Here is a 144,179-nt window from a genome sequence, read left to right as displayed (position 1 = left end):
CACTACACCATTTGTCACTGCTGATGCAGGGTCTGTGAAGATTATAATACTAAAAGCAAGGCAATACTTGAATTAACATAAATAGCAAGAATGAGCCAAGTAGGGGAGTCAGTGTCTTAATCAAAATTAAGCTACAGGATAGATCAATCATTGAGTCACGATGTATCGCCCAAAAGCATCGTTGCTAACTATGGTAGCAACTAACATGGTTGCAACTATGTAAGTACGACACAACTGTTCCCCAAAACGATAGTGTGAACTATGGTGGTGGAACTTACATACGATGCATCGTTACACTGTTTCCCAGAACCATAGCAACGTTCGCAACCACTATAGTAAAGTTGTGTAGTTACAGCCAGGGTGCGATTTGTGTAAAAACCAGAGGGGGGGATGATTTTGAATAAGTTTGTAACCCAAAAAAAAACAAAAAACGAATGAACGATTCATAGCCTAGTAATGTCATGGCTAATAATACCCTATATTATTTTTGCCACCTTTGTAACATTTTAGTTTTAGTTTACCGTGGTGTATTACTTTAATAAACAGCGAGTGTGCTTGGTATGATGATCAGCTCCTCTAATGCAGGGTAGGACTACGTTTTGACAAGCATACAAATTCACCTTGTTCTTGCCCCATCTGAAATGACTTCTCTACTTTTGCTGCCTCCATCCTTTCTGTATTTGTTGTGTAAAAAAACGTTGTATATTATGGCACTGAAGTCTTAAGTTAGTGAATTGGCTAACAGTGTTAGTTGGTAACCAAATAGCCTACACATTGCGCTACACGCTGCGTAGGCTACGTGCATTCTCTCTCCTACTGATTTGCGTTCAGTAGCCAAGTGCGTAATATTGCAAAAGTTGAAAAAATAAATGTGTTTATTGTAGCCTACAGAAAATAAATAGCCTATCATGCTGTCAGTTAATTGCCTATGTGAAGAGTTTGGAGAGTAAAGTTATAGGGCAACTTGAAGTTTTATGAAAATAATTTACGAACCAGAACATAAAGACCATGAAGCTTCTATTTCTTGCAGCTGTTAAAACACCCGCTAGATAGTTTAAATACCCACCAACATTCGTTTTTGCAGTACAGATTATTTCTAAAAGTTATTTGTCTACTACTGGCTGATTTATCAAACGAGTGCTTTCTCGTTCGTCCTCTGCAAACTACAGGTGTTTCGGTAGAGAGCCATTTAATAAGCGATGCCAAGCAATTTCTGTAACACTTTTTGTGACATTCAGCAAATATCTCCTTATTTAATGTATGTTCCTTCGGACAATAGGCCTACGTTCTACTCTACGTGCAGTTGTCCTCCATCTCAGTTGCATCAGTTTTCTCATAGACTGTATATATAGAACAGTCTATGAGTTTTCTAATTTTGAAGGTTCTAAAACATTATTATGCTTCACTGAATCCTTCTAGTTTTCTTTCATTTGTCCAGCTAACTTTTCCATTGAACCTAGCCATTTATGATGGATTACACACTCGACATTCTGAAATGTCCTGCACGATCAAGGCCAAATTAAGTTATCACGCTGCCACATTGTCAGCAGCATCAGTGCTGACGGTGACGGTGCGTTTCTGATGTCAGATTATTATGTAGGCTAGCCTACTAGACTGTTCTCACGTTGCAGCGCTTTACTTATATGAAGTAGCATTAATCAATATGAGGGGCAGAGGGGGATAAATGTTGTCCCCCCCGACGATAAAAATTATTTAGCAGAGGTAGGGATAGGAAAACCAGAGGGGGGGAAATCCTCACCATCCCCCCCTACAAATCGCACCCTGGTTACAACTACACCTCTCGACCTGTAGTATGTAGTAAGAACCATAGTTGCTGGAGACGACGTAACCTTGATGACGGAACACGCAGCGGACAGATGGATGAGAGGTAGCCATTAAACGATCCCATAACATTGCTGTGGGATACCATACCATTGCATTGCTGGAGGCTACAATTGCACATTACTGGACAACGTTATGTGGTACAGTGGAAAGTGAAGTGTTGTGGAGTTAGCCTACAACAGAGCGGCCTGTGGTGAAGTGTTATGGTGACCGCAATCATCTGTGTTGTTATTGGGTGCCAAGCAGCGAAGCTGCGAGGACCTTATTGTGTTTCTACGTTTTCCTATTATTGGGGGCCAAGCAGCGAAGCTGCGAGGCAACCCATAGTGATTCTATGTGTTCTTATTATTATTATAACGAAACACTCATTTGCCATTGAACCATACAGTAAAAAGTTGGGAAATTTGGCACATTGATTCAGTATAGTCATATGTTTAATTTATCAAAGTTTCAAGTCTGCACTTTGGGTGCTCTAGTGCCACCAACGTTTCAAATATTTTATTACATCTATGCACTTAAAGTTTGAACCGTACACCACATTTTGAACATTAAGGTATATTCGGAATACTTGGATGAGACCGAACTCGACGCAGATGTGAATTGGTGATGTCAACTTAATTGATCAGGCTGCCATATTGGATTTAATCAAAAACACCTAAAAGGCATCAAAGTTGGCAAAGTTTGTCCGATTTTCACGAAACTTGACGCAGAGGATCTTCAGACCATGACTCATAAATGCATTGCTTTTAGGAGCCATGTTCAAAACCCGTCGCCCGTCACGACCAATAAAGTTTGGCAGCGAAGCCGCCAAACAGGAAGTGAAATGATCTCAGCAAGGCATTCGCGTATCAACACCAAACTCAGTATAGGGTCTCAGGACCCAATTAGGAGGAGGCTCAATACATTTGATGACTTTTGACCTATAGGTGGCGCTATAATTACCAAAATTACATTTTCGCCTGTAACGGGTCATTTGTTTGGAATTAAAGCATATTAGTGATATCTGTTAATACCTTGAGAGGTCCTTAGGCCGCCACATGCCAACATGTGACGTCAACATAAATGATGCAACCGCCATATTGGATGTCATCAAAAACACTTAAAAGGCATCAAAGGTCACAAAGTTTGTCCGATTTTCACGAAACTTGACGCAGATGATCTTCAGACCATGAATAAATGCATTGCTTTTTGGAGCCATATTGAAAACCCGTTGCCCGTGGTGACCAATCAAGTTTGGCGGCGAAGCCGCCAAACAGGAAGTGAAGTGATATCTCATCAAGGCTTTCGCGTATCAACACCAAACTCAGTACATGGTCTCGGAACCCAATTAGGAAAAAGCTCAATAATTTTGATGACTTTTGACCACTTTGTGGCGCTATAATCACAGGAAGTGGGCTCATATTTCAACAATGCTTTCACGTATTGAAACCAAACTTAGTATATGGACTTGGGATCTTATCCTGAGGACACAAAATAAATCTGGTGACCTTCAACCACTAGGGCGGCGCTAGAGTAACACAAGATTAGGTTATATCTCAGCAATGCTTTGACGTATCAAAACCAAACTTGGTTATGGACTTGGGACCACATCCTGAGGATGCACAATACATTTTGTGACCTTTGACCCCTAGGGGTGCTATAATTTGCAACACTTTCTCGTATCGACACCAAACTTGGTACATGGACTCGGGGACACATCCTGAAGACGCTCAATATATTTAGTGACATTTGACCACTAGAGGCACTATAATTATCAACACTTTCTCGTTTCGACACCAAACTTGGTATGTGGACTTGTGACTACAAACTGAGGACGCACAATACATTTGGTGATGTTAGAGGTATGCGTATGTGTGGGGGGATATTGGGGTGTGTGGGAGAGGAGGTTTATCTGTGTATATGTGTGTTCCCCAATGCACTTCATCACACTGGAAAACATCAAACGTTTCACCGTTTCCCCAAAGATCAGGGACTACGTCGACAATGGATAATAAACATCCTGGGGATCCTGGTTGTAATTTTAAGGTAAGTTTTATTATATGTCTGGTGCTGTAAGGCTGAGCAGTCTCCATAACTAGCTTGTATCGCTAGCAGCTAGCTAGAACTAGCACGTTTTAATAGATAGATTAAGGCAGAGAGACAGGTTGTTGAAATATACAGCCTAGTCCAAAATTAGTAGTATGTTATTAAAATCTACCACCACAGATTCACTAGTATAAGCATATTCTGAGTGACCTTGTTAGCTTCTAGTCACAAGCTAACCTAGGGAACACGTCACATCATTTTTCCTAGCCAGGAGGATGTACAGGAGTCACATTGAGTCTGATCAATAAAATTGTACATGTAAAAATGCTTATATGATTACATTTTATTTGCTGATGCAGATAAACACATACACGAGTGTGCTCGGAGCATTTCCTCCCAGACTGCCTTGTGAAAAGCAAGACTGGTATTACCAAGTTGAAACAGGGAGCTGTGCCAACTGTGTTTGCATGGAGTTCTGTCAGACCAGAGAGGAGTGTTGTTTAGATGAATTAAGATACTAGTTTGTAATGCATTTAACTGTGTAGTGACAGTATTTCTCTGTTGATGATTTCCAGTCATGTTTCCACGGATCTCGATGATCGACATGGTGTAATTGGTTACATGAATTGAGCATGAATATCCTTGTAAAAGACCTAATGTGTCCATCAATATGTTTCTCTTATACTTCCAGTGAAGACACCCCCTCCGCACCCAGACCATGAATATGCTGCACTGCCTCCCTCACTTCAAGATCAACTTGGGGAAGCCTGCAAGACCATCGGTGATCAAGAACTTTTCATTTTAGAGCTTCAACAAAAACAGTTTTTGATTTCAAGGTGACGATAAACAAGGTGACGATAAACAGATTTCATTTTATACAGGGTTCCCAGATTATGATACATTTAAAGCTGTGTTTATGGCCCATAAACCTACTGCAGAAAATATGGTGGGATCATTATTGTTCATCTTTATGAATCTATACAAAACCTTTACCATCATTATTGTTCATCTTCACTAATCTATACAAATACTTTACCATCATTAATGTTCATCTTACGAATCTACAAAACCTTAACCACCATTATTGTTCATCTTTATTAATCTATACACATACTTTACCATCAGTATTGTTCATCTTTATGAAGCTATACAAAACCTTAACCACCATTATTGTTCATCTTTATGAATCTATACAAAACCTTAACCCATTCGTGCTGGATGCTGCATGATGCAACATTGACCCTCCCGCTGGATGCTGTGTAGCGCAACATTGACCCTCCCGCTGGATGCTGCGTAGCACAGCATGCTTTTTATTTCATGTTTCTAGGTGTTACAGAGGCTTAGATATTACATTTTGGTAGACGTTGACAATTTTTAGTATGTTTTCAGAAAACCCTCAGGAAATAAGGTTATTTAGTCTAGAATGCCATAGGATTCTATAGGCGTTTTTAGCAGGCATTTTAGGAGTAAATGGGTTAACCACCATTGTTGTTCATCTTTATGAATACAAAACCTTAATCAATATTATTGTTCATCTTTACAAATCTATACAATATGCAAACTTGTATTGTTACCATAGCACATTATCATGGTCAATGTATCACAGGATCAGTACCTGTCAGACCTTATAATCACTTCTCATGCTCTTTACTTTTACATACCTGTGAGTGATTTGATTGTTTACATGTGTGTGTGTATGTATAAGCTACTGGATGTCTATCTATCTAAAGAATAAAGTACAATTGTATTACACATGGATGATGTCCTTCATAACTTTATAATTTAATATACCGGAACCAGAACATCAGAGAACATAAAAAAAAAACATTGATAGGCACACTGGTCTAAGTTTGTAAAGGTAACTTTGTACATATAAGTTGGTATGGGGAATAATGTAAAAAGGCCTGCCTGTATACTGTAAGCATGGAAAAGGAACCAGAACATCACAAAACAGGCCGTTCAAAAAACATTGATAGGCACAATGGTTTAGGCTTGTAAGTAACCCTGTACATAGAAGTAGTTGCACTGTGTCTCCCTTATCAATGGCTGCTCAAGTGACAGCTCCACCTGAAAAGATAATCAAACTTTAGACACTTGACACTTCAGAGTTGCTATTAACAAATATATGGCATATACATGTGTGTGTGTATATACACACACGCACATACACTGAGTGTGCAGTGAATTAGGTACATCTGGCATTGAAATGATCTGCCATGAAAATATTACAGCTACATGCTGGTAGTGGTAGGTTGTTTACAGATGTGATACTTGCGAACACAACTTGAAAGATACCTAATATCTTGGACACTCATTGTACAAAAAAGTCTGGGTTGTGGAAAAGCTCATATTAAGATTGAACAGTATGGATTTCATCCTATGTCAATTTTAAACAGACAAGTGATTTGTAAACTAATTACATTTTGAAGAACCTTCCTCAACCCTGGATACACTGCTCCAAGAACTGAGTATAACTCTTATCTTAACATGATTGTTAATACTTACCTTACCTTATCACTTACCTAATAGTTATACTGTCATTCATTGTCAACAAGCAATAGCAACATGCACCTAGCCCTGTCTGGCTTTGCTAATTTGAAACAAGATATTTGAGTAGATATCAATGAGGCTTATGTGATATTACATCAACTACAGATAACATGTTAATAAGATAAAATAGTTATTTTCAGTCAGACAGGGAAAGGTACATTGTTGATATAAACTCATAATGAACATTTAGCAAGCTGGTTTAACTGCTATGCGAACTGAGCAGTTTGTCCACTTAGCACTATGATAACCTGATAGCTATGTTGTAAGGTGCTTCATTTTTCTGCACCGAGGGAAAATACATAGCCCTCACAAATATGTGTGATGGGCTCCTATTAACTGTCGATTAAAGACCGTGGATAAAACCTTCGATACAGTTACTGTATCCCTTAATTAACACAACCCGGGGGGTGTTGCAGTCGGTACTGGCCCACTGCTCCACATTTTGTATCGTTAATTCGGGCAGACAGGAAAGATTGGTGGTCCATTCTGGAGTTTCCATTGCTGGTGCTGCTGAATCGTATGCGTCCGAGTCAAACTTCCGGGTTTGTGTACCCCTCAACGGCGTTCGAATTTTCAAAATGGCCGCCAGGTGAATAAGGCGAATTGGGTGTGTGTATAATGTAACAACATTGGGTTGCCATGACAACTCTTGCTCAACTGCTTGGCCCCCACATTGCTGCTTGCAGCTATATTTATTAATGATATTATAACTGCTGGGCCCAGGAAACTTCATGCAATGTCAAATTTCATTACTTTTACGTGACTTCATGCGTTCGGCTCTAACCGACATAGCCCGACATTCTCCGAACACATCTGCAACCATTGTAGTCTGAACTATGTTGGTTGAAACCAACATGGTTCAAACTAACAAAGTACTATGTAAGTACGACGGTCGTAAGTCGTAACTTACATGTTGGTTAGTTGAATGATGCATCGTACCACGTTAGTAAAAAGCTAACCTCCGTAGTTGTACGGGAAACGCACCCCAGGGGCGCAGCTACCCATTTTTTAGGGGTAGCCTATGCAACAACAATATTGGCGCCCCCCCCCCCCCCCCCAAAAAAAAAAACCCAAAAAAACACAAACAACTAAAGCAAAACAAAAGGCCAATAATTTACACTATTACTGTGCATTAGTGTCTATTGAATATGTTTTTAAAGAAATGCTGCCAATTTGATGTTTAACTTGATGTTATACTTGATAAGTATCAAGGCCGTAGTCATGATGTCAACATTGGGGGGGACCAAATCTGTGGTGGGGTCTGAGGGACCCCCAAACAGAATTTCAATACATTTCCTAACATGAAAAAATATTATTAAAAATCACAAACAAGTCGTTAGTTAGGTCAGTCAATTAGGTTATTCCAAACTTTTGACGGACATAGGCATGGCATGGATGGATTATGAACCCCTGGACACAGATGCACCCCCCCCCCCGCCCCCTCTGGTGAGTTTTGTGAAAAGAGAAGGGTGGAGAAGAAGCAACTTCACTGGACCTGTGACTCCAAGTGGTTCTTTGACTTATTACTTACACCTGAAGATTTTTTTAAACTAAGACTTAGACTCATAGGTTTGGAGCCTAATAAGATTGTGTCTTTTAATTTTGATTTTATTATGCTGGCGGCTAATCACACAATTTTAACGTAGTTTGAAAGGGACAGGATTCAGGAATAGGCTACTAAGACAGGCCCCTCTTCTGTCTGACTCACCTCATGTTACCCCTGTATGCATTATAGACTGACGTTTTGTGCCAACATGTAGAAACACTAGGCCTACTACAGCCTTTAATTGGTGAATGGAGGTGCAAATTCCTTTCTTTGGTTATTGTTCGCGATTCACATTAACTGTAGGCTATCACGTATTGTAAACGTCGCCACATTTGATCACGTTTTGCCTGCATGGATGCGCGATTGAGTGCGCATCTAAATAATATGCAAGATGCAACAATCATTTCTAAGAGGCCTATAAACGGTAATTTCTGGCATTACTACTAGCATATGAATGCATTATTTATGTTGAAAGACGTGAAAGAAATGACACAGGCTTGCACAAATTCATAATTTAAAATAAAACGTTTCACTTTCTCTATCATTGCGAGAATAGGCTACAATATGGAAAATGTTCCCTTTCAGTCTGATCGGCTCCAGACATGTATGGGATTTCCTCAGCCTGTGCTACACCTTTCCAAGAAGTTTTGTGGAAATTGTACCGGTAGCTTTTGCGATATTGTTGACAGCCCTACCTCACCACAGTAGGGTGCAGTAAATGGAAGCTTTTTTTGATAGCGCACACGCCACTAATAGAGGGAGAGCAGCTTCACAGAAGAGAACTTCTGACGGCAAATTTGAGGAAAAGTTGGTAAACCACCCTTCTTACCTAATTTGAGGGTGCTGATTCTGAATATTGTGTTTACCAAGCTCAATTCTGAGTTCTACGCCGCATAATCAGCATTTTAACATAAAATAGCGATTATTTTTGCTTATTTTTCCCTAAATTGGGTTGATTTCAAAAGTAAATCACTAAAACCAAATAAAAGTGTTCTCTAAATACATGTTTGAGCATTAAAGAAGCCATACTATAGTTTATTAACGTATTTAATGGGAACATGATTACAGTTGTAACACATGTACACATGTAATAAACTCACATGAAATTCGAATCAAAACACAACCATATTTTTATTGCTAACATAGTGAGTCACTCGTGGTGTTTAATGCATTTCATCACAATAACAAATTGCACAGATAACCTTCAACTCAGAATATATCCTACAGTACATATGAACTTAGATAGCGGGAATAAGCCTAATGCAGAACTGCATCTACCATCAGCAACAACCGGCAAGTAAAAAACATTTTACTTCTAGTAACACTGGATTTGGTATGTGTGCTTGCCTCCATACTAGAGCTTGATAATGTGCTCTTCTAATATGCCATTGAGCAGCATCACTTGTTGGTGGTAGAGCCTCCGATCCTCGACATCTAGAAAACAGAGTGGCTCTGTCATAGTGTTGTCACGATACCAAAATTATGACTTCGATACAATACCTGCCATAAATATCTTGATACTCGATACTGAAACGATATCCAAATCCTAAAATATCTGGAAAAAGAAAGGAAGCAGGCCTCCTCCAAGTGTATTGAGTCATTTGTGTTGAATTTGGTGCACTTTTGGTCAATTCTGAGTTGACCAAAGGAGAGGAGTTCTAAACTTCCTACATAATTATTATTTTTGTAGTCAGTAAAATAGTAGTTTGTGTGTGATTAAGTCCTTTATTGTTTGTTATAGCTCATTTATATTGTGTGATGTTTTGGCAATAAATTACCTTTAAATAGCCAAAGTAGGCTAGATCAAGGTCAGTGTTCAAATTACTGCATACCGATCACTTAATGCTATGCAGAAGAGCCTAATCTTTAGGTCATCTGATGTAGGATACCCTAGGCCTTCCTGTGTTTATGGGATTTCTTTGACAGTTGCAAAGGGAAAAAAGTGAAGATAGTCCGTTCTGTAGTTCTGTGCTCCCAGTGTTATTTAATAAGTATGTTTCAACCACTCTTTGGGTCTTAATCAGATAGGCCTACACCATTATTACATTACATTACATTACATTTGGCTGACGCATTTTTAACCAAAGCAAAGTGACTAACAACATGGTAACAGTTAAGTTTTAAAGCAATTCTCTCAACAATTTTAGGACAATTTAAAAACGGTAGAGTACAGTAACAATAAGTGCATCAGTGAGTGCTGTTTTTAAACAGTTGAGTGTCAGTTCAAGACGGCTGGTAAGTGCTAGCATCAGCAAGACTTGTTGTAAGTGGTACTATGAAAGGAGATGTTCTCTAAAGAGCTGGGTCTTGAGGAGTAGGAACTGGCAGTGTGTTCCACCAACGAGGAACAACAGATGAGAAAAGTTTGGATTGGCCTGAGTGTATCTGTTGCAATATCTGTGTGCATTCCTACATTAGGTCTATTTCTTTGATAGTCAACATCATTTGCTACCACATAACAAATACCAATTAACAATACAAATGTTTCTTACAAACTTTCCTGCATACTTCTTAAATGTGCTGTAGTCAGATGGGTATCCTAAAGACCAAGGCCATAGTCATGATGTCAACATTGGGGGGGACCAAATCTGTGGTGGGGTCTGAGGGCCATGCAAAAAATATTATTAAAAATCACAAACAAGTTACGACGTTTTTTCCAACTTGTGTGCCGTCGCCACATTTGATTCCTACGTTTTGCCTGCATGGATGCGCGATCGAGTGCGCATCTAAATAATATGCAAGATGCAACAACCATTTCTAAGAGGCCTATAAACAGGGTAATTCCTGGCATTAGCACTAGCATATGAATGCATTATTTATGTTGTAGAACATGTGAAAGAAATGAATGACACAGGCTTGCACAAATTCATCATTTAAAATAAAACTTTTCACTTTCGCTATCATTGCGAGAATAGGTTACAATATGGAAAATGTTTCAAAGTTCCCTTTGAGTCTGATGTATGGGATTTCCTTAGCCTGTGCTACACCTTTCCAACAAGTTTTGTGAGAATTGTGAGCTTTTGCGATATTGTTGCCAGCCAGAGAGGGTCAAAGCGGAGCTAGTACAGTAATCAAGGATCTTTGGTAGGGTGCAGCAAATGGAAGCTTTTGATAGCGCACGCCACTAACGAAATACTAGGGTGACCAGATGTGCTCTTTTTCCAGGACATGTCCTCTTTGAGACCTTACAAATCGTCCATAATTTTGTTATTCTAGAGCCTCAAACGTGTTTACAGCGAAATTGCATTGCATTTTTCTCTGTCGTTCACAAATAAGTTCAAAATAGCCTTTTGAGGCAGTGTTTTCTCGTATGTCCTCTTTTTCGCAAACTAAAAAGAGGACACAATCAGGTCACCCTAGAAAAACAGAAAACCACCAGGTCAAACCACTCAGGGGTGTAGGCTACTCTGGAACCATCACTAGGTCACTAATTTGTGTGTTATTTATGTTTGATTACATTTCAGATGGTGGTGGTTGTTGGTTTCCTGTAGAGTTTTTTTCTATATCCGTATATTGGGGGGGACATTTTGGTCATATTTGAATATTGGGGGGGACACGTCCCCCTCAATGTCTATGGTGACTACGGCCCTGCTAAAGACATAACTAGATCTTGAGCATCTATTACCAGTGTTGAATGAGCAGTTTTTGCAGTGATCACTACTGGACATTCCACATTGCTAGACAGCACTTGAGTGAGGATAGACTTATTTCCACTTCACAAATAACCATCGCTATCTGCAATAGCTACAGTACAGGGACATTAATCAGTTCATAGCTGAGGATTTGTCCTAGGTCCACTTCCCTTTCAGAATCATATGCAGTAATGATGCACTGGAGAATGTTTCTTTTTGTTGCACTATAAAGGATATCTTGTCTAATTTTTTTGCAAATAATGCAATCTCCATAGCACTCTTCAGCAACCCTCAAATATGCACACTCTTCCATTTTTTTGCATGGCTGGAATTTGAATGATAGGAAAGAGCACCAGTGAGATGTTTTAACTAGGCAAGCACAGTCGCCTTTACAGTAAAATAAAATACAGTGTAAATCCTCTGTAAAGACTGACAACTCTTCATAATAGTTAGTGACACTTTCTACAGAAAAATGAGCAGTCACCTACTATTCTATCAATTTATTATCAAGGAATAATTTGCTTCTAAACGTCATACTGAATTTTAGCTATTATTTCAATTTATATTTTAATTTTAGCTTATTTTCATTTGCTACTTGAGTCATTGGGGTAATTCCTGTCCTGTCCTACAACATATCTGATACATAAAGAGTATATTAATGCCTTATTTTTTGTAATTCCTATGATATCTGATGGCAAAACCAAAAAGTATGTGAATTATGCTAATTATGCTAATTAGCAAGCTTAAAACTCAAAATTGAGCTTGGTAAACAAAATATTTGAATTCAGCGCCCTCAAATTGTGTGAAATAGCCCCTTTACCGACTTTTCCTCAAATTTGCCAACAGGACTTTTTCTGAACGTTTGTTAGCTATCTGCTCTCCCTCTATAACGAAAAACGGAAAATCACCAGGACAAACCACTCAGGGGTGTAGGCTACTCTGTCACTAATTTGTGCGTTATTTACGTTTGATTACATTTCAGATACGTGTTGGTTTCCTGTAGGCCTAGTATAGCGCTTAATCCTTTTGTTTATTTTTCTATGTCCGAATATTGGGGGGGACATTTTGGTCATATTTGAATATTGGGGGGGACACGTCCCCCACAATGTCTATGGTGACTACGGCCCTGATAAGTATTGATCAATGGTGCATTGCCACTTTAAGAGAGTCTAAACGGTTCTCATAACGTCCTTTTGCCAGCTATTGCTCACAATGGATAAGGCTGATAGGCACTCTAGCCTTGTTTGTTTGCACCACATTGACAACACAATATTAAGTTATTACAAGGAGCCTTCATTGTTAGGATATGGAAACATGTAATGAGTTGTTGCTAGCATGACATTTCTGTTTGCAGTGTGCCATTAAAAGTGCAGTATGAGCATGGTAGCCACCTAGCTATCTGAATGGAATAGGCTATGTTTCAATCGGCATTTTGTTGGTTAGTTGGTTTGTCGGTTAGTCTGTTAACATTCATATTTGCAAGCCTCCAAGTACAGACGTCAATCCTACCTGTTGCCTTTCTCCGACCACTTATTTAACTGCTGTTGCATCCCTTGACATGCCATCCTTTTCCCTCTTTCTTTTTCTATTTTTAGTCGTCAACAGCTTTTTTTGCTGTATCCATCTTTTTCCATAGACGGCAACTCACTACTCGTAGGCCTATCTGCTCGCCCAGCGCTCACGGCGCCCCCACTCCCTCTTCTATGTCAAAATTCTATGATGGAATCTTATGAGTACGCCTACTCTAGCCTTTTAGTCCTATAAAATGTTATAGAACATTGAGAAAATGTTGAAATGATTTAGAAACGGACAGCAGTAGCTACATATAGAAAATACCAAATATATTATTTTATTTTGGCCCCCAAGGAGCCCCATATGGAAATGATCTATATAAAATTTACACTAATTTAATATGCTGCATTAGATCCTCATATGTAGTATATAGGGAAGTGAATCTGCATGTAAAATGCATATTAAATGCATACAACATGTAACTTGCAAGGTTTTGCAACATATAAGCATTGTAGATGACATCAAGCCCTAAAACAATATCCTTACAAAATGTGTGTATAGTACAACATACAAGACTTGGGCACGCACCAACATCTTGTATATGAGATAGGCAGACAAGGAAGCAACATATAAAAAACCTTAAAATATGAACACATGAGAAAAGAGATGTAGAACCAGGTATAGTGCTGCTTTTTCACGATAACAGGGCATCTGCATGTTTTTAAAGCCAAGTTTTTTGTTTATCTGTAAGTCAGAATGTCTTCATTATCTTTCAGAAGTAAACATCATTAAAATCATTTTTATTCAAATCATTTAAATGCTTTTCAATTATATACAAATATTTCACATCACACATTACTTGGAGCTCAGACACATTCATTCTGATCAGAATGAATACACATGAAACAAATTAGAATGTGATTTGTATGTGTATATTTATGTGTAAGAGATACAAAAGCCAATTAGAGCAATTAAAAACAACTGCATAAAAATAGCATTACATCACACCACAATTTTCAAACACTATATTGATAGTAACAATATCATCAGGTGCTGTGTACAGTACATTACAGACAATGCACATACTGTACTTTATGAGGGCTGCATTTTATAAACACACAGGACGTCCCATTGGTAATACTACTGAAGTGCTTGTGTAGCACTCAAATATCACATATTTCATATAGGCTGTCTTCATTCATTACTAACATCATGGTTTATCAATGCGAAGCGGTTCTTGCATGAAAACCCAATAAGCTTCAAACAGATAAGTGGCACGTGTCCTGTTAGGCTGATAAATAGTGATTGCAATTATTTACAATAATATGTCCTTAGTAGCTTGCACACAATTGAGCTGGATGGAGGGCACTGAATGTATATGCATGGTCTAACTATCTGAGTGGCATGTATGGCTTTATGAAAACCACATGGAAAGTGGACAGTTGACATGTAGCTCAACGTGGTTTTGACAACAGAACCCCTGGCTAATTTTTGTGCTGTGCAGTTGCCATAGTTCCCAATGGCATAGAGACATCCTTCATTCAAGTCAATAAAGTGTGAGACTCGAAAAATAGCACCATCCTTTAGAAGCACAACAGAGTTATTTCTTTGTTTAGTTCTGGTGTAGGTGTAACCATGAACTACTTCACCATTGAGAGCTATTCTCTTGTAAACTTTAACAACAGAGGTTGTGGGAACCTCTCTGTATGTGTGCAATGCAGCTTGCTCAGAGGCAGAGACCAGTCTGACATTTGGTGAACCAAAGGCAGTCACCTCACCAAACTTAACACATTTGTTGATGTTTTTTCCCCCCATCATTTCACTACAGAAATCTTTGACTTCTGCTGGTGCATTTCCCAGGTATTGCTTTTCTAATCTGGGAAAGGCTCTGGATAGCAACACCTTTCTGCATATTTGCTGTGGGACAGCTTGACTACTTTTCACTTGTTTGAGTAGGAATCCATTGAAATGTTCAAACATGAATGCTGATTGGGCCCACAAGGGACCCAAATAGACCACACTTTGGCTCAAATGCAAAAGTGAGTGAATGTTGAACGTCATGTTCTCTTCACCGTATAGAGACTGCATTCCTCCCACAAAGTAAACCAAAGCCTCATGAGCATGATCAATCAAGTCTGTTGTCAATTCAGAACCCAATAGAATGCTAACACCTTCGATAAGTAATGCCCAATGAACATGATACTTTTGTGGTAGTATGCCTTTGAGAACTGCCAAGCTGTAATACAACAACCAATGTTGCCATTCATGGGCTTTCCAGAATTTGCGGTCAAATAGAGATCTTGGAACTCTGGCAACAATGCCCGGGGGTTTGATTGAAAGAAGTTGTCTGTCCATGATTGCAATTTTAGTGCCAATGTACCATGGCTTAGAGGAGCTCTTAGAATCCATCCACAATGTTGCCAATTGTCTACAAACACCTAGTAGCACACAGTGCATGTAGTCAGGAACCATCCCACTTATGATATCAAATTTGGGTAAATCCGCAAGAACAGATGGGCCCTTAATGCCCAATATTGTCTTACCATCTCTTTCAGCAATCTTCCCTATTTCTATTGTGGTATGATGGTTTCTGTCACACGGCTTTTCTGGTAAACATGTATAAACCCTTGAGCTTCCTTGTCCTCTCCTCATTTGAACACCAGGGTGAAGGCAAGCTCCACAGCCATATTTACCATGAAACTGCTTTAGGTTTTGTATCAATGGCCTTGCCACAGCATCACACACACAACACAAAGGATGCACCCTCACACACCTCAATGACTGGTCATTGGGGTGCTTCCACTGAAGTCCATCTCTGGAGAGATTTGTGCATTCTTTAACAAAAGGTTGAAAAAAGCAGCTCATCTCTGGCTTCTTAGAGCCAAACCACAGGGCACACAACAGCACATGCTTATCCCTACTCTCGGGCGGTATTTCATTTACACAGCACAGAATTGGCCAAACATTAAATTTGGATGAACGAAACACTGGCACACCATCACTGTTGAATGTTAGAGTTAGAAAATCTTCCTCACTTTCAGACCTCAACATCCGATATAGGGTACCATCATATATATAATTTATTCCAATCCTGTTGCTGTCACTGGCATGAAAACAGATACCATGCATTCCCTGGTTCTCAAGGATATCTTGGATCTGGTTTGTCAATGGAATACTTAGAAAGTAATTCCTATCATGTAGGCTTTTTTCGACACTTATGGATAAGTGACACTTTAAACACGTGAGTGTTTCATCATGTGCCTGTGGCATGCCAAGATAACTGGTGCAAACACTGCAATAATGATGACACTCAATTTGATCTATAATGCCAGTGAGGGGTTTGTCTAAAAAGTACTTGCTTGAGGGAATTGCACTTTTTCCAGCAGAAACCAATTTCAAAAGCTTGAGTAGATCAGCCATTAAAACACCGGTTGTGTTGTGTTTGAGGGCAAAGGACACAATGGAGATGAAACTCTGTTCTTCTGTCAATCCCTGGGAGAGGATATCCTAGAATAACAGGAAAATTAAATGTTAACTTATGACACACTGATAGATTTTATATTTTCTTATTAACAGTTATAGAGTGATTACTTGCACTATTTGTGTTACCTGTGTTAGTGTGAAAGGCTCTCCTCTCTGCTCTCTGAGTTGTCTTTCACAGGCATCTTCACTGTTTCCCTAGGGAGGACATACCAAGAAAAACTTCAGGACAATAAAACAAACAGCTAGATACTACACAGAGGCTAAATAAAACATGGAAGAATACTGTTCAGCTTAACTATGCCTCACCTGTGCCAGTGTGAAAGATTCCATCCACACATCTTCCATTTGGCTGGTATGCTCACCATTTTCCTAAGAAAGACAAACAGTCAAAATAGGTAGCGAAAGTGTGTATGTGTGTGTGTGTGTGTGTGTGTGTGTGTTTGGGGTAGGGTGGGGGTATTTGAGCTATTTGTCTTACTTGTGCCAATGTGGAAGGCTCCTCACTATGATGATCTCTTTCCCAGTTATCCTTGCTATCATTCTATAGGAGGAATAAAACAACAAAAGCTCAAAATTAAGGAAAGAGAACGAGACAGAGAGACAGAGAGAGATTGTAGCCTTGTCTTACCGGTGACAGAGTGAAAGGCTCTCCTCTTGACTCTTGGCTTTTGGTGGCATACTCATAGTCTTCCTATAACAAACCACATTTTTCAATTCATGCATGTATTCACAAAATGTGACAAACAGGTTGGAGATAATACAAAAGTTCCATTATATTTCTTATGCAAAACATAGCTAGCCTACTGTCAGGACTCTCCACTCTCAAATAATATTTCAAAGACCACATGTTTATCATGCAGGATTATCACAATGTGCAATCAGAAGTGAAATATGATATGGTCAACTCCTTAAAGGATAAATTCAGAGTTAATTAGCCCATTTCCCTGTTCTTTAAGGCTGCCGAGTGCTGTCGGTTCGTATCAGAACAATGGCATTTGGTACAGCATAGATCGAATTTGCAAACTAGACGCTAATGCTAACAGATGGGGAATAAATACAAAAAAAACTTTAATGCCATCATAATGTTAGCCTTGACTGCCGTTTTGCAAAATGAAACACAATGATTAAGGAATAAGTGTTTATTCACTCCAGATGCCTTTAAGTGTGCAAGTAGGTAGATACTGTAAGTGTAGGATACATAAGTTAGAAGTTATACAAACTGAATACTCATAATGTTATGCATTAAGATGGTTTAAGTAAGACTAAGGTACTCAATGAGGTTGCAGTGTAGGCAAAACATTCAAGTCAAGGGTGGTTTACATGCTTGTTAAGGAGTGTAATTGCATTGTGGAATTGTTTCTCTCTAAGCCGGGAAACTACTACACCACTTGCCATATCTCAAAATGATGAATCAGTGCAGAGTGTCTTTTATTTTTAATGACCCCTGCCTTCTATTGGTTGATGTGGGAGAAGCAGAGGAGTTACACTCATCTTTTTGTTACAGTAAGTCTAGTAAGCTACAAGTAATGTATTATGCTACAAATTGTAGACAGTAACACCATGATCTGACAAACAAAAACACCAGGTTAGGGTACTTACATTTTGCTGGGCGTGCTGTTTCGATATGTTGGACAGAGTGTGTTGGATTTTCCTGATAAAGTGAGGAAAAAATAGCAAATTAATGATGAGTCATGGTTATGGTTATCTCTAACCATGGCCTAGGCTATGTGTAGCCTATACTATAGAACGTCAGAAGTTCATGGTTGAAAATATTTGAAACAATTGAAGTCTAAATGCCCTAATTGAAAATAAATGTTATGTTATGTTATGAATTTCGTTCTGCTCCATACATCCATCTGGAGATGTATTTCAAAAAGCAGTACCTTATCAAAAATCCTTTAAACCACTTGTGTCATCTTTATTGATGTGCGACCTCAACCGCTCACATTGAAACCAAACTGTGACACTGAGGAGAGTTCTCCACTACATCACATCTATTCAAATCCTGTCAGGCAATCCTAATTTTCTTGATAATTTTCTTCTCTGTTGAAATCCCTCTCATCAGGAGCGAGTCCAGATGAATGGATGGAGCTCGATGGAACATGTGGAGCTTGGTGGAACTACTTTCATCTGGCGAGACTTTCATCTGGGTAAGACTGTCTTTAGTGGCAGGCTAGCACATACCGTTGACTTGCGCTAGCCTAGCACCTGCGAACTCTGCAATTACAAGGACTGGATGAAACGTGTTGAAAACGGTCTCCACTGATGAATATCACACTTGCTTACTTGGAAATGAGGTCTTATGTCCAAAATCCTGAACCACCCCTTTAAGCCTTCATTGGGTCAGCAGAACATCGGCATGTGGAAAATATTAACCACAAGCCACAAATGAAGTGTGCCTGTGCTTTTAATAAAAAAATATTTGGTTTGAACAATATAAAAACAAAAAATGGGGTGTGGCCATTAAATAATCATCAAGCTGAAATTTCTAGGCCTATTTGTTATTGCAATAATCAAGCATGTTACTGTATCCGCCTAATTCTTCTGCCTATCCTGCCCTTCTTTGAAAACCTTTTGCCTCTCTTAACTCAAGCTATAGGCTATTTTTCTTTATTCGGGGCAGATAGGTCAATGACTTCCCTGCTGAAAAAAAAACCAGCCTGACCAGCTTATGATGGTTTGCTGGTTTAAGCTGTGTTTTCTCAAGAGTTTTGCTGGTTTAGCTGGTTGACCCAGTTTAGGACGGTCATGTAGTTGGAGGTTGACTGGCCAATCCAGCAATGTCCAGCTTTATGGCTGGTCAAACCATCATGACCATCTTAAACCATCAATGTAAGCTTGATATGCTGGTCACCAGCATGAACAACATAAACCAGCACACTCACATATGACTAGCTTGTCAGACCAACATGACCAGCTTCCTAAGATGGTCACACCAGCAAGTCCAAGTGGTGGCCCAACCAGTAGACCAGCAAAGACCAGCACAAACTGATGAAAAAACAGCTGAGACCAGCCAAAACCAGCCACCAGCTTAGGCTGGTTTTTAGCTGTTTTTTTCCCCAGCAGGGTTAGGCCTAATTACCTAGGCCTAAGCCACATGTTTGATGTCATAAAAAAATACACTAATATCCATTCCTAATGTTTAGATTAAATGTGGCATAATTTATGTAGCCTAAACTTTTAGTTTCATTTTTTTAAACTCAGACCTCAATCATTTTGGATTGACTTTCATTGGAGGAGACTAACCTGACTCCGCCAGATAGGAGACTATGCAAAAATGTCATGCAATCTCATCAGGCTCATCAACCTAACAAAATTAGGCAGGTTCTATGCCTGTTTTGATAGATTTATCCTTCCTCATTTGTGAACTGTTGCGAAGCATAGTTGCATTAAGAGATGGTAGCCTAATGTATGGCTACATAAATTACTCCAATATATTCTTAAATGAATGAATGAATAAATAAATTTGTCACTTTGACCAGAGTTACCAGTCTACTCCAAACTGTGATAACAAGGGATTCTGAAAATTGTTGCCTGTAGCCTAAAGATAAACCCAAAGTAGGCTAAGTAGGCATACAAACCTTTTTTTCCATCGTGATAAGGTGCGACGAGGAATATTTTCTTTCAGCCATTCATTTTTTTCGCAGTGTTTTCTTTTTAACATAATTAAAAACAGTGAATAATGCGATTCAGGATAGGCCTACTAGAGCGACGCTGCGCGCTCAAGCCTGCTCCCCGCCTCTCGCGAAACACCGTGAGATCTCCATCTTCCAATGAGACAGCTGCGACGTTCGAATCGAAGTGGAGTCAGGAGAGGCCGGAGAGGCCATGGGGAGTGAGGAGTGAGCGAGAACGTAGGAGCCTGTAGGAAAAGACCTTACATCACTTTTATAATGGAAGAAACAAGAGGTAAGGAGTGTAATAAACATTTCGTAATACTGTTTTTGCATTCATTCGCGTGTTATCAGTTTTTAAGCAAGAGCAAGTTGGATACTTGACCAATATTACAGCACTGCAGCTGGCAAGATCTAGAGTTGGTTGTTGGTGGTGGTGGTGGTTTGTGTGGGGGTACTGTTCAAAACCGCTAGCATATCTCCAGAGACAACTTAAGGATATTTGATACTGTATCTCCGTGCGTGCTAGCAACTAACAGAAGACAACTGTTGAAAAAGCAGAAATGGCACTTTCACATGATATCTTGGGTACACGTGTAACCCAACGGGATCGCAAAGTAGGACTTACAAAACGAAGTATAACACTGCTAAGAATCTGCTGCACTCAAATTGCACCGTTTTGCTGTTAATGCAGTCTTCTTGACCAGTCACACCTTTTAAACAACCTAGTCAAAACAGAAGTAGGTATCACATTTTCTTGGTGATATTTTCTTTAGAACTCGTAAGTTCTATCCTGAGACAAACGACATTCTGGGACTTTTCATCCTCTGTGCACAGATTCACCTACTAGCGCTTCATAAAAGAAAAGTTTGTTGATAGGTTATTTGGGGCACATTAAGCGACAGTCCAATTTCTTAGTAGTACTGGTAACAGCAAGTGGCCTTGCAGTAGGCAAGTATTTCTTATCTAGTTTTAGGAAATGGCAACTGAAAGGTCTGTGTGCCCTGAAAATCAACCACTTTTTTAAAAAAATAAATAAAATAAATTTGTTTAAAGTCTATAAAGCCCATGCGGACACGCAGATAAAAATAGAACTCTTCTATTTCAAGGGGTCTCTGCTGTTCTGCTGTGCAGAACACTACATGGTGTAAATGGCCTAATCTGATAACAAGTAGACGAAAACAGACCAAAACCATGCACTACCTGTGCACTACAGGTATTGGTGTGAATGCAGTGTTACATGGTGATAAAATATGTACTACAGTATTCATACATCCTTTCTTCATTTTTCCTCCATTCTTTTAGTGGCAGAAACACCAGCCAGGAAGTTTGCTGTGGTACAATGGTCAGAAGGAGATGACAAGGGCAAGTTAAGTGATGTCAAAACTGATGCCATCATTGGCTATGATGACACAAAAATGGGCCCTGATGGGCTTCCTTTAGGCCTGTATCTGGCTTCAGTTGAGTGGCGACGTGGGAAGAGGCCACAAGGAGGTTATCCTCATTATGCAGCTAATGTGAAGTTTGTGACTGGTAAGATACAGACTATCATTTAATCAGTAGGTGTAAATACACATTATTCTCTTTAATATACATTTTTAATAGACATTTGTCATTCTACCCATGATAAAATTCTGCCATCATAGATAGATTTGCAGTTTACAGTTTAGAGATGTCGTTATCATAGCCTGGCGGGCCATCCTATATCATTGACATGTATAGTCTGGCATCGAATCATTCACCTCGCGTAATCCAAGGGGCGGGCAGAGAATTGTCTTTCAAACTGCCTAGGCATGCAATAGGCCAGCGCTACGACCATATCCGTATCCGGTCGGCAAAACGGCAAATACATCCTTCTTCGAAAGGAATGACTTAAGTGCATTGTGTTGATCTACTTTCAAAGAAAAGCACAAGTCCAACTCCTCCAAAGTTGACGCCAACGCCGATTCAAACAACCGCTCTTCGTTTGCCATAGCCACCTTACTTGTTGTTCACCGTCGCAGGATGTCGTTATCCTGTTAAGCCCGCCTTAAGACTCTCTAACGAAATAGAGCGCTGTGATTGGCCGTCATCCACGGTGTTAAGCCAATAGAAATTCCTATGGTTCGATACTAGACGTACAAGCTGAGCAAATTAATTTGCCGAAGTTCCTCAACAAACAGATAAGGTAGTGTGAATTTGCCATCAGATTATTTTGATCATGTCATTCCAGTGATGTGGGACAGCATCATTCCAGAAATGGGAACCTCCAGCAGGCCAGTGAATCGATTTACACCGCATTTGCACTTTAAAGCTATGCACATACATACTTTGTGGCACACTCACTATCAGTCATTGAAGTTTTTCAAAGGATGTACATTCTTGATTCACATGATTCACATGTTAGTTATTGATTCCGTTGTGCATGTTGCAATTATTATTGCAGCAGCCTCTATTTAATTAATTCTAACTTCTGTTTTGACCAGAGGTTAAAAGTCTCCCAGACTGATCCTGCAAAGGAGTTTCTGAAGATGTATGGTGGGATACCACAAACTTCATCAGATGAGATCAACAACCTGAAAAAAACTGTCTCTGCTTTGACCCAGAAAAACATAGACTTGGAGAAAGAATGCCAAAAGTGGAAAGACTTGGTTCTTCAAGGTATCTTGTTTATTATGTACTGGTCGTAGAACATTTTTTCTTAAGGATCAGTGATAGCTAATTCTGTTTACCTGTATTTTTTCTGTCATTGTGTCTAGATGTGCCAGGACTCATTTTTGGCATGAAGAAGATTATATCCCAGCCTGCCTCTCCCAGGACGCCCGGATCAGAGGACTGTCCTTCACAGTGTCTTCCCTATTTCACTCAGCCCACCTCCAGCCCCTCATCTACTGTTTCAACACAGTCTAGTTCACCTTCAGCCAGCTCCCAGTCATCAAAGGTGATTTCTTTTTAGAAATTAATACATGATAGAGAATTGTTTGGGATGCTTGTTATGAGTTCGGCAGATATACTTTATTTATCCAACTATATCAGTAAGTATCTGTTGTGCTGTACAGAAGAACTACAGAAAATTCAATTAAATAATTGACACATTGGCACACAGTCTAAGCTTATACATTTGTCTATGGCTCCAAAGTATGTATTAATATGTGCACTGACCAGATGTTTTCTGTTTAACTAATGTCCTCAGATGGCAATTGATGCTGGGAGTGGAGACATGGATACAACTAGTTCTTCACCATCAAAGGTGACTTGTCTTAATGAATATTATATAGATGGTCAGGCATGCTTGTAATGTGTAGGGCAATCGTGATTATACTGTATGTATAGTGTGTGTGTGTGTGTGTGTGTGTGTGTGTGTGCACTTCTTTATGAGTTTTCTTTCTGTGCCCAGTATTAACACATTATATAAGACAACCAGGTTGTGTTAGTGGAAGCCCTTTTTAAAGGCCAATACATTCTGATTTTATATACAAAATCATACAGGGTTGTAATTTACCAAGTTATATGGTTTTTTCATATCCTAAAATTTTATCTTTAGGCCCTTTGTTTAACACCTGTCCTTTGTTTAACACATTTTTCTTCCTTTAAAGGTCGAGATCTTCAAAGGCAGCGGTGTCATGGTGGATAAGCTTGCATGGGCTTACGCAGTTAATGCAAATTCATGTACAACATTTGTAAGACAACTGCTTACAGCTGTATTCCCCCCTGACGTGCTTCTAGTCAGTAATCTTCGGGGAACCAACAAGGGGAAGGGAGAGGCTCGTCTCCCCCTTGAGAAGACCAAAGTTGATGCCATCTACAGTAGGTTCAGTGTTATCAATAGCTGTTATGATACTGATCTCTGCTGTGAATGTCAAGTATAGCCTACTAACTTTTGCATTCTTTGGGTTTGTTTGTTAAAGATGCAACTCTGGAGAGATGGCCGGGTACCCCTCTGTCCCTGATAGGGAGCAGCATCAACGGGAAGATAACAGAGATGCGGAATAAAGTTAAGCAACAGAAATGAGAACATTGAAATGTACGTTTTGTTCTTAATATCACAGTTCAGTTCATAAATATTACGTACAGTTATGGACAGTATGAATGAGTTAATTATACCACTTAAAATGGCACTTTATCTCCTAAATTGTGGGAATGGCAGAAAGCTGCAATGTCTGCCATTGATGTTGAAAATAAGTTTTTTTTCATAACGACATGCCTAACCATCATGTTTTTGATAGGATCAGTAATAGTATATACAGTTAGTAGAAGTGCAAGGGAACTATTTGTCAGTAGAGGTTTCAAATAAATTTGGTTAAAATCCCTGTGTGTATTGCTCTTTAATCACATAATGATACTCATACAAAGCATATATTGTACATATATGCAACACATATAGGAAACATCAGTGTGTAAATATGTATTACTCATATATAATTTCCTTTTACATATAAAAATCTTATCAAAACCATATAAAAACTTCATAGTTTCTATATACATTTTATCTGTGTTACATACACAAATCTATCAGTAATGGAGGTTTATCATATAGGAACAACACAATATTACTCATGAAAAACATATACTTCACATATAAGAAGCATGTATTAAATGTCAGACAAACATATACAAAAATTAGTGTGTACATGTGTATAACATATATATATACTTTTTCTTTCTAATATCAAAATCTTATCAAAACCATATGAAGACTGCATTGTTTTTAAATACATTGCATGTGTGTTACATGCACAAATCTGGTTGTAATGGTGTTTTATCATATAGGAATAATACTAAAACGTTATATAAAATATTCTAAAATGTACATCTCTCATGTACTGAAAGTATGTCACTGTATAATTTACTTAGTCAGTTCATGTAGATGTGTGCTTTATTCATACATGAGGGAAATATGAAATGGGCCACTTTTGTGATATGTGCCACATAAGATTTTCATAGCCATATGTGTTTCTGGCAGTAAGGGTTTTGTATAAGACTTTTGTATTCATCCTTTTAGAAGTTTTATGTATTTCTTTTTCGTATGGGGCTGCGCCCCTATGCGCCACATATAGCGCATACCCACTTTTTGCGCCACTGTTACTGCCATAATTCTTCAGATATTTTTTATTACCATAATGTCCTCATTTATAAGTTGAGCAAGTAGGCCTAGCCTAGGCCCTAAAGTGACCTAACGGAAGTTATGAGCACATGAGAGAGACTGGCTGCTATTATAGGCCTACTTTCTTACCCTCTATGTCACGAGGCCATCAGGCCAACACCAGTGGACCGACAAAACTGCCCCTATAGAGCTGCACAGTCCCGCCCACAGCCGATGCCGGATGTAAAAATTCAATGCAATTTCTCCATTGACAATTGCGGAGAAATTGCATTGAATTTTTACATCCGGCATCGGCTGTGGGCGGGACTGTGCAGCTCTATTAGGGGTTTGCACGGCGGCGTGTCATCAGATCTGGACATCGCCATATTGGAGATACTCGCCTCATTAGAAAGCATTAGCAAAGTCCTTTTAGGCAAGTCCCTCCACTCGGCGGCCATATACCAACGTTTTATGGGCACTCATCGGGCACAGTCTTTGGGTCGAACTGCGCGTGCGCAAGGCTTCACGACACCAATCTTGCTCCAGCGGCGAGATCACAACACATGATTGGCACGATGTCTTCACAACACACCATATGATTGGCTCAATGTATTCACATGTCGACGTTTTGCCGAGGAAGGGGTGGGATATGTGTAGACAACGGCCATATTGGCGTGACAAACTAGCCCCATGCATTTCTATGGAGTATTTTTTGAGTGCTGTGTCTCCTCATTAGAAAGTCTCTGGCATTAGGCACTGAAGTAAATCCCTAACATCGTCAAGGAAAATGGTAAATTATTGCCGTGTTTTAGGTTGTACCAATAGGTCAGACTGAGAAAAACATCTGGTGTAGGTATCGACTTCCAAACGTTATTAAAAAACCAGGGAGAAGGGACAATAATGCCAGAAGTTATCAGAGGAAGGGGGGCGCTTGTGGTTGAACTTGGTACTTCGTCTCCCTCACCCAACTCATATGGATCTGCGCTGCCAATAATCCGTAATTTCTCGAAATATCGTGCCTTTTCTTGTGGTCCAAGTCCTGCCCTATATGCCTTTGCATCTTAGACGTATTTTGATGAGCTTTTCTGTTGTTTAGACACGCTACAATCACGTAAGATATCCAAACTGCATAATACTCCATTGTACTTCATTCACTGAGTATCGCCAATATGGCCGCGCGTGCTGGGTTACCATACTTACTGGCCAGAACGTGACGTCGGTGCAAACCCCTAATAGTGGGCCAGCAGTGTTCCACCGGCCTCCTACTATCTGGGTCTCTCACCCAGCCATCTAGCCTAGAAATCTAGACGCACCCTAGCGGCAGCAAATGTCATTGCTGCCCGGGCTAGTCTAACTCTCCGTTGGCTTGCGAGCTGGAAAAATTCAACTTTGATAGGGCCAATCACATCGTGTATAGAGACGTTAGGAGGGCTTAACATAATGATTGATGGCAGAGTTGCAACGGTTTGGCTTGAATTCCCTGCTACTTGAAAACAAAGAAGATGGATGTTCCGCTCTTTGACATCTGTGTGATTTATGTGAGATAAGGATCCATGAGCAATTCAACAGAGAATACTGGACGTGAATTTGGACGCATATTATTACTATATTTTTTAGGGGGGCTTTTGATCATCTTAGGGTGGCTTCAGCCCCATCAAAATAAGCCTAACGACGTCCCTGGTGTGGTTTCATTGTGTGTTTCACTTGGCTGACTCATCTCACACCCTGACATGACTCGCCTACCTTTATCCTCCGAAGTGAAGCCAAGTTTTATTTAGAATGGTCTCAGTCCTGCAGATAAGGTACAGTAGAGTCCACCAACCGTGAATCCATAGTTTGATCAGTGCCAGATTTCATTAAAACACATGACCTTGTATGTTTCAAGTGTATTGGGAAAGATGGTAAAGAGCATCTTGAGTATTCTGTAGCCAGAGACACCACCACCAATGGGTGAGGAAGAATCGGGTCTGTTCAGCCTTAATGTCACCACCTGCGCCCCCCCTCAGGCCTCTTCCTGTCAGTGCAGGGTTGGGCCTAATGTCGCACTTGGAGCAAGGCATGGATCTCTACCTCTTTCCCATTTTGTAGAGATCCATGCCTTGTGGGCCCCTATTTGAATGTTCTCCTGAACTGGCACTTTATTATCATGACCTCCCTGTTATCTCTCTTCCTGTGGCTTTGTCTTTGTCTCCCCCATTTCTCTAACATACTGATTCTCTCCCTGCATCTACACACACACATGCATGCCAACACGCCTACTCATTTTGCCCTTGATATCTTACTTTAGTAACATTACTATGTTTGCCTATTCTTGTACTACATGTACTAGATGAAGTACTTTGATGTTGCTCCCATAAATAAAGATTATAAAATCAAAGGAAGAAAGTAGTGAAAAACAAATCCATCTCTGATGTGAACACAATAATACAAAAACAATGCATGGTAGTGGTAGAAGATTTTGTTCATAAGCATTTTAATGATAATTATTTTTGAGAAAAATGTGAGGAAAATGTACGCTGTTGAAAGAATTCTTACAAAAACATGATATAAAAATAGTGCATAAATAGTCTAATCCAGGAAGGGCACTAGAGTATATGGCATTCCAGTATGCTGGTCACAGTAAAAAGTCCTATACCTAGCCTATGATTATAAATAAAGTTTTTGGGAAATGAAATTCCTCATCTGTACACTTGTGTGTACATAATAAGGTAGGCTACCTGGGTATCATAGCAGATTACTGAGTACTGACTGACACTTCCCTTCACAATTGTTTATATGATCAGTCTTGATTACGTTTTTACGGAGCTCTGTGTATACAGTGAGGTCAAAGTTGAGGACATGTGGTCAGCTGATCACTGAAATCTCGCTCAGCGGATCCATCGTGGAGGTATTTTGGTCAACAGTCAACTGTGGCTCTTGCATGAGGGGCCTGGCTTGCCTTGGCCCCAGAGATCAAACACTAGGAGACGTCCAGCAGATGGAAGCCTCCGTTGGCCTCTCTCAGCTTCTCCTTCTTGCGTGCCTGCACCAGGGTGAACACCACTCCGGACAGTGTGTTGCGCCCATGCAGGCCTGCTCGGTTGGTCAGGCGCTCAGCATAGCTGGATCTACGGTTTAAGTCAACATTATTTATTTAGTAGACAAGGTGACTTGCACAAAGAAATCACTATAAAACCAACAAAATTAACAACACTATAAGTAACATTAGCAAGCATTAATAATCATCATAATAATAATGATTAGTGGACTTTTATTAGGATGCTTTTTCGCCACCATATTGTCTCAGATTGTTATGTATTAAATATGTATATATAATATGTATATAATATATGTATTTGTATTGGGGTGGGTGGAGAGAGTACATGTCAACATTAAAGATGAAGTTGAACCTTTGCTCTCGGCTACTGATGAAGTAGGTGCAGACAGCGCCGTGCCGCTCACTCACACCCTTCACGTAGATGTTACCGCGGAACTCGCGCTTGAAGCCGCGGTCCACCAGGAGCTTGCTGGTGCCCTCTGGGACCTGGATGCGGCCACTGACCCCAGTGCTGTCCATCCGGCTGGCCAGGTTCACTGTCATCCCCCAGATGTCATACTGGGGCTTGGTGGCACCAATAACCCCTGCCACAACTGGGCCATGTGCCATCCCTACATGTACAGTAACTGGTCATTAGCAGACATTTTTATCCAAAACGTCACAGACGGGTTTGGGAAATATAGACAACAGGAATAGTATGAAATAGAACTGTGTGGGACATGGGTGAACCAAGGTCACTTGGGTTCAAAAAGCTGATGCATTGCATCCTGATTAAAAATTGAATCTCCTTGAATTGATGTGCCTTGTTAAACCTATTAGTTTCCACTTTGCCTACTGGGTATCAGGACCAGTATAGTCTTGCAGCTCTGATTCAAAAGTTTAAGACATGGTAACAGCATATACTCATTCCCTGTGTACTTGCATCTATCTAAGCCCTTTGAAATGTACAAAACATTTTGCTTTTTAACCTAAGGGAAATTAAATCATCCATCACCTCTGTATAAAGTGATTAATTGGAATAGGAGTGTCCTAAAAATCAATGCACATTCACACTGAAGGTCATTTCTGTACCCATTCAGAATTGCTTACAGATCTTATATGAATAGATCCCACACAGTGAAAGAGCTTATAACATTATTGAGCAAGTGTACTATATCTTATTAACCACTCTTGACAGTATTGTCGAGTTTCTTAAATGTTAGTCATGTCTTAAATCATGTCAAATCACATCTCGAGGGAAGCCTATATGCTATTTAGAAAATATAGTCTACGCTGTTTAATTAGCTTTTCCTTAAAAGGAAATCTAGGGGTCTATTCTTGGAAGGCAACAAGTGTAAACTTTTGTTGTGGAACAGAATGACGTGATTCAGTTTCCTTCCCATGAGTATGGTATTCCTATGGCATATGCTTCAGTTTTGTTATAGATTCTTTCATATTAAAACCACTTCACATCACATTCATCATCCACGTTAATCCTCTCTGGTTTTGTTTCTGAGACTGTTTTGTTGGATTCAACTTCAAATCAAATATTGTCCCAAATTAACACTGTTACTCTACTTCCAGTGCACTGGTCTGGTAGCATTAACTGTACCTCCGCTAAGGTAAAGAAATTCAATCAGAGGTGGATAAGTTCAAGTCACCATGGCCACCAGATAATATCAAATCTAATAAGCTTGATTTACTTAGTCTCATGCTTATTCTCATGTAGAACTGTGGGATGGGGGTTCGGGGGTTCCATGTTCCATATGTGTTGTGCATGCATTACTTGAAAAGAACTAGCTCCAGTTATGTATGAACAGTGAAGGTAACGAACTCTTAAAAATGTGAAAAACGTGAACTTGAAGAAGTAAAAATTTAACAATAGGCCTATGAACTATGAAAATTGAACAACTTGAAGCTACATCTATCAAGTGTGAACATGCGTAACAAAATATGGGAACAAAACATGGGAACTAAACATGCATTACGAATATAATCAGTGGGAGCCCTGTGCTTGTTTCCCTGCAACAAGAAGGTTCCATCTGGGGGTGATGGAAGACAGTGACACCCTCAGTGTGTTTGAAATGTCCAGTCAATTGCACAATTTGGTCTTAGTTGCAGTCATTGCAGAAAACCCGGCCTCGCATATAGATACGTGGTGGAAAATGGTAGCAACATTTTCAGCGCTTTTACGGCTATCTCGGGATATTCTGCTATGGTTTTGATCCAAAAACCCGCTAGAGAGGTTTCCTCATACACACTCTTAAGACCACCGTCATTTGCGATTTCGATCAACTGCTCTTCCTCCTGCGCTGACAAGTTAGGACTATTCTGGATATTGACAAATGGTTTGCGGACCCACTCATTGGTTTGCCGTGGATCTTTGGAGGATGGGAAGTAGCCTAACGCTCAAACTCATTAGAAAGCGCAACAAGGTTATCGCGCACCAGCGAGAGAAAGGGCCCTGCCTCAGTCTCTCCCAAAACCCCCACTACTGTTTGGAACATATCAAATACACCCCGTTCCCATTCGTCCCCACAAATCAAGCCTGGCTTTAAATACAGTGACTTTATCTGCCAGTTTAAAGACAGTCGTCATTCTCCCCTGAAGTGACAGGTTGAGGTCATTAAGCAACCCGAATATGCCACACAGGTAAGCGAGTTTTGACACCCAGTCCTCATCACTAAAATGTGCAGCTAACGGTGACTTTTTTCTGTAAGAAATCTGTGCAGCGGCTCTCGCAACTCAAACACTCTGGCCAGTGCTAAAGATGCTTGTTTTTTGTTGCTCATTCTAGCAGTTGAGCTAACTTCGTGTGACACTACCGTTCGCCAAGAACTGATCAAGTGAAGTGAGCTGACCTGAGGCTGCGCAGCGCTGAAGGCAATATGTAAAGTGCTGAAGGCGGACAGACAGACGTAAGAAAATAGACCTTGCAAAATGCAAACAACTGCATATAGGCCTATGCCATGTAAAAACGTGACATTATTGCGAATTAAATTTAGTTTAGTTTGCATGCATTTTTTTTTAAACTCATGTCGTAGGCTACGGCCAGGTTAGGAATGTCCCACGGCCCGGTGGTTGGGGACCGCTGTGCTAGACAACAAGTACCAAAACATGATAAGTTCATAGATTTCACATGTAAAATTCATTAATACAACCCCACCCCCATCTTGCCTGTTCATAATTCTGAGAAATTCTTGAATTGTGTGCATGTGTGCGTGTACACGTTTATGTTTATGTGTGTGGGTGTGTGTGTGTGTGTGTGTGTGTGCGTGCTTGTGTGTTTGCCTGCGTATGTGTGTTTGTGCATGTGCATGCATGCGTACATATGTCTACTGTGTGAGTATGTGTCATACGTATGATTACTGTGAATGCATGTGTGTGCGTGTGTATCTGTTTATGCACATGTGTGCACATGGAATGGGTTAACATGACCCCTGGAGGCAAACATACGGAAAAAATTGGTCATCCTAGGCCCTACGGTTCTCAACATATTCACAGAAAACTGTGTCTGCCCTACCCTCCTTTCGGGGGGTCCAGTACAGTGGGGGGGCTACAGATCAAAACGAAAAACGACGGTTCCATGCTATCCATGTGGGGTTACATGCCCACCAAGTTTCGTGTACCCCGGTCTTTCAGTGTCCCGGGAATCCTTGTTGGTGTACGGTCACTAAATGTACACATAAATTATTTTATTGTAAGGCCCCCCATGAATGAAAGTTCACAAAACTTGGCATGCATTCGGAGGGTGTCATAATGATCCTACACTTTCAATTTCGTGCAGTTTTGACCATGTCAGCCAGAGATATAGTGATGAAAACACCTAATTTTTTGCTTTTTAATTTTTAACTAGGTGGCGCTATACATGAAATAAGTGGTAATGGGATGGGTTGACATGCCCCCTTAAGACCAACGTACAAAAAAAAGGTGGACCTCCTAGGCCCTACAGTTCTCGAGATATTCACAGAAAACTGTCTCCGGCCACCTACAGGCCAGTTGGTGTATAGTAACATAAATTAATTTATTGTGTGGCCCCCATGAACGGAATTCCACGAAACTTGGCGTGTATTCAGAGGGTGTCATAATGATCCTACACTTCCAATTTCGTGCAGTTTTGACTATGTTAGGTCACAGATACCTGCGATTACAACACCTCATTTTTACTTTTTTGTGTTTAACTAGGTGGCGCTATACATTAAATGAGTGGTTATGGAATGGGTTGATATGGCCCCTTGAGATCAACATACAAAAAAAAAAAAGGTCCTCCTAAACCTTACGGTTCTCGAGATATTCCCAGAAAACTGTGTCTGCCCTACCCTCCTTTCGGGGGGTGCAGTCCAGCAGGGGGGCTACAGATCAAAACGAAAAACGATGGTTCCATGCTATCCATATGGGGTTACATGCCCACCAAGTTTCGTCTACCCCGGTCTTTCAGTGTCCCGGGAATCATTGACGGAAATTTGGACATGCGAAAAAGAAAAAAAAAAAAAATTCTGACTAAACCTATACGCTTCGCTGCGCTGCAGGTCATAATAACAGGTCTTAGTCAGTAGCACAGCTGGCATACGCACCAATTCGAAGCTGGAAGTTGTTGGTGGTGATTTTGTTGATCTCTTTCAGCGTCTCTTGCATGGCTAGAGCGAAAAGCACTAGTTCACTTAGGTGTGCCCATTCATCTGTACTGGCCTAGGAGGAAGAAGCATAGTCATCAGGCACTGGATTAAGACAACACTCCTCATGAGCGTGGAGGAGAAGGAATGCACTTTTGATTTGGGAAATCTATAAGAGAATCTACAAATACAATCTACAGTATAATTTCAGAGATGTGAAAAGTCATCATCTGTGTTCCTAAGCCATTTTTAAGGGAGGGGTATCTAGCTGTGTATGTGCATGTGTAAGTATATGTGTATGGGGCAACCGTGGCCTACTGGTTAGCTCTTCGGACCCCGAGCGCCGCTGTTGTTGCATGCAGCTCACTGCGTCGGGATTAGTGTGTGCTTCACCTCACTGTGTGTTCACTGTGTGCTGAGTGTGTTTCACTAATTCACGGATTGGGATAAATGCAGAGATCAAATTTCCCTCACGGGATCAAAAGAGTATATATACTTATAAATATATATGTGTATGTGTACGTATGTAGCCTGACGAGCCAGACCCACATTAAAATGTATGGTCTGGGCACTCACCGTTCGCAGTGCTCAGTCCGAGAGGCGGGATAATCTGTTGACTTTCAAATTCCCTCTGCACGCAATAGAACAGCGGCAGCGCTATGAGTCCCATGCGGAGCTAGTTGGCTAGTTCAAACGTTTGCCAACTTAATAAAAGCTTAACTCGTGTCACACTGTTCGCCAGCAGCAACATCCATCTTATTTGTTTTCAAGTAGCAGGGAATTCAAGCCAAACCGTTGCAACTCTGCCATCAATCATTATGTTAAGCCCACCTAACGACTCTATACACAATTTCATTGGCCTGATTAAGTTTCGATTTCTGGAGCTCACAAGCGAACGGAGAGTTCCTAGACTAGCCCTGGCAGCCGCTAGGGGCGCGTCTAGATTTCTAGGCTAGTACGTATGTGCACGTGTGTGAGTGTGAGTGTGAGTGTGTCTAGCTATCTGCTCTGGTTTGCCACTAATTGGAACTAATGAGTCACTGTGGTCCACGTAAAATGGGATGACCAACGCCATCCCCCATCAGCCTGCAAGGACACTTATTTCCTTGTTTATTTCCTTTGTCTAGTTAGAGCAGCTGGTGGATCTTTATGCAAAGTCATGCTGTCTCTCCTTGGTGTGCATCACTGTGAGTAAAACTCCACCCGTTGCCTGACTGGGTCTTTATGCATCTGTGGTATCGAAATGACCACCAAGGTGGAAACTTACCGGCCTATCGGGGGACAACCCAGAAGCAGCCATGTAACAGCTGCCAATGGTCTTGATTTTTTCGATGTCTTGAAAGTAAGACTCATCAAGTAACTACGACAGAAAGTGGAAAAATTCAAAAGAATGAAATTAAATGATTTACCCCTAATTCTAAATGTTCTATGATGTACTGTATGTGGACACTCAACAATTCTACAATAACCTTCACTCTCTAATAATAACTCAATAAACAATGAAAATGTGTGTGATTTGCAGTGGTACCATAAGGGCTTGTCAGGACATCAAGGAGAGAAGAATGAGTACACAGTAGCTGTTTGCCTCACCTCATCAAAGTCAGCTATGATTTCGTTAAGGAGCCTCAGGCACTCTATGTCTTGGTTGTTGAGCTCCTTCTGTTCGTAGTAGTTGGTGAACCCTGGGATAGAGGCAAACATCACCCCGACCCTCTCATAGGACTGGGAGTACAGGTCCTGAGGAACAGAAGAGCATAAGATGGATGGAGCCTTCTTTGGATTCAGCTGCCTGAAGTGGCCCATTGTATTTAGTTGCTCTTACTGTCCTGTTCTGTGAGCGCCGATCTCCACAGACAGAGGGGCTAGAGTGCAAGGGATTCCTTTATCATCACATTTAACAAGCCCACAGCATGTCCCTGTAAATATACAGGTGTCCAGTCTGGTCTTGGTCTCGTGTATAATTTAATTTTAAACTAACAAAAGCAATTAGCATTTATGTCTTTATCCCATGTCTAACGCAAACCAGACTTTACTTTTGACTCAACAAATGATCATGGTATGGACGATGGTACCCTTTACCTAATAGTGTGTTGCACAAAGTATAGAGGCTCTCAGTGGCAACACGCATTTTCTGTCCATTTTCTGACACTTGTGCATCTGTCAGTGTAGCTGCGTTGTTTTGACCGCGTGGCTCAGCCCTGCACTTTCCTGAACTTGAACCCACAACTCACAGCAGTTGGGAGTTTGTTGGGAGTCAAACGTGCTAGCACTAGTCTCTGAAGGCGCCTTAATCCCAACTGGTATGTAAAACCTTTAGGCTAAAACCTATAGGCTAACAGGAACAGAAAGCCCTCCTTAATCACGTCAGCCTACCCATGACATCGCTTATCAAATAGGCTACCGCATGAAAACAAAGCATTTAATAATTTTCTTTCTGGTCTCCTCAGATAACCTTCTCTTTTTGCTTTCTCTGGTCTATGTCCAGTGTGGTACACACAGTGATGCCAAACTGCAGACTACTTTTCTCCATTTAAATAGGCTGAATTAAATAATACAATATCAACTACATCAACACTATTTAGGGGGGAACAGTTAGTTTGAAACATCCCTACAATCCAATTATCTATCATCTTTTTTTAAGGATACTAACACATTTTACCAGACATGCAGCTGTACATGAGAAAATTCCCTTTAAATGATCATATTTCAGGAAGAAATTAAGTTTTAAGGTTTTTTTTCAATGAGCTGTAACAGGGACTGTTACAAGGACTTTGGCCATGACTGTATATTGGTATAATTGGTATATTTTGATATACCATACATACACTTTGTGAGCATGACATCAAGTTTTGGTATCAAATGGTATAGCTCATCTGTTTTTCTTCCATTGGATTGTTCAGTGGGGTAAGGTTACCTCATTGTGGCGCTCCCTAGCCAGGAAGTGCTGTGCCACGTGTGTGGGCAGGATGTTGTACAGCAGACACTCGTTGTGCTCCCGCTGCTCCTTCATGTCCTGCACTTCCTGTCGAGCCTGCAGACGCCACAGGAAGTCCAGCCGTGCTGTCGTCTCCAGCTGAGTGAGCAGTATGTTGAAAGATTTTTTAATGTACCTTAAAATGTGTAGTGTTTACACTATTGATCTTTTTATAAGCAGTCATAGGCATCATTTAAAGGTGCTCTAAGCGATGCTGGGTAACGTCACTTCTGTTGACTTTCAAACAAAACAGAGAGCTAGCTCGCTACTTCCTCCCCCTCCCTCCCGTGCAATTGAAACTCTCCTAAACGTGCATCTCGTCTGTGATTTGCTAGAACAGTTTGTTATGTTTTAATGGGCTAGGTTTGCCCAGGTTGTTTTTGTTGCCGTTTTTGGAGCCTGGACTGTCCACAGAGATCACGTTTTTTTACAGTGTATTCAGGACACAGACGGCTAGCGGTTGGTTAGGTGATGTTTGCAGTAAGTGATATAAAATGTTTTAGCCTAACAATGCGTGGCATCGCTTAGAGCACCTTTAATGTAAGCTGCAGTTTGACATTATTACACTGCGCTATTATCAGACTATTGTGGCATCATATTCAACAACTCAAATGCACATACTGTAGGCCGTTATATATTTATGGACCTACCTTTCGACTATTATAGAGTACAGCAATGACAAACATGGTCATCAGCAACACTGAAATCCCCTGTCTTCTGAGGTAGTGGGACCTGGGGAAAAGTGAGAACAGATAAATGAATAGCCTTTATTCTACCTGAGACCTACAATATCAATGGAAAATACAGGTCAGTGTGCCCGGTGTGCCTTTAAACAGCTGTACCTCTGGAGCTGGCCGTTGTGGTGTTGGCGGATGAAGAGGACGTGCAGTGTCACTTCAATGAAGTATGTGTAGACAGCGATCACCATCAGCAGCACCACTAACTTTAACAGGCAGCTTAGCCGTAAAAACACGGCACATGTTACCATGGCGAGCACCCCGCTCAGCACAAAGAACTACAAGGGAGAATGACCAGTGGTGAGTAACTTTAGTGGCCATTCCTATGTCATGAGCACAACAATTATCCTAACAATAAAGAAGATTCATTTCACTATGTTAATTAGACACAACTCAAAAACATAAATAGAGGAACTTATCCAGAATTTAGAATCAATGTCCCAAAAAAGTAAGATACACATTTAGTGTACTGATATTTGCGATGTGAAAGTCTTAGTTAAAAATAATTAAATGTGTGCTGTTTTGACCTGAGGTGATCTTAGAGTGGTTCCTCCTCTCTTACCTCGGGGTGTGTGCAGATGTTTACTGGCCCTTCGGCCGGCGTCTCCTGGGAGTTTGTGTTGGTCTCCTCACCCTCTGACTCCACGGTGTTGCACCAAAGCTGCATTGTATTAATGTTGTGCAAATATTTGAGTATTTCATGTAATGGGCACAGAGATATTAAGGATAAATCAAGGGAAGGTTGTGTTGTTTGGACATTTTCAAAAGACTAAAATGGTATGTAGAGTAGCTAGTAGGAACTTGAAAATCTACATGGAAGTAGCTCAATGTATGTACATTTAGTCTACAAATAATCGATGTTGTACAATAGATAATTCTCTCATATTGTTATGCAAATGTTATGCAATATGCAAAATCTGTTGTTTGGATGATGAAGGAAGTTGTTCTGCTTCACGTACGATGTCTGAGGATGCCACCCCAAAGTTGACGGCGATGGCGGTGAGGGTGAGGACATTGCGGACGCTCTTGGTCTCCTGTACCCAGCAGCACAGGTACTGCAGGGCGGCAGGGGAGAACTTGAACTCCTCAGCCAGCGTCACCAGCAGAAGCAGTGCGTACACCAGAAGGAACAGAGAGAACTGCACTATCATGGGACAGATGCTGATGAGAAAGACACACACACACACACAGAGCAACATATGATGACTTCTTTTCTTGCAATTTTTCCCCCAGTTTCCCAGTTCAATAGAATTTAGAATCTAGAATATTAAGTCCACATGATTGTATCTGAAACTCAGCGTTTTCACTGTCCACACTACAACGTTTGTGTTTTCGGTTTTGGGATATGCTTTGTTAACATTTTAATTTCAGGAGAATAGAGTTCAACAGTCACCGCCCACTCAGGTTCTGGAACTAACAATGTAGGCTAATTCACATTCTCCACTGGGAACTGAATTATAAGACATACTATTGTAACCATTCAAGATAAGACTTAAAACCAGTTACAGCATGATTAAGCGATTGTATCTGCTCATATAGACACCAAAAGTTCATGGGACATCTACTTTGTTTTGAGAAAAAAGTGTTTTATACGTGATTTCACGGTAAAGCAATACATGGGTTTCCCGTTTACCAACAAAACTAGATGCGCGCGCAGCCGTGGGGCAGAAGACGCTTGGTGGCCGTCCACAACGTTATAAACTTAACCTAAATAGTCGGCTGCTGTAAGCTACAATCGGATTTTTTTGTATACCCCTGTTGTCTCAATGATAATAACATCTCATTTCAGACTTATATTTCAAAGTTTGCCGTTCATTTGCATTATTAATATAACATCGTATTTTGTCATTTTTGGCGAAGACATGCATTCCATTAGGGATATTGAACATATTTAACATTCTCTAACCATCGTGATTTCGAATTGGTGCAGTTTTCAGCACAAAAACTCATTTTATTCTTTTGCTCTTTTGCATTGCTCTATGCTGTTCTATGGTGCTTTCTGCCTCTTGGTTGCGCACGCATGTTTTCGTGACGTTGCATAGAAATCCTAACCTGACTCTCGCCAGATGAATTTCGTTCCGCTTAGCTCCGCCTAGCTTCACTCACATCCATCTGGGACCTCTTCCATTGAGAGTGATTTCAGCATGAGATTGTATGGTAGAGCCAATCAGGATGCAGGGCGGGAGTTTCATAGATGTGACATAGCGTAGAAGCGACTGTGAGACTGTTATCAGCGTCACGGGTTGGCTTCGATGTGAGTGGTTGAAGTAGCACGTCAATAGATGACGGACAAGTGGCTTATTCAATCATATGCAAGCATTTTTTGATTAGGCCCAGCCTTCTGAAACACCATTCCAATGGATCGGTTCCAGATGGATGAGTGGAGCTAGGCGGAACGAAATTCATCTGGCGAGAGTCAGGTTATAGAAATCCATGTATAGGCCTACACCCAAAATCCTAATGTGTAAAAGCAGAGCCTTTGATTGGCCGAGATCACTGTTGCCATGGAAATGTTTATGACTTAACTCCTGCTGCGAAAACCGATGGTTTTCACATTCAACCAAGATGGCTACTGAATCGATGAGGAGCAATGCGAGCGAGGCCATCCGATGTAAACTGTTTTTCTCACCTTGAAAGTTGAATTTGCTAAATGTAAACCGTAGGAAGTTAGTCATCTTGTTGTCTTATATTGAAATGGAAGCATGTTAAACTATTGTTAGGTTGGAAAACATTGGAAATGTATCATTCACAATGGCTGATGGGATGAGTAGTTAATTCGCTCGGAAATAAAAAAAAAATGTACATAATGTTGTGCCTTTACCCTTTTTTATTTTTTCTGTTAGTTTGGTTACTCGAAAATTAAATCTTGTATGATCAGGATGTACGCCATGCCTGGTTAGATTAAGGTAAGGCCTAAAACTCCAGACGTTGATTGGAGAAATGAATGGGAAACGTACTTCCGAAAACTGAGCCCTCGTGGAGGTGGGCGATGGCCATTGAGCTCTATTACATCAGAAACACGAGCGCTGGTGTGTACTCACTGAGGGCCTGGGATGAGGACCTGCACGGCCATGATGAAGAGCACCAGCATGAAGGAACAGACCAGGTTGGACTTGAACATCTCATCCCTCATATGGGAAAACTGGAAGAAAACATGGATATATATGTGTGTGTGTGTGATTGCACCTTGTCCTTGACGTGTCCATCTTTAAAGACCAGGGTGAAGGGCGTGATGTGCTCTTTCCTGACACAGTTACCACAAGGGTAATGTCCTTGTTTCACTGGAGCTAGGAGAGTCTGTTTTGAGGGAGGCAAGATATTGCCTCTAACCAATTTGTTATGTAAGTTGGGTCCTCTCTTATAGACTCAAAGAGAGGTGAATCATGTAATTGTTGAGTGACTCTTTAAAGAAGCCAACTTCTTACGCTCTTGGCTTCTCTCAACTTATCTAAGATACCTGGAATGGTTCCCATACATACATCACATTTTGTTGACTATTTCTCTTTCTCATGTCAATCTAAAGGCATTAGACATAGAGTGACAATTAGAGAGAAGGAATGTTTGTGTATAATCAGAGATGTCTTGGACGAGGATCAGAGTTATGAAGAGTTCTAACTCACTGACAGGCAGGATAGTCATTCATGACATGGGAGAGAAAGAGACAGCGTGTGTTTGAAAGACAGAGAAAAACAGAGCAAGAGTGTATCATGTTGCGTGTGATTGCACCTTGTCCTCAATGTGTCCATCTTTAAAGACCAGGGTGAAGGGCGTGATGTGCTCCTTCCTCATCAGCTCACTGCTGCGCACCTCGATGGCTCGCATGATGCGCTTGTTGATCTCCCGTGAGCCAGAGTTCCCTGCTGTGATCTGACTGGGCAGCTGCACCAACGAGCCATTAGTGAACGTTGCCAAGATCTACAGAACATGAACACAGTATTATATCTGAATTAAACATTTTTCAGCTAAGTAGCTATGGGTTTGGTTAGGACTGGATGGGAGACCTCCTGAGAAAACTAAGTTGCTGCTGGAATTGGTGTTGGCAGGCAGGTAGGGGGTCTTCTCTCTGGTCACAGAACAATCCCATTGTCTCTGTCCAGTCATGGAGACACTGCTCTGTAGGAGATGAACTTTAACTGACTCACTGAGGTGAGGTCATAATAGATCCCATGCCAATCAGTGCAAAGAATAGGGTGTTTCCCTATTCCCTATCCCTATGTCCTGGCTCAATTCCCAACCTGGCTCATTCCATCTGACCATTGTAGGGGACTACAACTACTTAACTAATGTTACTTCTATAGTGGAATATACCATAGTAAGCGATTGACACTAAATTTGAAAAGCTTTCTCTGTTGAATCTGCTATGAACTACTTTAACCTGATCAGTTAAAGAGTAAACTGTGTGAGTGCCAATGTAGAGGTCATGAGCATACTTTATCCAGGCAACCTCAGAGTCCCATGTGCCAAATCAGCATTAATTTAATCAGAGTTAGGCCCATTAGGTAAGGATGAGAGCATCTGATCCAGCAGCAGGGTAGATCCCCTTGATCAGTGCTGGGATTGCCCATAGATTCAGTGCAACACTACAGGGGGTAGAACTGTGGCCTCTTAACTGTATCTTCTATTGCTACTTTGTGTGGTTTTCATGTTCGTCTTTGAGTCAGGGGGTGTGCTTAAATAACATTCCATCATAGTCATTTGAAATAAGTTGTGCCCATTTGGAGAGAGCACTTAATCTGTATCATCTTCTTAGTGCACCCAGGTACCAGCTTCGGCTGGGGGCAACCTGCAATGTACTGAGGTCCCATCCAAGGGGGAGTCAATGACTCTCATCCACCCAGCACCACAGAAACCAGGTACAAGCACTAGACCTATTAGCCTTCATGGCTAGAGAAAGCTACATTGTGGCAATGGGCTTCCTCCTCTTCCCTATATTTGAGATTATGGGTCGAAGGGTTGAAGTGTCCTTGAGCATGATACTTAACCCCAAAGTGCTCCCGATGTGCAGGTTGGCACCTTGCATGGCAGCCTCTGCCATATGTGTGTGTGTGAATGGGTAAAGCAATTGGAGTGAAGAGCGCTATATAAAATGCAGTCCATTTACCATTTACCAATAAAAGCAGGGGGTTAGCATTCCAACTGGCCGCCACCATCTTTAAATATGGCTTTCGACATGTGTTCACTTCTGGCACCATGTACAAACAAGCTAATTAATTAAGTGCTACATTTCCGATGGCCACAAATTATGCCATCTGTGTAGACTGGTGGTTGAGATGGTAATTTGCTGCTGGGAGGATCAACCAATCCACATGGACAACAAAAGTTGTGCACATCATTATCTACAAATTATATCATCCATGTGGATTGGCCGATCCTCTCGGCAGGAAATTGCCAGCTCCAACATCAATCTGAAGTGATGATATACCACTTAATTCATCTAACTCCATCTAAACACCTAATTGGCCAACATGGTGCCGGCAACGAGCCCTAGCAGCATCATAGTTGGCCCCACAAGGCTTCCGTTTTAACATTCCATATGTTATCTTAATGCAGAGGAAGTAGATTGGGAACCAAATAGAACGTTCAAGCATTGTTTTTGTTTACCTTGTTGAAAGGGTCTATAGAGTTGCAACAGCTAGGGAATCGAATGTTCTGAGCTATTCTGTTAGCGATTGGGCCCAAGGTGGTCACGTGTTTCATGGACCCCATGTTTCCTCTCAACATTCAGCAGATCCCCATTGACATAGTACAGTGAACAGAGGAAAACTTGGAAAAAGCAATTATTTATTTAAAAAATGGCGAACTGTTGCGCGTGTGACTGCGGTGCAGCACCGGGAAGTGGAAAACCGTTGCACAATTTTCCCTGTGATTCAAAAAGGCAGAAAGTATGGGAGCAGAAGGTCAAGAGACAAAACTGGAAGGCTAATAATTATTCAATATTGTAAAGTGATAGCCTAGAAATCTAGACGCACCCTAGCGGCAGCCAGGGCTAGTCTAGCAACTCTCCGTTGGCTTGTGAGCTCGAAAAATTAAACTTCTATCAGGCCAATAAAAATTGTGTATAGTTAGGTGGGCTTAACATAATGATTGATGGCAGAGTTGCAACGGTTTGACTTGAATTCCCTGCTACTTGAAAACAAATAAGATGGATGTTGCTGTTGGCGAACAGTGTGACACGAGTTAAGCTTTTATTAAGTTGGCAAACGTTTGAACTAGCCAACTAGCTCCGCTGGTGGGAAACGCATGGGACTCATAGCGCTGCCGCTGTCCTATTGCGTGCAGAGGGAATTTGAAAGACAATCGATTATCCCGCCCAGCGAAGCGAGCACAGCGAACGGAAGGCTAGTAAAGTGAGGTAAATGTCAATTTCTCTCTTCGACTTATGATAACTGCGACTGATGATAGCGGCCGCGTTCACGTATTGCTGGGGGCAAACACCTTACTGTCTATGGGCAACACTCGCCAGCAATCAGAGACACCTGGCTGATTTCCAGTCACATGTTTCTCCATTGGCCTCCAGTGATTGTTGCCCCCACCAATATGGTGGCGCTATTTACGTACGAGGCCAATGCGGTATCTAGCTTTCTAATATCAATGGGCGTTACTTCTTCCCTTTCTCCAGTTCTACTGTATATAATATCTCCATGAGGAGCACATAAAACCCCAAAACGAAATGCCATTCAAGTGAATTTATGTGAATTTCAAGTGAACACTGAACCATGGCCGGATCTAGAATAGGGCTGGGAGGGGCAATGCCCCCCCAAATATTTCTTCTGCCCCACCTAATTGGTCAATTTTAATTGACAGCTATTGAATCTGCCAATCACACTTTTCTAATTCGTCCCGTCTGAATTTCGAGGGTGCTGATTTGCTGGTTGGATAGTATAAATACCGGAGCAGCAGCGTTCCTCTACCATTCCACACTGTGTGCATCACTTGCTGTTTCATACTTCAGTAGAGAGGGCTTAGCTATATTTCAATAAAGGCTAGCCTACTAGATGTATAGATTCTTGTTGCTGGTTTAAATAAAGACCTTTATAGTGTTAGTGTTTGTATTATCCTCGTTTTGAATAAGGTTTGTTTTTTAGCTAATGTGCATGTTAGCTTTCTAAGGTGATCTAGCCAGTTAGTTTGTTAACATTGGTCATTCCTTAACTGTGTTATAAGCAGGGTGGGGATTTTACTTTCGTCCAATCTCTAAATTTCCCTTTATCTCCAAAATTCTGGAAAAGGTGGTCTTGATGCAACTTTCTGAAGTGTTAAAGGACAATAGCATCCTGGAGAAATTTCAGTCAGGTTTTCGTCCTATGCATAGCACTGAAACTGCTCTTATCAGGGTAACCAATGATCTACTAATGGCAGCTGATTCTGGTGAGCACTGAATGCTCACCAGAATGGGTTGGCATAACGGGTCCTGCTTTGGACTGGTTCATATCCTATTTGTCCAACAGGAAATTTTTTGTTTCAATAGGTAATTGTACTTCCTCTACCTCAGCTATTACTTGCGGTGTTCCCCAAGGTTCAATTTTAGGACCAATATTGTTTTCCCTGTATATGTTACCTCTAGGCCACATAATTCGCCGCCATAACATATCATTTCACTGCTATGCTGATGACACACAGCTGTACCTCTCAGTCAAACCAAACATGCTTAACAAGCTAACTGTACTGCAGGATTGCATAGCTGATGTAAAAGACTGGATGTCTCAGAATTTCCTACAGCTTAACTCTGACAAAACAGAAGTCCTTTTCATTGGCCCTGACAAAGTCTATAATCAAGCTAAGACTTTTCTTGGAAATTTAGCCTCAAATAACAAGACTACTTCTAGAGACTTAGGGGTTTTATTTGATACAGATTTAAAATTTGACCAACATGTAAAACTCCTTGTGCAGTCCTGTTATTATCAACTGAGAAACATTTCCAAAATCAGATCAATGCTTTCTTTAAAGGACACAGAGAGAATTATACATGCATTTGTCTCATCTAGACTTGATTACTGCAACGCCTTATTCACCTGTTTAAATCGTCATTCCATCTCTCGTTTACAAACTGTTCAGAATTCAGCAGCCAGACTTTTGACAAAGTCTAAATTTAGGGAACACATCACCCCAGTTCTGGCCAATCTTCACTGGTTGCCAGAGAGTTTTAGGATTGATTTTAAAATCCTCCTTATTACCTATAAAGCATTACATGGTTTGGCACCTGACTATTTAACAGATTTATTAACCCCCTACTGTCCAGCTCGGCCCCTCAGATCCTCCAGCCTGGGACTTTTAGTTGTTCCAGAAAGTAAACTGTCAACTAGGGGTGACCGATCATTTGCAGTTAGAGCACCCAAGCTTTGGAACAGCCTCCCTTATAACATCAAATCTGCACCATCTGTGGCTGGTTTTAAATCTAGTCTAAAGACCCACTTATATAAAATTGCTTTCCTTAAATAGTGAATGATTCCACTCATGTCTCTGCTAATTTATTATCATTATTATCATTTCTGTTTGTTTATTTTGTCTTGGGTACTATACTGTATACCTTTTCTATTTTCTTTTTTATATATATTTAGTTAAGTTTGTGTTTGTAGTTTGGTAGTTTACTATTTTATAATTTTTATTATTATTATTATTACTATTATTACAGTGCATGAAAATGCACTGTACTGTTCTTCCTAGGCTTCTTCTTCTTCTTCTTCTTATTACAGTGCATGAAAATGCACTGTACTGTTCTTCCTAGGCTTCTTATTACAGTGCATGAAAATGCACTGTACTGTTCTTCCTAGGCTTCTTCTTATTACAGTGCATGAAAATGCACTGTACTGTTCTTCCTAGGCTTCTTCTTATTACAGTGCATGAAAATGCACTGTACTGTTCTTCCTAGGCTTCTTCTTATTCTTCTTCTTCTTCTAACGCATTTAATGCAGCTTCAACCGTTTAACGTAGAAACTTCATTCAAACTTTGTTACGTAGGTCTTACTTGGGATAAGAGTGCTATGTATTTTTCATCTTTGTAACTTTTATACTTTTTAAACTATTAATTAAAAACTATCAAAATTTCCCCATTGACTTAACATTGCCCTTTATGACATCACAGCAATTAGAATCCTGTGGCAGGTGTTCGGGCCACCTGGATCAACTGCCACTTTCAGGCTTTAAGCATACAAACTGGCCCTATTAAGACTACACATCCTGTTCAACTGCTTCCTCTGCCAAAAACTGTTTCAAAATAAAAGTCCTCACTACAATATTTCACTGTTAAACAATTTAACCCTTTAAACTACTGAACTTTTTAACTGTTCAGCCATTGTAACTGTTACTTGTCATCAACTATGACTCCTACCCACTGTAGCTAGTTAGCATGGTTAACATAGTTAGCATGTTAGCATGCTAGCACGCTAGCATGTTAGCATGCTAATTAGCATTTTTAGCAAAACTGCTAAAAATGATTAGCTAAGTTAGCTAAGTCACATGGTTAGCATAGTTAGCATGCTAACATGTTAGCATGCTAGTTAGCATTTTTAGCAAAACTGCTAAAAATGATTAGCTAAGTTAGCTAAGTCACATGGTTAGCATAGTTAGCATGCTAACATGTTAGCATGCTAGTTAGCATTTTTTGCAAAACTGCTAAAAATGATTAGCTAAGTTAGCTAAGTCACATGGTTAGCATAGTTAACATGCTAGCATGTTAGCATGCTAGTTAGCATTTTTTGCAAAACTGCTAAAAATGATTAGCTAAGTTAGCTAAGTCACATGGTTAACATAGTTAGCATGTTAGCATTGCTAACATGCTAGTTAGCATAACTACTAAAAATGAAAACATTAGCTAAGTTAACTAAGTTAAGTATTATCCACCTATTTAACCGTTCAATCATTTCAACTATATTAAACCTTATCTACCAAGCAAATCATTTAACCATATAAACTATCCACCTATTTAACTGTTCAGTCACTCCAACTATATTAAACCTCATCTACCTAGCAACCAATATAGTTTGTTTTTACTCTGTATGATATTTTACATAATATTTTTTGCATTTTCATGCACTGTATTTCCTTCAGGAAATGCTTTTCTAGTTCTTCTTCTTCTTCTAACGCATTTAATGCAGCTTCAACCGTTTAACGTAGAAACTTCATTCAAACTTTGTTACGTAGGTCTTACTTGGGATAAGAGTGCTATGTATTTTTCATCTTTGTAACTTTTATACTTTTTAAACTATTAATTAAAAACTATCAAAATTTCCCCATTGACTTAACATTGCCCTTTATGACATCACAGCAATTAGAATCCTGTGGCAGGTGTTCGGGCCACCTGGATCAACTGCCACTTTCAGGCTTTAAGCATACAAACTGGCCCTATTAAGACTACACATCCTGTTCAACTGCTTCCTCTGCCAAAAACTGTTTCAAAATAAAAGTCCTCACTACAATATTTCACTGTTAAACAATTTAACCCTTTAAACTACTGAACTTTTTAACTGTTCAGCCATTGTAACTGTTACTTGTCATCAACTATGACTCCTACCCACTGTAGCTAGTTAGCATGGTTAACATAGTTAGCATGCTAGCATGTTAGCATGCTAGCATGTTAACATGCTAGTTAGCATTTTTTGCAAAACTGCTAAAAATGATTAGCTAAGTTAGCTAAGTTAGCTAAGTCACATGGTTAGCATAGTTAGCATGTTAGCATGCTAGCATGCTAGTTAGCATTTTTTGCAAAACTGCTAAAAATGATTAGCTAAGTTAGCTAAGTCACATGGTTAGCATAGTTAGCATGCTAGCATGCTAACATGCTAGTTAGCATTTTTTGCAAAACTGCTAAAAATGATTAGCTAAGTTAGCTAAGTCACATGGTTAGCATAGTTAGCATGCTAGCATGTTAGCATGCTAGTTAGCATTTTTTGCAAAACTGCTAAAAATGATTAGCTAAGTTAGCTAAGTCACATGGTTAGCATAGTTAGCATGCTAGCATGTTAGTATGCTAGTTAGCATTTTTTGCAAAACTGCTAAAAATGATTAGCTAAGTTAGCTAAGTCACATGGTTAGCATAGTTAGCATGCTAGCATGTTAGCATGCTAGTTAGCATTTTTTGCAAAACTGCTAAAAATGATTAGCTAAGTTAGCTAAGTCACATGGTTAGCATAGTTAGCATGCTAGCATGCTAGTTAGCATTTTTTGCAAAACTGCTAAAAATGATTAGCTAAGTTAGCTAAGTCACATGGTTAGCATAGTTAGCATACTAGCATGTTAGCATGCTAGTTAGCATTTTTAGCAAAACTGTTAAAAATGATTAGCTAAGTTAGCTAAGTAACATGATTAACATAGTTAGCATGCTAGTATATTAGCATGCTAGTTAGCATAGTAACTTGGTTAACATTATTATCTTTGTTAACATAGTTAGCATAACTACTAGCAAACATTAGAGCCATTCCAACTGTCAGTTATCGTCAACTATCTACCTAAATAATTTAACCATTTAAACTATCCACCTATTGAACTGTTCAGTCATTCCAACTATATTAAACCTCATCTACTTAGCAACCAATATAGTTTGTTTTTACTCTGTATGATATTTTACATCATATTTTTTGCATTTTCATGCACTGTATTTCCTTCAGGAAATGCTTTTCTAGTTCTTATTCTTCTTCTTCTTCTAACGCGCTTAATACAGCTTCAACCGTTTAACGTAGAAACTTCATTCAAACTGCGTTGCGTAGGTCTTACTTATGACATGGGTGCTATGTATTTTTCATCTTTGTAACTTTTATACTTTTTAAACTATTAATTAAAAACTAATCAAAATTTCCCCATTGACTTAACATTATGATTATGACATCACAATACAGCCGTTAAGCAATTAGAATCCTATGGCAGGTGTTCGGGCCACCTGGATCAACTGCCAGTTTCAGGCTTTAAGCATACAAACTGGCCCTATTAAGACTACACATCCTGTTCAACTGCTTCCTCTGCCAAAAACTGTTTCAAAATAAAAGTCCTCACTACAATATTTCACTGTTAAACAATTTAACCCTTTAAACTACTGAACTTTTTAACTGTTCAGCCATTGTAACTGTTACTTGTCATCAACTATGACTCCTACCCACTGTAGCTAGTTAGCATGGTTAGCATAGTTAGCATGCTAGCATGTTAGCATGCTAGCATGTTAGCATGCTAGTTAGCATTTTTTACAAAACTGCTAAAAATGATTAGCTAAGTTAGCTAAGTCACATGGTTAGCATAGTTAGCATGCTAACATGTTAGCATGCTAGTTAGCATTTTTTACAAAACTGCTAAAAATGATTAGCTAAGTTAGCTAAGTCACATGGTTAGCATAGTTAGCATGCTAGCATGTTAGCATGCTAGTTAGCATTTTTTACAAAACTGCTAAAAATGATTAGCTAAGTTAGCTAAGTCACATGGTTAGCATAGTTAGCATGCTAACATGTTAGCATGCTAGTTAGCATTTTTTACAAAACTGCTAAAAATGATTAGCTAAGTTAGCTAAGTCACATGGTTAGCATAGTTAGCATGCTAGCATACTTAGCATGCTAGCATACTTAGCATGCTAACATGTTAGCATGCTAGTTAGCATAGTTAGCAAAACTGCTAAAAATGATTAGCTAGATTAGCTAAGTCACATGGTTAACATAGTTAGCATGTTAGCATTGCTAACTACTAAAAATGCATTAGCTAAGTTAACTAAGTTAAGTATTGTCCACCCATTTAACCGTTCAATCATTCCAACTTTATTAAACCTTATCTTCCAAGCAAATCATTTAACCATATAAACTATCCACCTATTTAACTGTTCAGTCACTCCAACTATATTAAACCTCATCTACCTAGCAACCAATATAGTTTGTTTTTACTCTGTATGATATTTTACATCATATTTTTTGCATTTTCATGCACTGTATTTCCTTCAGGAAATGCTTTTCTAGTTCTTCTTCTTCTAACGCACTTAATGCAGCTTCAACCGTTTAACGTAGAAACTTCATTCAAACTATGTTACGTAGGTCTTACTTAGGACATGGGTGCTTTGTATTTTTCAGCTTTGTAACTTTTATACTTTTTAAACTATTAATTAAAAACTGTTCAAAATTTCCCCATAGACTTAACATGGACTGATGACATCACAATAGAGCCGTTAAGCAATTAGAATCCTATGGCAGGTGTTCGGGCCAGCTGCATCAACTGCCAGTCTCAGGCTTTAAGCATACAAACTGGCCCTATTAAGACTACACATCCTGTTCAACTGCTTCCTCTGTCAAAAACTGTTTCAAAATAAAAGTCCTCACTACAATATTTCACTGTTAAACAATTTAACCCTTTAAACTACTGAACTTTTTAACTGTTCAGCCATTGTAACTGTTACTTGTCATCAACTATGACTCCTACCCACTGTAGCTAGTTAGCTAAGTTAGCTAAGTAACATGGTTAGCATAGTTAGCATGCTAGCATGTTAGCATGCTAGTTAGCATTTTTAGCAAAACTGCTAAAAATGATTAGCTAAGTTAGCTAAGTCACATGGTTAGCATAGTTAGCATGCTAACATGTTAGCATGCTAGTTAGCATTTTTTGCAAAACTGCTAAAAATTATTAGCTAAGTTAGCTAAGTCACATGGTTAGCATAGTTAGCATGCTAACATGTTAGCATGCTAGTTAGCATGTTTTGCAAAACTGCTAGAAATGATTAGCTAAGTTAGCTAAGTCACATGGTTAGCATAGTTAGCATGCTAACATTTTAGCATGCTAGTTAGCATTTTTTGCAAAACTGCTAAAAATAATTAGCTAAGTTAGCTAAGTCACATGGTTAGCATAGTTAGCATGTTAGCATGCTAGTTAGCATAACTGTTAAAAATGTTTAGTGAAGTTAGCTAAGTCACATGGTTAATATAATTAGCATGTTAGCATGCTAATTAACATAGTTATCATAACTAATAACAATGATTAGCTAGGTTAGCTAAGTCATATGGTTAGCATAGTTAACATTTTAACATTGTTAGCATGCTAGTTAGCATGGTTACTTGGTTAACATTATTATCTTTGTTAACATAGTTAGCATAACTACTAGCAAACATTGGAGCCATTCCAACTGTTAGTTATCGTCAACTATCTGCCTAAATAATTTAACCATTTCAATTATCAACCTATTTAACTGTTCAGTCATTCCAACTATAGTAAACCTTATCTACCAAGCAAATAATTTAACCATATGAACTCATCATATTTTTGCGTTTTCATGCACTATATTTCCTTCAGGAAATGCTTTTTACAGTGCATGAAAATGCACTGTACTGTTCTTCCTAGGCTTCTTATTCTTCTTCTTCTAACGCAATTAATGCAGCTTCAACCGTTTAACGTAGAAACTTCATTCAAACTATGTTACGTAGGTCTTACTTAGGACATGGGTGCTTTGTATTTTTCAGCTTTGTAACTTTTATACTTTTTAAACTATTAATTAAAAACTGTTCAAAATTTCCCCATAGACTTAACATGGGCTGATGACATCACAATAGAGCCGTTAAGCAATTAGAATCCTATGGCAGGTGTTCGGGCCAGCTGCATCAACTGCCAGTCTCAGGCTTTAAGCATACAAACTGGCCCTATTAAGACTACACATCCTGTTCAACTGCTTCCTCTGCCAAAAACTGTTTCAAAATAAAAGTCCTCACTACAATATTTCACTGTTAACAATTTAACCCTTTAAACTACTGAACTTTTATCTGTTCAGCCATTGTAACTGTTACTTGTCATCAACTATGACTCCTACCCACTGTAGCTAGTTAGCTAAGATAGCTAAGTAACTTGGTTAGCATAGTTAGCATGCTAGCATGTTAGCATGCTAGTTAGCATGCTAGTTAGCATTTTTAGCAAAACTGTTAAAAACGATTAGCTAAGTTAGCTAAGTCACATGGTTAGCATAGTTAGCATGCTAACATGTTAGCATGCTAGTTAGCATTTTTTGCAAAACTGCTAAAAATGATTAGCTAAGTTAGCTAAGTCACATGGTTAGCATAGTTAGCATGCTAACATGTTAGCATGCTAGTTAGCATTTTTTGCAAAACTGCTAAAAATGATTAGCTAAGTTAGCTAAGTCATATGGTTAGCATAGTTAGCATGCTAGCATGTTAGCATGCTAGTTAGCATTTTTTAGCAAAACTGCTAAAAATGATTAGCTAAGTTAGCTAAGTCACATGGTTAGCATGTTAGCATGCTAGCATGTTAGCATGCTAGTTAGCATTACTGTTAAAAATGATAAGCGAAGTTAGCTAAGTCACATGGTTAACATAATTAGCATGTTAGCATGTTAATTAGCATAGTTATCATAACTAATAAACATTATTAGCTAGGTTAGCTAAGTCATATGGTTAGCATAGTTAACATTTTAATATTGTTAACATGCTAGTTAGCATAGTTACTTGGTTACCATTATTATCTTTAACATAGTTAGCATAACTACTAGCAAACATTGGAGCCATTCCAACTGTTAGTTATCGTCAACTATCTGCCTAAATAATTTAACCATTTCAATTATCAACCTATTTAACTGTTCAGTCATTCCAACTATAGTAAACCTTATCTACCAAGCAAATAATTTAACCATATGAACTCATCATATTTTTGCATTTTCATGCACTGTATTTCCTTCAGGAAATGCTTTTCTAGTCTAGTTATTTTTCTTCTTCTAACGCAGTTAATGCAGCTTCAACCGTTTAACGTAGAAACTTCATTCAAACTATGTTGCGTAAGTCTTACTTAGGACATGTGGGCTATGTATTTTTCATCTTTGTAACTTTTATACTTTTTAAACTATTAATTAAAAACTACTCAAAATTTCCCCATAGACTTAACATGGGCTGATGACATCACAATGGACTAATTAACTTGATTTGCACCTGGTATCATCTTCCAGCTGCTCATCTAGGCCCCATCAAAGAATCAGTTCAACTGATTGCACCTGTATCAACTGCTTTCTACTGAACTAGACCAACTCTCTCTGTCTCTCCATTCTACAAGGATATAAGACACATTTCCTCCAACTTTCTATCCATTCATCCTCTTCAAACCATTCACTCATCCACCCATTAAACTATCCATCAACATCCATTAAACAATCTGCCTATCAACATCCATTCAACTTTCTGTCTATCAACATCCATTACACTATCTACATTTAACTTTTAAACTATATACTCTGTCTCAGGCTTTAAGCATACAATATGGCTCTATTAAGACTGCCGTTAAGCAATTAGAATCCTATGGCAGGTGTTCGGGCCAGATGCATCAACTGCCAGTCTCAGGCTTTAAGCATACAAACTGGCCCTATTAAGACTACACATCCTGTCCAACTGCTTCCTCTGCCAAAAACTGTTTCAAAATAAAAGTCCTCACTACAATATTTCACTGTTAAACAATTTAACCCTTTAAACTACTGAACTTTTTAACTGTTCAGCCATTGTAACTGTTACTTGTCCTCAACTATGACTCCTACCCACTGTAGCTAGTTAGCTAAGTTAGCTAAGTAACATGGTTAACATAGTTAGCATGCTAGCATGTTAGCATGCTAATTAGCATTTTTAGCAAAACTGCTAAAAATGATTAGCTAAGTTAGCTAAGTAACATGGTTAGCATAATTAGCATGTTAGCATGCTAGTTAGCATTTTTTAGCAAAACTGCTAAAAATGATTAGCTAAGTTAGCTAAGTCACATGGTTAGCATAGTTAGCATGCTAGCATGTTAGCATGCTAGTTAGCATTTTTAGCAAAACTGTTAAAAATGATTAGCTAAGTTAGCTAAGTAAAATGGTTAGCATAGTTAGCATGCTAGCATGTTAACATGCTAGTTAGCATAGTTAGCAAAACTGCTAAAAATTATTAGCTAGATTAGCTAAGTCACATGGTTAACATAGTTAGCATGTTAGCATTGCTAACTACTAAAAATGCATTAGCTAAGTTAACTAAGTTAAGTATTGTCCACATATTTAACCGTTCAATCATTCCAACTATATTAAACCTTATCTTCCAAGCAAATCATTTAACCATATAAACTATCCACCTATTTAACTGTTCAGTCACTCCGACTATATTAAACCTCATCTACCTAGCAACCAATATAGTTTGTTTTTACTCTGTATGATATTTTACATCATATTTTTTGCATTTTCATGCACTGTATTTCCTTCAGGAAATGCTTTTCTAGTTATTGTTGTTATCATTACTATTGTTTTGTTTTTTGCTTTGTTTTGTTTGTTTGTTTGTCTGTAGAGCACTTTGTGCTATATAAAAATAAATAAATTGTATTATTATTATTATTTACGGCGTCCACGTCGTTGCCCCTTGCGTTGGCCATGATGTCCCTTTGAAAACCGGAGGTTCACAGGCCACTGTGGCCTTGGTGCCCCTTTCTTTCTATATTCTGCTTTGCATCCGACTAGCGATTTTTATTTAGCCTATGGCCTGTCAAATTAAGCTTAGCGTTAGCGCAAATTAATTTAGCCTATGTCTTTTACAGAGGAGAATGTGACAGCGCACGGCAAGAAAGAGAGTGCGTCCAAATTCACCCATTCTTTGATGAACTAGCCTACTCCCGATAGCCTACTCTTCACACAGATATTACATGTATCACATCACACGAAAGAGATTTTTCTCAGCTTTTAAACAATGTTAAAAAAGCAAGTTGTTGTGGTAAATGGTTCGCGAGAAAAGTAACTTTAATTTAGTCATGTTACATTCTGCGCCCATCTCCCTACCCATTTATCTCGGTGGAATACTTCACGAATTTTTCCCGAACACATGGCAAACCATATATCAGAAGAAACAGCAGACCTTACCGAACACAAAGGTGTAAAGCATTCCCCTGTATAGTTAGCCATTCCAGAGTAATCCGGTTTTACATTTGCAGCAATGTCTAAATGCATGTCTCCAACTTTGGGCTTCAGGTTTCAGTGTGTTTAAATTGTTCAATACATAATTTCATAACAGGCCACATAGAAAATAAATGTTAAATATAGCCTAGATATCTGTGAATATTAAAAACAGTTCTATGATTAACAGTTCTATGTAATATGTCATGTTTGCTATTAAATAAGGGTTTTAAGGTGAAAAGTAAAGCATTTGTAGGTGAAACTGAGCGGTTTTGTTGCGTGGTGGTGTAAATGTTGTGTGTGTGTGTCGTGTTGTGCCCACCCCAAATTTGCCCCACCCCAATCTGAGCAGCCTAGATCCGGGCCTGCACTGAACTCAGTTCTACTGAACCGTTCAGAGGACTCACACAGTTCATGCCGATGATGTTGTCAAAGGGCAGCTCAGCGCTCCAGGAAGTGTCCTCTCGGCTGGGGCGGCGGACTTTGGGGGGCGAAATGTTTTCCTTTGGTGTTTGGCAGATGAGGAAGGTGTCAATCTTGTGCTTACGCAGAAACTCATTGCGCTCATAGCCGTGCCCTTCCTCTGTCTCGTAGACTCCATCCAGACAGTCGAGGGTGGCCTGTGAGATGTGGATCCTCCTAATGAACGATGAACAGAAAGAGACAATAAGCTACCATGTCTACATCTAAGTTATAAGTAGGGCTGTCAATCGATTTTAAAAAATAATCTAATTAATTACATACTCTGTGATTAATTAATCTAAATTAATCGCATATATAATTTTTGCTGTGATTTTTTTTTTTAAATATTTAAATTCAAATGAATAATTGAATAATCAGCATTAGTGACATTAAAGTTCAAAAACTATTTTATTATTATTTTCACTGTTCAAATAATGGTCATAATAATCTATGATATGACCTAATATGCTGAGGAAATAAATTCAAAAGTGCAAGAAGTTTTTTTTTTCACATGCAAGGCATTTCAGGCCACAGATATAACCTAGGGGACACAATGAAAATAAATTAACACTCCCCTCAATGTCAACACTTGCAGACATTGCAAAGGACTTTATTTTCAACACTTTATTTTTATCAACACCATCAGGCCATTTTTTAAAAGTAAATGTTCCAATCAATGATCTAGGCAGCACATTTTCTTCTCTCTCCTTCATTTTACAGTCTAGACTAGAACGGCTCGGGGTCAAAGGTCATACGGAATCGATTAATCTGCACTAATTTTTTTAATCAGTTATTTTTTCTCAAATTAATTAATCAAAATTAATCAGTTATTTTGACAGCCCTAGTTATTAGTTATGTTGGAGTTATAGAAAAGAGACTAGTGTTAGGATAGGTTAGGGCTAGCCTGGCGAGCCAGACCCACATTATAATGTAGGGTCTGGGCACTCACCGTTCGCAGTGCTCAGTCCGAGGGTCGGGATAATCAGTTGTCTTTCAAATTCCCTCTGCACGCAATAGGACGCAATAGGATATTTGTTTTCAAGTAGCAGGGTATTCAAGCCAAACCGTTGCAACTCTGCCATCAATCATTATGTTAAGCCCAACAAACGACTCTATACACGATTTCAATGCCAGATTTAGTTTCGATTTCTAGAGCTCACAAGTCAACGGAGAGTTGCTAGACTAGCCCTGGCAGCAAATGTAATTTGCTGCATCTAGGGGCGCGTCTAGATTTCTAGGCTAGGTTAGGGCAGTGGTTCTCAAATTTTCTGTCATTCCCCACTTTGGAAATGGGGTATTTTCAAGTCCCACTGAGCCCATCAACTCGGCAAAATGGTTCCTGTCTTGGTCTGCTGGATCAGATGCTATTTTAATTCATATGTTGATCTCTTTATGACTCCGATGTTTGTGTGTGGTGATTTTCTTTTGAATCTATGATCTTGTAAAAAAAAGGTATTATTAAAGATTAACAAAAATAAAACAAAGTTCCTCCTGTTCATCGCGCCCCACCTGACATGTCTCTATTCCCCACTAGTGGGGCCCGCCCCACACTTTGAGAACCACTGGGTTAGGGTCACATGGTAGGGAAAGCACTGACTGACAGGTGGGGCTTCAGTGATGTCACTACCTGGTCACTAATAGGTAATGACACCTGTCCTTTGGTTTGAGGCCTGCTGGAGAAGCATGGCCGAGGTTCTCCCTCCTTTGTTTGTAGCCACTTGTGTATACCTGGAACCGTGGCATTTAGGACAACCTTCTGTTTTGGATTTTACACCATCATTAGGAAACTAGAATAAAACTTGAAAACAACAAAGACACTCGCGCTGTTCCAGTGTGTCAGAGGAGTACCGGGCAGAGAGTGCCAGCACGCCACAGGTATGTTGACCGCTCTCTGAGGCTCCTGCCATGCGGACACACACACACATGCAACACGGTTAGGACCTACTTCAAAGTTCTGCACCACACATAGGGCTAGTGTGTAGGGAACAGTAAGGTTCTATGTTTGTTTGATGCAGGAGGCTTTTAGTTTAGTTTAACCCCTAGACGAAGTTAGAGCCTGTGGCCTTACCACTTCCTAACACTAGAAACAAGAAGGAGGTTTTATTAGATTAGAGAAAATGAAAATAACGTCATTAGAATGAATGAAAACATTTCCTTTTCTTTCTTTCACTTGTATGACATTTTTCTTCAAATGCCCTGTGGACTTTTTACAACTACAGAACAATGTATGTAATACTGATTGATCTGGATGGATCCCTAGCCCTCATCCCCCACACCCCCTTGTGTATCCACATGTGCATTCTACATACACTGTATCCCTGGCATTGGGTTAAGCACCTGGCTCTCCAGCTGAGCTTCAGCAAGATCACTTACCCGGGTATGCCCCCTGCCTCCAGCATGTTGGCCACATCCACGTCCCAGGACCACACATCAAACTGCCACTTCTGGAGGCCCAGGACTCCACAGAGCACGGAGCCCGAGTGGATGCCGATGCGCATGTCCACGTTGTGCTTCAGCTCTCTACGCACATACCTGATACGGCCATAGCAAATAAAGCAAAGTAAAGTGGCTGGTAATAGCAGACTCTTTTATCCATAGTAATATACTGTATAACACAGACCTGCAACATTGGGTCCAGGATTCAAACAAAGTGGCCAGAAACCATTAAAACTTCCAGCGAATGAGCAACACATTTATTTGCTGTTTAACAATGCAGAGAACTATGGGATGTCTCAGCTTTTCGTCAAGATTAGAATAGGGAATAAAATGCTACTATGCTAATGCTAATCTTCTATGCTCTTATAATGGGGTAGAAATAACTGGAGACTAAGTAACTAATGGCAGTCTAATGAAGTGTGGAAGAATCACTACATCAGTGAATGAATCAATCAAACTTTCCAATCTTAATCAACCTAGCACACATTTCAATTCCGGCACAGTGCCTGACAACTTTAAGCTCGGCCTCTTTATAAGGACAGCAACAAGATCAAAACACATTTATTCAAATTTTATATAGCTCATAGATGGATTTATGTTGAGCTACTCAACAATATTTCTGAAGAACAACACAGAGTGTAGTTGGGTGATTCAACCAGCCTAAATCACAAGGGGTGAGAAGGGAGGGAAGTTTGTCAAAAACACTATAATTATCATGACATTTCTGCTATTTGTAGTGTGGTGAAATCAAACACTTCTCCAAAATTTCTGCTTTGCTTTCTAGAGGTGGTGAACTCTGCATTGCCTCACTACAACACTTTCATTGCCATGCCAGAGGACAGTGCTGTGAGTGTGCACACTTCAGCAGAGATATTCTACGCTCAGAAAATCAAATCCTTCGCATATCACATTAACCGGTTTCACTGGGAACATCTACCATAACTGGTGGTGTTTAGCAAGTTCAGATTATTGTTTAGGTTCTGATTATTTTCTTTGGTTTGACGATGACAACTTCTCATACTGCAGAGCTATGGTGATATAGATTTAGATTAAATAAAAAAAATAGCTCAGTGGACAAAAAAGTCCACTCATCCTGGGCACTAAAACTATCATGAGAACCTCCTCAAGATAATCTTGATGATCACTATCTTCCAGTGCCATCTGCGCAGAGGCTCCCTGACCCACCTGATGGTGTTGATCATGGCAAGGCCCATCTCCACACAGCAACGAGCATGGGCCCGCTGGGGTTCAGGGACCCCCGACACACAGTAGTAGCAGTCCCCCAGGATCTTTATCCTCAGGCAGTGATGCTCCTGACAAACCAGCAATGAGACATCTTGATTGATATGAATTTATGGTACTTAAAGTAATCTAGTAAATTATTAGGTAATGTGTTATACTAAACAGCATGGATGTATTCATTTCTCATGTAGTAATAGGGCTGTCATGTGAGGGTATCATACTCTGTTAATGTATGTCCATACTACCAGTTTATACACAAGTCATTATATCTTCAGCTAAGAGTTGACCACTCACAAAATAAGCTTCCTTACCCATTTAGAAATGAATTTAACTGAACATGAAAAATCACAGGGAAAGTACTGACATGCTAGCACCCAGAAGTTTGTTCAAATCAGCCATAAAGGGATCAGTAATCACTGATTTTCAAACATCTATATGGTGCTATTGCGCAAAAGGGCTATGCAAGTTCACTTTTCACTCAAGCTTGGTCTCTTAAGAACAATCTTAAGCCTACCGTACAAACTATTCTCTCTCTATTCTCTCTCTATTCTCTCTCTCTCTCTCTCTCTCTCTGTCACAATCCATTAACCTACATTATGGGCCTTTTATTTTGTCATCTATTAATCTGTAATACTATGATTCTCCTTGCATTTGTGTTCTTGACCAAGAGGTCAAAGACATTAATCTGGAGAAGAGATGAATCATAACCACGCTGAACCTGGTGAGCATTTGGAAACAGTGCTTGTGCATCATTTCCTGTTCTGTAGTTGCAACATTTCTGCTTTTACTTTACATACCTCTGCAAGATGATCGAAACGGCCGAACAGCTCGTTGAGTGTCCGCACCAAGTCCTGGGCAGACATGGTCATTGACATTGTGGTAAACCCCTGTATGTCAGCAAACAGGATACTGAGAGAGAAAAAAAGAAAAAGACATACACTACAGGTCAGGCTCAGGATGCACATAAGGCTTACAGTAATTAATAGAGAGTGGACACAAACTGCCTACGGCTATCAGAGAGATTTTGGAAGGACTTAAAGTAGGATGAAAAGTACCTGACGTCCGTGTAGTGGTGGATGTAGATCTTATGGAACTGCTGAGACAGCAGGTCATCTTCCATGGTGCTAATGTCAGCGATCATCTCCAAGGCAACGAAGCGAGGCAGGATGGACATGACCAAACGCTCCTTCAGAGAGCATTGCAATTAAATTAAATTCAGTTATGGTTCCTGGCATGTTTTGTCCAAAGCCATGTAAAATAATGATACATGAACATTATAATAAAAATCAATTAAATTAAAATTGTTTCAATTTTTTAATAAAATAAGAATATTTTCCTGAGGGCTGTCAGCCTGTTGCATTGCAGTCAGGGAGGGTACTACAGGGAGGAGTTATTATTTGACACTGGGTGAGGTGACTATGTATTCTCACTACTGTCCCTCCTTTTGTAGTCCTCCGGTCCTCTCTTTTGACTCCTGCTGTCCTCTCCTTGTCTTAGCTGCCCTGTTGTGCTTTTATCTACCTGACATGAACTGATGTGAGCAGTACTCCCAGACCTGCTCCTGACCTGTCTGTGGTTCTCCCTCTCCAGCTTGACCCGGCCCTCGATGCAGCGGCGGGTCTCCAGGAAGGCTTGGCGTTGGGCACGGTCTGAGAGGTAGTGGATGAACAGACCTGCTGTGTTCATGCCCATGTACAGCAGTCCCTTTGACATCACCTGAAATCCCCCGAAAATTCTAGTGTTTGTGGTTATAGTTCACATTAATCTGAGTGTCCCATCCTGAATATGATTTCATTCACTCAATTCAATAATTTTGAAAGCATCTATTTCATGTGGTCTTTTTGTGAATATTATTTGCAAGTACACCAGTACTTACAAGCAATATTATTGGTGTACACAATTTTTACTTAATGGTAGCTGAAGATGCTAACAATATAAATGTGACATCCAGTAGTAGCACAGGTGCCAATAAAATGAATATCCATGGCGATATAAATCACTTCAGATAAAACATCTGGTAACAACATTTGAGATCATTTTAAGGCAAACAGAATTCAACAGTGTAGGCAAAAATCTCGGAGGTCACCGGCCCACCGGGGGTTGTACAGATTGCCAGTCCGAGCCTGCTCAGGACTGAGGCATTGCTTAGGAAAACAAAGCTATTTTTGGTATAGAGCCACTTCTGACCAGACCTACTACAGGTGGGTCTCAAAAAATTAGAATATCATGGAAATGTTCATTTTTACCCCCTAATTTAGTTAAAAAAGTGGATCTTTCATATATTCTACATTCATTACATATAAAGTGAAATATATCAAGCCATTTTTGTTGTAATCCTGATGATTACAGCCTACAGCTCATGAAAACAAAAAATGAGTATCTCAAAATATTAGAATAAGGAGGTTATAATACAGAAATGTCGACCTTTTGAAAAGAAATGAACTAATCTGACTAATTTGACTAATCTATAATAGTTCATTTATACACTCAATACTTGTTCTGGCTGCTTTTGCACAAATGACTGCATCAATGTGGCGTGGTATGGAGGCAATCAGCCTGTGGCACTGCTGAGGTGATATGAAAGCCCAGGTTGCATTAATAGCGACCTTAAGGTCATCTGTATTGTTCAGGTAAGGTTGTAAGGTTCAGGTCAGACGATTAAGCAAAGTTATACCATGGTAAGCAAACCAGTTATTAGCAGTTTTGGCACTGTGGACAGGTGCCAAGTCCTGCTGGAAATGGAAATCAGGATCTCCATAAAGTTTTCAGTAGATAGAAGCATGAAGTGCACTAAAATATCCTGGTAGAAGTGCTGCATTGACTCTGGAATGATAAAACACAGTGGACCAACACCAGCAGATGACATGGCACCCCAAATCATAACTGACTATGAAAACATCAAACTGGACTTCAAGCAACTTGGATTCTGTGCCTCTCCACTCTTCCTCCAGACTCTTGAGACATTGATTGGACCCTGATATCCAAATTAAATGCAAATTCTGTTTTTATGTGAAAAGAGGAGTTTGGACCACTGAGCAACGGTCCAGTTCTGTCTCTTCTTAGCCCAGGTAAGACGCTCTAACCTGGTCTCTGATTCAGGAGTGGCTTGACACTAGGAATATGCCACTTGTAGCCCATTTCCTGAACACGTCTGTGCATGGAGGCTCTTGATGCAGACTCTAGCATCTGTCCACTCCTTGTGAAGTTCCCCCATTTTTGAATCGACTTTGCTTGATAATTCTCTGCTGTCAACCTTGTTGCTTGCACACCTTTTCCTACCACACTTTTCCATTCCAGTCAACTTTCCATGAATATGCTTTCATACAGCACTTTGTGAACCTTCTGTGGCTTACACTCCCTGTGGAGGGTGTCCATGAGTGCCTTCTGGACAACTATCAAGTCTGCAGTCTTTCCCATGATTGTGGTTGTGTTTACTGAACCAGACTAAGAGTTTAAAGGCTCAAAACACCGACATTTCTGTATTATAACCTCTTCATTCTAATACTTTGAGATACTCATTTTGGTTTTCAGGACCTGTACATCGTAATCATCAAGATTACAACAAAAAATGGCTTGAAATATTATACACGTTATATGTAATGAATCTAGGCTTACACTTTACTTGACAGTATTGACATAAGAGTGACATGACACTGTCAAGAACATGTCATAAACAAGTCATAAACATTTATGACAAATCATAAACGTTTATTGCTTCTGTCTTTAAGTGTCATTCGGTTTTTGTCATTACAAGTTAGGGTTAGGTTTAGGGTTAGAGTTAGGGTTAGGGATAGAGGTTAGGATTAGGGTTACGGTTCATGTGTCATGACAGTGTCATGTGTTCATGACAGTGTCATGTCATTCTTATGTCGATACTGAAGTAAAGTGTTACAGAATCTAGAATATATGAAAAATCCATTTTTTTAACTAAAGGGGGGGAAAATGAACTTTTCCATGTTATTCTAATTTATTGAGACCCACCTGTATAACAGAGGGCGAGTGAAACTGCTCGTCATGAGCACTGATTAAGCTCGGAAAGACACAGGAGGAGGATTTGATTGGCCTGGGCTAATTTGGGCTATGCTCCAGGGCATGGAATTAACTGACTAACACACATGCAGTGCAGGCTACAGACCCAGGAACCAAGCCCTCCATCCCCAAGATATAGCTGCTCCAAGTCAGCAGAAATAAACAAATCAGTCATTGAATCACTGCTTTGTAACTTTCATATCTTCTAATCCACATGAACAGATTGTGTGTCATTTGTGTACATTGTGCGCACAGTCAGCCTCACCTTCCTTACGATGGCGACGTCGTTATAGTTCTGTATGGTCTCTACCAGGAGGTGGAGAGTTGAGGTGAGGCACCCGGTGCATATGGACCAGAGCAGGGGCAGTGGGAGCAGCGTGTAGGTGGCAAACAGGATGAAGAGCACGTACCACGACTGGTCCTTCTCCAGGCCGTACACCAGCCCCCCCAGCACCTGCACCGTTTGGGACAGCCAGCTGGCCAACCCCGCGTAGCGCAGGTACGCTGGCGAAATGTTGCCCTTGCAGATGAGCACCATGATGCAGAGCCCAGCGCCCAAGGCCATGAAGAGGCCTGCCAGCCAGCCGTGAAGCGAGTCCACCATCTCCGGCGCCACGGCCAGGTAGATGATGATGATATGGAGCTTGGTGATGATGTCGATGAGGTTGGTGACCACCAGCGAGGTGCGGCGCTGGTCCGAGGAGTACTCCTGGTAGAGCTTCTCCAGGTCCTGTGACTTGAAAGTGTGGTGGAGCACGGGCAGGAAGACGCCGCGCACAGTCGAGCCCCAGCTGACAAAGAAGTCTGCGTCGCCGCCCGCGCCATCCATGCTGTTTTGCGTGCTCGTGGAGCTGCGTGCAGGGTGGACACGGGCGGCCGAAGAGCGGCGCTTGTAGGCGCCGCCGCCTCGCGCCAGCTTGTTGCGGATCTGCCGGTTGATGTCTTCGATGTATGCGTCGGTGACGATGATCTTGTGCGTGGTCAGCATGTCCGGGCTCGTCTGGCCCTGCTCACGCTGCTCCATGATGTTGCGCACGGCGTTCTGCCATTTCAGCTGCTTGCGCTTCTGGCTGGGCGTCTTCGAGACATTGGCGGCCGGCAGCGTTGGGGGAGGGGGGTGCAGCATCACATCCGTGAAGCTGTGGACTTCGTCCCCAGATGTCATGGTGAGACCTCACCTGAGCTCACAGAACACAGCTGGTCACAAGCTCTGTGGACACAGATCAGGTCAGCATCCACAGCAAGTTCACATGCATTACAGTGTTTACAAGATTAACATGGGTGAGGTACTATCACAATCAGACTGTCCATACACCTAACTGTTTACACAAAAACATTTTTCTTCAAAGATCCACAGTATCTCCTGGTTTAATTTGGATTTGCATTTTTCAACATGTTGCAGGGTAACATTCACATTCACATGATGAATGAATAGAAGTTCAAGTTCTTCATCATTTACCCCATGTTACTTGGGCAAAGTAAATGTGCTGTCATAGAACAATTTAGATAGAAAACGACAACCTTAATCTTATGGAGATGCTACATCAAAAATACACTGAAATGGCTAACCCATATATTTAGAGCACTTACCACTCATATACATTTGTGAAATGGAGCACCCATGAAGCCTTTCTGCTCCTGGTGTGGGTTGACAGAGCACAAAACTCAAAGAATAACACGCACTTTACTCTCATCAGCATGGTTAAAGAGTACAATACAGAGAACAATAATTTTCCATGGGAACACTCCATCTGCCAAAATCCTTTCCTTGGGTCCTCCATGTAAACAAGTGAAATATTATTCTTCCAAGAAAAAACTTCAGACCTAGTTCGGAGTCCTGGGAGCTATATTTGTCATCACATCCCTTCCACAAGAAACTCAGCTTGGAGCAAGATACACATTCCTTCAGTTCCAAGCATGCAGGCAGGCACACGGCGAACCACTTTGGCAGATTGTACTGTAAACTCGCTTGAGCCGCACCAAAGCTCCTCACGACGGCCCCTTAGCCGGAGCCAGATGGCCTGTGAAAAGCTCCTCTTCACCCTTTGGTCTCTGTGGTGGATGGATTGCAATCTGTCAGGTACTAATCCACATGAATAGCCCACCACCTTCCCACAGGAAGAGCGAAAGATGAGTTGAACAGCCTCCAAACTCACAGAAGACGCAAATGTGTCCCAAACAGAATGATCACTACATGCCTCCCTTTCCCAGTGAGCCTGAAATAGATGCAGAAGGTTGACTTATCTATAGAGGATTACCAACAGTCAGACGAAGCCATCCAGGGTAAGTCCAGGTGTGTGTGACATTTGTAAACAAATGGTAGTATGCTCCAAGATATTCAATAGCTCAGGAGTTACAGGGAGGGTTTTGAATCAGATTCTTGACAATCAACATAATGAGAAATCCCTGTGTTGTGAGCTTATGTTCACTCACCTCTGGAAACATCCTGATCACTCACTTTTGGAGTCTTGAGGCTTACCTGGGTTTCTAATTGGCCGAGATTTGTTGTCCAAGGATTGAGGACACTGACTGGGAGCGATGTGATAAGCCAGCCCCTGACCCCCTTTGTGAAAAACAAAAGCCATAGTTTCCAGTCTGATGCACTGGGCATAAGCTGGATCAAGTGCCTGATACTGATCAAGTTAATTACAATGCACATGAGGTCAGAAAGCAGCTAAACCAAGTCATCTGTACAGTATTGCTTGCAGAAGCTATGGGCGTTGTTTGCCAATGCACACCCTCCAAACAAAATACAGGGCCCTAATTGAATTGGCAGGCATAGTGCAAAGTCTGTTAACACATTTGCATGCATGAAATATAAATATTGTGTGGCACCTTGGAGCATTGAGCTGACACATCAATGTTATGCTTCAATGTCTTGCCGATGGTGTTAAATTAGCAAACTGATTTTACCAAGTTATTACATAGCTTTCGCACTCCATCCATCATTCAAATTAGAACCCACGGAGAAACGACATAGCAATAGCAAAGCTTGCTATTTCTTCTGATTCCTCTTAAGAATGCAATATATAGGCTTAATATATGACCCTGAAAATGCTAGGACTATCACATACCATAAGTGCTCAACAAGTGCTAGTTCACATCTAGACTGCAATAATAATTACTTAATCAGAGTAATTTTTTGATTGGCAGCGTAAATGAAAATAACTAATCAAACTGATTTACATCAAAGCCACTATCACCCTCGACTCCACACCAGTTTGCCTACCGCTCCAACAGGTTGACGGAGGATGCCATCTCCATCTTCACTGCACTTCACCCTCACTGGGCCTGTCTAAAAAGACACTCACATCAGAATGCTATTCATTGATTACTCTGCATTCAACACAACCCTTCTGTAATCATCAACATTTTGATTAGCTACTCACTTAATTCAAGAGTTCAAGAGTCTTTTGTCATCATGTGTAGCACCATGTTTTCACTGTGCACAATAAGAGATTTCTTTCCTCCGTAACTGATTACAATTAAAAAAAATTTGTAGCTGTTACATGTTTCTCCTCAATCCTGGAGGGGGGTATATTTGCATTTGCTCTTGAGGCTCAAGTGAGCAGTGGACAAAGCTCATTCTTTAATTTAGTTAGTTAAAACTGTATTCATTTATACTATAGTGCCAACAACAATCCTCATTGCCTCAAGGTGCTTTACAGAGATGAAGTCACTATCCACCAAGGTCTTGCATTATTTAGTTGTGCTGTCCTCGCCGAGCTTGCCCAGACGACAATGGATCCAATAGGAGTGCTTAATGTACAAACACTGTCCATCTGCCACTCAAGGAGGAACTTTCCAGAAGCCAGGTCTTCATCAGTGCAAGGAAAGACCAATACAGAGTGCCAGAGTGCCACAAACGTTTTGTTTAAGAGAAAATAACGACAGCCTTTTCATTTTGTGTTGCCTTTTCTGCCAATCTTAATGAAGACTGGTACGCTTGATGTGACGTACATGAAGCACAAAACTCAAAATGCAACTTTTGATAACATAAAATTTAATAGATCATATTTACAGCATACGCATTCATTCCAAAGAATTTAAATAGAACACACCGAGATATGCAACTTCTTCCAAAGTTCAGATAAATGGATAAAACTTACAAAAAAGATAAATACTTTAAGTAATTCATATTAAACAGAATAAATAGCTACTCAATGTTGTTGGTGCTCAAAGCTTCAACAAAACAGAAAAATAAAACAAGATGCAAATATTATAAAGAAAGATATTTCATGGTAGTGTTTCGACTGGATTATTGTACAAACAAGTACCACTGAAAGTCATCCATTGGCTAGTATTTGGCACTATTTCAACCAGAAAATTCTGACCAAAATGATATGGTGCATTCATATCGTATGCAAAAATGAAGCTCTGCTTAAAACATATTGTTTAACAGTACCAAGATTAGAAATAGTTTAATGTAAACATTGTGGAAACATTCCCTTGTTGGCACCACATTTTACTAACTTGGGAAAAATAAAAAGGAAGCCTGAAATTCTGTGGTAACTTGTACTTCAGCCAAAATTATGGCCCACCTATTTCAAAGGCTTAAAATGTAATTTCAAATCGTAGCTGGTGAGCTGGCATGTCCAAGTTAATAAGGGAAATGTTATTGTAAACGGTTATGCTTTCACAGCAACTTCTCTCACTGTTTTTTGTTTTTCCGAGGAATCTATCATTTGGAGAATACTATGATATCAGTTCCATTTTTAAAGGTCTGGAGTGAAAGTGCAGATTTGACGTCAACATCTATAATAATGACTGTCTTTCAGTTTTAAAATGAATATCTTTCTAACTACATAGATTTTGATACATCTGTGTAGAATTCGTGCAAAAGTGTAGAGGTCTTTCATTCACTTGTGGTTCAAGATCACAATACCAATTTATACAGATTTCACACCATATATAGGCTATATTTTTCTTCAATAAATAAGCATACTGTATATTTTCAATTTAATAACCTTATAGTACTTGCTGTACATATAAACACTGACAACGACTTACATACAAAATGCCGACTACCACAAGCACCATCTTGTGGTCACAAAACAGAAAATAACCAAGCAAAAAGGTTAGGATGCAGGAAATAATTACACAGTATTTGTCTGAGTGGTTGAGGTAATCGGGTGTTAGGATGGGTCGACATGAAGGTCTTTGGGCCGCCAGGAAAGGATTACTTTAAGCTCACACACAAACTGCAGGTAGGGTAACACCATTAGTGGTCTTCAAGCCCACAACCTTGCAAGATCACTCACGCACCTTGGGTAATACACTGGTAGTGAGAAACCCCTCAGAGAACTCCCATTGAGAAACTCAGCCAGTGTCCATTTTGTTAACACAAACATTTTGTCTTGATGCAGTGGCCAGTCTTTCTGATGTTGAAGTACCAGGATGCAATTTTCTCAGACTGAGATATAACTCAGTCAGAAAAAGTGAAATAATTCAGAGGCTAAACTGCTTGACTCAATGTGTGGAGTGAACAATTCAGAGCATGATTAGAGGGGCAGCTCATTCAGTTAGAAAAACGAATACTGCAGATTGCATGCTTCCTGTTCCTGTTTTAATGAGCACAACAATAAACTGCTCAATCATGAACCTCCACAGAGCTGACCAACACAACAGATATCTGTTTGCTCCAACTGTATTACGGTATGCATCACTTCCTATTTTACCTTTCTCTCCCAAAGGCCCAATCGTGTAGAGCAGGGGTTTTCAACTGATTGTGACCCCAGGGCCACCATTCTGACTAAGAAAGCAAAATGGGGACCACTACTCTATAGAAAATAGTGATTCAGGTGATCTGCAGACCACTGGCTGAAAACCTCTGTTGTAGAATGTAATAATACCAGTCTTGGCAGAATGATTAACAAGTCAGAACAGCAGCCCCAGCTTGATTTTAACAAATCAATAGGCATAATAGCTATATTTTAATTAAATATGAACTGAAATAACACAACAGTGAACCCTTGAGATATGAAAGGTATGGTGGCACATCCATGGTGATTTTCTGGATAAAAGAATGGTAGACCCATCCCATCCCCATCCCCAACACCCTCCCTCCTAGACAGTAATCCTGAAGAGTATTCAGATGGGAGTACAAATGGAACACGTTTCTGCAACCCTACTTGATGTTTTTGAGGAGTGAGGTGCGAGCGTTCACCACAGCCTTGAAAGCGTCTTCGCTGCCCGGTGCCACACATTTGTCTGGATGGAGAAGAACAGCCAGCTTCCTGTAGGCTTTGTTCACCTCTTCTCTAAAACACAGATCCACACAAGCAATGAGCAAACTGATACAGATAATACTAGTTGCATCAACACCTTCAAAATCAATGATTATTTCTTCACATGCTGTCGCTATTTCTTGGTAATTTTACAACATGTTGAACTACACATAGCTTCTCTACAGTTTCTAACTAAGTGAAAGTCAATAGTTCATTATCCATAGTTGTAGTTTATAATGTCCATACTGAACTTTAGGAATCAAAATGTCTGTTGCTCTATTCTCTTCTATGTTAAAAAAACGTAAACTTGAGCATCTCTGAGTGTTTGTTGGCCAATTGACAGCCCCTGAAACAGGATGAGAGCAAGTGGAGACTGACTGAGGGCAAGTGGTGTTCTAGAGACCAGAGATTAGTTCAAGACAGACTAAACAGGGCAAAGCCTATGATTCAATGAAAACAATAGTTTGTTGAACACTGTTGTTCCTGCAAGCGCTCTGAGAAGGCCATTGTTTAAAATGTATTCAGAGCCTGATGAAATTGATGTAAATAGAGGTTTCATTTACTTTTTTAACTTTATGCTGCGCTCAATGCCTTTTAATTACGACGGTATCTGTATACACATCAATGCTGATAGGATAGCACATCAGACACGCCCACCAAATGATGTGTATGGGGAGGAGGAGAAAACAAATGAAATGCTAATGAAGTGGAGAAGAAATAGAACAAGAAAAAACTGAAAGAAAGAAAAAAATCCACAAAGAAAAAGAGATTGAAATGAGAAATGAATAGGGGTGTAAGAATCCATATATATTTATCAATGCTTTAATCTAATAACAAACAATGCAGTGACATGCTTCCATTGACCTGTCTCATACACTTTGAGACATACGTGTTCATTTTCTTTCCTGCAACATTACAGGGAAGCTACATTGGGCGCGTAACTGAAGCGTTCCGTTCGCATTGCGTCTGCTGCAACAGTTAGCTTCCACTACAATCAATGGAAGTAGCTTCACCAGAAGAGACAGCGATTTTTAGCTTGATTGATCATGGGAAACACATAGGAATGTTAATATTTATGACCTGGTGCATCTGGACCCCTTATTCCTCCAATTCCAATATGACCACTGTCCGAAATAGCAGTTTTGGCTGTAGTATGGGGCCTTACACCCCATTGTTCGGGCAAATTTACCTACAAGCACCAAATTTGGCACGGATGCAGCTGAGGGCATACTGAAATGATTTAGCCAGGGCGCCTGAGCCAATGGTCCCTGAGACCAAGATGGTGGCCAAATCCAATATGGCCGTCGTCTGAAAGGGATTCGGCTGTAGCTTTTGAGCCAGATGAGATACAAATACAAACTTGATGTCTATTTTACCTTTTCTGACCATGTGAAACCCATAGGAATACTTACATTTATGATTGGGTTTATCAGGACCCCCCAAATTCCATAAATTCAATATGGACGCTGTCCAAAAAAATGGTTTTGGCCAATTTTGAACCAAATGCACTACAAATGAGGATGTTGTGTCTATTTTATGTTTATTGACCACAGGAACTCCATTGGCATATTTATATGTATACTTGTGTAAATCTGGACTCTGGAACCTGTATTCTTTTCAAGACTGTGGTTGAAAATCCTTTTTTACCACGACTTTTAAGGTTATTCTAAATGTTGATTAATTTCCTTAGGTGAATACATTTCAAAGTGTAATCATATAAAAAAGAATAAAACAATTATTATTGCAAGGCAATATTTATATTATGTCAAATTGTTAAAAGAATAATATAGTCAATTTGTCCAAAACTCTTAAAAGGTTTGCTTAACATAACTCTCACTCTCATTCTCATGGTCTCTCTCATGAATTCTCATTCTCATGGTCTATCTCACAATTGTAGTCATAAGAACAAAACACTTGTAGAAAAAAGTACACCTGGTTAGGAAGGAAGTTGGTAGGAAAGGATGCAGTTGGCTAAACACTGTTGTTGGTCATCTTCTGAGACCACAGGTGACCACCTGCATGGACCCATTACAATTTGCATACCGTCCAGAGGTGGGTGTGAAGGATGCCTTAATCTACCTGCTTCATAGAACACACTCTCACCTGGACAGGGCTGGCAGCATTATCAGGATCATGTTCTTTGATTTCTTAATTGCTTTTAACACCATACAGCCTATGCTGCTATGTGAGAAGCTGCGAAGGATGCAGGTAGACACCTCCACAACTTCATGGATTACTGATTACCTGACTGACAGACCACAGGTTGTGAGAATGAAAGGGTGTGTGTCTGAGCATTTAGTCAGTAACATAAGAGCACCACAAGGGACTGTGAAATCAATTAAATGTTTGGACGAATGTTTGCCTTCACCACCACTACGACTGTATTATCGGCGGGATGTCTGATCTGCAGCAAGAGGACACGCAAAATGAAATGTTGAAGACACCTTGAAAGTAGATCATTCTGAGAGCGCAGATGTCCATGAAGACCAAATAGCCTACCATGCCATGCAACATTGTGAAAGTTAAAGTTTGATTAGCCTAAGTTCTGGCCGGTCATTCAATAATAATAATAATAATAATAATAATAATAATAATAATAATAATAATAAAAAATGTACTTCCTAACCCTTGATTCAGGTAATGTTGATAATCTAATTCAGACCAATAGGCTGAATACTGCTTGTATTTAAATGGTTTAAATATTGTTGCAGCCCCCAGAAAGTTATTTTTTAGAATTTTGGTCAAAAATGGCTCTTTTGAAAGTAAATGTTTCTGACCCCTGGTATAGAAGCTTCTAGACTCTTCGCTTAGAGCTCTAATACCAGCTGTTTGTAGGTCTATCATTTGTGTGGAATGTGTTTGGGGCAATTATAATAATCAGCATTACTTATTAGCAATAAGTCTTTGCAATAGAACTTTTTATTTTAACACGCAGCTGAGGACTTGATTGACTATCAAAAATAATAAAATCTTCAGAATAAAGAATCAATATCGAATCGAATTGAGACATGATGAAATTAAGCAATTCCAATTTCAAGCAAACAACTCCTTAACTGTTCTAAAATAACTGGAACCTAAGGCCTTGCACTTATTGCTTTTCTAAAATATTTTCTAAAACATCTAAGATTTCAAAAAATAAAGGCACAGCAACAAGAAATGGAAAGATTTATTCATAGATAATCATTCTTCCACAAATAAATATATTTATTCCATCATAATGGTAGCAAAGGCGCAGCAGAGCAGCAGCAATGCTAATTTTTGTATCAATTTGTGGTGGCGATTAAGCCAATCATAATCAAGGACCTGTTTTCGATCCATTTTAGAATTTGTGATTTACAGTACACCCCTACTACAAAAGTTAAGATAGAGAAAGAGCAAGATGGACAAAAAAAGGAGAAAAGAAAGATGGAGCCGGAGAGCAATAGACGTAAAGAGAGAAAGAGAGAAAGAAAGAAAAAAAGAAAGATTGGCTTGGCAAGGCTGATTAATCTGGGTGGTGAAGCCTAAGTGGATTACGCCTGTCCTCCAGTGATTGCACACATGAGGACTCGGGAGGTGTCCTGCTTTTGCCACCGGCTTGCTGACCCACTGCTGAGTGCACTATTATTAGAGCTGAGAGCACGCCTGGGCAGAGCCTGAACTGGGGTTGGACACAGAGCCAGTTATGACTTGTCCTAGCAGCGGCTACCACAAACTTTCATTACAGGGTCAAAGCAGGACAACACAGCCCAAGACCTGCACTGTACGGTGGAATGCAAACTAGCTTAACTACTGCGTTCTCACTGAAAGGATGTTCAGTGATCCTGACCCTAGCCAGATGAATTTCGCTCCGCCTAGCTCCACTCATCCATCTGGAACCGATCCATTGAAGTGTTGCTTCAGAAGGCTGGGCCTAATCAAAAAATGCTTGCATATGATTGAATAAGCCACTTGTCCGTCATCTATTGGTGCTACTTCAACCACTCACATCGAAGCCAACCCGTGACGCTAATAACAGTCTCACAGTCGCTTCTACGCTATGTCACATCTATGAAACCCCCGCCCTGCGTCCTGATTGGCTGAACCATAAAATCGGTTGCAGAAATCACTCTCAATGGAAGAGGTCCCAGATGGATGTGAGTGAAGCTAGGCGGAGCTAAGCGGAACGAAATTCATCTGGCTAGGGTCAGGTTAGTTCAGTGACTAAACCATGGCCATCTCAAACGAAAAAAGTTACATTCAGAGATGACTGAGGAAGTAAATGGCATCTATTCAGTTTGGACTTACAGTGGTCTATAAAAAATATTCAACCCCCCCCCCTTGGATATTTCCCCTTTAACTACTTTTATAAATGGAATCAATAAGCCGAAGCATACTGCAAAAACTACACAGAAATGGATTAAAGACAACAAATGGAATGTTCTGGAGTGGCCGATTCAAAGCCCAGACCTCAATCCTCAAATCTGTGGCTGGACTTGAAAAGGACTGTTCCAACCTGACTGAGCTTGAGCAGTTTTGCCAAGAAACATGAGTAAAATTGCAGTATCCAGATGTGCAAGCCTAATTTAGACCTATTCACGCAGGCTTCATGCTTTAATTGCGGCTAAAGGTGCATCTACTAAATGCTGACTTGAAGGGGGTGAATATTTACACAATTGCTTATTTTGCATTACCGTATTTTCCGGACTATAAGTCGCACTTTTTTTCATAGTTTGGCCGGTCCTGCGACTCAGGTGCAACATATATATATTTATATATATGGTTTTTTCCTCTTCATGAAACATTTTTTGACTGGTGCGACTTATAGTCCGGAAAATACGGTATATATTTTTAATTAATTGATCAAGATTCCATTTATAATAGCAGTAAAAGGGGAAATATAATACTTTTCATCTAAGTAAGAAACTAATATTGAAATAGGTACATTTTGCATGAAGCCTGTAAAATGAAGGAGAAATTGACAGCATGGTTGCTGATAAGACTGCCACTGGTTGCTGATAAGACTACACTTACGTAGATGGTCAGATCAATATCCCAAGTTTGATTGACTTGATGATATACTCCTATGAAAAAGTGTTCCCTTATGATCAGGGCTTGCTATTGGTCAGTTAACCACATCTGTTCCACAAATTGTCAGTCAGTATGGATGTGTTTTCACGGAGATCTACAGCAAAATGTATTTTGGAGGCATCAAAGTAAACGTCTAGGTGGTAGGCTACTTGTCTTTTGATTGCCGAGTTGTGGGTGCAGCTCACTAACTCCAATCTTGTATCATCTTAATAATCGTCTTGATTGCTAAAAATGAACACTGTTTTGAAACATGTAGTCAACTCATAGCAGGAGCTAGCTAAGCTTATGACAAACTTGACCCAGCAGGGTGGCAGTGGCTCAGGAGGTAGAGTCGTCGTCCAGCAACTCCCCCTGACCCTTTCAAAGTGTCCTTGAGCAAGACACTTAACCCCAGTGCTCCCGATGAGCAGGTTGGCACCTTCCATCGGTGTATGAGTGTGTGTGTGAATAGGTAAAATGTGATGCATGACAATGTAAAGTGCTTTGGGTGCTCGCAAAAAGCGCTATATAAATGCAGTCCATTTACCATTTAGTTGTAACACGCTGTTATAACTAAGCTACTCATATTGTGCAACGATATTGCAATACAAAAAAATGTGCCTATTAGTGTTAGTTTAGTTTGTTTTTATGATGCTTTGCCTTTTTGTGGATGACAACTGGATGCAAATATCCACATTCTTCCCCCTTCCTACACAAAACATCTGCTAGCAGGTCGCACCTGGCCCCCTGTCCGTATCTTTGACACCCCTGATACATAACATACATGTAACAATATGGTAATGCATGCCTATTTATAATGTTGGCAAAGACTGGGGATGACTATTGATATCCCTGATAGCACAGGGGCGTTGAATCCACGTTGAATCAACCTCCGCCGCTTCAAACAAACGTGGATTCAACGCCCCTCAACGCCCCTTTGCTATCTGGGATGCTGCCAGTTAGTGAACACTCCTTGAGCTTGACTTCTGCATATATACAGCACTCACAACCAGTCCAGAGAGCTGGCGGCATTGACCTACCGTGTGGCCCCTGGCTTCACCCCCAGCATATCCCAGCTGTCTTTGCTGTTGCGGATGCGGCGGATGGTGTCCGCCTGCTCCTTGGTGAAACCTGCGTTGACCTCTGGTGTTGGCCTCTTCCCTCCGTTTTCACACATGTCCGTTATAGACGAGAAGAAGGCCTAGGGTGAACAGAAAGGGGAAACTATACATTAGAGCAGCCGCCGATTTCATATGATCTCACCATCAAATCTACCCACTAACAACCTAAAGAAATACTATAGGTAGCAAGTGTGAGGTGTGGTAGAAATAAGTAGTAAATAAGTGCAGAAAAGGAAATAAAGATAAGGAGTTAATTTTTCCATGCACAAACCTGAAACATTTCACTGATGCCCTCGCCACTCTGTGCAGAGGTCTCAAAGTAGTGAAAGCCTCGACTCTCAGCCCACAGCCTGCCCTCACTCTCGTCCACCACTCTCCTCTTGGTCAGGTCCACCTGCAGCCACAAGCAGCAACCAGCACACAAGCAGTCAATCATCATCTCAGCATCCTGCACAACTACACATGAAGGACCCTTCCCCTTCAAAGAGTTACCAGCTCTATATCCCACTAATATAATATATATATATGCTTCAATTGAATTCATCTTATTTCAATATACAGGTCCTAAATGTAAAAGCCTTATATAAATATTGTTTTGGAAAGTTTTTTTTCCTTCTTCCTTCAAATTGACTTGACAATCAAAACCACAAAATAAAATTGATTCTGATATGCATTTATAATGATACTGACAAACCTCCACTTCCACACTTGACATTTGTCAAGAAAACAATTTGGTATAAAATAAAGACATTTCTGACATCCATCTAACCTTGTTGCCACAGACAACAAAGACGATGCTCTCCATGTTCGCCTGGGAACCCATCTCCTGCTTCATCTCGGTCAGCCAGCTGTCTAGGGCATCGAAGCTCTCCCTCAGCCCCACGTCATACACCAGGATCACCCCCTGGGAGTCTTTGTAAAACTCATTACGCACCTGAGACAGAGAGATACTACTGCATGACAACAAGCAATGGAGAAAGACATAACTAACTCTCATTCACTATTCACACAGTTTTTGCATCAAAATCACATGAAAATGTTGTGCTTTCAACATGTATGGGAAGCCCTGAACACACTTAACTTTCTAAACAGAAAAAGGCACATTCTCAAATGAGAACCTTCAGAACCTAGAGTCACCTAGAACCTAGAAGGCTAGTCACAAAGCATGACCCCTTTCGTACACGAGTGAGAAAAATGGGATTATCAAGATAACTGTGTCTCAGGCATGATGTAGTATGCCTCATTGTTGGGCTGTATGATGCCCTCTTCTGGTGTGTGAAAGCCATTTCATATTAAGAGGGTGTGTACTGATGGGATTGCTCATTGCCGATGTACCGATTGGTTCCACAGATTCAGATAATCAAAGCAGCCTCTGCAGTTAAGAGTATTGAAAGGTTGGCAAAGATTTAAAGTAACGATGAGCACATTATGATTGCCGTACCGACACTGGACACTCCTCGACACTGAACACCAAAGATCTTAGAGCGGAGCGCTCTATAATCTTTGCTGGACACTCACTGACATATGGAAAAGGCCTTAGACTCACAACAAGTCAAGAGAATGCTTGCTACCGAACTAGATAGGCCTGTACCTCCAACTCTTAAAACTGATTAATAGGATAGTTTTTTAATATTTGCCTATATTCCCATGATCCAATTTTATATAGGAAAGTTTGTCAATAGTTGTCCATTATCTGATGATCCTTACTATTTATCAAATCTTTTATTCTTTCTTTATTTAACCTAATGAATAGTTGGTGATCCCTCAGGATATTGCTGCACAGGTACAAGTTGAGCAATTAATGCAATTTCATTATATGTTTTACTATAGTATGCTATGTATATGACAAATAAAACTCATTGAATCCTTAAAACAATATTTTTCTTTACTGCTCAATAAACATTCTAAAAGGTGGGCACAAAGCAACATCGAATACAGTGTAATGACTGAAGAATTTGCTGGTTATTTGTTGATGTCCTCATCAAGGGTTTGTGATATGTTTGGATATGTTGCTGATCTGATCATAAACAGCCAAAGCCACAGCCTCAAAAGAGGATTAAGTTAAGAATTTGTTTGTATTTGTAGGTGCCCACAGTTGCAGTTTGTGTGGTTATGTTGCTGATCGGATCATAAACGGCCACAGCAACAAAAAGGAATGACTGAAGAATTTGTCAGCATTTGTTGGTAGAGAACCCATCATAAGTGTGGAGAGGGGTAGGTCTGGGACGTCAGACACCACTGTTGACCCTTCAGGACGTGTTGTGGGCCTACTTCGACGAAACACAGATGGACGAAGGTGCCTGCTTAATAACCCCAGTGGAACACTCTTGAAGGCCGCTCTGTTGATGCTTTTTCCCTGCAAACGTTGCTTTGTTGGTGATTTGGTTTTTAATGGTAACTAGGCTTGGTTGTTCATTGGCCACTGTAGGAAATCCTCTACCTATAGCACTAGGAATTGAACACCTGTCTCCAGAGTATATCTGGAATTAAAAGGCTTAAGACTTTGCATTCTGCCCATCACTCAAATTACAGCCCGAAATGTTACTGCTTGAGGTCAAAAATGAAAGAAGTGCTCTTACCTCATAGAAAAAAGGATGCCCTGCCATATCAAAGATGTTCACTTTAATTTCACGGTCACGGACTTGAACCCTAAAGCAAAATCATACACAATCACTGAAAGTAGTTTACTAGCCTGCATCAAACCTTATTATCAATCAAAATTACTCTGGTGTCTAGGTTTACTTCCAAATATGTTTAGTTCTTAGCTCAGAGATAGTTAGGCGGCAACTTACTTGGTGACCCCATAGTCAATTCCAATTGTGGCCAGGTATTTGGGAACAAACCTCTTCTCGCAATAGCGTTTAATGATACAACTCTACAAGAAAAAGAGGACGCAAAAATAAAAAAATAAAATAAAAACATCAATGTTCAATAATGCAAATCGATACCATGTAACGTTACAGTAAATATTACACCTGTGATGTGTTGATTCGATGTTATAAAGGAATGAATGACTTAACGTTAAACATATAAGTTACAATTTCATAACGTATCATACATGGCATGGCTAAATAATGTGATCATTTATTTAGGGCTATTGATTATATGGGAATTTTGACATTACGTGTTGGTTCTCTTCACTAGTGGAGCAGTCGTCTAATGTTACGTTACTTTCAACCAGCTGGCTGGCTGACCATCAACAAACGTTATTATCACTAACCATGCTAACATGGTCTTACCTTTCCGACTTCAGCGTTGCCCAAGCTGATAACCTTCACACGCAATGACTTCTTTTCACGTCTCTTTTGCACATTTGTGTCCATAATGACTGAAATTAAATTTTACAGTTTACAGTTCATGAGCCTGTCTGTTCACAGAGACTGCTTGCTAACTGGTTTGGTTTGGGCAGCAGCAGCTGTTGTCGTCGCCGCTAACGTTAGCTGCTACGTTGGACGTAAACACTCGGTTTACTGGTCTATTAAGCAGCTAACCGCTGAAAAAATGACGTTGGTGAGCAAGCACAAAGATTAACGTTACCTCAATATATGCTGGGTGTACAGACCATAACAAGAATAATACATTACGCTAAATAAGGGGTAACGTTAAACGTTAACAGCTGCTGTAGCTAGCAAGCTGAAATGGTCAGCAAGCGCTAGCTGGCTGTCGCTAACATTAGCCTTCACCGCTTGAAGAATGCCAATATTCTTATCCTTGCCAGCAGATTCAGCATCGCGTTTGCAGCTAGAAATCAACTGAAGCAATCTCAGCTCATGGCATCAAATATTTGCATCTTCCACTTAATCACGACCTATCCTTATACACCTTAAGAGAAAAATCACAGTACTTGAACCTGGATATTAGATGCTTTCCCACATCATTCACGGAAGTGGGAAATCTATCCGTTCCTATGGCAACGAAGACCAAGCCAACATAATAGCATACGTTTTATACACGTTTACAGATTCGTCACAAAGTCTGAATGTAGTTTCCTGAGCCCTTCGTTTTCTTTTCCAGAGTTGAAGTTGAGGGGAGACAGAGAGAGAAAGAGAGAGAGAGAGAGAGAGAGGGAGGGAGGAGGGGCAGAGGGAAAGAGGAGGAGGGTCAGCTCTGAAAGAACTCTAACAACTCTCAAAAGTTGCTGGCAGCTGAGCTGTAAATGGGATCACCTACCTTCAATGCCCCTCCATGATTTTTCAACACTGTAAGGAGCTGGAATAGGCCTACTGTGAAGATGCCATTGCCACGTTTGCCACATATGCCAAGAATGCCATATTGGCTAACTTTGTCACATTTCCCTAATTTGCCAAGTCCTCGAACACTGTTGTTGGATTGCAGCACAGTTTTGGATCACCAGGTTGGTGGTGGTAAGTTTACTTGTAAATTTTGTATTGTAATTTCTCTAGTTTCTACTCAGTCTAAATGATCTCAGTCCAGTGCAGTTAAAAATATATCTTCATATTGATAGATATAGGCCTAAAATGAAATGTTATTGTCTAAGATAGAACTGCCATGACACAGTTTAGGCTACTAACCCATGTCTGGAAAGTCTAAAAAAGTCTGCGTAGGCTATGGAATTATGAAATAGCCTACATTTACCAGACCTGATGTAAACTTAGCCTATGTGAATTTGAGTTGAAAAGGTCTGACAATTCTGCTCATGGTAAAACAAAAAAATGCAATAAGTTTGCATTTAAAGTATATAAGTATATATACTCTTTTGATCCCAAGTTTGGTCTCTGCATTTATCCCAATCTGTGAATTAGTGAAACACACTCAGCACACAGTGAACACACAGTGAGGTGAAGCACACACTAATCCTGGCGCAGTGAGCTGCCTGCAACAACATCGGCGCTCGGGGAGCAGTGAGGGGTTAGGTGCCTTGCTCAAGGGCACTTCAGTCGTGCCTACTGGTCGGGGTTCGAACCGGCAACCCTCCGGTCACAAGTCCGAAGCGCTAACCAGTAGGCCACGGCTGCCCCAAATGTGAAAAAGGTATCAAAAGTTAAAAGGTTAGATGCAAAAGTATTCAAAGTAGGCCTATGGAATACACATTGAAATAATTGAAATTAATTCATTATAGTTTTACAAAAAGATTTGTGTGACTAGGCCCTAATGAAAACACAGTAAATATTTGTGTCCAGAATAGGGATTTGATTTTCTTGTGTTATGATTTGTGCCACAACCAGATTAACACTGAGCCAGTTCACATGGCAAGGATCATACAGTCCCCACACAGTCTTTTCTACATCAACTAAAGCTCCTAGGCTACTTGAAAGTGTTATTATAAAAAATGTTTATTCATTTATATATATTTTAAGTAAACTCTACCTCATAATAAGATTCATTTATTGATTGAAAAAAAAAATCATGAAAAAAATCATTATTGTATTTTGAGGTAAACATAACATCAAAATAACATTAATTCATGGGAATATATCCTTTCTGTTTAGGCAACATTATAATGAATTTGTAATGTTTTATTTTTTATTTTTCTATAGGCCTAGTCTTAATCCATCAGAGTAAAATACACTTAAATTCAGGTTAAAATAAACCATCACTAAACATAAGGTAATTTCACCACAGCCCTCTGTCAATCCATAGCACTGTAATGATTTCAGTAGGATGCTGGGATGTGCTGTAGAGATGCTGCCACAGTAGGGCTGGGGTGGGTTGGGGGAGGAGAAAAAGAAGACTGATGTCTGGTTTTACCAGTAGATTCTCTACTTTCCCTTATTTTTCTCTCTCCCTCCCTCACTGGTTCCTGCACCCACTCACACACACAATTCTGCTGTCCCTCCCATCCCCCCCAATCCCCCCCCCCCTCGCTCTGTCTTTGTTACGCATGATTGGGCAGGGGGCGTGTGTGTGAGGTTGTGACGGGAATGCGTGTAGTCTGTGTGTGTGTGTGTGGTGAGTGAGAGTGCGGCAAGCGTGCATGTGCGCGCGTGTTTTTGCACCTGTGTGTGTGTGTGCAGCCAGCATTGTTCCTGGGAGATTGAGCCAAGCGGTGCCACGCTATTGGGAAAATCCAAGGTCATGGAGTCTGGTCACATGCACCGTGTGTGAGTGTGTGCACTGTTGAGAACGTGACTGTTTGCGTTGTGTGTGTGTGTGTGTGTGTGTGTGAGAGAGAGAGAGAGAGAGAGAGAGAGAGACAGAGAGCATCGCTCTGACACAGAATAGGCTTCAGGCTAAGAGCAGCAGGGTGGAATATCAGCGGCGTTTCCATCGATGTACGGTAAGGACAGTTCCCCTGCACTGTGTACAAGGGCAATTGTGTGTGCATAATGTGAGAGTGAACATTCAGCCAGCCTGTGGGTGTCCGTACCTATGTGTGTGTGTGTGTGTGTGTGTGTGTGTGTGTGTGTGTGTGTGTGTGTGTGTGTGTGTGTGTGTGTGAGTGTGTGTGAGTGTGATGTGGTGTATTGGTGTGGTTGTTTTCCCTGTCTTGAGCCCCAGTGACTGTTTTCTCTCCTCATTGCATCTTTATCATTAGCTGCGCTTGGGGAATTATGTGTTTTCCATGGGAGGCTAGTGTTTTTGACAGAGCAGCGTAAAATATCTTATCCAGTTTCTTTCCGGTAACAACTGCATTTTCATGGATAATCTTAAATAATAATTTAGAAAATGTGCTTGCAGATTGTTGTTCAGTACTTTTGTCTGTAATCAGGCTGGTTATTAAGCTGGTATGATAGTCAATGACAGAAACATATATGGCCTTTGACTGGCCCCAGATTTGTTTACACTGTCGGTTGTTACTTCCTGCTCTTTGAAATGCACACACAGAGGGATTGAGCGAGAAAGAACTTATTTCTGGCAACTCCCAGGAGATAGAAGATTTCATATTTAATCCACTTTTTGGTGTGAAGCCCAGACTCCTCCTGTAATTAAAACATGCTCTGAGTCTAAGTCTTACTTAGAATTTGGAGCTCCATCACTCATTTTTTAGAAATTGTATTCCTCTGTCACAAAATACAGCAGAAAAGCTCTCTTAAACAAACGTATGGTTGGCTAGTCAGTGGCACTGTCCTATTCTGACTAACTCCACAGTTTCTGATTTATTTGATATGAAATATTTTTTTTACCATACTGTATGAAATCTAATCAAGCATGTAATCTAAAGCTATAAGTTATGACATTCAGTTGTGTATCCGTAAAATACACCCATAAAATTCAGTATCATATGCAAACAACAGTCGTCCTATGGAACACCAAATCTTTGTGGTGGTATCTGACACTGCTTCTTGTTGGACATTTTTCCTGGCCAGGTGTGTGGTTGCATTTCACACTCTCAAATGGCTTTGTGGTCGGAGGGAGAAGCTACAGTAAGCACAGTCTATGTGCTGCCCTCAGAACTACAGTATGTACTGCATCAACCTTGGACTTGTCTGAAAAAAATCTGTTTCAAAGGGATTGCAGGCTATATTTAGTGTTGTATCCTAGAAAAAGAGATCCTCCCATTGCAGTTACACAGGACACAGTGTTATGTAAGCAAAGTAGTAGTATTGAGCGATGCTCTAAGTTGGCTCATGTCCAGGGTTTCCATTCCTTTTGTTTACTTGGTGGCAGGAATAATGGGAAGCTCGGCTTGCCTTTGTAACATAGGCCTAATCCTCTGGTCATGTCTTTCAATTGCCTCATTTTGAACGGTTCCCAGATGTGGCATGCGTGCAGCAGAGGCATAGTTCATCATGGCACCAGCACGTGATGTATGTTTTGTGAGACTAAAAAAAACATGCAGGCTCCCAAGTGCCTGTTTATTAAGTCTAACGCTAAATTGAATTGTTTGTGTATACATGTAGCTGTCTTCCTGGGGCAGGTGGGCTGAAAGGGATAGTAATGTCACCATTCATTAAAAAAAAAAAAATAAACATAAAGAGTGATTTAAACATTCCTTCTGAGAGCAGTGACAAAGCTGCAACGTTTGTTGGACCCTGATCCTTGGCCTCCCTCCGGTGCAACATTTCCTTTGCAGCCAAATTCTATGGCCCACATGATGTGAATGAGTACACGCTGAAAAGAGAGTTATGAGGGGCATAAACGGACATCAGCCCTCTGGCCACAGTATTTATGCTGTTGTCAACACGGAAGGCTGCCAGCAGAAACTTACCTGGAGTAGGAGAGAGAGAGGGTGAGAAAGAGAGAGAGACAGAGAGATGGAGAGAAAGACAGAGAGGATTGAGAGGAGAGTCAGAGAGATGGAGAGGAAAAAACATTCTCCATATTCTCCTTGTCAGTAGCATTTCAGTTTTCATCATCAGGGTTCATTTTGTCAGTATCTCCCCTCTTTCTCCGTCCCTAGAACAAACATGTGGTCTCCCATGGCCAGGACTGTTGGCTGTCCTAGTGACAGCAGGAGAGATTTAAGACGTCAGCCTGTGATAGATAATTCACGGCCGAGGAGGTAGTGGGTGAGGAGGACAAGCAAGGTGGGCTAAACCATGCATCTGTTATGGCTGCCATCTCTTTGTCTGTGGTGTCTGCTGTCTATCTTAGGGGTAGGCTCTGTCGTGCACACACACACACACACACACACACACGCACACACACATACAGAGACACAGTCGATGGAGAGAGAGAGACAGAGAGCCAGTGCAGAGTGGTGAGCAAGAAGCTGCCGCCGCGTCTTTGGGTGACTCACTGGCGCTTCTCGCCCACGGCCTCACGCTTCTTTCGGAGTCGGCAGCGTGCTCTGGCCTCCTCGCTTGCAGGAGACACAGAAGAAGAAGAATTTCAGGGCAGAAGAACGCCTGCATGGCTGGCTCCTGGGAGGTGTCTTTCTGGAAAAAAAGAAAAGATAAGACATGGAAGATTTATGAGTCATGAATAGTTTAATAGCTGGTCCGGTAGTCTGATTGCAATAAAAATAGTGGAGGTCTGATTCTGAAAAGCTATTCTGTGCCTGAATTATAAGAAAAGGCACCAAATCTTAAATTTTGTCAGTGTCTACTAGAGCTAATATTTGTTGCGCTTGTGGCTTGCCTGGCCAAACAGCTTGCATAATGAGATTATTGCTGCTCAGGGTTGCCCTCTTTTTTATTCTTCTTTTCTTTTTTCCATGCTGTTTGATCTTTGAATCTCTTAATCATGGGCAAATTAATTCTTAAAATCTCACCCCCTCAGGACCACGATGCCATGTCTCTGACGCCAGCATAGGTGGGGGTGGGCACGAATGCACTGTTGATCTAGTTAGTGCAAGGGCTGCTTGTCAGAGCAAACAAGATTTTCTTCCTTGGGGCTGATTTGTCGGTGGTGGGCAGAATGAGTTGGCAAAGAGAAAGATTTTCCAGGCTTGTTATCATTCACGCTTTACATACGGTGCTTTTTGCATTTGAGTAGCCTTGTTTTCTTGGTTGTTTTTATTTTATCTTTATGTGTGTGTGTGTGTGTGTGTCAGAAACTGCAATCGTGGTGAAAGAGTAGGGAAGAGTGATTGCCATTTTCTGTAAACTGAATCACTTTGGCACAGACTGCATCTCCCTACAATTTATTTAACGAGCTAAGCTAATCAATTAAGTCAACAAGTGCTTATGGCTACAGTCAGTCAATGCAGAGACACAGGAAATGAGCTAAACTGATCATGATGATGATGACGATGAAGCGGGTTCCTTTGAGGGTGGTTCTTTTTCTTTTAAACTAGGCTTTTAACTGATTGTTAATAAAACTCATAGTAAAACCCCACCCAGTCGAAGTCTAAAAGGTTCACTGTTGCATTGTTTTGTTTCTCCCTGCTCCTGTTTTCCCAATCCCAGGTATTTGTGGATGTTGTGGGGCCCTGCGACCCCGGTACAAAAGACTTGTGGACAACATCTTCCCTGAGGATCCAGAGGTAAGACTGCCCCCAAGACCTGGATGTGCTAGTAAATAAGCCACTATGTCAACAACACCACAAAACTGCATCTCAGCATTTGGAGATCACATTAAAATCTTCATTGGAATTACAGTATGTAGACTATCTGGTTTAATTATAACACACATATAAGACATCTTAAATGTCCTTGCTGAATATTTTCCATTATGGAGAGATCTATGTCAGCTCTTGCACCCAGAGGAGAATCCTTTTGCATCATGCAGTAACCTTAACCAAAGATTTCCTTTTGCTGCAAATCAGACTTGGACAGGAATCATTGAACACTCCTCAAAAAATCAATGCACTGATAAATCTACTGTGTTGTGTATGCGTAACCTGGTATAGGTGATTCCACATCATCTCCTCTCGGGTGACCTAAGGACAAACATGGTCATTCCAAAAATACACACTTTAGTTCACACAGTTTAGGTCATTAAGTTGTTTATTCACTCATGTGTATAAGACTGATCTATTCCCCTCCTGCAAAGCTGGCTCCAGCCAGTCTCACAACAGTAGAACAAGATAGGTGGATGTTCCACAACTCTAGGGATGATGTTCTGTGTGCACATGTTGGTCAAAGGTCAACTACCTTACACACAGAGGATCTCTTCATGCATGCGATGGAATAATAGAAGCAGGAGCCCTCTGTTTAGAGTAGATTGTCTGCTTCAGGGCTTGCAATACCTTGCAATTACGCAAAAAAAAAAAAAAATCAGGAAATGTCAGAATTATTTCAGTGTGGATGTTGATAAACTGAAATTAAATAGAGGTTGACTATATACAGTAACAAATAACATCTGCATTGAATTTATTTTATTTAGTGGATCTTAGGTACAGGACCACAATGACAATAAAAACATTATCAGAAGGAAAGATCTGCTTCCAAGCAAAAGTTGTATATATATATAGATATTTTTAAATAAATGGTGTAAAAGTTTGTCTGTGGCTTATGCAGTTGGCACAAAAAATAGTGTAACATATTATGTTAATGTTCCGAATCCTATCGTATGGAGGCCTATATGATATCATGCTGAAATGCAGTTGGTATGCTGTTGCAACAGCAAAGCCCTCTGGTAAATGTCATATGAAGGCAGCAAGTGTTTTTAGTTCAGTAGACTGTGGATTACAGGTCATTGCCCTCCGTGTTAGAAAACTGAAATGAAATCCAGCATATATTTTCCAGCAGCCACATTGATTCTGGCTATTTCTGGCAACACCAGGGTTATGTAATGGAATTAAGTCTCATAGTGGTATATAGATCTTTTATTTAATCAGGTTGAGGCACTTCCTAAAAAGCAGGGCGGGGGAAAACAGCAACACTCCACACACACACTGCCTTACATACATGTTATTAAAGGAGGGATCAGAAAGGAGTCTCACTGAAGGAAATGAATGGCTTTTGTGTTCCTGAAAGCCTATAAACAGCTCCTTCATGTCCCCGCCCTGTGTGACTGTGTGCAGGACGGCCTGGTGAAAGCCAACATGGAGAAGCTGACATTTTACGCCCTTTCTGCTCCGGAAAAACTTGACCGCATCGGCGCGTACCTGTCAGAGCGCCTCTCTCGAGACGTGGCCCGCCACAGATATGGGTGATTTGTGTAATGTGTACTAACAAACAACTCATATAAACAACACGTGACATTTGGTTTGCAGTGTGACAGGGAAGTCAAATCTTCCAATGAGCTTTTCCAGATGGCTGTGTGTCTTCACTCATGAACTGCCTCATTTTGCAATGGAAAAAAGTGTCGGCCAGCCAAAAGTAAAAGGGAATGGCAGCCGTTGTGGAAAACCTTGCACAAATGCAATAATTAAGTAAGTGTGTGACAGGATGGGCTGTGTTCACACTAGTTTTAATGACAGAAATCTAGTGTATAAACTGTAGAAAGACTTGTTTTCACCAAGTTACAGTTTTATTCAAATGATGTTTACATCAGTAAAAATGCCCTTTGACAACTGAGAACTAACAAAAAATATGTTACAGCATTACACCTCACCCACCAAAACAGAGGAATGCATAATTATGTGTGTGTGTGGTGTGTGTGTGTGTGTGTGTGTGTGCGCGTGTGTACACCTGTGTGTGTGTGTGTGTACATCTGTGTGTGTGTCACAGGTATGTGTGCATTGCCATGGAGGCTCTGGACCAGCTGCTGATGGCGTGCCACTGCCAGAGCATCAACCTTTTTGTGGAGAGCTTCCTCACCATGGTGCGCAAACTCCTGGAGGCCGACAAGCCCAATCTGCAGATCCTGGGGACAAACTCAGTAAGTTCACACCTCCACCCGGCATCCATTTATTATTCAGTTCACATCAGGGTTCATGGCTCAGTGACAGCTCCTTATGTGGATGCTGTATATCGGCATGTGTCAGCCTGCTCTGAAATCCTGATTTGAATGTCCAGAAGGAAAAGGAAATTATTACAAAGAAATCAATTCCATTCTGTGCAGATACCTCAGGGATGTTCATAGGCCCAGCAATTACAATGAGACAGCTGAAGAGGAGAAAACCTGTAAAGGAATCACAGTGTGTTGGTCTTTGTATACTGTTAGTATTTTAATGAAGAGAATGGCTGGTTCAGAGAGAGGCGAGAGCAAGTGGACGATCATCATGAAGAGGCTCCCAGCAATGTCTCATTCTGTCTGGTTTATTATTGCCACTCCACCTTATATCAATATCATGTCTCTCTTCCCACTGCTGTCAATGGCGTCCCTTTGGCAACAGTGTGGATGCAGCATCAGCAGTATGTGTTATTATGTGGGAGATGGACGTGTGTGTGTTTCTGTGTGTGTGTGTGTGTGGGTGGGGGGTGGGGGGGTGGATTGCTGCCCCCGGGCCAGAAAGGCTGACCCGGAACTATGGGGTCAGAGGATAGAAAGGAGAGATCCCAGCTCAATATGATTATGCTGGATGGCTGACATCCCAGAATCATAGTGTGTGTGTGTGTGTGTGTGTGTGTGTGTGTGTGTGTGTGTGTGTGTGTGTTTGTTTGTGTGTGTGTGTGTGTGTCAGACAGTGGAAGAGACAGAAGATAAGATAGGGAGAGAAGTAACAAAAAGGAGGGAGAAAAGAGGAAAAAATAAATCAGAGAGAGAGAGAGAGATTGCCGGCATTAGGCCTCATCATCGCTCTGACATGTCATTACGGCATGAGCCAATCCCTTTCCAGCATCTCCGAGCAGATGTTGGGAATTTCTCTGGGAGGGGGAGGGGTTTTCCCAGGGGTCGTATCCTTAATGCCAGTGACAGCCTGCTTCCATAAAGTCTGCCTGCCTTATCAAACAGTACTCAATATTTGCACTTGTTACAACCCTACCACGACTGTCAGCTTGTACAAAACAAACATGACAAAGTAGCCCTCTCACAGTAATGCATAGTAGTAAAGGACACATCTATTGCGGTTATGACTCTTCCCATTCTTCAATGGGCCTTTATTTTTGACAGGAGTCGACAGTGTTTGTGGGTGGCACGTCATTTCTCATCCCTTGCAGAAACACAAGAAAGTTGTGTGTTGGCGCAAATATGTCCATTTTCTGCAGAACCATCACAGCTGGCCAAATGGACAGGAAGGCTGATCCTGAGAGAGAACGAGAGAGAGAGAGAGAGAGAGAGAGAGAGAGAGGGAGAGAAATATGAAGGCTTAAAGATTAACGAGAGATTACTTTCGCAGATCTAGGACAGCCAGGACCAGGGCTTAAATTGCATTTTCGATAAATATGATGGTGGTGGAGTGTAGCACATTAGTCACGGACGTTAACATCTCTCCAAGATGTTTTAAAAAAAAATAATAACAAAAAAAGTTTTCCAAAATAGGCTGACTCACAGATCTCTATGCAGGCTTTGATCCACTTGCAACAGATGTGTCATACCCCCCCCACCTCTGTTTGTTTGTTTCTTTAAGCTTTGATTGCACCTGCCACTTGTTACCACACATCCTGATGAATGTTTTCCTCTACCTCTTCTCTCAGTTTGTGAAGTTCGCCAACATCGAGGAAGACACACCCTCCTACCACCGCAGCTACGACTTCTTTGTCTCGCGCTTCAGCGAGATGTGTCACTCCAGCTACGAAGATCCCGACATCCGCATCAAGTGAGGAAACACACCTCACACTTTTTTTATCCCCCCCGCCACACACGCACACACACACACACACTCCCTCGACACCACACTCCAAAGGCTCCACATTAGCACTCAACAGCTTCCGCTTACACTCCTCTCCTGATTAGTGGCAAACGTGCTAAATGAGTCTCGAGTGCCTAATCAGGCTGGCATGTGCGGCAGGAGAGTGTGCAAGGGAAGCAGGCTAAACGCAGGCTCACAGACTCACTGTGCGTGTGGGTTTCCCTCCACCAGGATCCGCATGGCGGGCATCCGAGGTCTGCAGGGGGTGGTGAGGAAGACGGTCAACGACGAGCTGCAGGCCAACATCTGGGACCCGCAGCACATGGACAAGATCGTCCCCTCTCTGCTCTACAACCTGCAGTACCAGGCCATTGAGAGGTAAGGGCAGGGAAATGGCCTCCACTGCTCCATGGCGTGGGGGGTCGGCACAAATATCCCAAATATCTCCGACTATGTTAGAATTAATAGATAGATACTAACATGAACTATTAGCCATCAGTTGCCATTCAATTAAGGACACCAAAAACTCCTTCAATTGAAGCGTTTGTAGGATTATGAACACTAGTTTTGTATCATGAAATAAATTGTTTGTGTGTGTGTGTGTGTGTGTGAGGGGGGGGGGGGGGGGGGGGGGTTAGCAGGGCAGCCCTTGTATGTAATAATTTTATATGAGAAGCATCACTTTTTATCACTGGGAATCTAGTGTCTTTGTGTGGGCATACAGTATAAGATGGATAACTAGATGCAGGGTCGGCGCCAGAGAGCAAAGGGTGGGGGGCCATGAGCACTGACAGAGGTGCACCTCACCTCACTTTAATTAGTTACTTTTCCAAAATTGCCATATAATAAAGAGCATCCTTTGGGCCTTTTGGATAACTGAAACAATATGATCATGGTGGAAATAGTGCAAGAACATAGCGGTCATAGCGTTTAATAGAATAGTGTTGCATAGGCTACAATACAAGTATAACGAACTCACCACTAGCAGGCCTAGGTTACAGCTAGGTTACTAACTGTTAACATGCAGCTTGTAAGTGATAATAAGCAGCCTTTTAAGTTACTTACAAGCATATTTGTTAACAGTTGTAAGTGTTACCAAGCAGCTTGTTAATGCTTGTTAATGGTGTATAAGACAAAGAGGTGGATAACTAATACGCTTATAAGACCTTTCTTACCTATTTGTAGTAAATTTTGCAGCCCCCCAATCTAAAGCGAGGACCATGTAGCCTAAAGTTCCACTAGCCCAACCTTCTATCTCTCTATCTATCTTGGTTTAGCTGTGAGAAATACACCTTCAAAATTGTTGCAGTGAGCAGGAATCGAACCCCGGTCCCCCGCGTCAAAGGTGTATTTCTCACAGCTAAACCAAGCTAAATAGAGAGATACAGTATAGAGAGATAGAAGGTTGGGCTTGTGGAACTTTAGGCTACATGGTCCTCGCTTTAGATTGGGGGGCTGCAAAATTTACTACAAATAGGTAAGAAAGGTCTTATAAGTGTATTAGTTATCCACCTATTTGTCTTATACACCATTAACAAGCATTAACAAGCTGCTTGTTAACACTTACAACTGTTAACAAATATGCTTGTAAGTAACTTAAAAGGCTGCTTATTATCACTTACAAGCTGCATGTTAACAGTTAGTTAATGTTATTAAAGGATAACAACAGTTAACTAACTGTTAGTAATGAATTGTTAACTGCTTATTATGCACTGTTAATACCTAATAAGCACATGTTATTCTAAAGCGTTACCACAATTTTTCATGTAAAGACATTTGCAGTTTGTTTCGTAACTATTGAATTACAACATTGTGAAAGATCGTAATTCCAACGACTACAAACCCATCAGTCGCGCTAGTGACGTTAGCTCATTCACAGCCACACTAGATTGTACTAGCATACCAGCAACAGGTCTTAATTGGGCTTTCCTTGCCGAAGAAAATACCATGAGTCAGAGGATTAAACACATCGGGAAGTTGTATTCGTCCATAGACTGTACATTACATACTGTTAAGTGACATAGCAGGCAGCAAGATGCAACCGTTAACTAGCATAACAGCTCTTATCGTTTCATTACGTTGGTGACGTACATCGTTCGAGACGAGAGATGTAGTCCACTGAATGGATTCGCACAAAACCAACATAACTTTTGAAGTCTATCGAACAACAGTACTTTCTTGACGTGAAAAATTATCTTTTAAATTCACACACATCATATGTTAAATTTGTGGCACAATTCAAACTGGACCAAAAAATAATTGTTATCTCTCCATTAACTCCCGTTCATAATTTTTTGAAAGATAGGTCCCATGGACCGGAAGTAGAAGGGGCGGGACTTCACCACTCTATAGAGCTGCACAGTCCCGCCCACGGCCGATGCCGGATGTAAAAATTCAATGTAATTTCTCCATTGACAATGGCGGTGTAAGCCATACAAACTTAACTGCACATGGTAGACTTAAAACCAGCTACGGTTGTACTAAGCGATTGTATATGCTCCTATAGACACCAAGAGTTCGTGGGGCACTAACCTTGTTTTGAGATAAATGCCTTTTATTCGCGATCTCTTGGATAAGTACTTCATTACCCACAATCCTGAACAATCCCACAATCCCACAGTGATGCCTCTGATTGGTGGAAAGGCCGTTATGGTCATAGTTTGAAACGTTCTCAGCGAAAAATATTGACAAAGATGGCGGAGTCTTTTACTGCCTATGGCGAAAATCTTAATGTGATTAAAAACTTTCTTGACGAATATTGGTACTTGTATCAACAAGGATTGGGGTTTATACATCACACAAACTTAGTCAGGGCCAATACACTATCAAATAGACCACTGTAAATGTTAGTTTAAACACTCAAACTTTTCAGGCAGCCGACAGGCTAACCTTTAGCTAGCATTTCCAACATTTTATGTCATTACATAATGCAGCTAACATTAGCCTACATGCTGCAACACAGGTATGAAATATATTATGTTTTAGTGAGTGTCCAAAGGGGTGAAAGCCATTTTAAATCGGGTCACATTATTGACTGTTGTGTGTCCGAGAGTCAGTTTGTGGGTTTTGTAAGGGCCAGCAGGGACAAGGCCTACAAAGTTGTGGTGAGTTAAACAGGGAGGTTGGTAACATTAATGCTGCTAGTTAACATTAGCTAGGCTACTGTAGCCTTCATACTGTAACACTCTGCAAGGTTGTCTTAAAATGGTCTTTATTGGTTATGCACCAAAAACACACGAACACATAATTCCAGGCCAGACCTGACCCTTATGCTCCAGCACTAAACATCTATCTTGTTGCTGTATCTAAAACACACACTAGTTAGACCCGGTTATGAACACTGTAATCAACTATAAACATAAACACGACAGTCAGGACGCACAACATTGGTAACTTGTATGGTTAACATTAACATTCAACATAACACATCAAACGAACAGCATCATGGGAGCACAGTCATCAACAGCTAGGCTCAGATCATTACACAGCCCCCCGAGACTTAGTCCATGTCCCCTTGACTCAAGTCTTACCCTACGTCAGTCCATGAGCCTGGCTGGGACGCGACGCTGGCGTTGTGGGCGCCCCGCTGTCGCGGCGGTGACTTCCGGTGAAGGCTGCACGGTGATCGGTGTTAGAGCCACAGCTCCATTGTCACCAAGTTCCACAGAGTCAGTGTCAAAGTCTCCACGACCCTCAGCTGAGGCCAGGGGTCGATACGGGGCCAGTCGATCACGGTGGAGAGCCACAACTCTCCGACGCTTAATCAGTCTCACACGATAGACCACATCAGACAGCTTCTCTAAGACATCGCACGGCCCGACCCACTGGCTAGTGAGTTTCGGGGAAATGCCTTTCTTTCTCTCCGGGCAGTACACCCACACTTTATCGCAGGTCTGGAACTCCTGGCCGCGACAGCGCGTATCGTAAGCTCGCTTTTGACGTATTCCAGCTTCACTCATAGCCTGCCGGGCCAACTCGTGTACTCCCTTCAGTCTCTCGCGTAGCTGCTTGTAGTATTCCAGCCCTGGCTTACCTCCAATCTCAGCTTCCGGAGGCGAACCGAACACCAAGTCCACCGGCGTGCGTAGCTCTCGCCCGAACATCAGAGCTGCCGGTGTGCATTTCGTTGACTCTTGCACCGCTGTGCGATATGCCCAGAGCACTAAGGGCAAGTGTAAGTCCCAGTCCTTTTGTCGGCGGTCGGCCAATATGGCCAGCTGCACTGCTAGCGTCCGGTTAAACCGTTCGACCAGCCCGTCGCTTTGTGGATGCAGAGGTGTCGTTCTCGTTTTCCGGATGCCCATGCGCTGGCAAACCTCAGCAAACACCTCCGCCTCGAAATTCCGCCCTTGGTCGCTGTGGAGCTCTTCCGGTGCCCCGAACCGGCAGAACATCTCAGTGACCAGTCTGTCCGCTGTCGTGTGGGCCCTCTGATCTGGCACTGCATACGCCTCCGGCCACTTAGTGAAATAGTCCATAGCTACGAGCACGTATCGATTTCCCCGCTCTGTGACTGGCAGTGGGCCCATGATATCGACGGCTACCCGCTCCATGGGAGCCCCGACTGCGTATTGCTGCAGCGGAGCGTGCGAGCGTCGCGTGGGGCCCTTCTTCGCTGTGCAGGCGTCACAGCAGTGAACATGCAGTTCAACGTCCAGCCTGCATCCCGGCCAATAGAAGTGGCCTCTCAGCCGACGAAGAGTTTTTGCGATGCCGAAATGAGCCGCCTCCACAGCCCCATGTACCTGTTCCAGTACACGGGCTCGTAATCCAGCAGGAACCAGCAACTGGAAAATGTCAGATTGTCGATCGGGGGCTCGCCAGTGTCTATACAACAGTCCTTGACGTGCTACTATTCCCGGCCACTGTGAATAAATCGCTTTGGTCTCTGGATCGAGTGCGGATACGTCAGTCCATGGCGGTCGCTGACCGGCTTCGATCCATGACCACACTCGGCCAAGCGTGGCGTCCTCCGATTGCGCCTTCCGGATCTCCTCCCTCGACATCACGTCCACCGGCGACTGCGCGTCCATGGCCTCAGCTGCCGCTCTGCAGTGCTGTGTTGTGGCGTTGGGCTGCGGTGCGTTATCTCTCTCGCTGGCGTGAAGCTGGCGAGCGTTGGCTCTCTTGATGGCGCGGCGCTGGCGAGCGTTGAGTCTCTCGCTGGCGTGCTGTTGGCGAGCGTTGACCCTCTCGTTGGCGCGACGCTGGTGAGCGTTGAAAACAGCGACCCTCTCTCTCTCTGCCAGCGGTGATGCAGCCTGTAGCCGACGAGCGGGCTCCGATTGAGCCGCGGCCAGACTCCTCTCCTCCCTCCGGTGGCAGTGTTGGCACTGGTCTGCTGCACACGGACGCCTGGACAGGGCGTCCGCGTTGCCGTGAAGGCGACCCGCCCGGTGTCGAATCTCCATGTCGTAGTCCTGGAGCGCCTCCAGCCAGCGAGCCAGCTGGCCCTCCGGTTCTTTGAAGTTCAGCAGCCAGGTGAGTGACGCGTGGTCCGTTCTCAGCAGGAACCGTTTGCCGTAGAGGTAGGTTCGGAAATGGCGCACTGCCACCACCACAGCCAACAGTTCCCTGCGTGTCACTCAGTAATTCTTCTCCGCTCGGTCCAGTGAGCGGCTGAAGTATGCGACCACTTGCTCGCCCTGCCCGCCTGCTTGTGAGAGGACGGCGCCGACGCCCACGTCGCTGGCGTCGGTGTCCAGGATAAACGGCAGTCGAGGGTCAGGGAAGGCGAGCACTGGGGCCTCGCATAGCGCCCTCCGCAGCCGCCGGAATGCCGCGTCGCACTCTCGCGTCCACTCGAAGAGCTGGCCTTTGTGCGTCAATCGATGCAGCGGGCTGGCGACTGTAGCAAAGTCCCGAATGAAACGCCGGTAATATGACGCCAGGCCCAGGAAGCTCCGCAGCTCAGCACCGTCGCGTGGAACAGGCCAACGCCTCACCGTCTCCACCTTAGCTGGGTCGGTGGCCACTCCGGCGGCCCCCACGACATGGCCCAGGAACCCGGTTTGCCTCCGGAACAGGTGGCACTTTTTCGGGTGCAGTTTGAGCCCAGCACCTCGTATTGCGTCGAACACCTTTTCCAGATGTCCTATGGCACCGGTGAAGTCCGTTGCATGACACAGGATGTCGTCCAGGTAAACCACGCAGCATGTTCGTGGAATGCCCGCCAGGACACGCTCCATCAGCCGCTCAAAGTTCGCTGGCCCGTTGCATAGGCCGAACGGAAGTACCCGGAACTGCCACAGCCCTTGCCCGATGGTAAACGCCGTCTTCGGCCGAGCTTCCGGGGCTAGCTCAATCTGCCAGTAGCCACTGCGTAAGTCCAGCGAGCTAAACCAGCAGGAGCCGGCAATGCTGTCCAGCGCATCGTCAATGCGGGGGAGCGGGTATGAGTCTTTCCGGGTTACCTGGTTGAGGCGCCTGTAGTCAACACAGAACCGCCACGAGCCGTCCTTCTTCCGGACGAGTACAGCCGGCGCAGCCCAGGGACTACTGCTTGGCTCTATCACTCCTGCCGCGGCCATTTCCTTGATCTTTTCTTCAGCTGCTTGTCGTTTGGCGAACGGTAAGCGATGAGGCTGAAGTCGGATGGGCCGAGCATTTCCGGTGTCGATATCGTGTTGGACCAGGCTCGTTCGGGTGCAGTCCTCATCTTTTGCAGCGAAGATGTCGGTGTACGCTGCTAGTAGTCTCCGCACCTGGCTACCCTGTGCTTCACTCATTAAATGCCCCTCACAGCTACGAGTGCAGAGTTCATTTACGGCTTGCCTTGTCTCTACAGAGGGCCGCGCTCTCTGAGTGGAGAGTGGTGATTGCTCAACCCGCGCTCCTGGCTCCTCTCTAGTGGGCTTGAGCTGAGCAGTGGCGAACTCAGCAAGCGGACCTGGACGAGACCTGTTGTTTTCGCGGGCTTGAGTTTCGCGGGCTTGTGTGGGGAGGGGCGGAGACTCAGCAAACGGACCTGGATGAGACCTGTTGTTTCCGCGGGCTTGAGTTTCGCGGGCTTGTGTGGGGAGGGGCGGAGTCTTGGATGGCGAGCACTCTTTGCGAGTTTGCTTCCTGCGGGCTCGTGTGGAGCGAGTTGGAGAGTTCTTCGTCGCGCCAGCTCTCCGCACTTCATGCTCTGTCTTCCCCGCCGTGTGCAACACTACGCTGCTCGTCCCTAAGTGTAGTGTGGACCGGGAAATGTCCACCACAGCCCCCCATTTCTCTAGCACGTCCAGGCCGAGAATGCAATCATCCTGAATGCTAGCCAACCAAAGCCGGCGGCTCGCCGTCTCACCGTTGATGCACACGCACACCGCTTTTTGTCCATACAGTTCCGCTCGCTGTTGTGATGCGTGTTTTTGTCTCTTCCCAGCCTCTGGGTCTGGCTACCAGCGTGCCGGGTAAGAGACCGGGGCGCACCAGCGAGATGGTGGAGCCAGTATCGATCAAGGCACGACACTGAGTCCCGTCTAGCGTACAGTCCACATAGAGTCCTCTTGTTTGGCCGAGCCGGCCCAGTCGTATGCAGTCCATAGCCAGGGAGGTAGTGAAACTTGAAGGTGGCATCCCTCCCGCCGTGCCACCCCCCTCTAGTTTGACTGGGGCGCGCGCGTGAGGGGTGCTGGGGCGGGACAGTACCTCGCGATGTGCCCCGGTTCACCACACCGGTAGCATCCGTCTCCGCTGGCCGGCCTCTTCCCCTCGCGTGGGCGGCGTTGTGGTGGCTGTGCTCTGGTCTGTCGCGTCGTCTCCAACTCCTCCCCGTCTTCCTTCATCGATGTCTGGCGTACGCAATGCCTCGACTCCGTTGTGTGGAAGATGTTTTCCACCCGTTCGGCCTCCGCGAGCGCCACGGCCAGCGAGCTGGGGGCGCTCAGGCGAAGATGTTCTCTCAGCCGCTCCGGGTGGATGCCTCGCACAAACGCTTCCAGTGCCATTTCTTCATGTAGAGTCTGGCTGTACGTTGGGTAGCCCCGCCGGGCATACAGCTGCAGGTCAGCCGCGAACTTGCCCAGTCTCTCGCCCTTGTGCCGCCGTCTGGATGCGAGTTGTTCTCGAGCATCGCTGGTGAAGATCCTCTGGCCGAATCGTCGTTGCAGAGCGGCCTCGATGGCAGTCCAGGTTGCTTGCTCTGCCGGTGGCAGGTCTTCTAATACTTGTAGCGCTTCTCCTTCCAGGGCCAACGCCACCTGTATGCCCGTTCTCTCCGCCGACCAGCCATTCAGCTCGGCTGCCAGCCGGACCTGCACCAGGTATGTCGCCAGCGGCCTTTCACCATTGTAGCGGGGCAATTTGGCGTTGGAGCGCCCTTCTGCCGCCGTCGCACCGGGGACCAGCCGATTTCCATCGCTCCCGTGTGGAGCGGGTTCCAGTGGCGGGATGCTGCCATTAGCCCGGTTTGTCTCCTCCTGTGGCCGGGGGCGGGTTTCTTCGTTACGGTCACGCTGCAGGCTGGCTCCGTCTGCTGGGCCCAGCAGGTGGCCATGGGCGAACGCACTGTCGAAGAGCCGTCTTGGCAGGAAACTCATCATCGCCGGGGTATCGGTCGCAGCTTTCTCCTCCCGTCCAGTAGGGGTCGGCATCCCACTTCTGACACCAATGTAACACTTTGCAAGGTTGTCTTAAAATGATCTTTATTGGTTATGCACCAAAAACACACGAACACATAATTCCAGGCCAGACCTGACCCTTATGCTCCAGCACTAAACATCTATCTTAGGCTGTATCTAAAACACACACTAGTTAGACCCGGTTATGAACACTGTAATCAACTATAAACATAAACACGACAGTCAGGACGCACAACATTGGTAACTTGTATGGTTAACATTAACATTCAACATAACACATCAAACGAACAGCATCATGGGAGCACAGTCATCAACAGCTAGGCTCAGATCATTACAATACTGTATGATTCATATCAATCATTAACCTAGGAATACTTCGTGCATTTAATGAACAGTTTGTGTAATAATTCACGGCAAATTAATAAACTGAATATGGTGGTCAAAGAGCAGACCATGCACCAGTCCATGCATCAGCCCGACTGAGCAGTGATGACAGCATAGGATGAGTCAGGTAACGTTACGAAGCACTGCCGTTAACGTTAACCGCTTAACGTTAACGGCAGACACACACGATATAAAATACACGATGATAAATATAAAATTCAATATCAAAACACTATTATTTACACGATTACTCCTGAAATAACTGTTATTAACTGCACATTCACTATATAAAAATCACTATTTGGAGGAAAAGGTGCTGTCACCGGTTGGAAATAATTTCGCGCTGGTTCGTGCATTGCTTATATATTATTCAGTGAGGCGCGGTGGTTTATGGGATGAGTAGTATGTATGGGATAAAAATATGTACACAGTAGAGCCCTGCCCCTGCGGGACTCGCGGGACCCAACGCAAAGCAGTGCGACGCGGGACAAATATTGAAAGCTCCTTGCGGGAGCGGGCGGGAGGGAGAGCGCACAGCGCGGGTGCGGGCGGGAGCAGTGATAAGCGGCAGTCCCGCGAATTAAAAAAGTGTTTTAAAATGTAAAATAAAATCATAAATTACCTATTGGTCAATGTATATCATATATATAACACAATGTGCTGGATATTATATTTGGTAGCCTATCTATTAATAAACATTTTTGAATGTAGATTTGCAGATGTGTAATCTCGCACACATTTCCGATTCCGTTCTGCTCTTCCGTATTCTGGCTCTTCCGTTCTGCTCTCCGATCATGGCAGAAGAGCAGAGCTCCTCTAGCGAAACAACACACAATGCTTCAGAAATAAGTGCTGGTCTAAAGAGAGGTACATTCACCGTGAAAAAATCGAAAGTTTTGAAATCAGATATTTGGAAGTCATTCTCACTCGTGTATGACGCAGAAGGAAATCAGTGTTTAATTCCTCAAACAAATGTCAATAACTGTCTTGAGCAGTAGGTGAACGTCGGAATCATGCGGGAATTGCGGGCGGGAGCGGGACAATGTATTACAGTTGCGGGCGGGAGCGGGACTGAAAATCATAATTCTTTGCGGGAGCGGGCGGGAGCGGGACTGAACACTGCGGGAGCGGGCGGGCGCGGGACTGGAAAATCTGTCCCGCGCAGGCCTCTAGTACACAGTCTTGTACCTTTGACTTTTTTTGGATTTTCTCTTCGTTTTTTCACTCGAAATGATATGTTGTATGCTTATGAGTTATGCCGTAGCTGGTTAGCCTAAGACATTTTTTTCCAAACGTCGATGGGACAAATGAATGGGAATCTTACATCCGGCACCTAACCACGTTTTGGCTGTGGGCGGGACTGTGCAGCTCTATTGGAATTTCCCCTCCACAGGTACATGTGCGCCCACGGGGGCGTTTCAGTGAAAAGAGGGGGCGTGTTCCGGCGCAAACGGTCCCTGTTGATATTTTGCAGTTTCAGAAAACAATTCCGCCACAGACCAGGGGCCTATTGCACAAAACTAGGATAAGGGATTAAGCCGGGATATCTTGGTTATCCTGGCTCAATTTATCCGTGATCCAGTTGCACAAAAGTGGGTTAGGGGGCAGCAGGATATGTTATGGTATAAATCACCATGGCGATTTATTCTGTGGAGCTAGCCTGCTCCAGACCAGGCTAAGTTCCAGGATCTATTTAATCTCATCCCTTATCTCAGTCAGCAGTCACCACAAACGGAAACCAATAGTTATTCCACTGCCCACTACACATTGTTATCACATATACCTAGACCCACTGTCATTATTTAAACGTTTGTGATCATTAAATAACTTTTACATACTCGCCATTCCCGACCTGCATATGCGACAATGTGACGTCACGGGAGTGCCTAACCATTTCACGCGTGGTGGTCGTGGAACTAGTTGCAATATTCTCCTTAACAGAGGTGTTGCTGTTTGTTGCTGTTGTGAGAAGGCTATCTACCTACTTCACACCGTAGAAGAAGCAATGAAGCCCCTCTAGTTGCCATGGTGAATCAGTGAATCTGTGATCGGTGGCGGGGTCTATTTGAGGGAGCCGTGAGCGCGCACTTATCCAGGATAGGTTTCACCTGGCTTGATGAATCCGTGTCTGCTCATCCTGGCTTGCTCTTTGTGCAACCAATTAAGCCTGTACGATCGTGTTTTGGATTCATTGAGCGCAGCTCAGTAACTTATCCCGGATGTCGTAATTCTGCTTTTGTGCAATAGGCCCCAGGAACCTCCTGGTCTAAAGTCAGTGGTGCAAATTCAGATGCTATTTTAAGGGCGCATGCATGGCCACAGGCCTGCAGAAATGAATGCTATGCAGACCGATCTACAGACACCCTGTGCACAGATGGAAACATTCAAAACCTTGATAATATTTGTCCATTTCCCGGTTTTGTTTGTGCATTGGTCAACTAAAAATTTAGTAGCCTATATAGTACATCTACATGCAATATCTTTACAACAACAACGCCTAATTACGACCTATTAATTTGGACAACTTTATACAGCCCTATAAAGGCTAAAGTTACCTTTAGTTTTGTTCCAATTTACCGTTGTGTATGGCTTTAAATATCGTGTGCGCTTTAACATAATCCTATACGCATTATTCCAGCTGCGCTAAGGTTTTGACAAGCACCACAATTTTGCCTACCTTGTTGTAGCCCATCTGAAATAACTCCAAACTTTGCTACTGTATGTTCCCTCCATCCTTTCGTTTTTTCAAAAAACGTTTTATATCCATGATGGCCTTGAAGTCTTGAGTTTGTGAATTTGCTTAAATAAGCTTATTATGTGCTGTTAACAAGCAACCATAGACAGTAAAAGAAAGCAGCAAGTAGCCTTGGCTACAATTTTTGTAGTTGCTGCATCCATTCATTGTTATTCCCTCTCCTGCTCAAACAAAAGTTGTGCGTGCATTAAGTTGATGATAACGTGTTTACAAACTCTACTTTACATAAAATAAATATCGTAAATAGCCTACTGTCATGCAGTTAATGGGATACTGTGCAGAGTTGGTTAGGTCAACTTGGAAACTTTTCTCGTTGTTGAGTTGCCTGTTGGTAAGGTACAGCCGTAGCTTACACCTGCAGGAGTGCTTGCTTGGGCACCTGTGTTGCTCAATGCACTTTGCTCCTCTCATCTATATGACGCAGTTCCCATTTCTCCAAACCATACATAATTACAAGGACAAATATTGCTACACAAGGGAAATCAGTGTGGTGTTCGATGTGAAAAAACAGGTATAAATCTAGCGAACACATTTCCACGAATCACGGATGTGTTGATGACATAAATTAGGAAATATTAGAGGATTTAATGAGACGTGATGTTGAACTGCATGCCGATGCCATTTAACCCAAATGCCCCAGCAGCAGCACGGGAGAGGAGAGCTTATCTGACAGATCTGCATTGTCTATAGTGAGGCAATGTTAGATTACATTGCAAAAATATCACCATGCATTCATAACCTCGTGATTCAGTGAGAGTGATTCCAAAACATGGAAAGTGACATTTCTGTATTACATTTTGGAGGAAAAATCAATAGCAAACTGTTCCCAACTGACTATAGCGATGTGAACCGTTCCTGGCTGCGCCTGGCAAATCCGTCATCATAATAGCATTCCGCTATGGAACAAGCGTGCCTGTTGTTAAAGGGAATGTGAGATGACGCTCTGATTGGTTTATTTTCCATTATCTTCCCAGATCTATTGTGAGACCTGTTACTGGAGTTCTTATGTAGCAGTGTCAAAAAACCCTATTAGTCAAGATTTATGCTCATTTGGCGTTGCAGGAGTGGTGGTAAATGTATCGGTGGCACTTGCTGCAACGGTGTCTGAGTGCAGAATCCCTCTTCATCGCGCAGTTTGGGCACACAATCAACAGTAGATTAGATGACACAAGTGTCAGTCCGTGTCATCTTTCATTTTGAGTAGGCTAAGTGGTCAACATCAGTGTGTATTTAACTTCAATCATAGCCTTAATAATATTTAGATGGATTTTTTTATGTCAGGGAGAGAACTCAGTTGAGGGGCATATTGGCCTGTTTGGACGGGCCTGAGCCCTCAAGGGCCGCCCATGACGCCCACGCAAAGCGATACAAAATATGACCGCTGCTCAAGCCTGCACATTCTCGCCGCAAAAATGAATCACACTTATCAATTTGTCTCCATCTCCTACTCCATCCCCTACTGTTTTATGTGTGTGTGTGTGTGTATGTGTATGTGTGTGTGTTCGTTGTGAGTGTGTGTGTGGGCGTAATGGTGTGTGTGTGTGTGTATGCATGTGTCTGCTTGCCTGCATGTGAGTGTGTGTGTGTTTTCTGCTTGTCTGCATGTGTGTGTGTGTATTTTCGCTTGTGAGTGTGGGGGTAACGGTGTGCCTGCTTGCCTGCATGTGTGTGTTTATATGTGTGTGTGAGTGTGTTTATGTGTGTGTGTGTGTGTGCGTGCGTGCGTGTGTGTGTGTGTGCGTGCGTGCGTGCGTGTGTGTGTGTGTGTGTGTGTGTGTGTGTGTGTGTGTGTGTGTGTGTGTGTGTTTGTGCATACCTGCGTGTACGTGTTTGTGTTTATGTGTGTTTGTGCATGAGTGCGTGTGCTTGTGCGTGCCTGTGTGTGTGTGTGTGTGTGTGCATGTGTGTGTGTGTGTGTGTGTGTGTATGTGTGTGTGTTTGTGCATGAGTGTGTGTGCTTGTGCGTGCCTGTGTGTGTGTGTGTGTGTGTGTGTGTGTGTGTGTGTGCCTGTGTGCGTGTGTGTGAGTGTGTGCATACCTGTGTGTGAGTGTGTTTGTGTGTGTGTTTATGTGTGTGTGTGTGTGCCTGCATGTGTGTGCGTGTATCTTTATGCGTGTGTTTGCGTGTGTTCATGAGTGTTCATTAGTGCGTGTTTGTGCATGCTTAGTGTACAGTCAATAAAATATACATATATTAATTTATTGTGTGGCCCCCTATGAACAGAATTACACAAAACTTATGTCATGTCAGCCAGAGATACCTGCGATTACAACACTTCATTTTTGCTTTTTCATTTGTAACTAGATGGCGCTATACAAATGGAGTGGTTATGGGATGGGTTGACATGGCCCCCTAAGACCAACATACAAAAAAAATGTGGTCCTCCTAGCCCCTACGGTTCTCGAGATATTCACAGAAAACTGCGTCCGCCCTACCCTCCTTTTGGTTCCGTGTCATCCTTGTGGGGCTACATGCCCACCAAGTTTTGTGCAGCCCGGTCTTTCAGTGTCCTGGAAATCATTGACACAAAATCACTGGAGAAAAAAAAATCCGGAAGAAAATAATTTCTGACTAAAGCCGCTTCGCTATGCGGTGGTCATAGTACCATAAAACCGCAAGCTTGCATGTAGTTGTGGCGAATTGGGAAATCTTAGGAGTTTGTTTGGGTAAGTTCAGGAGCCTCAGGAGAGTGTGTAACCATTGCCCATCTGTTCATTCATGTACACATTTACTATCACACTAAAGTGCTGCTCTGTGGCCACTGGCATGCTTGGGTCTCATTATCAGCCAACCACCAATGTGTGTAGTAATCCCTCACTTTAACTCAGGAAACTGTTCAATGAAATATTAGGTGAAACAATACCCCGATTTGGGGGACTTTCCAGGTTCACCATGTTCATGGTGAGTCACAAAGAGTGTAATAATGTAGAATGCTGATGTTTATATTCTGCTGGGAAATTACATATTCACATATTTATTCTTTATTTAACCCATTTACTCCTAAAATGCCTGCTAAAACGCCTATAGAATCCTATGGCATTCTAGACTAAATAACCTTATTTCCTGAGGGTTTACTGAAAACATACTAAAAATTGTCAACGTCTACCAAAATGTAATATCTAAGCCTCTGTAGCACCTAGATAATAAATAAGCATGCTGCGCTACGCAGCATCCAGCGGGAGGGTCAATGTTGCGCTACGCAGCATCCAGCGGGAGGGTCAATGTTGCGTCATGCAGCATCCAGCGCGAATGGGTTAAAGTGTAAATGATTTTGTAAATTATTTTAAAGTGATATCAGAAGTGTCCTATGAAAGCCCATACCCATGATGCCTTGGTTGACCCTGTGATTTGACTGAAATAGAACAACAGCCATGGACAGCACCTCACTTATAACTGGCATCTACAGTGGGCACTGTTTAAGTGTATTACAGGCATAGTGGAATGACTCATGCAGATATAATTAGTGGTGAATGTTCTTAGCACAGAATGTAATGCTATGAAGCAGGGCTCAAGTGCACAAGTTAGAACAGGGCAATCTTATCAGAGCCATAAAGGCGACGGTCAGCAGTATGCTAATTGCATATCTCCACAGTGAAGGAGTCCATATTAAAGAATTACATGTCTAGAGATTCTCTTTTCCCCTCCTCCTCCTCCTCTTCCTCCTCCTCCTTCTTCGTCTTACAAACATACATACTTTTACATCTGCTCGTCCTTTCTCTCTCTCCCTCTCTGTCTTTCTCTCTCTGATTGAGGGAATGTTGCAGTGTGCAGTGTGTGTGTGAGTGTGAGTGTGTGTGTGTGTGTGTGTGTATGTGTGTGTGTCTGTGTGTGTGTGTGAGAGAGAGAGAGCTGAGTAGAGATTTTCTGATTAGACCAAATGGCATCTTGCAGCTCAAACACAGACTCCTACAGTAGCAGTGCGTAATAAATATGCCACTATAAATAGATGACTTAGATAGATAGATAGATAGATAGATAGATAGACACTTTATTGATCCCCAGGGGAAAGACTTTGCACAACATAGGGAAAGTGTTGTATGTGTATGATTCCACCTTAGGGCAACCATGTGTTGGTGAGAGAAAGCAGCATAGTATTACTCTGGCCCTAACTTTTTTGTGTTTGTTTGTGTGTGTGTGTGTGTGTGTGTGTGTGTGTGTGTGTGTGTGTGTGTGTGTGTGTGTGTGTGTGTGTGTGTGTGTGTGTGTGTGTGTGGGTGTGTGTGTGTGTGTTTGTGTGTGTGTGTGTGTGTGCTATGCATATGTGTAGAGAATGTGTGTATAATTGATATGTTCATCTTATTTCACAAAAATAAAAGAACACAAATATGATGTGCTTTACCATGTCCCTGTAGAGAAGTCTCAGTATCTCCTCTCTGCTCCGTGTGTGTGTGTGTGTTGTCTGTAGCCAGTCCCCCTCTCCGGATGCAGAGAAGGATAAGGAGTGTCCTGCGGAGCTGACCGAGCGCTGCTTCAGGGAGCTGCTGGGCCGTGCTGCTTACGGAAACATCAAGAACGCCGTCAAGCCCGTCCTCATGTGAGTCACTGCCGCTGACGCACGCATTCACATGTACACCTACAGTATGCGTAGTGAGGTGGCAGCAGATACCTTAAGAGGAAGAATACAGTCCAGCGGTGCAGCGATTACAGGAGCCAGAACAGTGAGAAAGGTGCATTAGAACTCACCAGGGCTGTGCATTGTGGTACATCATAATACAGGGCTTACGATTCAGTATGGTGCAGTATATTGTGTTTTTTCATTTAATTTTAAAGTTTGTTTTCAACATTCACTAACAAACATTTATTTTACGTACATAAACATTTGAATATTGACTGTGTATATTATAACCTTTATTTAGAAAACAACATATTGTGTTGTTGAAAATAAATACAGTATTGACTCCTACACTCCTAGCACAGTGAAATGACATGCAACATTGTTGTAAGATACAAACTTCTCCAACCTAAAATGAGCTTTCATTTTTTCATATATGAAAAAAAAACAATAGTGCAGTTTGTTTATTGTTATCACATGGATGGATGCTGATTGCACCAAATGTATTTGTATCTCAAGGCATCTGGATAACCATTCTCTATGGGAGGGAAAAACGTTTGCAGTGCGCTGTTTCAAGATCATCATGTACTCCATTCAGGTAAAAAAATACATTCTATTTAAAACATAGACTAGACTTATATTATATTATATTATATTATATTATATTATATTATATTATACTATATTATATTATACCCCACAGTCCCAGCATTCTCACCTGGTGATACAACAGCTGCTTGGCCACCTGGATGCGAACAGTAAAAGCTCGGCCAAAGTGCGTGCTGGGATAGTGGAGGTGCTCTCCGAGGCTGCCGTGATTGAAGCCAGTGGCTCCGTAGGTAGGGGAAGCTGCAGTACATGTTCACACCATTAGAGGGATCTCTGGGACCCTGTCATCAACATGGGGAAATAACGGACATTGAAACTGAACAGAATAGGGTTTTAGAGCCCTAACCATTAGTAGATACCTTTTAACTTGTTTACTCTTTTAAGCTGTATTAGTAACTGTAGTTGGGATGTCAGTAATGTGCTGTGTTGTGTCCAGGGCCCACAGTGCTGGAGGTGTTCAACACCCTGCTGAAGCAGCTGCGCCTCAGTGTGGACTATGAGCTCACAGGCGCCTACGACTACAGCAACATCGGCACTAAGATCATCAAAGAGCATGAGGAGAGACAGTTACAGGAATCTGTCATCAAGACTATCGGTGTGTGTGTGTGTGTGTGTGTGTGTGTGTGTGCATGTGCATGAGTAATCATTACCAACAACTTACAGCTTGAGGGTTCTTTCACTGCTATGTAGTACACATTAATACTGTAGATGACACAGAAGAGTGTATGGTTTAGGTATTCAGCAGTCGCTTTAGCATAATGCAAGAAGCATAATGCAACAAAATGCATATGATGATATTTAAAATCACTTGATAGGTAAAGACAAAAAAAAGACATTGATTCATATTATGATAAGAGCATAGTTTATTGTTATTATTATGATAAATGCAGACATGATCAACCAAACTTTACATTAAATTAGTGGATTTAGTTGGTAATATTACTAAAAACTGTTGCAAATAATATGGATTCACTCTCTGTTGTTACATTAATATACTATATATCCTGTGTGTGTGTTTGTGTGTGTGTGTGTGTGTGTGTGTGTGTGTGTGTGTGTGTGTGTGTGTGTGTGTCTGTCTGTCTGTTACATGTGTGTGTGTGTGTGTGTGTGTCCACAGGCTCATTTGCCAGCACGCTCCCGACCTACCAGCGCTCGGAGGTGATGCTGTTCATCATGGGGAAGATCCCGGTGCCCGGCATGTACCCAGCCCTGGGCTCGGCCAACACAGGGTGGGAGAACCCTCTGAGAGCAGCGCTGTGCATGTACTGCCCCCGAGCCGACTAGACTAGACTAGACACATAGCATAGAGGCCTAGGCTCCACCTGTCTGTCGGTCTGCTTCAGAGAGTAGAGATGTAGAATAGACATTTGCATGCATACATATGATATATGTGACAAATTATGCATTTGCTTGAATTTCCCCTTGGGGATCAATAAAGTATATATATATATCTATCTATCTATAAAAAAAGTATATATATATATACATATCTATCTATCTATATGCATGCATGTGATATACACGCCATGGATTAGACATATACAGTACATTTTGAACCAAGCTTAATGATATATACTGTACTGCATGTGTAACATAAACAAGTCAAGATGTTTGTGTAGCTTGTGGACTACTGATGATATTAATTCATGGATTAGAATAATGATGTTTGTAGTGTCTCTGATTTAAAACAGTGATAGACAGTATTTCTGTTTGGTGAGGTGAGAAGTTGTAGGTTTGGTGTTCTTTTGGTTCAGGGTGCTGTTGTGCATGTAATGTTGCTGTTATTAATGCACTTACTCTTCGGGATAATAACTATGTACAACATACTTGGGGTGGAACAATCAATGTTAAAAAAACATTCTCTTCCGGTTGTTGAATCAGTGGTCTGAATTTGTTGGTTAATGAAATGCTGGGTTAGAGGTCATGGGTAGCATCAGCTGGAGGGACAGATATATGGCTGGACATAACTTTAGTTTTGGCATCTGGAGTAGACTATTGATAATGTGTGGTTCTAGTATTCCTTCCCTATACTGATGATGTCTGGCCTTATTTAAGCATGGAACTGGTACCCATGATTGGCAATGTGACGTAACTACACATTTTAGCTGTTTCAAAAGCTGTTCAAAAGTCAGAACCTAATTTTCCTCGCTGACATGACCTCTTGGGAGGCCATTAACTGTTCCCGTTTATGCAGGATTTGTTGCCTTGCATAGACTACCCTGTCTGCATTTCAATTTAGTGTCCCAGTTCATTTTGGATGCGTGTGCCAGTGTGTTTGTTGATCTCATGAATAAATGACGAGCTTTGTGCTTCACTAAGTGGGAGAGTTTCAAGTGTCTGTTGAAAAAGAGACACAGTCTGCATGCCCCAGGGATCCTGTGAGAGACCTGTCTAACAGTGTGCTTCTCCTTTGTTCTCTTTCAGGTTTGAGGGCAGTCGCATGATTCAAGTCATGCTGCTCAAGTCACTTGTTCAGGTGCAGTAGTATTCTTAAAGGCTTAACATTTCCTGACTAATTCTGAATGGCATCCTGTCTCTGTATAACAGACGCTTGACTCAACACTGGAACATACGCACGTAACGTGACAGACCTCTCCTCCCTTCTCCATCTGTTTCGGTGGCCTCACACCTCTCCCTCCCTCCCTCTCCCTCTCCATCACTCTCTTTCTCTCTCTTTCTCTCACACCCTCCGTCGCTCTCCCTCCCTGTCTGCCTGCAGGTGACCGTGGGCTTCCAGACCACCAACATGCTGACGGCCCTGCCCACGTCCTTCCTGGACCCACTGCTCTCCTTCACGCTGATGGAGGACGCAGAGGTCCGCCTGCTGGTCCTGGACATTCTCATCAGCCTCATTGATCGCCATGACAACCGTCTCAAGTTCTCCCCCATTAGGTCAGGCTGCACTGCAATGATGGGAAATCTAAACAAACAAACAAACAGTGAAACAAACATCTGAATAATCTGAAAAACAGATGAAAGATTTATATATTTATATATTAAAACATTAACACAAGTTACATCATCATGTTAATTAAATCAGTCTGAAAATATGAATGATTTCATAGTGGAATAAATTTAGTACATTAGTACACTGCAGGTGTACACTAGTTCAGGATATTCCAGATAGGAATATGTCATTAACATGGACACCACCTTCCTGTTTCTCAGTATAATCAGAGATATCTCAGTGTTGAAACTGAAGTTGGACAAATGCTCCCGTCAGGACAATCTCTTCATGAAAAAGGTAATGTCTTCCTATACACTCATAGACACACACATACACAAAATATGAAATGAGGATATGTTAATCCAATTAAATATTTAAGACTTGAAATGCATTGCAATGTACCAGAGGGACCAGAGTAATGCTTCAGCATGCAGTATGTTAATAATGTATTATCCAAAGTATGTTTCTTAGTTTACATGCAGTGCAGTTTATATTTCTTTGTTCAAAATGTAACTTTTCATAAATCATAATGATTTTATTCAGGATAAAAAGTAAGCAGCAGTAACAGTATTCCTGCACATTCTGCCTGTCTTTTTTGAATTTTTGATTGTTGTATGTGTGAAAATACATACAAATGCAATAAAGTGACAATTAGAGATGCACAAAAATAGACCTTGGGTTTGAGAAAGGTGCTATATCAAATAAACGTATTATTATTATTATTATTATTAAGATAAGATAAGATAAGATAAGATATACTTTATTGTCCCTCAAGGGGAAATTTGTCTTGGGCTGTAAAGTGCCTTCTCTGTAAACAACAATCACATACATGCAGGACAACAATCACATACATGCAGGACATGGATCTGATCCAGGGAGATTTCTAAAATGTATGTTTCCTCCCTTCCCTTGTTTTATTCAGTAGAGCCACCGACGTAGGGAGAAGGACTGCTTAAAACGGTTGCTCTTATAGATAATGGCCCTAAACCGCTTCCTTGATGGCAGTAGCTCGTATTCGGTATGGAGAATATGAGTTGGGTCATCAAGAATTTTATGTGCCTGGTTTACCATCCTCTTTTCAAAAATGGATTGAAGGGATGGGTAATCCCTTCTATTCATTACCTTCATCGCTGTTTACTAATCTCTCCACCTTAGATTTGAGCTGTACTGCGAGTGGGCCAAACCAGGCAGCCATACCATATCTGATTAAACTTTACAATACAGCATTGTAGAAGAGTATCATAATTGGTTGCGTAAGAAGTGTAGTCTCTGGCCCAGCTTGGCACAGAGACACTCTACCTGCACATTCCATTTTAGTTGATTGTCAACATGGATTCCTAGTACTTATAGGACGCTACTTGCTCAATCTTTATGTCTCCTATAACTACAGGGTTATGGGGTCCCACTTTCTTAGGGTCAAGGGTTAGGGTTAGGGTTTCTGAATCAACAACAGGAGGTGTATTATGTGAAACGCAGAGATAAAATCTGCAAAAAGGACTCTTATTAGTATTAGTATTATTATTATTATTATTATTATTATTATTATTATTAGTAGTAGTAGTAGTAGTAGTAGTAGTAGTAGTAGTAGTAGTATTCACACTCTTAGAATTATAGTATTATTGTTGCCCCCAATAGCAAAAAACTGCAAAAATGATTGACAACATCTTGGGCCCTCATCTTCTCCTGCCCTAACAGAATGCCCAGAGGCTCTACCGCCACATCTACCTGGTGTGCAAGGAGGAGAACAGCGCCCAGCACCACTTTGAGTCGCTCTTCTCCCTGCTGGCTCTCCTCTCTGTGGAGCTGGCCAACGAGGAGGTGGTGGTGGACCTCATCCGCCTGGCTCTGGCTCTGCAGGTACAGCCACCTCTAGGCATTGCCCATGATTAGCACAGCTAGGCCTGAGGGTGGGTGTCTTAAAGGGAGTTGCACGGGTCACTTCATTTTGAAACTGGAGGCCCTCCATCCAAGGGACAGCTCTATCCAAGGGCGGGCAGGTAGTGTGTGGGGGTGAGAGTGGGGGTCTTTTTCCTCCAACTCACCACCATTGTGCCTTTGTTTCTCTCCCCAGGACTTGGCAGGCGAGGAGGCACTTCCTGTGTATAATCGCTGTGCCATTCATGCCCTCTCGGCTGCCTACCTGAACCTCATCGGCCAGCTGACCACCGTGCCCACCTTTTGCCAGCACGTACACGAGGTTGGACACCTTTTTCTCCTTTCCAGATCTTATTCAGATCCTCATGAAGTGGTGGTCACTAAGAAATGTAAATAGTCACTTAGAAATCTTAGAAATGGTTGCAGTTTAGTGTCTCTCTCAATCAATATCTCTCTCAATCTGTTCGAAAATTATCCGCAGAAACAACAGTTTTTCCTTAATGCCATTTCAGGTGATTGAAGCTCGACAGAAGGAGGTCCCTTACTTACTGCCAGAGGATGTATTCCTGGATAAACCAAGGTCAGCTGCCCTTACAATAGAATCCATTTTCCCTCTCTTTTACGTCGTATTTTTCTCTCTGTCGGATGACTCATGGTTTAGTGGACTTTCAAACCAATTGTAAGCCAAGCATTTGCACTGGCAGGAGCTGAAATAGCGACGCAAGTTTTCTATGATGATCAATATTAAATAGCCGCCTTTCATGCCCCTTGCCTGTATACAGCTAATCGACTCTCTATTGAGTCACTGCAGAGCAAGCAAATACCTGTCCATTTCTCCTTGTACTTTCTTTCAAACTCCTGTGAATCATCTGAGGCATCTATGAATGCCTATATGAAAGATGCTTTAAAAGGACGTATCCCTGCCATGGTCCATACAGGGTCCATGTGCTTCTTTATCTCTCTCTGTCTGGCCCTTCTTCTATTCTCTTGCTTCTCTCGCCCTGAAGCAACGGAGCATCATTTGTAAGGGGGTAACATTTGCCCTGGCTTTGCTGAAGGCTTTTAAAAGAAATATTTCACAATATTCTGAGATCCAGAGAGCCTGTGAGCTTTGGCACTGTTTGGCTTCAGAGAGGTTTCTCTCTCTCTCTCTCTCTGATCAGAAAGTACATTACAGACACTCTTGCCCCATGCAACTTTAAAGATGTTATCTGAAAATAATGTTTCATGATGCTAGACTGTGATGGCTCAGCTGTGTACTGTCTGTCTGTCTCCCTGTCTCTTAATCTCACTCTATCTCTCCCTCTCTCTGTGTGTGTGTGTGTGTGTGTGTGTGTGTGTGTGTCTGTCTCCTTTTCTCTCCTCCCTCTCTCTTGCTACTCCTTTCTCTGTCTCTCTCTTCCTCTCTCTCTCCCTCTCTCTTCCTTTCTCTCTCTCTTCCTTTCTCTCTCCCTCTCTCTCTCCATTTCTCTCTCTCTCCCTTTCTCTCTCTCTCTCCCTCTCAGACTGCCAGAGAGCCTGCCGAAGCCTGGAGGAGACGTTGTCTTCCTGCAGTCCAAAATAGCCGAGACGCTGGGCGGGAGCGGCTACAACACAGAGAGGCTGGCCACTCCTTACATTCCACAGATAACAGGTACGGTCCGCCTGATTACCTGTAATCCTAATGTAGATGCTTCCATCAGGGGCTAGTTACCTTATACTGAAAAGAGTAATAATATACTCAGTGGCTGTTGAGTGGACCAATGACCTTGGTGTTGCTAATGCTATTCTCAGTTTATTTTTATCTGTGCAATTGCATCCAATCAGCCAAATAACATGTCGGACAACATTAATAAGGATTTTAGCTTGAATAAAGTGCAAAACTAAACTGTTTTCTTGCAAGGACAGGTGACGCACAATTGAAAGGTCATGCCGTGTTTGTATGCGTGTGTGTGTATTAGTGGCTGAGTTTTCCTGTGGTTGTTGTGTCTGTCCCCTTCAGATGAGGACAGGCTGTCAAAAAGGAAGAGCATCGGGGACACCATCTCTCTCCAGCTGGAGATGGATTCCAGACACAGCCCAGAGAGAGAGCCGGTGAGACAGACACATGAACAAATGGACAGACAGACAGACAGATAGACAGACAGAGACAACCCATAGCTTAATTTACTAACTAATAATAATTATTTTTGGGTCATATGACAGTGAGGTCATTCATTGGGCTATCAAATATAACCATAGAAACATGTTTCAAACTTGTGGAAAGCAGAACTATTTCAGAGAGAAATAAATGACAGTGTAGCCTGATAAGTGATATAGTAAGCACATTTCTATCCTATATTAAATGAGCGCGTGGCCCTTGACTGTCCTCTGTTTTCTATTTCTATCTATAAGAAACAGTCCAAGGCCTGCCCTCCAGGTGTGTGCTCCAGCTATTCAGGTTAAACTTTGCTTTGCAGCAGTCACATGAAAGCTCTTTTCTCTGTGCCCACAGAAAACTCCAACTGAACAGATCACCTTTGAAACGCTGAAGCAAGCTATTGGTAAATACTGATCACTGATCGGTTAGCATTGACAAAAATAATCATATGTGACCAGTACCGGTATGTTAACTTTTCAAGAGTTTGAAGCTCTGAGGATTAACAATTGTTGGTCAACTGTTGAGCTGGACATGCAAGAAATGTCCTAATTCTTGCCTTTACCGCTGCCTGTTAAGACTACTGCACTTAATTACTTAACTAACTGTATTCATATGGAACTTTCAGCTCCTCATTGCTAATACAAGGCATTATCAAGTTTGGAGAGGACTTACTTACTCATAGAACTGTCTGGTGATACCTATGCCTATACCCAATGGCAGGACAGAAAAAAACATTAACCTTGGTTGAAATCGCTGGCAATAAAGTAAGGGTCTCCTAATGGTAGCGCTGTAGCGTATGTGTTGGCTGATGGCGTCTGCTCCCTGTGCTCCCTCAGTGGACAGCGTGACTATGGAGGAGCAGGAGAGGGAGCGCAGGAGGCTGGTGGTGGAGCGCTTCCAGACGGCGCCCTTTGAGGAGATCGCTGCACACTGTGGTGCACGGGTGAGCTCTTCAGTCAGGTCAAGGCATTTCCTTTGTGTAGCAGTTTAGAACACCCTAACGTTGTCCAAAGAGCTTTATGCACTAAAAGAGCAGAAAAGAAAATACACAAACCACATTGACAAAAGGCATACAAATCCACAACGTTTTCAAAAGCAAGGGAAAGCAAGTGATGATGATGTGATGAAAATGATGATGAAGAAGAAGAAGAAGAAGAAAGTGACGATAATAATGTTAGTGATGATGATGATGAAAAAGCTGCTACTGATGAAGATGATTATCAGAATGACTGTTAACTGGTGTTTCCCTCTTAGGCCTCACTGCTGCAGAGTAAACTCAACCAGATCTTTGAAATCACAATCAGGTATGGAACAGTACAAGCATCACAACTAGCTACAGTATGTAGCTTTAACCTTTCTGCCATTGTAGTTACGTTAAATATTTGTGTCAACGTCTTTCTGACTGAACTGTCATTTGGACTAAACCCATACCTCCGTTCCCCCAGGCCACCCCCGAGCCCCTCAGGAACGGTCTCTACTGCACACGGACAGAGCCGCTCCATACCCGTCTACGAGATGAAGTTCCCCGACCTCTGCGTCTACTGAGAGAACCATATGTCTGTGAAGCCCATTGTTATGTTTGTTTGTTTGTGTTGCATCTGTCACCTACATCAGAATAAGAGGATAATGAGTGTGCAGGTGTCATCATGAAAACATTTGAGGGAAAATGATGTAGATAGTAGATCAGATGATGATGATGATGATGATTACAACAAAAATGGATTTACGTGGGAATTATACAACAACCCTTCAAAAGAAGTTATATATATATGAATCACTTAGATGCATTGAACAAGCCACTAATCAGTTAGGAGCTTGTTGTTTTCTTCTTGTTTGTTGGGGTGCAATCATGTTAGTTGTTCAGGGTCAGTGCAGAGTGCAAACTCATCATGTCTACCTTAAAAAAAAGGCACTGAAGTAGCCGAATGTATTCAATGCTACACACTGTAGCCTCCCTTTGGAATGTCTGTTTGTGCATTGCTTTTGTTTGTAAGGTGCAAGAATAATTGTATGGATATCCATATATGTAAGATACTCGGTGGAAGCTATTAATTGGCATACTTGTACAAAAAATGAAGACTGCCTTAAACGTCGACGTTCAACTTTTGTCAAAGAATGTAAGAATGATGAAGAAGAGTCATCACGTGTGTTCTCTGTGTAGTCTCTCATCAAGACAACTGTTTCACCACAGATTCCTAGTAGGGACATGTGCAAGTGTAGTACAGTACATATCTTGTAGTGCATGTGTGTGTCTAGTATATGTGGCGTGTCAATATGCTGCAATAATTTTGTACCGAGAAGCAATAATCCCTGAAAGGAATTAGCTCAAAGCCATTGGAACAGACACAGACACTGGCAAGGTTATTTCTGGAAAGCTTCAGAGAAAGCTCAAGAGGTCATTGGTATGCCTTTACAGGGTTAGATTTTAAGATGATTCATTTGAATAAGTTTGTTCAATTACATTTTGATGTTATTGTAAGAAACGTGGAATTCTTTTTGTCAGTGAAATACTATATTTGTCATCGGCATTAAGTGATGGCTATACTCTGATATATACATCAACAATATTCCATCTCATGCTTCTTATAATTCACACTCAGACACTATATTTCATCTCAAGAGTGGGAAAGCATAACATCTCAGTGGGAGTGGATTTCAGCTAGGCAAAGATATTTCTCTCATGTGAACGGCGATGAACATGATGATTGTAATGACAGAATGTGTGTCATCTATCTGCCATTTAGTTTAAGGTGATTTGAGCTTTAAGTGGTCGTTAGCTCGGGAAGATGCTTGGAGTGGATTGTGTGAAGCTGCAGCAAGGACACAGTGTATGATACCACTGCCTCTTGTTTTCTAGAGGTAGCCTGTTGGTCTTGCAAAAGATTAAGTGATCATTCAAACGATTACACTAAATCGTTGCTCTCAGTCCTTTTGCATCATCTGAAAATGTCGTACCTCATATTTAACCTCATGTTTGTGTTGTACTGTTGTGTTCCATGCTACTTACTTGGATTGCCTGTCTCATCTTTGTTGTGTGCTGTCGTGAGCTTATTTTTAGATGGTATTATTTCTTTTGTTTGTTTGCTGCTCCTACCCCAGCTGTTGTTGACTGATATGCACTTTCCTCTTGTTTGTACTACGTGTGTTCCATGTCTCTCAGTGAGATCTATGCGTTTTGCATGATGTCGTTCTGTAAAGTCTGATATGCTGTAGTGTTAGTGCTCTCATAGCTGCCTTTCACAAGCCTGTCTCGCTTTGGTCCTAACCTCATCATTAGTCTCTTTTGTTTCCACCCTGCTGCTAAAGAAACTGCTACTTTTTAAGAAGAGAAGATCTCTTAACAGAACACAACTCTCTCTCTCTCTCTCTCTCTCTCTCTGTCCCTTTCTCTCTCTCTCTTTTTCTCTCTCCAGTTTTGTTTGCTAGGAGTATGGTGAAGATTGTGCAATTGTGCAATGGTTTTGATGAAGAAAAAATATTTGTGATAAGAACTTTTACATGTTTTGAAGTATGTGGCAGACTTCGTCCTTTGAGTTGCTGCATGTTTTCACTGTGCACAAACCATTAAGCATTCTTGTGTGTGTGTGTGTGTGTGTGTGTGTGTGTTTGTCCGACAGGTACTCAGAAAAGAGCACTGTTTAAGGCATTTTCATCTCAAAATTGACTTTGTATAAATGTTTAATCCTTTGAAGTGCTAAATCAGTGATGTAAATATGTTGTGTGGAAATGGTGCAAAGATTATATGTGAATATAAAATAAATAAGATATAATTTTATCAAATCACACACAAGTCTTACTGTTTGTTTGTGTGTGTGTGTGTGGTGGGGTCTTTTACTTGTTGTATTTATTTATATATGTATCTTGATTGTAATCTTTGTGATTATTTTAGTCTCGCATGTGAAAGATTAAAGGAACTATTTACCAGTTCAATTCTTAACATGATAAAATGAATCATCATGGAAATAAATAAGCATGCCTTAAAGTGCTTGCAATAAAATATTTTTATGTATCACATGTAATTAGTTTACAGTATAGTACATCAACAAATTAGATGATTCACCCATTTTCTCATTAATACTCACAAAAGCATATGTACAATATTCAGAATTTATTTCTTGATAGCAGTGTTAATCATGGAGTAACTTGTAAAACAAAGTGCTTGTGGTCAACAAAGCCTTTTGATACCCCCAATAATATTACAAATCAATCTACTTACTAGTATCATTAGGGGGAGGAATAAGCAAGTAGGGCCTATGTCCCCTCTTTACGGAGGGAAACAAAAAGCAAGGGCAAAATCTCACAGGTCAGTGTCATGTATCCTTTTCTCCTTTCCTCACCTTCTCTTTCCTTCACTTTTTCTCCTCTCATCCATCTCCTCTCCTCTGTTGCTCCTTCTCTCCACCAACCCACTCTCCTCCCCCACAACCCCGCTTACTGACTTTTCTTCTGTTGTCCATCCTTGTTGATGACGTTCTTAAAGAGCGTGAGGAGGGGCTTCTGGCTCCTCTCGTCCCACGACTTCATGAAGCCGCCGTAGCGCTTGCTGGCCGGTGGCCCGCTCCACCTGAAGTGGTTCATCTTGTACGAGCCGTCTTTCTTCTGCTGGAGCAGCCCGGCCAGCGCTGCCTTCTCCTCCGCCTCGCCAGCCACCGCTCCGTAGTCCACGTCGTTGAGCGCCGCCGCCGAGCGCCGCATCTCCCCCGGCAACACCTCGGCCGACTCCTCTTCCACGCCGTTGGGGTATACCTTGATGGGCCGGCGCTTGCGGCCCACCGGCTTGCCCCAGCGGAAGTGACCCATGGAGTAGGAACGCTTTTCCTCCTGCCTGGGGAAGGCCTGCTTCCCCTCAGGGGATGACTCCTCGGGGGAGCCCGCGGCGGCAAGGTTGAGGGTGGGCAAATAGTCTGCGTCAGTCTCCTCAGGCTCTGGGGGTTGGAGGTGGCCCTCGCCAGGGTACACTGGGGTCTCAGCTGTGAGGTCTGACCTACACAGCTGAATGCACTCCTATCAGTGGGCACAGTAATCACAAGGCATTAGATTAAGATGTCCTAGTTTAACACAACAGTAAATACAGAAATAATTAATTAATTTAAAATGTCCACATTTTACACAACAAAAATATATACAATTCCATTTCATTTCAAGAGTAGAGAGTTTTTGTTTTGATAATGGAATGAATCCTGATGGCCTTAATCAATACACACTTCTCTCTTACAGAAATATGTTCAGGATCGGGATATTCCCCTCAGGGCTTTGACCATTATGACTAACTATCAATAGATACAAATATTTAACCCATACACACTACATTTTACTGTAAGTTTAAAAGTATCCCAGCCCAACCTCCTCTCTTAAGAGTACTAACCAACATGTTCTCCTCTGTGCTAAGGTCTTGGCAGTGGGAGCTCTCCCAGCATTGACTGCTGACTTCCATAGTGAGTATGCACAGCACTGCCACAGCCAAGGGCCATACAGGACACATCATCTTTAGTTCTTTCAACATATCTGCAAGGGACAGAGATCAGCATGTTATAGGTTGCTGGTGAGTATGATGACAATGCAATTCAATTCAATTTATTGTTATTCAATTCAATACAATATATTGTTATTCATGAATGACTTTCAAATTATCTGTACGACAAAAGAGATAAAACGGAACAACTATTTGTAGCCAACACACCTACAATGAGCACACATATGCACATTTTCATAAAATGAGAAAAAAAATTGATTTAGACAGTCCATGTTAAGATATTCTCGAGTTCACAAGGAAAAAGGTTAATTTGAAAAGTTTTGAGTTCATATCTCAATAAGAACATTGTTCCATCCAGCATAAAAAACCTTTCTCAGTATGATTATTCATATGGAAGTTTCAAGATTTTAAATTAAACAAATTATACAGCTTTCCCATTAAGTAAGTAAGAGAAATGACTCTAAATTGGGTTATTTAATAGTCTGACTGCACATAAAATGGATATAATAATGTGACTCACCTGTTGCACAGTAAGAGTGTGCTCCCTCTTCTCTGAGAAGTTTCTCCTTGTCTTCTCTTCCCCTACAGACTCTTGGTCTGTAAACGAATCTGCTTGTTTGTCTGTGTGCGTGTCTGTGTGTTTGTAGGCGCGCCACTCCGTACTCTTGCACTCCCTGATGCCTGAACACCATAAGAGCCCTTTTATAGCGCACAAGAGAGCCAACCTCTCAAGGACAGTAGATTGTCCACCTTCTTTCCACTCCACTTAGCCCACCCGAGTCACAAACAGTTCCGGGGAAAAAAATAACCATAAAGGAAAAATAATCAGAGCCCTGTTTGTGGCAATCAATGTTTTTAAAGGTCAAATGACATCAGAAGAGATTAGCAAGTAGATATCAAGTCAGGATGACCATTTTCACCGTTGGACGTAAGGGGCACAAGGCTCCCCTTACATGGGTTCAACAGCAAAAGATTAAAATCCAAACTAAAAGTAGTCATAGATGTTGTCTGTCCTGGCACAGAACAATTAAAGGTGTTAATCCCACTTCCTAAGGGTTTGGTAATGGTGGAGGAGATTATTCAGATATTCTTACAGAATTAATATGACGGACATCTAGAAGGGTCATTCCGTGTGAAATCACCCAATTTCAGCACAATTTGGCAGGTGACCCTCTCCGAAAAAATCTGAAAAAAATCACAGGTGTTTGTAGACCAAATCCATGCATAGATCTTAAATAGTATATCTGGATAACTAATCGTTGCAAAACTACAGCCCTTTGAAACTTCAAGTCATTTTAAGCATTGTGGTGAACAATCCTTTTTGTTCAACTTCCAGCATTATTGGCTCTCTTGGTATTTCACACACATTAGTGAAACTATGTGAATAGAAGTACATTTTCCTGTTGAATTAAAAAATCCAATCGGATCAGACGTATCTTGTGTACTTTCCCCTCTGCAAAGCTCTGAAAATGGCTATAAATTCATAATGTGAAAAGACATCACTTTTGAGGGCTTCTCATTCAGAAAGTATGTGACACAAATTCATCAGATTTTTTTTCCTACACATATATGTATTATAAGGTCCTGTCCATGCATTAACTTTGGTTGTTATCATTTTCATATTTTCAGAGCATTTTTTTCAAATTGGGCCTGATTTTCAAAAAGCCTGTTTTCATCTTCTCATTTCACCACGTGGACAGTTAACAGGATTTTTTTTAAATTTACCATATATCATTCTGTATGTGAGGATCATCTGCCCAAAAGTTGGGCTTGTTGCTGAGTTTCTTCATTGAGATAAATATTGTCTATAAATCCACTGAATTTGTACTGGATCTGCAGTACCACTTTGCACCACATGTGGTGCTCTTTTAATACAATGGAAGTCAATGGAAGAGTAAGAGAGTTACTTGTTTGCTGCACATATCCAATCTAAGCACACAGTTTATGGTTCATAGTTGAATTGGTCCAAATAATTATTGCAACATGAACAACATACTACTCATACATAAATTTTATCTAGAGAAAATAAACTGATCAAGTAAATTATACACACATAAGACTGACTGGTCATCATACATGCAGCAAGAGGATTTAGCATAATTACCATCTTTGTAATGAGTTTTCTACACCAGCTTTAACCTAATAGTGCCTATGTGAGTACTTTAATAATTACTAGCCAACTGGTTAGGCAAAGTCTATATCCATCGTCATATGCATGGGATGCAGTCCTCTGTGATACATAGACAAAGAGCATCAAGATGGAGATCAGTGCTTCGTCTCCATGTGATCTGGGAAAGAAGGTGGAAAATTAATGTCATAAAGGAACATATTCAAGAAACAATGGGTTTCTAAAATTCAGTTCATCAAGGTATTTCACTTGATGAAGATGACCATGTGTGTTTTCATCACAAGTATTCATAACAAGGTTTGAGGACTCGTGGATCCAAGAGGCATTTGTAAAAAGATGATAAATCGTTAGTATTGATTTTTATGCATCTGACAATGCACTGAATTTTAGAAACCCCTTTTTACTTGAACCATATGAACCATAAACTGTGTGTTTAGATTGGATATGTGCAGCAAACAAGTGACTCTCTTACTCTTCCATTGACTTCCATTGTATTAAAAGAGCACCACATGTGGTGCAAAGTGGTACTGCAGATAAAGTACAAATTCAGTGGATTTATAGACAATATTTGTAAAAAATCTTATCTCAATGAAGAAACTCAGCAACAAGCCCAAATTTTGGGCAGATGATCCTCACATACAGAATGATATATGGTAAAATTAAAAAAAATCCTGTTAACTGTCCACGTGGTGAAATGAGAAGATGAAAACGGGCTTTTTGAAAATCAAGCCCAATTTAATAAAAATGCTCTGACAATGTGATAATGTTAACAACCAACCAACCAAAGGTTAAAGGTGGTGATGTTTTTTCACATAATGAATTTATAGCCATTTTCAGAGCTTTGCAGAGGGAGAATTACACACGATACACCTGATTTGATTGGATTGTTAAATTCAACAGGAAAATGTACTTCTATTCACTTTTTTTTTTTTGAAAAAAAAAAAAAAAAAAGGGCTGACAAGGGACCGACGCTATTGTAAAGCAATTTACAAAAGATTCACTGAACAAAAATGCTGATGTGGTACATGAAAATGTAGCTAAAAATGTGGAGAATGCATTTTGGACGATATATTGGCACAAGCTGGCACAGGGCTCTCAAGTTTTACATGTTTGCAAGGAGTGAGACTTTGTTTCTTAGGGGGGATAGGGCGTGGCATTGGCACAGTGCCACGCCCCCTCCCCCCTGATCGAAGTACATGAAAGTCCTACGTCTGCTTGAACTACTCGTGGCGCCACGCCCCCTTCCCCCTGATCAACAGACCCACCCTCCCCATGTCCCATCGACCCAGCTTCATGAGAGAGCACAAATTCCATTATTTCAAACACACTATTTTATTTATTCTAGAACCCTATAGTAAATAATAATAAATAATAATAACATAAATTATAATAATAATTTCACCCAAATGGGCCCTTTGAACAGCAGTGTATCATTCTGCTCTAAACAAACAGAAAACAACCAAATGAGAAAAAGCACATTTAGCCCCAAAATGGTCTCTTGAACAGTGGTGGTTCTGTCCGTGTGTGTGTGTGTGTGTGTGTGTGTGTGTGTTTATGAGTGATGTTGTGTGTTGTAAGTGTTTGTGGGAGGGAATTGGAATGCATTGATGACTGATACTGGGGGCTCCCATTTAAAGCACTGTGGTTCAATGTCAGCCATTTTCACAGTCATGAAGCCATCCTTAAAAATATTCTTGTTTGCAAAAAAATGGGTCGGTAGGTAGGTCAATATTTTTTTTTTTCAAGATTCAAAGTAAAAAAAAAAAGTACAATTTTGGTCATGGTGATTACGTAGGTATGAACAAATGTGCATATTGTGACGTAACTGACTGGGTCCTCAACCCGTGCCTTCAGGCGCATCACTGCAAACCTCAATCTGATGCAGGTTATGTAGACCAGCCTTTCTCAAACTTCTTTGACCTGAGGCCCAGTCATGGCAGACTTTGGGGTCATAGGGCTCATCTACACGTACCCAACCCCACTCCCTCCAAATCAAATTGTCATTATCATTATCACAATCATTATTATGCCCATATTGTTATACATGCACTTTCACTTAAATGTTTTGTGACATGCACATCAGAGGACTGCTTTACTAATGTAAGATATAATTAGTTTCATTGCTTTTGCATGGTTGCATGATGCTTGCATAAGAAAAGAAATACTTCTCAAAACAGCAACAATTATATGGGTGCTATTGTTTTGGGATGTTTCCCTCATGCAATCATCATACATTGGTAGGAAATGCAGAAATAAAATACATGTTTTTTAATGAAGTTTAATTTGAATGCCTGAATGTAAGGATTCAGGAAACACAATACCAGCTTTTTTGGCGAGCAGATAGGCGTAAATCACTGATCTGTTGATCTTTAACAGATAGAAAGAAGGCTACAATAGCTTTTGGCCATGTTATATTCAAATTGGATTATACAATACACAGTTCTATACAGTGTATTATACAGTCTCTGCTCTGTTTCTATGGAAGTTCCAAAAATCAACGTTGTTCTATTAAGTGTCGTTAAACAATTAGCATTCAACAGGTTGAAGCGAGCTTTTGTGACGTGGCAAGGAAATTTGGAGTCGACTACGCCACCTAGGGGGTTACACCCTAGGACCAGTTACACTATATTCCCTATAGTACCCACAAGGCAACACAGATTCGTACACTCTTAGGCCAGAGACAAGAGTTAAGTTAACATAATTTATTGATACATACAACACAGATTCAACCATAAAAACAATGCATCAGGTTACGGGAGACGCCTGGGTCAGATCTACTGGATGGTTAATGATGGCAACCACACTGTTACGCCGTAGCTTAACCTGTGACCCGTGATCAAAGGGAGTGGAGCAGGGCAGGGGGCTTACCACAGCGAGCAGGATTTCCAAAAAGGGGGAAAAGGAGGGACCCAGAAGACACGCACCACACGTGAAGGATAATGACACTGCAATTACACTGCAATTCAGAATAGGCACCCGTTGTACACAGCAGAGAAAAGTGAAGGGGGAACTCCGCCACCTGAAGGTTGGCCTGCCGCCTGTGGGAAACCCACCACACCTGTCCGGAAGAGGGAGAGCGAGAGAGAGAGAGGAGGAACAGAGACACAAGAGTTGGTAAAAGGCTTGAGTAATTATATGGCGATCATTCATTCACCAATAGCCTATTTATCAAACTAGGCTAACAAGGCTACTTATCTCAGGCAGGGGCAGGGGAGGCAGTCAGGCTGTCCACCAGGGCCCAGAGGTTGATCCTGACAGTGAAGCTGCCCTGGTCACAGTATGCATACACAAACACACAATCACAATCACAATCACACACACACACACACACACACACACACCTCAAAGATACCAATAGGCCAACAGTTAGAAAAGCATGCGAGTCAAGCATAGGGAGAAACAGTACAGAACTGCATAACCGCATGCACCAAATCAAAGAAAACAACAAACAAAATAAACATGCAGGTTAAACAAAAGACAAGACAACACACCAGGTATAGCCGGCGATAGGCGCCAAATCAAAGAAAACAACACAGAATAAACATGCAACTCAAGCAAAAGGACGGGACAACACACCGTATAGCTGCCAAATCAAAGAAAACAACAACCAGACGTAGGCATGCGGGTAGAGCTATAGAGAGAGCAGTACACCACTGCGTAGCCCCATGCGTTAAACTACAAACAGCAACACAACAGAACAGCAGCCTTTCCAAGGCGTGAAGGCACTTGGCTGTAATCCACTTCACACGACAAGTGGCGATGAATCCCCTCTCTGGGACCGCAGGTCATGAAGTGAGCTTATGCGAGGCTTGGCTACGGCTCCAGCTGATTCCCACCTAGCACCCAGCGTCAGAGTTCGCTACAACAGCCTTGCCAGTGAATATGGACCACTCAAGCTGACTTAGTTAAAACACACTCGTCGGAGAAGTGGCTACACAAACCAACTTGCCACCACACGCCACCGAGTAACGACGGGCACCCCGGAAGCAAAACAAAGACAGGAGAAAGTCCCTCCCGGTGATATCCGCTAAGCTAAATATCCAAATAAGAGTCCGCCCTGCAATTAGGGTGATGGTAGCTCCACCAATCGCGCACAGAGGAAATGGCACAGAAACGATTGTGGAGGTGTAAACCAATCTGCCACATTCTACCCCCCCCTTTTTGAGTCGTCGCCCCGACGACGACCTGGGAGCCAGAGCTTCAGTAGATATTAAAAGCAACATCTGTTGCAAACTGGCTAATACTGGGCCCCGGTGGTAAGGTTACCTGCCTTCTATTACCTTGGCAGATGGTAAATATTGGAGTGCTGGCCGGCCGTGGAACGCACAGTCCGACGTAGGCCTGCTGGAAAAGAACTAGGGGCTTCGGCCAGGGACTCAAGGGTCACTGATGGTGGGCTTCCAACTTGGACTGAGCTATCCTCAGAGGCCGGCCCCTCCTCTAGGGGTGTTGGCTCAAGGGGCTCTGCCGCAACCGCAGAACTTGGTTCACCCAAAGGGACTGGCGTGGCATGTGAAACTATCAGCCATAGGTCCTCTTCCCTGGGAGGATCGCTAGCGGGTAAGGGTGAGGCTGTCGGGGGTGGAGCCAGCGGCGGCTGGGCCGCAACGGTGGGGGTGACTTGGGCCTTTAACATATCACGGTGAACATTCCTTGCCTTCTGCAAGTCATTGACCGGGGCAATCGTGTACACCATTCCCTGCCCCAAAGGTGCTTTTAGCACCTGATAAATTACCGTACTCCAAAGGTCCTGGATCTTATGTCGACCTCTAGCACTGTGGTTCCGAAGGTAGACTAACTGGCCCACCTGTAGAGGGGCCTCACGAACCCTTTGGTCATACCGGTCTTTGCGACGATTAGCCGCGGCTAGCAAGTGCTCTTGCGCCCCGTTAAAAGCCAACCGAAGCCGTCTCTGGTGCTCCACCACCCAGTCCTGCACCGTTCCTGGCACTGGGTCCTGGACCCTTCCCAAGAGAAAATCTATAGGGAGTGTGGGTTCCCGGCCAAACATTAGGTAGAAAGGGGATTCTCCCGTGGTTTGGTGAGGGGTGGTGTTGTAACAATAAACCACCTGCGGGAGGCAGCAAGTCCAATCTCGCTTCCTTGTTACTGGCAAGGTGCGTAAAAGGTTATGTAGGGTCCTATTAAAGCGCTCGCACTGCCCATTACCGGCTGGGTAATGCGAGGCTTCACCACACCATACAGGGAGCAGAGCTGCTGGATCAGGTTACTTTCAAAGCACCTACCCTGATCAGAGTGGATACGGCTCGGAACACCAAAGCGGTAAAACCATTCATTCAGGAGCACTCGAGCAACCGTTGTAGCTCGCTGGTCCTGTGTAGAGATAGCCACGATGTATTTACTAAACACGTCGGTCAGAACCAGCACATTTTCTACCCCATTCTGGGCCGGCTCCAACAAAGTGAAATCGATGGCCACAATCTCATTAGGCCTAGATGCCAACAGGTGGCCCATAAAGCTGTGGGGGACCTGTCCAGAGTCTTTTGCAACTTGGCACCGATCACATTCTCGACACCACTGCTTGACATCTGAGAACAGACCGGGCCAATAACAGCGGCGGCGTACGAGTTCAGCTGTGCGTTCAGCACCTTGGTGGCCATGGTCCTGATGCAGCAATTTCAAAGTGTCTGGTCTGAGGACTGCTGGGAGAAGGATCTGTAAGTTTTCCTCACCCCCATCTGAACGGAAAACCCGACGATGTAATACTCCCTCGTATTCTACTAAACGATCCCAGTAACGCAAAAACCCCAGAGCAGGCTTAGTGACTTAGCCGCTCTTCAGGAGTAGGTGGGGCCTGTCTCCTCCAGAACTCCAATACCTCTTTCAAGGCAGGATCACCCTCCTGCATGGAGCGGATATCAGAGGGGGAGTGACCAGGGAGGACCGAAATTACTGACTGTGTTGCTGACACCACCGGGCTTGGTACTGAGGTTTGCTGCAGGCAGGCCGGGACCGATGTTCCCGGGAGACTGCACTCACCTAGGCTCGCACTGGACATATACTGCCTGGACAGAGCGTCTGCGTTTTTATTGCTACGGCCAGAGCGGTACTTGATCTCAAAATCAAAAGCCGCAAGCTGAGCTGCCCATCGGTGTTCGGTGGCACCCAGCTTGGCCGAATGGAGGTAGCTTAGGGGGTTGTTGTCGGTGAATACAACACACTTGTGGCCCAGCAGGTACTCTCTAAATTTCTCGGTCATGGCCCACTTGAGCGCAAGGAACTCCAACTTCATGGAGCTGTAGTTGTTCATATTGCGCTCAGTGGGCCGAAGACACCGGCTGGCGTAAGCTACGGGCCGGACAACTCCCTGTTGTTCCTGGGAGAGAACTGCTCCGAGACCACTGTGACTAGCGTCAATCTCCAAAACAAAAGGCAGAGAGAAATCAGCGTAAGCTAGAACTGGTGCAGACACCAACCTGGCCTTCAAGGCCTCAAAACTCTCCTCACACTGAGCTGTCCATGCAGCCTCAAGACCTTGGCTAGATCCACGCTTGGATTTCGCCCCCGAGAGCTCCGCCACTAGCTTATGGAGGGGGTTAGCGAGCTTTGCAAAACCCTCTACAAAACACCTGTAATAACTGGCAAACCCAAGGAATGAGCGTAGATCTGAAATGTGGCGGGGCCGCTGCCACTGGGCTACCGCCTCAATTTTACCTGGATCGGTGGCAACTCCCATGTTGGAAATCACGTGTCCAAGATACCCAACCTGTTGTCGGAAGAACGCACACTTTTCCAATTTGGCCTTTAAGCCTTCTTTATGAAGCCGACTAAGAACAACTTCTAGCCGTTGTAAATGCTGGGTGACAGAGGAAGAGAAAACAACAATGTCATCCAAATAAAGCAGTAAGGACTGGCATTGTTGATCTCCAAACATTCGCTGCATTAACCGCTGGAATGTGCTGGGAGCGTTGCATAGTCCACATGGCATTCTATTCCACTCAAATAAACCGAAGGGTGTACAGAATGCAGTCTTAGGTTTATCTGTCTCTGCGACTGGAACTTGGTTGTACCCGCTTGCAAGGTCCAGCGTAGAGAACCACTGGGCCCCTGCCAGCGCATCCAAGCTCTCTTCAATACGGGGTAAGGGAAAGGAGTCCTTACGTGTCTTACTATTCAGGAGGCGGTAGTCAACACAAATGCGTAGGCTCCCATCCTTTTTCTTAACGAGAACAATAGGTGACGCGTAGGGGCTACAACGCTGGTAAAAAAAGATCATTATGAGAACGTGTGGACAGTGGCACACAATGACACAATGGGCTTAAAGTGACAGTGCACCATTTACAAATGAGATAAACAGCATCAAATGTGTAGTATTTCTTAAGAAATTAATACTTTAAAACAAAATTACATTTATTAAAAGTGTTGACCTTGGCTTCCCTTATGAGTCGGCACTGGCAGACAGCCTAATAAATTGTTTGCAGGCAAATCTGTGGCCTAGCGCAGTGAAATACCATCAGTCAAATTATTACTCATCCTTACAGTGGGCTCCGCAATTTGGAAAAACAATATATATATTTGCAGCTGTGCTGAGTGTCATGTAACTATCCGTTTTGTACAGATTACTCAGGTATGCACATGTGTATATTACACAGGTATGCACATGCATATGTCGTAAAAGATCCATCTGGGACCTCTTCCATTGAGAGTGATTTCTGCACCCGATTTTATGGTACAGCCAATCAGGACGCAGGGCGGGAGTTTCATAGATGTGACATAGCGTAGAAGCGACTGTGAGACTGTTATCAGCGTCACGGGTTGGCTTCGATGTGAGCGGTTGAAGTAGCACGTCAATAGATGACGGACAAGTGGCTTATTCAATCACATGCAAGCATTTTTTGATTAGGCCCAGCCTTCGGAACGAAATTCATCTGACGAGAGTCAGGTTAACAATACTCAGTGCTATACAGTGTATTATACAGTCTCTGCTCTGTTTCTATGGAAGTTCCAAAAATCAACATTGTTCTATTAAGTGTCGTTAAACAATTAAATAGCATTCAACAGGTTGAAGCGGAGCTTTGATACCAACGTTATCGATTAGTTTCAGTTTCTCTCGCGCAGACGCCTGCATTGAATGAACGCTCATACCACCACTTTATTGTATGGCTCCATGTTTAATGACATCGATAGCAAAAACGTTTGTTTTCTTTTTTTGTCGGTCCGTGGTATCTTGATCAACTGCGCAGCAAATTATCAGACGAAGCACCGGGCCTAATTTCACTCCACGACTCCGCGGACCAGCAGTCTCCACGTTGCGGACCCACATCAAAACAAAACTATTTCCTAATTGGTTGAGAAATCCTATTTTCTGATTGGCCCATAGGTTAGTAACTGAACAGCAGCTCTCTGAGCTGAATGAGCGCACAGACAGCAACGTTGTGACACATTTGTAAAATATAGCCCTTAGAAATTTCTGTGCGTGCAAGTTAATAATTTCTCGGAGTGAGAAATGCAATGTGTGGCGTATGATCGTGTGAAGTCATTAAAATGCGTGTGTCTCATGCTCAATGCGTGAGACTTGAGAGGTCTGAATGCTGGCAGAATAGGCAACAGGCCGATGTGCGTTTTATTTGGAGATTGTTTTGCGAGACAGAGACTGAGTTTGCTGCTGATATTCTGGGGATAGGCTACAACATAGCCAATGTAGGACTTTAGCATTTTAATATATTTGCGGCATTGGATCAGTCTTTCTAGAACAGGCAAGAGCTTTCTAGCCTCACGTCAGCAGCGCCGCAGCATCACCCATACATTAAAACAACCAGCGTATGCATGGCGGGCAGGTGCGCTTTTGAAAATTGGTCAAAAAACTTTGATGCGGATGCGGATTGATGATAAGTTTTGCTATGCAGTTATGGTTGAAATAATAGCCCATCAGCGCATCTCTAATGTGTGTGCCTCTCTCTCGCTCAGAGGGGAGGGGGAGGCTGAGGGGTCGATCAAGCATGGATTCTAAACTCTGTGGTGATAGGATCTACAATTAGGTGTTAATTAATATTACTACCTAGGTCAAGTCTCCCAAGTGCTATTGCGCCACACATTGTAGTTCTCCTGTTTATTCGCTTGGAAAATCGCCACGTTTCACGTTGTGTGACCTTACACATTTTTATCAACTACTTGTGCAACTGTATTTAAGTAGGGAAAACGTGGATGTGTTTGTTTAATGCTATCTTCCTCTCTCTATGGCTACGTCTGGGCCCGCTAGCATAGCAACATGCTAACACATTCGCACCGCAAGCCAGAGCGTTTGAGTGCACATACCGACACCGGAGAGGTATGACTCAACTTGTGAAAGTTAAGGTAAGAACATATATTAATACTGACATTGGGTGGCGTGTTCCTTTAAGGTTGCTTTACAAATACTTAAAAAACTGGTACACTAAATAGCGATTCTGTTGTCTTTGAAAGGTTCTCTTATTGACGCATCGAACTGCAATTTGGATTAACACCTGCTTTTACAAGGCGGAAGTATTTAGGCACAGAATAGACGTGCGCTTTCAGGAGCAGTCTTTGTAGTCTTACATACCGCGGAATACATAATTAAGCGCTCTTTATGCTTCCCCTCCCATCTTTTTACGCTAAACTCACACTTCCCCCTGGATCCTCCCATGAATGCATATGCATGACACGAAAAACACAGTTAGCCATGTTCAGCTCCCGCGACAGGCAGTTTGCGCTTTTACATCATTGCGGCCTGTTTGTACATAGGCTACCTCGCAATGATTTTACACGCGCCTTGCGAAACAAATACGCCTGAAGTGGGCGCAAACGCGTTAGTACATCTGGCCCTCAGTTGGCTTATGAGCTGGAAAAATGAAACTTCTATCAGGCCAATCACATTGTGTATAGAGTCGGCGACGGAATTTGAATTTCCTGCTACTTGAAAACAAAGAAGATGGATGCTGCTGCTGGCAAACAGCGGTCTTTGAATCGCGACTCGAGTTAAGCTTTTTTAAAATTGGCTAGCCAACTAGCTCTGCTGGTGGGAAAACACATGGGACTCATGAGTTGTAGCCTATCCTATTGCGTGCAGAGGACATTTGAAAGACAACGGTTTATCCCGCCCCTCGGATTTAATACTGCCAATGATAAGTTCCCAGACCCTACATCTTGATGTGGGTCTGGCTCGTCAGGCTAGTATTTAACTACTTTTCTTCTTAAATAATTCCTTAATAAAACAAGTTAAGAAAGAAAAGTTTAATTATAATCCCTATTCTGTGCAATGTAGACACACACACACACACACACACACACACACACACACAAACAAACACACACACACACACATGCACACACTGACTGTCATGAGGTGACCAGATATGGACAAATCATGAAAGACCCTTGACTACAATACTGAACAATGTAAGAATAACAAGCAGGTACCGTACATGGAAATACATTCTTTAGTAGTGTTGTTTAGTCCACATGTTATTACCAATGTTTTTATTTAGCTTTTTAGAGTTTCTTCTAGACTTCTCCAGCTGGTGTTTAATCTCCCCTCTGAGCTCATCTAAATGGCCAGTAACCTTGATGTCACGAGTGTCACAAGCAGGACAAGTGAAATTAACATCCTTGTCTGTAGCATCACTCTCTTTCACTCTTTATGTAATTGTTGAGGGCACAAATACTGAATATAGTGAGTCCTATTATTTCCTTGTTGCTTTCCAAAGGTTAAATGCACATTTGTATTATTTATGCCTTAGAGGCTTCCTTTCTGCTCATCATCTTGATATCTTTTCAATGCAAGGATAGGGCAGGTAAAGAGCAAATGATTTCCCACCCGCTGTAAAACAAAAATGTAAAGGAAAAAAGAGACTTTGTTGGCCGTTATTCTATAGAGCAATTAATACTGTTTTGTGACCTTGTGGCCTTTGCAGCTGCCTCATGGCATGGTGACAAGCATAAGGGAAGGTTGTGTTTGTCTGAATGGAACCTGGTGAGTGGAAAAGCTTTTAGTGATGCTCCATGAATGAACTGCCGACCCCCAAAAGCATGAATGAGTTCTGTCACCACTGAGAGATTTCTATGACAAAGCAACTCTTTTGTCCTGATGAAAATAACACAAATAAACAAACAATTCCTCAGAATGATAGAACTGTATATCTTCTAAGCTTCTAAGTAAGATGACGGCGATGGTAGCATTGTGGGTAGGGAGCTGGGCTAGCAAGCAATAAACAGAAAAGTTGAGGGTTCCTGGCTGCTGATGTGTCTGAGCAAAGCACTTACAGGGATGCACAATTTGCGCACAACCTAGGGTTCAAACTTTTGTTTGAGAGCAAAATCAATCAATCAGTCGGAGGAGTTTTGAGCTTAACAGTTTTTAGCTTTAGCAACAAAATGGCTTATAGCCTGTAGCAGCAGGAGATATTGTGTGTACCATGGTAAGCCCCAGGGTAGTTGATGTTGGGGTGGTTAAGGCAGGACAAGGGGGTGACTGTGCCGGTCAGAGGTTCCTGAGCATTTGTTGTTGAGTCTTTCCAGGGGTGGGCCTGGGGGCGGATCAGCAATGTACACTGCAGCTGTCCCTGGCCAAGTAGCAGCACATCTTCTCCATGCACAAACAAGATTATGGCTGCACCAGTATTGTTAAACATCAGATTCCCACCGGCAATGTGATCCCTGTCCGGGAATGTTACCCGCCTGATCACGACCCCTCCTTGGACTCTGCGAGTGGGACTGGATGACCATTGAATTGTGCAATACCCCAGCAACCTTCCAGCATCTGAAGCATGCTGGGCGGGTCAGCAGAGTCCACTCTTATTTACCTTGATGATGACATTGTGTTTCCCATAGATTTCGCAACCCATCTGAACTATCTGGTGGAGGTGTTCCGGGCCATGGAGCAGTATGGCTTAAAGCTACAGGGAAATACCAGGATTTCCAAAAGGAAGTCAAGTTTCTGTGCCACTGTGTTAGCAGTAAAAGTGTCTCCCCTGACCCATGAAGGTGACTGCAGTGCAAGAGTGGCAGCTCCCGACAACTGTCAGGCAAGTATGGTCCTTTCTGGGGTTTGTGACTTTTCAGTAGCTAAAGCAGAAGCTGCTGGCTGTCGGGGTAGTAATAACTCAGCAGTAAGGGGGGGCAGAGCACTTCATTGCATACACCAGCTGGAGCCTCCATCTGGCCGAGTGCAACGCTTCCCATTATAGTTCCTTCAGCCTGAGCTCCTAACTATGAAGTGGGCACTTCAGAAATCTAAAAACTATCTATTGCAAAGATGACAGTGACAGATAACAACCCCCTGGTCCACTTTCGCATTGCTAAACTGGGAGCAGTGCAAAAGAGATGGGTAGCCCAACTGGCCAATTTCGATTACCTGATCCAGGGCTGCCAATGTATTTTCCAGGCTCTCAGTTCCAAGTGACAAGGCTCCCGGCACCTCCAGGCAATGAAGGCCTACTGGTTGGGATTGTGGAGGCTCCAGACTCAGGTGCAACCCCTTCCTAGCAGTCTACCACATGCAGATGGGTGATCAAGGGCAGGAGTGAACAAGTTCCCTCTATGGCAGAATTTTTATTGGCCACAGATGGACGCTTCGGTGGGTACATTCACCCAGAGCTGTCCTCACTGCACCCTTTATAAGAGTAGACTGGATGGCAAAGCCCCTGTAGTCCCTTAGGCCCCCTTCCACATCCTTATACATGGATTTCCTGACTCTTGGCCGGCCGACGGACTGTTAACAAAAAACCTTGGTCATGAATAACTTCACTTGGTATTCTTGGGCTATCCCCACCGCAGACATTGTTGTTTATTATTGCTGTTCTCCTTGGTGTAGTCTTACCAAATTTTTAAATTGTTTACTGTTAAATAACATTTTTGTATTGTTGTTATTGTATTTTTCCAGTAACATTTACTGAGTTGAACAATCAAGCATAGGGATATTTCCATAAGGTTCCAACCCATGTTGCATAACACTTATAATGAAATATTGATCCCGGCGACAACCGACCAATTAATCGGCGGGCGGACATTGTGCAGACTTTTGCCCATCAACAGCCCCCTCTCCCCCGGGCAACTGCCTGTTAAGGTGTCCATGACCACGGCAGCCTTGACAGGGACAAATATTTTGTGGACATTTTTGCCCCTCAACAGAACCCCCCCACCAGAAACTGCTCTTCTGTCTGTGACTGAAGCATTGAGAGTAGCTATCCTCTGCTCAGTCATCAGTATTAATTCTACTAGACTTATCTGCAGCCTTTGATACTGTAAACCATGACATTCTCTTTTCTACACTATCTGAACTGGGAATTTTTTGGGAAAGCTCTCGACTGGTTTGAATCCTACCATAAAGGTTGTATCAGCAATTTCAGGCCCAAAAAAGGCCCAAACATAAATGATCACATTCATCTAATCTTTCCTAACGATCTGCTAGCTGTCTGCGCCATAAGCAGGCCATCACAAAAACTGTAGGCAGCCTAGGCTCCGAGATCTGTACACAAAAACAATTGCTACCAACAAGGGTTGGCAACCCACTCAAAGGCAAAATAAAGTGTTTCAACCAATAACCGACGAGATGCGCGTTTAGGAGAGTTTTAATTGCATGGGAGGGAGGGGGATGGAGTAGCGAGCTAGCTCTCTGTTTTGTTTGAAAATCAACAGAAGTGACGTATCCCCACTATAGCTAATACAACCTTTAAAGGGCGTTCTTTCAATCAAGCTTGGCAGGGACAGGTATCAAAGTCTCATGACCTTACCACAGGTGTGCCTCAGAGATCAGTATTAGGGCCTCTGCTTTTCTCTATTTACACCACTTTCTCCCATGAATTTGACTGTCACTGCTACAGTATGTGGACCACACTCAAATTTACCCGTTTTTCCCACCTGAGGACTACCATTTCCCTCGGATTTCTGCATGCCTTAACGATATTTCAGTCTGGAATGAAAGATCGGCACCTTCAGCTTAATCTCTCAAAAACAGAGCTTTTTTCAGCTAAAACAGCTATTCCACAACAGATTAACATCCAGCCTGATTCATCTTCACTGACCCCAACTAGATCGGCATGTAACTTGGGCGTCATAATTGATGACCTTAACTTTTCTGAGCATGTAGCCTCAATGGCAAAATCATGTTGGTTTGTCCTTTACAACTTTACAGTAGGAAGATCAGACCTTATCTGACACAAGATTCCACACAACTTCTTGTACAGGCCATGGTTATCTCCAAGCTGGACTATTGTAATTCACTGTTAGCTGGCCTGCCTGCTTGTGTAGTAAGATCGTTACAACTGATTCAGAATTCTGCAGCACGCCTGGTCTTCAATCAAAGAGGACACATGTAACTCCTCTTCTAGTTACTCTCCATTGGCTTCCTATAGTGGCCAGAATCAAATTTAAATATCTCACCTTGGCCTATAAGACACTTACTGGATCTGCTCCCTGCTATCTCAATTCTATGATGAAGGTGTACATCCCCAACCGTCCAATGCAGTCTTCTGATGAGCGTCTGTTGTGTCGACCAGCCACAAACGCTAGGTCAAATTCAAGACTTTTCCTCAGTGGTTCCTTGTTTGAGGAATGAGTTGCCCAGTGCTCTCCATTCCTGCAATAGTTTTGGGTCTTTCAAGAGGGGTCTAAAGACATATCTGTTCAGCGTGCACTAAGTTAATTAAACATTTCTTATGAGTTATGGTTTGTATATTATATTATAGTATATTATAGTATTTGTTTATTTCCACTGTTTATTTTCATTAGGCTATTGATTGCATTGACATTATTGTTAATTATTGCTATTCTCCTTAATGTAGTCTTAAGAACTTTTTTAAACTGTTCACTGTTAATTTTTAACTATTGTATTGTTTTATTTGTAACTATTGTATTGTTTTATTTTTCATCAAACAACAGGGTCCAGGTTGAAAAATGCTGGACTTGTCTTTTAACAGTCTGAGACTGAATATTTAATCCATGTACAATTTATAGTTATAACAACAAAAGGAAAATTGCGAGTTAATGCTATGAATGTAATTCATCAGTAGGTCGGGTTCTAAATGCTATTGTTTCACTGCATGTCTAAATATCATTCCAAGAATTCAGTTAAAGTTAAGTTATTCAGTTATTTTTTTATGCAACATGGCAGTTTATTTATGTGTTAATTAATGGTCATTATTAATATGTTTGGTATTCTTGTAGGGGTGTAAATGTTACACTGATAATGACCTGTGCTGAGATGGGTGTTTTGCAGGAAAAGAAGTGTGCTATGTGCAGCGCCGCGGGTAGCACTGTGCCTTTGAGGAATCCTATTAGGGTGGATTATGAGGATAAGATGTCTTGTCAGTCCACAGAAACTCAGCTCTGCCCCACAGGTCTTCTCTCCCGGGAAAGAGAAATGTGCTGTTAAACTGCGTTGGCCCATTGCTGTGAGGACGACTTGTTTGTGGGTAAAAACGGGCAATGTTGCTCTTCTATCCACTGCATCGTGACTGGGGAGGGTGGGCGTCAGTGCACATCTAAGGGTGAGTGGCTCTCTGTATTATTCCACTGACAGAGCAATGGACCTAGGCCTGTGTGTTTCAGATTCATGTAACTTAACTGTGTTTTCTTCTACCTTGTGAGTGTGAGTATTGATAATAAGGTGTTTGTCATTGCAGAACTTTGTAATTATATTTCAATGCAGCAGCTATTAACCAAGGTTGGGTTGGGTGTTATAGTGATGAGAGAAATGTATAGATGTTGTACATCCTTAACTTTATTAGACATAAATCATGGTAAAGTGTGGTAAAATAAACATAACAGTATTTAAAGCAAAGGGGGTTTCAAGGGATACATTCTCAAAAGTTCTGTAACAAAGAAATGTCACTACACTGTGAGTATGCATATAAGTAAGTACAGTAGGTCTCACAGTGTTATTTGCCAAATGCACATTACCAGTGCATTTATTTTCCCTTGTATCATATTTACAAACAGCCACAATCCACATATAACATCTGGCAAACGGTCTGTTTTGTAATGTGCATTGTGTTTCTCAGGCGGCATGATAAATCCTGAGAGACTTCTCCAGCAGTTGTTTAATCTCCACTCTGAGCTCATCTTAATGGCCAATTACCTTGATGCCACAGAAACGAGTCACGAGTTGGCAGTCGCCGACTGAGGGGTAGCAACCTGACGATCAGTCCTCGGACTGTAATACGACTAACCTGAGATGACTGACCACAGCCATGATGGTGCTCTTAGATCTGAGCCATGTGTTGAGGCTGACTTTCCACAAGGCTCTTTTATTTTAGTATTTAAGAATATAAAGTGTTTATAAGTGTATAGATTAGAGTAACTATCTAATAAAGATGTAATTCATTTATAAGGAATATAGAGAGCTGTTTATACTGTAAGTGTAACTATCTAATAGTGCATACAATTTAAAATCTTCCCTCGCCACTTATCACTTGATAGGCATCGGGGAAGTCCACTTGATGTATATAAATTATCCTTCACTAAAGTTACCTAAGGCACCTGTGGGGTTTCTTCAAATAGATAGTCCCTGAACAGTCTGGAATGGCTTACTGCAAAGAGTTAGTGAGATGCTTAGTTGTCAGATTTCAGGTGATTATGCAAATTTGTCCTGTTTCTAAATTGCTGACACATTTCCCCAACTAGTTTCTGTACTGTTACTTACCCTAATTTGTATTCTAAATGCACAGATCAACCAAATGTTGCTTGTGGATTGGCACTCCAGCATGTTTACAGACTGAAAAGACAATTTCCACAAAAAGATGTGAACGGACTGATGTCTCTCTCAGAACCTGAATGCAGAAGAGCTCTGGGTCTTTCTTTTGTGAAAAGCAACTGGCTGTTGCTTTCTCACTGGACCGGGGCCACCTCAGGACCTGACCTGCCGGACCAGACAGAACCATGAGGCTCTCCCTGGCCCACGCGCCGGTCCGGCTCGCTCTGTGGCTGCCGTGGGCCACGGTGACGGTGGCGTCACTGTTGCTGTCGGACAACTTGACGGGCTTCCACGGGGACGAGAGTGGTGGCACGCACCGCGTGAGCAGCGGCCTCATGCAGTGCGGTGAGTATAGCAACGAGGTGATGCCCAACGGCCAGTGCCGCCTGATGGCCACGCTGCCGCAGCTGGCCGAGCAGCGCTGCCCGGATATGTTCCGCTGCACGGACGAGGTCTCGTACTGGCTGCGCGAGAACGAGGAGCGCAAGCAGCAGGTGCAGGACCTGAAGGAGACCATATCTGAGCTGCAGGAGGAGCTGCGCAGCCACCGGCACCGCATCAAGGTGCTCGAGATGCAGGTAAGGGCACGTGTGTGTGTGTGTGTCTGTGTGTGCGTGTGTGTGTGTGTATGTGTGTGTGTGTGTGTGTGTGTAAGATGGGGGTCAGGAGCCACGAAGCATGAAGGTGACTGAAATGCAGGTGCTTGAGAGCCAGCCTGACTGCAAATGATAGTGAGCCTGAAGTCAAGTTGTAGATGAGAAACAGACAAAATAAAAATAAACAAAGTATCTTTAACTTGAACCCATTAATAAATTAACTCAATCCCTGCTCCAGAGTTAATAAAAGACTTAAAAGGTAAAAAAAAAAAACAAAGGCAGTATTTTACATCCTTTGTAATGTTACATCCCCCAGCAGCAAACCCCAAAGACTGGCCACCTTGGTGATATCACTCTTCCAGCAGCCTCTCCAAGCTGCATGCATACATGGGGGAAACTCCCCAAGCATCCACCCAACCAACCACGCCGCCAGCCACTTAACCAGTCTCTCCCCTAATGCCTCTTTAACCCCTGGACAATAACTGGATTAGTGCTGAGACCTGGCTCTGTCCCACGTGCTGCCCTGCCGCGGGAGTCAGTGCTCCTGACAGCAGGTGGCCCTGAGGCGACGGGCTCCTTACCTTACCCACAGCCTCCTCACTTGACATTTACAAAGGGCCCACAAACCCTCATACAGGGCTTATGCACACAACAACAAAGGACTGGGATATTTCACGCTGGACAACTGAAGTGTTCAGTTTTGTCAAGCTCTTACACTGTGCTAATCAATTTGGGTTTGTTTACATACAGTAGTTGCTAGCAGGCTACTGTTCTGACAGGGTTCAACCTGTCTGTAATACATCTTAGGGACACTAGCCAAGCTGTGACTTGTTACCTCAGGTATTTTTTGTCTTTAAAACAGTTCCTGTTGTTTCACTTGTTTACAATACAAATGCACAAATGTGCTGTAATAGGTAGGCTAAATATAAAGCAATAGCTTCCTCAACATATGGTCTGAGCTATTTGATTAAAGGATTGCTCTTCTCAGTGTTCTTGTTCTAATTGGGATTTGGTAATGGAGTTCAGTTTTAACCTCTGTCAAGACTTCAAGCTCCACAGGAGACGCCATGAGATACAGGAAGTTTGACATTCCTCATCTCCTCTCACAGGATAAGAATTGTGTATTACTTTGTGAGAGCCAGAACTGGTCTTTGTGTAGCTATTGAGCCATAGCTTGACATTAGGGAGCCACCGGAAAATCTCAGGTGTTAAAATGTAAATATGTGGAAGATACTGCTGTTGCTAAACTGATTGGCGTATTCCAGAGCCTGATGGAATTGCTCTGCTAGATTACCATGATGACCACAGTGTGGAGGCCATTTGATCACGTCGGGGTCACCACCCACAAGACAGCCCAAAAGTGTTCCTGAAGGTTAAATGAAATGACGCTTGACTGGAAGGCATAAGTGTGTTTGAACTTTATGACACAGGAAATGCATCAGTGGCAAATATTGTGGGAAACTATGATTTATCTGACTCCATTAAATTATTAGAATGACTGCTATATTACCAGGTAGTAGCATAAGCTTCATTTACAGATAACAACCACTATCCCCAGCCGTTCTCTCTGTGGCAAGGAGGAGTTTAATTTGAATGATTTTGTGTAAACATTCCATTTTATTCAATTGGTCACCCTTTGTCCTGCTCCCCTACCCCTACCTCCTCAAACTGTTTTGCTTGTGTGCGGAGCAGGGGCGCCACTTGGGGGGGGGGGCTTAGGACAATTCTAAGGGCCCAGCACTGACATGGTGCCCCCAGAGAGCCCTCCCTGGTGCAGAGAACACAAGGCAAGCAGGAAACTGTTTGCAAACGTTTGTAGATGTTTGCCTATGTTTGCGAATCAGTTAACTTGTTAAAGGGTTATTATAATGTAGTTAAGATGTGGCCAGGTCATTGCATTCAAAGCATGAGGAATACTATGAACACAAACAAGCCTTTTGCCACGTTCTACTCTGTTAACTATTCCTTTAACTGCTCCTGACCACTGCGGCGCCACTCTGTCACTTTTTCAATTCGGACTTTGTGGGCCCTCCTCCGTTTGGCAGCACCAGGCGCGTACGGGCTGGAACGCGTCGCTGGAGCAGCGCTTCCACACGCTGGAGGAGAGCTACACGGAGGCCACGGCACTGCTGCAGGTGCACGGCTCTCTCATCTACGACATGCAGCGGCAGGTGCGCAACCTGTCCATGGTGGTGGAGCGCGTGCGCCGCAACCCCGGCTGCATGATCAACATCGTCCGCACCAGTCCGCTGCTTAATGCCCACGAGGTGCTCCACCCAGGTCAGTGCAGCACACAGACACATTCGGCCACTCGTCAACAACTCAAACTACATCTGGGGCAGAAGTGACCAACAAGAGGGTCCAACATGTCGTAGCTTTATCAGCTATACGTAGTCTATGTGTCACCAGACATCAGAACACCTCTGGAACCCTTTCAGCAGCTTCTGTCACACTGAGAATGGACCCAGGCCATGTAGATATAAAGCAACATTAGTTACTAGGCAATAAATAATGAAATAATAATGAAAAAAGTGATAATGTTTTAAGTTTGGTTGTTGATTGACCACTGGTGGAAATCTCCTGCATACTGCAAATATTACATCACAAATTATGGTTAACCTTTGCGTGCAGACTAACTAAGCTGGAGAGCTCTTAGCGTAGTGACAGCATGACTTAGTCCTGAGTCAGCACTGGATGGATTACCTGGCAGGCCCACACAGAGAGCGCATCCTAACACGGGAGCAATAGCGAATTCTCATTTGTAATACTGTAGTTTGGTCCGTTGTGAGGCTGATGGACAGCTGAAATGATCGGAGTGGACACTGTTGACAAACAATGGTGGGGTAAACAAAGATTATGTAGGGCTAGTTCATTTTAATCCCCTTCATCAGCAAAGAGAGCAGAAAGGTGTCTGGCCTATCGTTTTCTTCTTGTCTGTCAAAAATGTTGGTTCATTTTTAAAACACATGTCAGCATCTAATTTTATAATCAGCAGTAGTATATCCCAATTTCATAGCAACGTCCCTCTATACTATATTTACTGCAAATGAATACAGATACATGAAATTCAGGATGTAAACTAGCTGCTGGAAGACCTTAAGAAACGCATCCTTTTCCCTTCCAGAGGTGCAGCACATCCGGAACTGCCCAATCGACTGTGCCTCGCTGTACTACAGTGGGGTCCACAGGTCTGGGGTCTTCACTATTGTCCCTTCACGAGAGGGCACACCTCTGGAGGTCTACTGTGACATGGAGACTGAAGGTGAGGAAGTGAACTATGGCCTTGGTGGTGGTGGTGGTGGGGCTACAGAGGACTGCAGACCATGTGGGCTATTTGCTCTACATTCATTCATTTCATTTCAACCTTTATTTCAACAACCGGAAACATTTATTTTCCCCTTTTTCTGATCATGAACATTTTCTGCCTGTTCCCACTTTAAGTGTTTTCTTTGAGGCTAAAACTGTATTAATGTATATATTTCTACAATAAAGGAAACGTCATACATTGCATGTAGATGGATGACTAAAATGTAAACAACAATGTAAACATTATGTAAAAACTAAACTAAACTTTTTCTTCTCTTTGCTCTTCAATTTATGAGCCATGCTCTTAAATGCTCTTAATACAGCCCCACGTAGTGGTAAGCATCAGCGTGCATGAGTCTGCATTTGACCATTTACCCTGATGGTAGGTGGTGGATGGACGGTGATCCAGAGGAGGCAGGACGGGAAGGTAAACTTCAACCGCAAGTGGAACGAGTACAAGAACGGCTTTGGGGACCTGCACACTGAGTTCTGGCTGGGGAACGACCACATCCACGACCTCTCCAGTCAGGGAGCCTACTCACTGCGCATCGACCTGGAGGACTGGAACGGCAAGCACAAGCATGCCTATTATGAGAGCTTTAGGTAAAATGACTCGCTGCTTATTCAATCCATTCATGTGAAATGAGATAGTCACAGCCATCACTGTATTCTATACCTAGAACTGTTGGCAGCTTATTAGAAGTCTCTCAGCTTAAAGCTACAAAAGAGAAAAAAGTCTACAAAAAATACCACATGCAGATTTATAAAAACAGTTCTATGATGCTGTTTATGTTTAGCTTATTGTTCAGCCAATTTATCAAGACGTTTCCATCAGCCCACACATATTGATGCTAAAGGCATCTCTTCCCTCTCTTCCTCCCCCACCTGTTCCCCTCTCTTTTCCTCCATCACCATGGCAGTACTGAGGATGAGGAGCACCAGTATCGTCTGCATGTGACTGGCTTCAGTGGCACAGTAGAGGACTCGTTCGCCTGGTACCATGACAAGCACAGCTTCAGCACCCCTGACACGGGCAACATCTGCGCTGAGATCTCCCACGGAGGATGGTGGTACAACCAGTGCTTCTTCGCCAACTTAAATGGAGTTTACTACAAGGTGAGAACCCCAGAGTGGGTGTTGCTGTGCACATTATGTTGGTGATTTTCGCAAAACAACACATGACTCAGTAAATGATTAGTTTTTTCACTTCTGACTGGAAAAACATAATGTGAACAATTTCAGATTTCCCACCTGACTTCTACTGTGAATTGTACAATAGTCTGGTGGGATAGATACAGTATGTCAGTTGAAAAAAAGGTGAAATTTAAAGAAAATGTAAAAAGATACTGTACTAGAAACATAGATTTATACCTGTCCTTTACATTTGTAAATTCCATTTCAGCATTTTTTTAGATTTCCCCCACTAACCACTAAATATGACTTGGGGCCCCATATACAATCATGTCTGTCTGTTAGCAATAACAATGTACATGTGACATATGTACACATTCAGAGTGTCAGGTCAAAGAGGGGAAGGAGAAGAGGGGAGAATCAGTTGCCAACTTTACAACTCTAAAATATATGCATTCCATTGACTGGGACTATGTCTTCATTGGCCACCAGGGGGGGCGCTACTCTGCCAAAAGCAAGAATCTGCTGGGCCCTGATGGCATAGTGTGGTACACCTGGAAGGACTCAGACTACTACTCACTGAAGAAGGTGAGCATGATGATTCGCCCGCGGACATTCAGGCCTCGCCTTTCTCCTTGACAACAACAACAACTTGTCGAGAGCCAAGCCTGCTGTGACGCCACAGGGTGTAACAGCACGCCTTTGTCAGCTTTGTCTGCGCACAGTTCCGGTACAAAATCTCACGGTGTCACAATATATACATACAATACATGTTATCACACACAGGCACACACGCGCACGCACGTGTCCACACACGTAACTCAGATGAATGTCTTCAAATCCAGGTTTCTTATGACTTTGACTTTTGGATTCTTGCATGGAGAGCTTGGGTGTGAAGCATCACGCACATCAGAGTATGACCATGCTGCCACAGAGCAACTGCACTGGCATGGAGGACCTTACAAGAGCACTCTGCTATACATTGAACAACACTGTTCAATTCTCTCATTTATACTGTGTATATTTTCCTGTACATGCTTAACTTGCTCTGTATTAATAATTAGTATATGGGCATCACTAGCCCAGGACCATTTGAGGGCTAGTGACTTAACACAACAATATCCACCTCATTCACTCTGGATAACTGTATTCTACTACTTGTGTCATCACTATAAACTACTTTTGCCAAAGAGTAAAAGTATGCTTGATAAACACATTGATCCTAGTCTGTGAAGACATGTGATGTAGACGTGTGTGTTAGGGCAGAGGGAACCTACAGGAGGAGGATTCCCTCATATTGTTATGTGTGTTTCTCCATTATGATGCCATTCAGAATCCTCACGGTTAGTAATGTCCTCCGGGGACATCCTTCTCAACCTGATCCATGTTGCTGCTCTTTCCCACCTCATTAGGAAGAGAAGGACTACACTAACACAGCAGACACTATGAGAGGTAGATGAAAAGGAGAGAGATGACTTGTTTCAAGTGCATAGATGACACTACACTGTACTTTACACTATCACATCGACTTGTTTTGTGAAAATGTTTACATTTTTTAAACTGTTTAAAACTGTATATTGTGCACATATTAAATCCATCTGTTTGTAAAAGGTGAGGTATACTTACCTTCCGTGCTTTGAACCTAAATAATACAATATTGAGATGGCATCATAGTGATGTTCATGCAGTTGTTTATGGATGCTCTGCCTGCAATTTTGGTCAAGAAAAATATATATACATGTATACACATATAATATTTGGATGATAACATGGATAAATTATTGCCCATCTGTTAAATGTCAATATGAAAGTCTAATTCAGAACTATTTGGAGGTATGTTGTATGAATGTGTTCCCCACCCCTGTCTTCTTGCGTCCCCCCTGCCTGATAAAGCTATCTCCTTAATCCTGAAGTGTCTCTTGGTGCTATCTTCCTGGGCCAGGGTAGGGTGGAGAAAATGGTGGACAAAGAGGTTGAAAAACAGTTCCCTTATAAATCTTGGTGACATCACTGTTATAAGGGCTCTGGGGTGGGACAACAAGCCAGAGGATCCACAGCCAATATATTACTCAGGACATCATGCTGCTTGGCGGAAATGTTGT

The 144,179-nt window shown here is 42.1% G+C and overlaps 5 protein-coding genes and 1 long non-coding RNA gene across 9 annotated transcripts; 3 read left to right on the top strand and 3 right to left on the bottom strand.

Annotated features, from left to right (window-relative positions):
- The first annotated feature begins 23,792 nt into the window (after positions 1 to 23,792).
- On the top strand, positions 23,793 to 24,492 carry LOC143139442 (uncharacterized). The gene is made up of 2 exons (XR_012990408.1): positions 23,793 to 23,990; positions 24,092 to 24,492. It is a non-coding gene; the product is annotated as an uncharacterized LOC143139442 (long non-coding RNA).
- Positions 24,493 to 27,830: 3,338 nt separating this feature from the next.
- On the bottom strand, positions 27,831 to 63,791 carry LOC143139212 (adenylate cyclase type 8). Its single transcript, XM_076299815.1, has 19 exons — positions 62,892 to 63,791; positions 60,164 to 60,313; positions 59,653 to 59,783; positions 59,395 to 59,506; positions 58,541 to 58,668; positions 57,293 to 57,451; positions 54,865 to 55,096; positions 40,333 to 40,521; positions 39,648 to 39,748; positions 37,566 to 37,767; positions 37,169 to 37,267; positions 36,712 to 36,884; positions 36,520 to 36,601; positions 35,810 to 35,968; positions 34,486 to 34,632; positions 34,163 to 34,255; positions 32,857 to 32,971; positions 28,656 to 28,914; positions 27,831 to 28,373 (listed from the first exon to the last, which is right to left on the bottom strand). Exons 1-19 carry the CDS (start codon positions 63,789 to 63,791, stop codon positions 28,226 to 28,228), a joined length of 3,579 nt encoding a protein of 1,192 aa, XP_076155930.1. The 3' UTR covers positions 27,831 to 28,225.
- A 2,827-nt stretch (positions 63,792 to 66,618) lies between these two features.
- dnajc27 (DnaJ (Hsp40) homolog, subfamily C, member 27) lies at positions 66,619 to 79,049 on the bottom strand. Of its 3 annotated transcripts, none has more exons than XM_076299672.1 (8): positions 78,847 to 79,049; positions 78,242 to 78,330; positions 77,795 to 77,877; positions 77,582 to 77,651; positions 75,772 to 75,936; positions 75,274 to 75,396; positions 74,922 to 75,082; positions 66,619 to 68,886 (listed from the first exon to the last, which is right to left on the bottom strand). In XM_076299672.1, exons 2-8 carry the CDS (start codon positions 78,323 to 78,325, stop codon positions 68,754 to 68,756), a joined length of 819 nt encoding a protein of 272 aa, XP_076155787.1. In that variant the 5' UTR covers positions 78,326 to 78,330; positions 78,847 to 79,049; the 3' UTR covers positions 66,619 to 68,753. The 3 variants fall into 3 exon arrangements, with proteins under 3 accessions (XP_076155787.1, XP_076155786.1, XP_076155788.1); XM_076299671.1 differs by having other exon boundaries at positions 78,853 to 79,049; XM_076299673.1 differs by having other exon boundaries at positions 78,945 to 79,037.
- A 145-nt stretch (positions 79,050 to 79,194) lies between these two features.
- Positions 79,195 to 116,498, top strand: efr3ba (EFR3 homolog Ba (S. cerevisiae)). Of its 2 annotated transcripts, none has more exons than XM_076299668.1 (23): positions 79,195 to 79,366; positions 84,755 to 84,831; positions 86,314 to 86,441; positions 86,963 to 87,113; positions 88,814 to 88,935; positions 89,200 to 89,346; positions 105,078 to 105,206; positions 105,744 to 105,822; positions 105,928 to 106,063; positions 106,270 to 106,428; positions 106,951 to 107,062; positions 108,258 to 108,309; positions 108,553 to 108,725; positions 109,002 to 109,077; positions 110,476 to 110,637; positions 110,852 to 110,977; positions 111,168 to 111,235; positions 112,161 to 112,288; positions 112,637 to 112,728; positions 113,129 to 113,177; positions 113,611 to 113,717; positions 114,029 to 114,078; positions 114,220 to 116,498. In XM_076299668.1, the coding sequence occupies exons 1-23, from the start codon at positions 79,234 to 79,236 to the stop codon at positions 114,317 to 114,319; spliced, it is 2,556 nt and encodes an 851-aa protein (XP_076155783.1). In that variant the 5' UTR covers positions 79,195 to 79,233; the 3' UTR covers positions 114,320 to 116,498. The 2 variants fall into 2 exon arrangements, with proteins under 2 accessions (XP_076155783.1, XP_076155784.1); XM_076299669.1 differs by lacking the exon at positions 79,195 to 79,366 and adding an exon at positions 81,072 to 81,240.
- Positions 116,499 to 117,205: 707 nt separating this feature from the next.
- pomca (proopiomelanocortin a) lies at positions 117,206 to 118,277 on the bottom strand. Its single transcript, XM_076299670.1, has 2 exons — positions 118,140 to 118,277; positions 117,206 to 117,778 (listed from the first exon to the last, which is right to left on the bottom strand). The coding sequence occupies exons 1-2, from the start codon at positions 118,275 to 118,277 to the stop codon at positions 117,206 to 117,208; spliced, it is 711 nt and encodes a 236-aa protein (XP_076155785.1).
- An 18,952-nt stretch (positions 118,278 to 137,229) lies between these two features.
- Positions 137,230 to 142,716, top strand: LOC143139211 (angiopoietin-4). Its single transcript, XM_076299814.1, has 6 exons — positions 137,230 to 137,622; positions 139,686 to 139,920; positions 140,765 to 140,902; positions 141,333 to 141,549; positions 141,867 to 142,062; positions 142,570 to 142,716. Exons 1-6 carry the CDS (start codon positions 137,230 to 137,232, stop codon positions 142,714 to 142,716), a joined length of 1,326 nt encoding a protein of 441 aa, XP_076155929.1.
- Positions 142,717 to 144,179: the final 1,463 nt, after the last annotated feature.

The sequence above is a fragment of the Alosa pseudoharengus genome, unplaced genomic scaffold (assembly GCF_046254945.1).
Source record: "Alosa pseudoharengus isolate Yale_2024_CS ecotype anadromous, Long Island Sound unplaced genomic scaffold, YU_APseudo_1.1 YU_APseudo_1.1_scf_22, whole genome shotgun sequence".
In the NCBI taxonomy this organism is placed as follows: Eukaryota; Metazoa; Chordata; class Actinopteri; order Clupeiformes; family Clupeidae; genus Alosa; species Alosa pseudoharengus.
The sequence above is the reverse complement of the archived record's forward strand: the minus strand, read 5'-3'. Positions and strand labels throughout refer to the sequence as shown.

Coding starts and splice junctions, on each gene's coding strand:
- pomca (XM_076299670.1), bottom strand. CDS start 118,277: ATGTTGAAAGAACTAAAGATGATGTGTCCTGTATGGCCCTTGGCTGTG. Junction 117,779..118,139: donor GCACAGAGGAGAACATGTTG/GTTAGTACTCTT, acceptor GCCCACTGATAG/GAGTGCATTCAGCTGTGTAG.
- LOC143139212 (XM_076299815.1), bottom strand. CDS start 63,791: ATGACATCTGGGGACGAAGTCCACAGCTTCACGGATGTGATGCTGCAC. Junction 34,633..35,809: donor CTAGGGAGCGCCACAATGAG/GTAACCTTACCC, acceptor TCTGTTCCTCAG/GACCTGTACTCCCAGTCCTA. Junction 28,374..28,655: donor ATCAGTAGCCGAGAGCAAAG/GTTCAACTTCAT, acceptor CTTAAACCGTAG/ATCCAGCTATGCTGAGCGCC.
- efr3ba (XM_076299668.1), top strand. CDS start 79,234: ATGCCATTGCCACGTTTGCCACATATGCCAAGAATGCCATATTGGCTA. Junction 84,832..86,313: donor TCTTCCCTGAGGATCCAGAG/GTAAGACTGCCC, acceptor GACTGTGTGCAG/GACGGCCTGGTGAAAGCCAA. Junction 114,079..114,219: donor ATCTTTGAAATCACAATCAG/GTATGGAACAGT, acceptor CCGTTCCCCCAG/GCCACCCCCGAGCCCCTCAG.
- LOC143139211 (XM_076299814.1), top strand. CDS start 137,230: ATGAGGCTCTCCCTGGCCCACGCGCCGGTCCGGCTCGCTCTGTGGCTG. Junction 137,623..139,685: donor TCAAGGTGCTCGAGATGCAG/GTAAGGGCACGT, acceptor TCCGTTTGGCAG/CACCAGGCGCGTACGGGCTG. Junction 140,903..141,332: donor CTGTGACATGGAGACTGAAG/GTGAGGAAGTGA, acceptor CCCTGATGGTAG/GTGGTGGATGGACGGTGATC.
- dnajc27 (XM_076299672.1), bottom strand. CDS start 78,325: ATGGACACAAATGTGCAAAAGAGACGTGAAAAGAAGTCATTGCGTGTG. Junction 77,878..78,241: donor GCAACGCTGAAGTCGGAAAG/GTAAGACCATGT, acceptor TTTTTCTTGTAG/AGTTGTATCATTAAACGCTA. Junction 75,397..75,771: donor TTGTTGTCTGTGGCAACAAG/GTTAGATGGATG, acceptor TTGTGGCTGCAG/GTGGACCTGACCAAGAGGAG.